The sequence below is a fragment of the Mustela erminea genome, chromosome 3, assembly GCF_009829155.1.
Source record: "Mustela erminea isolate mMusErm1 chromosome 3, mMusErm1.Pri, whole genome shotgun sequence".
Taxonomy (NCBI): domain Eukaryota; kingdom Metazoa; phylum Chordata; class Mammalia; order Carnivora; family Mustelidae; genus Mustela; species Mustela erminea.
Window position 1 is genome coordinate 97,018,805 of NC_045616.1, and position 144,179 is coordinate 97,162,983.

General features: G+C 37.9%; 1 protein-coding gene across 1 annotated transcript; it reads right to left on the reverse strand.

Moving 5' to 3' along the window:
- Positions 1 to 2,097: 2,097 nt before the first annotated feature.
- On the reverse strand, positions 2,098 to 68,005 carry SLC27A6 (solute carrier family 27 member 6). The gene is made up of 10 exons (XM_032336835.1): positions 66,558 to 68,005; positions 55,351 to 55,554; positions 40,157 to 40,315; positions 38,751 to 38,875; positions 20,128 to 20,322; positions 13,035 to 13,125; positions 9,624 to 9,822; positions 8,491 to 8,588; positions 6,813 to 6,943; positions 2,098 to 2,527 (listed from the first exon to the last, which is right to left on the reverse strand). The coding sequence occupies exons 1-10, from the start codon at positions 67,036 to 67,038 to the stop codon at positions 2,351 to 2,353; spliced, it is 1,860 nt and encodes a 619-aa protein (XP_032192726.1). The 5' UTR covers positions 67,039 to 68,005; the 3' UTR covers positions 2,098 to 2,350.
- Positions 68,006 to 144,179: the final 76,174 nt, after the last annotated feature.

Sequence of the window (144,179 nt, forward strand, 5' to 3'; positions counted from 1 at the left end):
GTAAACTTGGACTTGGTAGGGGTTCCATCTTTTTCATATTCTTTCTCCTTTGGAAGAGAATTCATCTTCTCTTCCTTTTGCCTCCCCCCCTTTTTTGTGCAAATGTTCTTAATATATAATAAATGTGGGCAACTACCTTCCCCAGGTTTCTAGACATTTTCTTAGTTTCTAGCTCTTTAAAAACTTTAATCCTTAGTGTCTTTTGTCTTAAAGAAGTTTGGAATCTCATGGGATCTTATTTTCTATTTCTTTTATGTCATGTTATTTTGTGCACTGATGGAAATTTTCTATATCAAGAGAAAGGCAGAGAAACTCATTACCTCAGTTTTCTATAATTAATTACCGTAATTAATTACACAGAGGGCCCATCTTCGTTTTTATATGTGTTTTCAATGTTTATATGTGTTTTCAAGGTTTCTTTTGCCTTTGAAGCATTTTTCAATGGTATAAGTGTGAGGCTTTTTTCCCCCATCCATCTATTGTTCCTTTGAAATCCTGGTCTCATGTGTTTCCTATTTTCCAGTAACTTCTGACAATGTTTTATCCACTGAAGACAGTCTCTCTTGTTCCCTCCATTCCCCCATCTTTTAGTGGATTATTGTTTTCATGATATTTTGCCTTTTACTATAATGAATTTGACAAGAAAGTTACAGGTAAGGGAGTAAGATATGTATGCTAAATTCACCATCATTTTCTCATCTCTAACAATTTAAAAAGTTATGAGTTAGTAGTAAAATGTTCATTCAGATTTATTGCAATAAAGAGCACCCATACATCAAAACTATGTACGTAAAGACAGAACAGACTTTTAATGGGAAAGGTAAAGAATCCAAATCACCAATATAAAAATCAAGTGCCAATGTATTCATTCACTTAATAGTTTTTAATCAAGACGGTTCATCCATTCTCATATATTTAACAGGAGAATGGATACACTTAGACTTACTTAATTCATTCTGACTTAAGAACTTTTTTCTCTTTAAAAATTTCTTATTTCTGCAAAGTTGATTACATCTTGTCATTTTTTCAATCTTAAAGCTTTACATTTTATTTCTATGCTACTATGCTTAACCTATACATTTAAAAAATATTTTAATTTCATAACTCTTGTTTCCCTAGTAAGTACAAAAAGGAACCCCTGTTTCTGCAACTTCTCTTCCAACCAAAATAAGCTTTTTTTTTTTTAAGGTTTTGTTTACTTATTTGAGAGAGAGATGAGCAAGTGAGATAGAGAGAGAGAGAGACAGAGAATGAACGGGGGAGAGGGAGTAGTAGACTCCCCACTGTGGAGGGAACCAGATGCAGAGCTCCATCCCAGGACCCTGGCATCATGACCTGAGCCAAAGGCAGATGCTTAACCACTGAGACACCCAGGCTTTCCCCCAAATAAGCTTTTTAACAGGAGGCAAAGCTAACTTTCCTTCTCCTTGTACAGGGAGCTAGGTTTATTGGCAAAGGAGATTCCTGTTGGGCTCCGCTCCATTTAAGCCTAGCTCCACAACCTTCTCCTGTGGAAGCGAGCTCACTTTACCAAGAGAGTAATTTTTGTGGTTCCAGCTTGAAGCAAACCGTGGAGGTTGTTGCTTCCAGACCGGAAGAAGTCCAATTGTGTGTCTTATATTGTCCTGGCAATGCATTTCTGTTAATAACCACAAACCTGCTCACAAAGTCTCTTCTGCCGCTGATCTTAGTGTCAATACCTACATTCTATTGCAATCCATTCTTTTTCTGTATCACCAGTGGTTTCTATAACTCTGTTGGATTTTACCATTAATTTAATCTTGTTTATGTATCTTCCAAAAATTCCTAAATGTTTTGGGCTTACTGGTTTTCTTGGTTTGCTGTAAAACACTTCTGTATTTCTTCTATCATCAGAATGTGAGTTCAATAAGGGAGACAGGAATGTATGCATGAGGTCAGTCAGCTTTCTCGGACTGGAAGTTTACAGTTAAAACATCAGAAAAGAACCTCAAAACACATATTAATGAAGATGATTTTATTGAGTTATAGGACAGGGTGCATAAGAATAAAACATTTGAGCAAAATTTAACCATTTACTCAAAACTAAAAACTTTCAATAGTAAAAAGTACATTTAGAATCTTTATGACTGAAGCAAATATTTAGTTATGTAGTGAACCCCCAGATAGATAAAACAAATAATCAACTGAAGTTTGTTATGGTCTAAGGCAAATGAAAGTTCCTACTTAGAAGAAAAGTTGTTGCATATTAAGAAAACACAGCATATGTTAGTTACTATCCATTTCCTCCTCCTGTATCATGTTAAAGAATCAGACACTTTCCTCTCACTTCTCCTCAGAAAACATATGAAAACCCCATGTGTAAAAATTCTTAAAGTTTGACCTTCCCTAACACTATTTGATTATAAAGTTCTTTGGTCAGTGGAACATAAGATTTTTTCAAGTTATCCATGAAATAAAGTGGGTCAGAAATTTTCAATGGACTAAATCCTTCTTCCATCAATTGAAACTTCTGTAGTTTGAATGTCCCTGTTGTTTCCATCTTCTCCTACAAAGCAATTGTCAGGATTAGTGGAATCATTTAATATTATCTAAAATCTATAAACAGAATATTCAATTACAAGATAGACTGTAATATTTAATTGTAACACTTTTATATTCTGTGACCATCTCTCTATTTACTACTCATAATTTAACATCAGAAATTTTTAAAAATGCCCTCTAGAACAGTGGAATTTTTAGCTCGATTTACCTCTGAACTTTATTTAATATAGAAGAATTATGAAAATTGTCAAAAATTATAACCAACTATAGAAGCATCTAAAATACACAGGCTTATCTCTTTAATTCACTGTGAACACAACATCATGTACAGGAAATGCTATTAGACACCAAGAAGATAAAACCTCTGAAAGAGAACATTCCATTCCATAAGGCCAAACACTATAAAAACCAGGAGTAAAAGATGATCTAAATCTTGGGTTCTCAAACTGTGCACTGAGGTGCTCTGTGGTACTTCTGTGAAATTCCAGTGTCTCTAAGGTGTATTTTAAATTTTCCAGGTAAACCCAGTGATACCTGTTGGTCACTGCTTGCTAACTACTAGCTCAAGGTAGTTCATACTTCCAATATTAGTTTGTGACACATTCTTTTCAACGATGCCATATCTTTGTGAAACAGGGTTTTCAGTGGCTGCTGTGATAAAAGGCAAGTACAGCTCCAAATCAATGTGCGACAAGGAATTGGGCTCTCCCTGTGCAGTCCAATCTAATTCCAAGGTTTGAGGAGTTGTACAATGCCCAATTTACATCTCTCTGGTAGTTGTGGTTGTCTAAAAATAAGAGTATTTTTTGCCTTTCAATTTATATACACTATTATTTTCAAAGAGGAATTAATTTGTTAGATCTAAAAACTTAATGAATTTCTTTTGACCTAAATACTGAAAAAAAGAAAATTTAGGTATTTGGTGAATCCCAAATGCCACGAAAATACTGAGACTCTAGAGATGCCATGAATCTAGAAAGTTTAAGAAGCTCTCTGTTTTAAGGGATTTAAGAGATAAAGTGTATCTCTCTGTGACAGCTTCAGGCATGGAGGAGTAACCTGCTTTGAGTCAGATGACACAGCGAGGTCCTTATAAGGTTCTATGAGTCACCTGGCCATTTTTATTCATCCTTCTGGACTAATGCAAGACTCGTGTTCTCTCTGCACCCCCTTCCCTGATCTCAGCCTTTCTATCCCACCCTCTTCCCAACACGGTCATCACAGAATTAGACCTGGCTGTATGGAAACACATACTCTTTTTCTCATTTTTAGAAAATTAAAAACTCCCTGTATGTATAAAATTGACATTCTGCCTTACACACACACACACTTACACACACACACACACGGCTCTAGCGGCACCTGGGTAGCTCAGTTGATTGAGCTTCAAACTCTTTGATTTTGGCTCAGGGTCCTGGCATCTGGCCCCATCAGCTCCACAATCAGCAGAGTCTGCTTGGGATGCTTCTCTCCCTCTGCCCTTCTTCCTACTCCACTTTTGTGCTCTCTCCCCACCTCTCTCTATAATATGTAAATAAATAAAATCTAAATAAACAAACAAAAAACCCCAGCTCCATAATATGCTGGGTGTATTTCTACAGGTAAGGTTAATTTTATTTAGGTAATAAAAACCATTAGGTAATGGTTTAATAAGATCTCATCTAATTATACTATTTTTTTTTAAAGATTTTATTTATTTATTTGACAGAGAGAAATCACAAGTACGCAGAGAGGCAGGCAGAGACAGAGGAGGAAGCAGGCTCCCTGCTGAGCAGAGAGCCCGATGCGGGGCTCCATCCCAGGACCCTGAGATCGTGACCTGAGCCGAAGGCAGCGGCTTAACCCACTGAGCCACCCAGGCGCCCCTAATTATACTATTTTAATTAACATTATTCTTATTCTAGCTAATAAAGAATATCAAAATTTTTAACTCCTATAAATAACATTTTGTAGAGCATCTTTATATATAACATTTGTTCAGCTTTGATTACTTTTTAAGGATACATTTCTGGAAATGAAATTACTAAGTCAAAATATATGTAAATTCTAAGAGCCCAATTATATATTTACCAACTTGTTTTCTAGTGAGGTTATAACAGTTTGTGTTTCCACAAGCAGAATGAAAGGATCAATTTAATTTAATTTCATCCCACCCATACTAAGTAATATCACATTAAATTTTTTTTTCTTTTGTAAATTTAGGGTGCCTGGGTGGCTCAGGCAGTTAAGTCTCTTTCTTTTTTTTTAATGTTATATTAGTTGCCATATAGTACATCATTAGTTTTTGATGTAGTGTTCCAAGAGTCTTTGTTTACTTATAACTCCCAGTGATCCAAGTGTCTGACTCTTGATTTTGGCTCAGGTTATGATCTCAGTATCCTTTGAGGGAGCCTCACATAGGGCTCTGGGCCCAGGGGGAGTCTCCCTGAGGATTCTCTCTCTCCATTTGCCCTTTCTCTACCCACCCCCAAAATAAATAAATCTTTAAAAAAAATTTTTTTGTAAATTAAGTAGCAAAAATAATCATTTTTAAAATTTTTGCTAAATGGAATTTGGTAAGATTTTGATTTTGATAAGATAGTTCTTTTATTTACTTTGTCAGAAGTGATTTAAAGTTTTGTTCTGCTTATATAGGATAATTTATTATAATTCATTTGTTAAATAAATATTGTTACTGCCAACTAAGTACAATGCATTGTACTAACTATAGCAAATACTATAATAAATGTAACAGTCACATTTCTATTTCTTTAGGTATTAAATGATGCTAAAGCATTTTCTAAGTTTGTGCAAGACTGACTTAGATTTCTAGAATAGTTCTATGCCAAAATATTTCTTCTTCTTAATGAAAGTGAATTTTAAGTTGCCCTAGGGGAAACGTGTTTAAGATACTATTTAAACTACCAACTGTCTACCCCATTAAAATATATTATTTGTAAGGTAGTATGGGGAAATTCAAGAGAGAACTGAATGTGATTATAAAAGGGAAACATGAGACATCCTTTGGTGTCAGAATTGTTCATATCTTGGCTGAAGTCATTGGTGAAGAAGCAATACAGGTGATAAGAGTGTATAGATCTTAATACACATGCACACACACACACACACACACACACACAGGTAAAGCACAAAATTTAATAAGATGGGTAGATTGTATCAACATCAATGTCCAGGTTATAACAGTTTTGAAAAATAACACCACTGGAGGAAATTGAATAATTGCTACACTAAGGATCTTTCTCTGTGTTATTTCTTCCAATAGCATAACTACAATAATCTCAATAAAAATTTCAGTCAAAAATGTATCAATTCTGCTTCATACTTCTGCTTACCTTTGGCAATTCAGAGGACCGATAATTATGAAAATAATCTGAGACAATGCGTATGAAAGCTCTTAAAATTATGTAAATGAATATTTTAAAAATTATGTAAATGAAATATATATTTATGACAGTTCAGATGATGCATCCCCTTGACCAAGCCATGACAGGGCCATGAAGATGCTAAGCGAATGCTTGGAAGATGAATATGTTGCTATCGATTGTTCGCTAGGGATCTAAGAGTGATACGATGAATGTATCCAGAAAAGTTTTGTGATTGGATGTTAAGAGATAAGTACTAGCTTTGGGGACACAGTATTAAATACACGAATGGCTGAATAAATGAGTGAGAAAATTCATCCAGTGGCTGAGCAAACTCTTCTTTTTACTGTATTTTATTCTAGCAACCTAACAAGAGAGTGCCCACCTCTCAAAACAAATAAACTGAGAACTCCTTAAAAGTATAGAGTCCCAGAGGAAGGCTGGACAGAATGAGGGTAAAAATTAAAAGCAGAATTGCTTAAAGCCAATTGCCTTTCAGTTCTGCACACATCCTCAGACACCTTGATGTCAGCCTGGTGGAACACAGTTCTAGGCACAGAGCACAAAGTGTCTTCACAAGGCTTGTGTACAATGGAGTTTGGGCTTGCACCATTGCTGAGGTCTTGAGTGAAGAGGAAGAAAGCAAGTCTATAATTAGACTTAGACAAAGACAAAGACACCCTAGCATTTCATCAAGTTCCCTTCTATAATTAGGCTTCAAATATGGCATAAATTAGCATCCCAATGCTTTTAATGAAAAGCATTATTCTTGAGGTTTTCTAATATAAATCAAATGCACATATTATCTAAAAGATAAAATATTATCTTGTAAATAAACCATCTCCTGGAATCCTGGTCTTGTAGTTAAGTTGAATCTTTAGTTAAGTAATATTACCTGAATTCTTAAAATTCAAACAGTAGAGTTACCTGAATTCTTAAAAATTGTGGGCAGGCATAAGCTGGTAAGAATGTTACAACTTGTTCATAAACCTTCTCCAAGTCCAGAGACTTATTTGGTCTTAAAGTAATAGAAGCCATTCCTGCTTTTCCTTCATAATCTGAGAAAAAAGTTTGAAATAGCATTAATTTTACAAGCACTAGGTGATTTTTAAAATGATTCTCTTAATCACATACTAATTATTGCAAATAGAGACATTAATTCTATCACAGCAGTAACAATGCAACAATAGTATAAATGAGTGGATCCCTCCCCGAGCATATGATCGATGTCCCAGAAATAAGTCAGGAACAGGAAAGGATACAGTCTATTCTTGACTGTCAACACTACACAAGTGAAATAGATGGAATAGAAAACACCATAAATAACCCCCAGTTTGCATTCTACCACCATTAATATAAAATACCGGGAGGAAACACTTATTTAATGGTGAATTTATTCCAGACAAATATCCATGTTAAGAGTCAATACAAAAATTAAAAGGCAACATTGTTTTTAAATTTAAAAACCAGACTGGTCTTGAATTCCACAGATCACTTAGTGCTTATCATGCCACCTATGTGTTTTTCCAGGGAAATAGTATAGACAACACCCAAGGTCTATTAGAGTAAACATCCCCTTCCTCTGCTCCTCATTTAAACACTCCCATCCCATTGTCCTGGGCACCTCTAAACATTAGTTGGACATTGTTTACACTTTTCAAAACAAAACAAAACAGCAAAGGAGAACAGCTATCCTATCATTTCATTCTGGTAACTTTTCTTTGTCATTTTCACCATCATGAAACAATCTTCATATGCACATTTACAAAGATAAATAAAGCCAAACAAGTTTTTAAATTATTTTTTATTAAGGTTCAACTTAAGGGGCACCTGGGTGGCTCAGTGTGTTAAGCATCTGCCTTTGGCTCAGCTCATGATCCTGGTGTCCTGGGATGGAGCACCGCATCAGGCTCTCTGCTCAGCGGGGAGCCTGCTTTCCCCACCCCCGCCTTCCCCCTCAGCCTGTCTCTCTGCCTACTTGTGATCTCTGTCAAATAAATAAAAATAAAATCTTTAAAAAAAGTAAAAATAAAAAGGTTAACTAGGGCTCCTCAGTGGCTCAGCTGGTTCAGCAGCCGCCTTTACCTCAGGTCATGATCCTGGGCTCCCTGCTCAGCAGCAAGTCTGTTTCTAGCTCTCCCTCTCCTTCTGCCCTCCCCCTACTCACGCATGCTCGCTCTCTCTCTCTCTCTCTCTCAGATAAATAAAAACTTCAAAAAAAAAAAAAAAGATTCAATGTAATCACAAGTCAGTGTTACTAAACATTTAAACTAGCATGTGTTCCTATTTAGTGGCATGCATAAACTCTAGTCATAAAAGGAACAATAACAGACTATTGAAAAGCTGGAATTATTTTCAAGCAGTGAGTCATGGACCAGAATTTTCAAGCTTTACTTAAAAATACACACATCCATTAAAATTAAGTTGGTACTGGATGTGACCATGGCATTTGTTAGCCTGGTCTAGGGCATTACTTGCCAAGACAAGACTAAGATATTTAATATATCAAAAAATGAAATGTCGAATTAGTAATATCGTTACAAAAGTAAAGAAAAGCAACACATTCTATTTTGAGAATTCTTTCAAACCTGAAATATACTCGTACCTGGCACCGTTACCCCATAGACGTTTGCCTCCTGTATAAAATCCAACATTCCAATAACGTCAGCAACCTCTGTGGTGGCAACGTTTTCTCCTTTCCACCTAAATGAAAATCAAGTTGCAGTGAATGTACCTCTGTCTGAAGAAGCAGGTACCCAGTTTTAGCTTCAGTGCCTTGTGTTTGGTTCTGGGCAAGTTCCAAGTAACCAAACACAATGGCAGTTTTTGAAACGAAAGGCATTTCCAAGGAAGCACTTCACTGAGAAGTCAACAAAAGCAGAATCATTGTTTTAATTAAAATTACTTTATCTGTGTTTCATTGGCATAAATCGATTACTATAAGATGTTTTTCTACAGTATATCATAAAAACAAAGGAATGATAATTCCTCTCTATTTTGAATTGTAATTACAATTAAGACAGAACATTGCCTTTCTCTAATGATAGAGTCAGAAAAATGAAAGGAAAGTTCCAGTTGTCTCTCAGGGTAGTGACCTTTAATTTCTAGGGGTTAACCCCTTTGGATCCTTTAATGCAAATGAATTATGGATTGAGTATATTCAATTAGAATGATTTTATACAAAATAAGCCCGTAAGTTGTAGGAGAAGGTAAGGAAGTATGATTCATTTATCCATTCAAACATTTTTTTGAATGTCTCTTGTATGTCCCTCATTATTCCATAGTCATTGAGTAGTAAAGCAAAATCATTGAATAAGCCTAAAATAATCTTAAGGAATTAAGAAGGAAAATGTAAGAAAGAAAAATTTTGCTGTTTCATTGTTTTTATCATTCAGTCAAATATTAGACCAGAATTGACCAAACTGGTTTCCGTTTCAACTCTGCCATTTAAACATCACATCTGTCTACTTATTTTATATTCTTAAAAAAAGGAGCTCACTGATTTGGACCAAAATGATTCATTTAAATAATGATAAAAATTGACATCAACACTTAAATTAGGTTTTAATCTAGAAACAGATGGCCACTGAATTTTTAAATGGGGAGACATTACAGAGCTGAAAGTGCTCTGTCTGCCCCAAAGGTACAGACCATGTGGTCTACAATCTTTCCACGGAGCCTTGCTTGGACATGGTTCACAATTCCAGAAGAAGCAGTATGACCCATGCTATTTCGCACCTGAACGTGTCGCCAGTACGGTCCCAGAAATAAAAGAAATTGTCCTGATCTTGCACCATTAAGTCTCCTGTGTTAAAGTAAACATCTCCCTTCTTAAAAACATCACAAAGCAGTTTCTTCTCTGTGTGTTTCTTACTCCCGGCATAACCAAAGAAGGGATTCTTCTTTTTCACTCTACAAATGAGCAGCCCAGGTTCTCCTGGGAGAGAAAGGCACTTTTTGGTGACTTGATTAAAATTATTATTACACATATCATGCATGTACTTAGATTATATCTGACCAACACAACCAGTGTTGATATTCTTTCCCGGAACTTGATTTTTATTATATTTGATATTTACCCTGGGTGCCTGCATCCTGCATCCAACACACCCTTTCATAGACTGCCACCAACACAAACCACTTTGGAAAAACTAGCAAAAAGGAAAGCAAATGCAGGCAAAGGCACATTAAATTTATTTTACATCCTATCCTGGGTGGATAGACCAATCCATAGATTCAAGTTCCATAGATTTTAACACTGATAATAATGAAACTATATAAATAACCATAATAATAATTTTAGTAAGATTATGATAGTAGGAATATTTATCAGGCTTTTACGATGCAGCAAGCCCCATGAGTCCCTTGCAACTGTCATCCTATTTATTCTTCACAGAAATCCTTTAAAAATGATAATTAAAATCCTTATTTCACAAGGAAGGAGCCATGGCTCAGAAGGGTCAAGTAAGTTACTGAAGTCCAACAATGTTGGAAGGAATGGACCTAGAACTCAAATTCAAGTCCTTGATTTTGCAACAAGGTTTCTGTTCAATACTATCTCAGATCTAGAAGGTAATAGAAGCTTAAGAAAATGTTTTATTCTTATAGGAAGTTATGTGGAAATCCTCAATGGGCAAGAGATGAGGCATGAAAGTTATTAGTATTCTTTATATGTAGACACATTAACTGAAACAAATTTTCAATCAGATTTACTCAAATTAATCAGGATTTTGCCCAGTAAGCTGCAAGATAAAAATCTACTTCTACAAGAAGTGTGGAAGACAAAGGGGAGCAGCAATCACTGTCCCAGGACATCCTAAGGCCATTGTTGACATGATTTGCCCCCCTGTAAACAGAGGCAAAGTCCACATGACTACTCAGATGGGGTTAATTCCAGAACATTGTAAACCAATTATGTCATTTTAACATTATTCAATGTTCATTGCTCCCACTCCTGCTGGACATCCTGGCTTCCACAGGCACATATGCCATTGGTCAAGCCAAGTCTGGTTGGCTACTGCAGAGGCCCCTCATTGTCACTGTCATCATGGACACCTTCATCATCATCGTCATCACCATTGTTACACTTCCTGAGTGCTTTCTGGGAACCAGTCACTATTCTGAGCACCGTATTTATCTGATTCTCATCACAAACCTGTAACACAAGCCCTCAAATCATCTTCATTTTACAGTAAAGAAACCAAGAAAGATATAGTAATTTGCCCAATGTCATACAGTTACCAAATGTGGGAGACGGGCTTTGTTTTTGTTGTTTCAAAGCCTCAGGCTCCATGCTGAGATAAAGACTCAGATGCTTAACTGACTGAGGCACCGGTGTGCCCCTGGTTTTTGCCCTTGGTTTTTATAAACCAAGTTCATCTGACTCCAAAGCCTGTCCTCCAACACATATTCCTTCAGTTACATTCCCTCTATTGCAGAAATTTCCAAGCCTCTCCTGTTCCCCTTAAAATTTATATTCTTTGTTTTTCTTGAGACACAGGTTGACAGTTTCTTCCCTGACAAATTAATTATTGCAAATGCTTAAAAACATCATAGTATTCTTCATCTACCTATTCCAGGCAAATGTATGCAAGATACAGTATCATTAATGGAAAAAATATTGAGTAATTTATAATGAGAATCACAGAACACTAAAGCAAATGTTTCGGGACAATCCACTTTTTTTTTTTTTTTTTTAAGATTTACAGATTTATTTACTTATTTTAGAGAGAGAGAGAAAGAGTGCAAGCACAAGTCAGGGGAGGAGTAGATGATGAGGGTGAGAGCGAATCCTCAAGCAGACTCCCACTAAGTGAAGAGCCCAAACAGGGCTCAATCCCAGGATCCTGAGATCATGACCTAAGCCAAAATCCAGTCGGCCGCTTAACCGACTGAGCCATGCAGGTGCCCAGGGACAATCTGCTTTTTTAAGAAACCCTGAGTTTGTACAAGCAGTTCTGAAACTCAAGTTCCAATGTTGATACTGTCCTAAATCCAATAAATAAAACACACTGGGAGTGCATGGCTGGCTTAGTCAGTAGAGCATGAAACTCTTGATCTTGGGGTTGTGAGTTTGAGCACCATGTCGGGCGCATAGATTCCTTAAAAAAAAAAATAAAATCTTAAATAAACAAAACAAAATAAAATACACTAGAAAGGTGTGAATAAACAAAGTCCTTTACAATCTTTTTATAATTGGCTTTTCTCTTGGACACAGCTTACAGATCTGAATTAGGGGAAGATATTTGATAAATGCTTTTAGGTTTGAAATTTAGAGGACAGGGCGATTTGTTTTTTAATAGACAAGGCTTATATTCTTTCCAAGCTTCCAGCTACCAAAACACATAAACAAGCCAGGTTTGCAACCTTTATCTCCACATTTGAAGTTAAGATTTAAATGAATTCATCTTTGAAATGTAGCCTAAGCATATTCTGAAAAAAGTAAAAAGTAATTTTGGCCTGATTTAGCCAGCCTGAATCTCTAAACAATTCCAAGTGCACATATCTACATTGAAATCACTAGACTGATCATATGCAGCAGCAAGTTAATTGTCTAACCAAAAATTATCAGAAACTATACCTTGGTGGAGGAGGGGAGTGAGATGGAGAAAAGCAGCAGGTAGGTAGCAAACCACATGCCAGGCTCTCTGAGGGACTCTGCATACATCACCTCATTTAATGGTCAACAAGAACCTCACAAAATAAATATTGTCAACTCTACATATGAAGAAAATGAGTCTCAGCTCGAGTGGCCTGCCCAAAGTTGTATATTTTCTAAGGATGAGAGCCCAAATATAAATGTAAGCCTGCCTGACTTTCCACTATACCTAGAGTGATAACTAAGGCATTCTTTTATACATTTAACTTGGTGATAGAGGACATTAGCACTACTGTTATAACTAGAAGAGTGGATCAGGGAAAAGGGATCCTAGTAATAATCCATTTTAGATTTTAGTAACTGACCATCTGAGTGGCCCAATTGGGATCCCTAATACCTAATAATGAAACTATTCTACCTGCACTGAAATTCCAAATAAATCTCATCACATATCCATAATGGCTATTCTTTCTTCTCTAAATTCAGTAGTAATTAAATAGAAATTCAGAAACTTTTGCCTGAAAAGACATGGTCAAATGCAAGAATCTTACCTTTCTTCACACGAATACACCAGCCCTGTTCATTTCTAATGGGTTCATCTTTCTGAAAATCATACTTTAGCAAGTCATAACTGAAAAGAAGCTGCAAAAATAAAATTCAACAAACAACAAAAACAATAAAGAAATATTTATTTGTGCAGTGACATCTACTGGTGGCAGAGTTTATGTTCAGGCAACTGAAATAAAGAATTAGAATGCACATTTACGAAAAAAAAGTAAACTTTCCTGATAAAAATTAAATACATACTTGGAAATCAAAACTGAAGGCATTAGTAAAGAGCACTTATATGATGGCATTTACTTACATTTCATTTTATGTTGCACATTACCTTAGCAAAACAATTTTATTCTTGAATGAGCAGTATCAAATATCCCGGTGCTCAGTCACATACTCTACTAACTCTAGCTAAAAGGAACACTTCCTGCTTTCTTTTTTTTTTTTTCAGTCATTCAAAAATATCCCTTCTGGGGCACCTGGGTGGCTAAACTGGTTAAGCATCTGAATTTTGGTTTCAGCTCAGGTCATGTTATCTCAGGGTCTTGAGATCCAGCCCCACATGCTTGGGATTCTCTCTCTCCTCTCCCTCTGTCCCTCTGTTCATGCTCTCTCTTTCTCAAATAAATAAATAAATAAAATTTTTAAAAATCCCCTGAAAGTTTTAATAAAACCAAAGTTTCAACTACACAAAGACAAGAATTTTGTTATCTGTTTTAAAATTATAATCCCTTAAAAAAGGGATCAGATGCTTATTTGACTTTGAACTTTTCCCCAAGCCTTTCACCTTTATTTCCCTAAACTAACACTCAGTACTTCTGTGCTGTGAGATAGCAAATTTGTTAGAACATGCTCATCAAGTTGGGAAACAAGCTAGTTGGACATCTCTCCTTGTCCCCAAATATTTCCAGCTATCCTGCTCCTGTCATGTCCACCTATACACTAAGAGGTCATTCTGGGAGGAAAAATTGCAGATTGGTTCAACCCCACCCCTTCCTTTTATATATAAGAAAACTGAGGTTTTGCCAGTCAATTAAACAAGCTATCTTATTAAGGTGAACTAGAAAACAGTCATCTAAAAATATAGAAAAAATAATAAGGAAGAACACATAGAAGAGAGAAAGACAAAGAGGAGGAGGAACAAAGTGAATAAATATAGAGCAAATAAGTGGGAAAAGATGAATAAAATTAATGGGGTGCCTGGGTAGCTCAGTCATTGGGTATCTGCCTCCAGCTCAGGTCATGATCCCGGGGTCCTGGGATCAAGCCCTCAGTCGGGCTCCCTGCTCCGTGGGAAGAGGCCTGCTTCTCCCTCTCCCACTCCCCCTGCTTGTGTTCCCTCTCTCGCTGTGTCTCTCTCTGTCAAATAAATAAATGAAATCTTAAAAAAAACTATTAAGACTATATAAGGAATGCATTTGACAAGCATCATTACAAGTATGTTTAAATTGATAGGAAGAAAGGTAGGAAACTGAGTAATAAAATAATCTATAAAAATGATACCACACCATTTTAAGCAATTAATTTAATTCCCTTGAATTTAACCAAAGAAAATGGAACCGAAGTTAAATTATGTGTTTTTTTAGAAAGAGAGAAATCAGTCCCTGTGGCATCAAGAATTTAACCTTAACCCCAGTTTAACCAGGGGTCTGGCTTTTACTCTCAGCTTCTGGGAGATTCTCTCTATGCCTTGCAATGTTATGGTCAACAGGACTCTATGTGTTAGCCTAAGGGCTTTTGGCATCCACATAGTGACAGTATGGTTCAGACTGAGTGTCTCTGAGCCACATGAATAACATGATGTGGGATGGGGACTTTGGGTCTCCCAGCTTGACCTTCTGAGGGATTCAGGAAAGAGGTCAGCCTCACAAGAAACCAAATAGAGTTAAATGATGGAGCTGCAAAGAAGACTGCAGACACCAAGGCTGGTGAGCATCCCTAGCTGGCAATAATACTCTGTGTACATGGTCACACGTCAGTTCCAGGAGAGTAATGCCATCCTGACTGCACATGAAAGGACCCCTAAAAGCCTTGCATTTGGTGCCCTTTTGATTCTGCCCTATTGCTTCTCCCTCCATCTGATTTTAATCCATTTCCTTTAGATGTAATAATAATAATGACAAGTGTAACAGCTTTTGGTAAATTTTGAGTACTCAGCAAATCATCGAACCCCAAGTGGGTTGTCGGGTCTTCAAAACTGGCAAGTGCTGTGAGAAGTGACGATGGTCTCATGGAGATTATTGCACTGCTGGTTAAATTTCCTGGTCCATAAAAATTGCCTACTTTTAAGATAATAAATAAGTTTACAGACATTTGAAGGTATCTTTTTATTGAATCCTTTTATGTATTTACATAAATATGGGAAGATGAGAAAATCAGTACCTGTATTTCCTTCTCTCCTCCCACCCAATTCCCATCATAGTTAGTGCTGTATTTTTATATTTTCAGGATTTATACTGCCATCCCATCTATAAAATAATTTGGAGCTCTTCAATCTTCTGTATTTAAATGGATTCAATCAAACCTTTTAACTGAAGGCGATTTCTTCATTTCTAAAATCTGCTTTCTCTTCAGGTTGACTGGATATTTTCCACTGAGTGAATTTTATAAAGATGTATGATGTTTTTATACATATAGGCGCATTGTATTCTCTGAATTCTTAAAATTTTGAGAACATCTCTTTGTTGCCTTTTTACTCAAAGAACAACTCAGTCAGAAGTAAAATTCTTAGGTGAATACCTTCCTTACTTTTTTATTTTTCCTGGCTTTGAGTGTTTAGTTCTTGTTTTAAGAGATGCCTGAGATGATTCCCATCTTCACCCTACACTTTGTACAACATTTGTCTTCTCCTTATGGTTCTTTATGTTCAGTAATTTTACCAGTATATATTTTTCTGATGGTCATTCTGTACTTTTTCCCCCCTAGAACATAGTGTGCTCTTTTGCTAAAGATTGAAGTCTTTAAGGAAGTTTTCCTCTATTAGGTTTCAAATAAATTTTTTTCTTTTTGATCTTTTTTTTTCTTGCAGAAACACCAGTTAGTGGATGTCAGATGATTGTATATGTTTTCTAAATCAATCTTTCTCATTTATTTTATATTCTTATTTGTTTATTCTTTTTATTGTGTTTGTGTGACTCCTTAATCGCAACCATCTAGCTCCCTAACAATGTTTAGAGCCTGTAATGTGGTGTTCATCTCTGCAATACTTTCATTCTTAGACCCTTTTATTTTTCTCCTTTGAACTGAGTGTGTCTACTTTTCAACTCCTTTTGTTAATTTATATTTCCCTTGTACTGTCATATCTTTTGAGCTCTTATTTCTTTTTAAAATATTTTATTTATTTATTTGTCAGGGAAAGAGAGAGGGAGAGCACAAGCAGAGGGAGCAACAGGCAGAGGGAGAAGCAGGCGCTCCCTGAGCAGGGAGCCTGATGTGGGACTCGATCCCAGGACCCTGAGAGTATGACCTGAGCTGGAGGCAGAGGCTTAAGGGACTGATCCACCCAGGTGTCCCACTGAGCTTTTATTTTATTTATTTTTAAACACTTTATTTACTTAATTGACAGACAGAGAGGAAACACAAGCAGGGGGAGCAGCAGAGGGAGACGGAGAAGCAGGCTCCCACTGAGCAAGGAGCCTAAAGAGGGGCTTTGGGCTCCATTCTAGGACCCTACAATTAAGACCTGAGCCCAAGGCAGACGCTTAATGACTGAGCCACCCAGGCGCTCCTGAGCTTTTATTTTTAAAAAGAATATTATTGTAATTTTTTAATCTATGGGAAATTATTTTACTAAATATTCCCTGGTCATTTTATAGGGCTTATCATTTTGCTGTGTATTTGTATTTTTTTGTCAGCTTTTATTAAGACTTCTTTTTTTTTTTTTTAAGATTTTATTTATTTATCAGAGAGAGAGAGAGGGAGAGAGCAAGCACAGGCAGACAGAATGGCAGGCAGAGGCAGAGGGAGAAGCAGGCTCCCTGCTGAGCAAGGAGCCCAATGTGGGACTTGATCCCAGGACGCTGGGATCATGACCTGAGCCGAAGGCAGCTGCTTAACCAACTGAGCCACCCAGGCGTCCCTTTTCTTTTCTTTTTTCAAGTTTTATTTCTTCTAGGGATTTCATGTTTGTTCTCTCCCAATTATATCATCCCTAGGTGTAGAAAAGGAGAAGCCAGTCTATAACTGTGAGTTGGGTTTGTCTCTCAAATGCAGTCACAAAATTTTTTAGTGTTTGCTCTGGGGGCTTATATGGCACACATTCCCTTCGGCTATATAATTTAAATGGTAAGTATGGCACACAGGAAGGACATGTGGGATGCAGGAACTTTGTGTTGATGCCTCATCTTTTCCCTTTTTTATTAACAGCCTACCTCTGTTTAGATGTTGATTTGTCTGTGAAACAGTAGGGGGAAGCTTCCATTAGGTTTTAAGTTTTTGAGAGATGGACTTATCAGATCTCTCCACATGATTATGAAAGTTATTGGTCCAAATTTTTCTGGTGACTTGGTATGTAACAAAACAATAATATATGTATACTACAATAATAATGAGAAAAGGTATAACTGAATTCATAAGATACCAGCTATAATTCTTTTTCATTTCCAAACTGAAAAAAAAAATTAGGTTGAAAATCAGAAGTTTTCCAAATAAATTGGGGACAATGACTTCTTGCTTTATTGACAGTATTACAGTCAGGGAATTTAAGATGTTATAAAATTATAATGAGGTCAAGTCAGTAATGTAAAATACAAATCTTCTTCACGTACTCTTGTTGGATGACTACTAGGGAATGACTCAGCTTCACTAAGAAGCTTAAATGTGAATATGAAATTCTTAATGGAACCAGTGCAATGAATTGAGAAAATTAACTGTAAGGACTGAAAAACTCAATAAATATCAGCACTTACTTTCCCCAAATTAATTTTCAGAATGCAGCAGCATTTCTGAGAGGTCAATAAGACCCTCAAAATCCCAAAGAGTCTATCATAAAAGTAGTTTGCGCCTTCTCTAGGTTCCAAACACGAGATAAATTTATACCAGCTTTGACCTTATTTCTTTACTTTCTCTCAAAACTCAGTTTTTACTGGACATGAGAGACTCTTTCAGCCAAACCACTGGTGTCCGAGAGTAGGTCTTCTCACCACCTTCGGGACTGTAACCCACCAGGACATTCTGTAGTTGTTCATTGTCTGGTCATGAAAGTGTTTCAGCTCCTGATGAGTGTTGTATATACTTCGGTATTGAAGTTGGAAGAATGTGGTATTACTGTCTTTGTTTCTAGATCACTTTAGAGGAATCCTAAACCTGAACTATGATGAAACATTCTGATTCTGAGCCAAGTAGGAAAATGACTGATTTTTTTTAAATAAACATAAACAATAAGAATGCCAAAAAAAAAAAAAAGTATATGTCTCTCTCTTCTGATACTTCTCACTAAATGTTTATTTTGTGTTTCTTTAATTTTTGTTTTTGATTAGTTCCTTATTTTTATTTTTTTTTTAGTTTATTTCAGTTGCTTTTTAATTAACCCCCAGAAATGGATATTTAGCTCACAAATTTTAAACCACTCTTACGTAGGTCCAATGTTTTGAAATATAACATTTTAATTTTGATTCAGCTCCCATTATTTTTTTTAGATTTATTTTTATTTATTCACTTGAGACAGAGAGATAGCACAGACAAGAGCCTGAGCAGTGGGAGGAACAGAAGGGGAGAGAGAGGGACAAGCACCAGTAGACTTTCTGCTAAGTGTGGAGCCTAAGCATGGGATCCATCCCACAACCTGAGATCATGACTGAAGCCAAAATCAAGAATCAACTGATTGTACCACCCAGGCGCCCCATCTCAAATTATTTTTCAATTTCAATAATGATTTTTTGTCCACTCATAGAAACTTACAGATATTCTATAACCCAATATATAGATGACCTACCTGTCATTTAAAAGATTTATTTCTACCTTAATTAAACTGCTGTCAGAGAACATAAGTCACATTTAATCCTCTGAAGTTTGCTGAAATTCCCTAAGTGACCCAGTAATCTTTGTGAATGTTTCATAAGTGCTTGAAAAGAAAGGATATTCTGCAATTTTTAGATGCAGTATCCTATAAATGTCTGTTAGTTCAAGTAAATTGTTACTGCATATTCTATAACATTGAAGGTTTTTTTTGTTTGTTTGTTCTAACAAATACTGAAAGAGCTATAATACAATATCCTACTATGATTCTGGAGTTGTTTATTTCCACTTGAGTTTATAAACATTGTGCTATATAAATTTAGAAACTATTTTCTTTAATTTCACTTTTATTCTTTAAAAATTATTGTTCAGTGTAAGCTTTATGTTGACAATTACTTTCTCCAAAGCAGGTCAAGACATTGTTCTTTTGGCTTCCATGGTTGCTACTGAAAATTAGCTAGAAGTCTTTTACTCTTACGTAAGTGATTTTTTTGGGGTTGCTTTTAAGATTTTAGTGGTATCTTGGTTTATCAGAAACTTATACATAATTTTTTTAAAAGATTTAATTTATTTATTATTTGACAGAGAGAGAGCAATCACAAGCAGGCAGAGAGGCAGGCAGAGAAGGAGGGAAAGCAGGCTCCCTGCTGAGCAGAGAGCCCGATTCGGGGCTCGATCCCAGGACCCCAGGATCATGACCTGAGCTGAAGGCAGAGGCTTAACCCACTGAGCCACCCAGGAGCCTCAGAAACCTATACATAATTTTTATGTGATATAAAAATGAAGTGTAAGCAGAAACACTGGATTGAAAAAACTCAGGAAAAATGGAAAGAGTCAAATTGACATGTATCAGAAACTTTGCTTGTTTTTTATATATTATCTTATTAACTTTGAAGACAGAACAAAAAACACTTGGGTATCATTATCCCCACATTATACAGGAAAACCTGGGAGACAGTTGAGGTTTTTATAACCTATGGTTCACCTAGAAGCTATGACTTTATAGACGTTCTCAACTTAAAAAAGAAAAGAAAAAGGAAAGGTGATTGTATTTACCGTAATTTATAAACAGGAAGTCTAGAAGAGAGGTAAACTGACCTCATTATATTTATGGAAGGAAAATACTGTACTTACTTTGTGAAAGAAGTTTGTTCTCCCAACGGATCCTATTTTTCCAGTGTAATTCATGAAACTAATGTTTCCTTCAGTAGCTCCATAAAGCTCACACATCTTAATATTTCCAAATCTGTCTAAAAATTCCCTCCATACATCACTCCGTACACCATTTCCAACTGCCAAACGCACTTGATGATCTTTTTCACCTTCTCTCTGTTAGAAGAAAAGATTTTACTTGTAATTTATTATTTCCAGTTCTCCATTCTTTCTTTCATTACTATGATTTTATTGGCAAATATCCAGAAGTAAGTTTGCATATATGCAATAATGAAAGGGAAGTAAAAAAAAAAAAAAATCACGTTTAACTGTTGCTGAACCATGTACAATAGCTAATGAAACTAACACTGGCCTAGAATAATATAGCTTTTATTACTCCATACCTGGTAAAAGATCTTTACCTTCCAGATTACAAAAGCCTTATTTTGGTAGAGATCAGGTAAGGAAGAAAGCATATTTCAGGGAAAAAAGCATTACTTTTTAAAAAATTATAAAAAATATACTTGAGTTTGTACTCTTAGCTCTACTACTTATTGTCTATATAACTTTGAACTAAAAGGTTGAATACCATTGCAATTCTCCATTTATTCACCTGTAAAAATGAGAATACCTCTCTCATCCTGCCGTATATAGTAAACCCAGGGCCTAGCATAGGATGAACGATACACTGATATCATCTAATCCCTATAATATTTGACTTGCAAATATTATGTCAACTGCTTATAAATATTATTATTTTTCATTGTGTTATGTTAGTCACCATAAGTACATTAGTTTTTGATGTAGTGCTCTAAGATTCATTATGTATAATACCCAATGCTCCATGCAATACATGCCTTCCTTACTACCCATCACCAGGCCCTATGACCTGGCAATTATAAATAATATTTTTAAATATGCAATATTCTCACATTTTTTCTTCTGACTGATACTTAAGAATTGAAAGAGAAACAGAACTATATTTTACTCTACATTCAGCAGGCACTATGTTAATGTGAATTATACACTGATCAAAAATGAGAGACTCACACCTGTTAGAATGGCTATTTTAAAAAGAAGACAAGAAATAACAAGTGTTGGCAAGGACAGAGGAAAGGGAACCCTTGTGCTCTGTGGGTGGGAATGTGTATTGGTACAGCCACTGTGGAAAACAGGAGAGAGGTTCCTCCAAAAATTAAAAATAAAACTCCCATGCGATCCAGCAATTTCACTTCTGGGCACTTATGTGAAGGATAAGTGGAAAAGATATTTGCCCCCACCCCCGCCATGTTCACTGCAGCATAAGTTAGTACCCAGGACACAGAAGCAACTCAAATGCCCACTAACATATGAATGGACAAAGAATTTGTAGTACACACACACAAACACACACACACACACACACACACACACACACACACACACAGAGTGGGATATTACTAAGCCAAGAAAAGGGAAATACTGCCATTTGCAACAGCACAGATGGACCTTGAGGGTGTTATGCTTAATGAAATAAATCAGACAAAGACAAAGACCATATGATTTCATGTATATGTGAAATCTAAAAACAAAAGCAAAAACAAAACTCAAAATAATCCCCAATGTAAAGCTCACTGATATAGACAACAGGGTCAAGGAGTGGGGTGAGGGTGAAATGGGTAAAGGAGATCAGAAGGTACAAAATTCCAGATATAAAATAAGTCAGTCATGAGAATATTATATATAGCAAGGTGAGTACAGTTAAAAATACTGGGCTGAATATTTGAAAGTTGCTAAGAGTAAATCTTAAAATTTTCTCCACAAGAAAAAGAAATTTATAGCTATGTGTGATATTAGACATTAATTAGGTTAATTTTGGTGATCATTTTGCAATATACACAAATATCGACTCATTATCTTATACACCTAAGACTTACATAATGTTAAATGTCTATTATATTTACCAAAAAAACTGAGTAAGAATATAGTATGAATTAGAGTAAGAAGATACTATAAGTATAGTTATGATAAATCCATGATTGCCCGAGTGACTCCCATCCTTGCCAAAAATAATTATAAAATTAACAAGAAATAATAATACATCAGCAACAATAAAAATCAATATCCCTGACACTTATAATTAAAAATACACAACTGAGGTGAACAAGGGGAGGTGAACCATGAGAGACTATGGACTCTGAAAAACAATCTGAGGGTTTTGAAGGGGCAGGGGGTGGGAGGTTGGGGGAACCAGGTGGTGGGTATTGGAGAGGGCACGGATTGCATGGAGCACTGGGTGTGGTGCAAAAACAATGAATACTGTTACGCTGAATAGAAATATTAAAAAATGATTAAAAAAAAGAAAACCCACAACTGAGCACATTCTTTATCTCAGTTCCTTCTCAGTCTTAAAAGAAAGGTTTTAATCTATTAACTCAGTGGAAAGGGCTGGCATAAAGGCCTGCAGGTGGAAACACAAAACATGCTCTGAGGTGTTACGGAAACAGCAAAAAGAATGAGGAAGGTAGAAGGCTTGGTTGAAAATGTCTAAGTAGTCCCTGCACCCTTAGATATTCCAACATAGACAATTTATCTGGGTGTCTGCCCTCACTACGTGTGTGTTATACAGATACCAGAGACTAACTTTCTGGAGAAGTCCATCCAGACAGTCACCAGTCTGGGGTTGAGGAATCTACTGAAGACAGTAGTGTTACAGAAAAGTATGAATACTAAATGGTGAGATCATTAAACTCTTCTGCTCTGATCTCAGAGCAAAACTAATCTGTAGTGACAGAAATCAGAATACTGTTCACATTTGGTGGGACAATGGCTGATTCTTGAAGCTATCCAGGGGGATGGTCTTCAAGAAAAAAAATAAACAAGGGTGCCTGGTGGCTCAGTTGGTTAAGCAACTGCCTTTGGCTCAGGTCATGATCCCAGAGTCCGGGGACCAAGTCCCGCTTCAAGCTCCCAGCTCCATGGGGAGTCCGCTTCTCCCTCTGAACTCCCCTCTCATGCTCTCTCTCACTTTCACTCTCTCTCTCTCAAATAAATAAATAAAATCTTTTTTTTTTAAAGAAAAAAAAATAGGGGTGCCTGGGTGGCTCAGTGGGTTAAGCCTCTGCCTTTGGCTCAGGTCATGATCCCGGGGTCCTGGGATCGAGCCCCACATCGGGCTCTCTGCTCAGCAGGGAGCCTGCTTCCCTTCCTCTCTCTCTGCCTGCCACTCTGCCTACTTGTGATCTCTCTCTCTCTCTCTGTCAAATAAATAAATAAATAAATAATCTTTATTTAAAAAGGAAAAAAAAATAAACAGAATTACTTAAAAAATACTCCAAGTGCTATTAAATCATAATGAGAAATTTCAGCTGCAATGGAGAGTTTGAGAGTATTTCAATACTAACTCATTTAGATCCTAATTCATTGGGTGTTTATAAAGCCAAGTTTTCTAAGAAGCAATTATTAGAAATGAAAAGTTGAAAAAATAAAATGGTAATGATCTTTTAATTACATGATATGCCTCAGCTATGAATAAAATGTACATATTATAATTTCTTTATAATAACTTTTAAAAACCTGATTATCAGGGTAATTATATTGGTGCCAAAGAGGAAGAAGAAACAATCTATAAGAATATGTGAGGAGAAAGCCAGGTAGATGACAATTAAAACTAAAAAATCAAAAAATTAGTAACATACATATTTTATTGAGAAATATATGACTAGATAACAACCAGAAATATGTTAAAATAATGAAGGGGGTTTACTTCTAGAGATCAAGTATTGACAGCAAGGGGTTACCTTTATTTTGAGAGTACTACTTGTTTTTTTAAACTATAGAATTCCTTATTTGATAAAATAAAAATTAAATTAAAAGAATAAACTAGGAAGCAAGCAAGAATGTGGATATATTGAAAATAAGAGTCCAAGCTGCTGATTTCCTTCGCCCCGCATCAAGGGTTGAAGGTAAACATTCTGCAGACAGAGAAAAAAAACTCACTCAAGATACAAGCAGCTCCTTTCAAGACAGAGGAGCAGCTGTGTACTGATTCCCACCTCCCATGGGCATGTTGGATATGGCCAACCTGCCATGGATTTTGTTCTTGGATTTTCTGCTATCATTTTTCTGTACAAGACAGTAGTGCTGCTAATCTTAGGGTTTATTCTGCTTGAACAGAGAACAATCTTTTGTGTAGTATAGCTCTTGGATGCTTTCCAGGTCAGAGATGAGTCTCAGCAAATATCATTACTTATAAAATGTGTTGCGCACTCCAGAAAATAGTAAGAAGGTGTTTATAAACCAAATTCCACAGACTTTAACCTGTGTGTGCTACAGCCAGACAAGCTTACTAAATGAGGCTAAATATTCATCCAAAAATGATTGGACTGATAGAGAAAATTGTATTATCAATACTAGGGTAAGGCTTTTGTCTAAAAACATCAAATCCACTTACGTAACTCTTTTTTTTTTCACTTATGTAACTTCAAAGATATCTTTATTTTATGGTCTTCCCTTTTATTTTACTTTTTAAATTTATTTACTTGAGAGAGAGAGAGAGAGAGAGAGAGAGCGCGCATGTGGTCAGGGGAAGGGCAAGAATCCTGAGAGTCCCTCCTGAGCACAATTCCACTGGTGGATCCATCCCAGGATCTGAGATCACAAATTGAGCCTAAATGCAGACTCAGACCCTTAACTGACCAAGCCACCCAGGCACCACTGGTCTTCACTTCTGAAACAAACCCAGAAGATCATGCTTTGAGGGGTATGAGAAAAGATGAACTGATTCATTTTTTACTGTTACAGGAAAAAAAGAGAAGGTATATTTCTTCTGATTTTGAAATGCATGCACATCATAGAAAATTTGGAAAGCATGGGAAAGTTTTAAAAGGAATTAAAAAATCTGTAATCTTACTACACCAACATTATTTTCATATAACCATGTATGTAATGAAAAGTTATAATCATACTGCATTCGAGCTACATATCCTTCTTTATTAATATTATATTCTGAACATTATCCTAAGGTATTGGCTCTTAAGTGTCAAAAACAGGATTTTTCATGTGTACAATTTATGTACTATGACCTATTTTTGGATAACTACCTTGTTTTCCAATATTCACCTATATAAAGAAACCTGAGTGAACATCCAGTCTATAAATCTTTGCAGCTCATTCAGATAGATCCCTCCAAGAACATAATAGTTATCAATTTTTATGATTTTGTTGCCAAAACTATTGTATATTAGCACCACGCTCTAACCAACTGAGCTAACTGGCCACCCTACCAAAACTATTGTATAGAAAGGACATCTTATTTACATTATACTTCTTCAATGTATGAACTAAGAATTCTTTTAATTTAAAATGTTAATTTGGTAAGAACACGTGGAATAATCTTTTTTACAATTAAATATATTATTCTTTTCTTTGGTTAATATTTTTACTTACTTTGTGATTAAAAATCTCCTTTCCCATCCAACATTAAAAAAAAAAAAACTCAACAGACTATCTTCTTCTTTACATTTAACAATTATATTCATCTAGAATTAAATTTGTGAGAAAAGTGTAACTTTTAAAATTTCACATAATGATATGTCTCATTTAAGGCCAATTCAGATAGAGATGCAACGTGAGAGACATTCACAGAGACGTAGAGAAACCCACGCACTAAGTAAGATGAAGAGACAAAAGTGCAAACACAGGGATGGATGCTTGCTCTTTCTTGCTTGATCTTGCTCTCTTTTATTCTCTATCCCCCCACCACACACACTCCCTCTCTCTCTCTGTCTCACTCTTCCCCCACCACACACACACAGAGGGTGTGAGAGAGAGTTTTAAAAAAAAAAAAAAAAGATAAACTAGATAGAGACATTCTTGAAGAAAGAAAGGCGCACACACAGAGACACACAGTTGTACACTGAGACACAGAGATACAAGCAAACAGAGAAGCAAACAAGCAAAAATAAGTGAGATAGAAACACACAGAAAAAGGAGACAAACGCAGAAATCCACAGGGTGCGGGACAGGAACAAAAGACATGTTTGCAGCCCAACAGCAGGAGAAAAAGGAGTAGATATGTTTGAGCCCCCATGTTCAGGTTACTGTACTTTCTCATTTTAATCACCATGACAACCCTAGAAAATAAGACGCATCGTCCCCATTTTGCACATTGGGATATGAAGTTCAGGTCCAAGGTCACAGGCATAAATAAGACACAGAATTCGAACACATTAAAATGAAAGTGCTATGTGGGCAGGGGCTGTAGCCTGTTCTCTCCTCTGTGGTGCTCCATTGCCTAGGACAGTACCTGGTGCATAAAAGATGTTCACAACATACTTGTGGAAGGAAGAAAGAAAGAGAGGGAAGGCAAATCAGAGAAAGAAAGGGAGACAGAGAGGGAAGGAAGGAAAGAAAGGGAGGAGAGGAAAAAACAGCTCAAAACCCTGCAAAGCCCATGTTCTATTTTCCCAAGTATTTCCCTCATGATTTTAGGAATAGAAAGCAATCAAAACATGAGTTTATAATTCAATAGTCAGTGCTTAAATATTTATAGACTTGCATGAGTGTGCACACACACATACACACACAGAGTAAGCCATTTTACAATACACAGAAAGTACTCATTTTTATCTCCAGACATTTAAGCTCCCATTTGAAATTTAAAAGAGAATCTGCTGGATGAGTCACACCTTTTAATAGAGATGCCACAGTCCCGGGTTTCAGTAGAGCAGTGTCCCTTTGCCTTTCAGTATCATCCACCCAAACCAATGTGGACAGACCATGTCCGTACCAGGACAAGACTCACACCCAGTGGACCAAGGCTCCTGTTTTGTCAAAGCGTTCTCAGAGGAGGAGCCGTTTTCCAGCTGCCAGATGCCAGGCAGTGCTTGAACTACAGCTTCCTCCTCCTGAGCCATACATTCACATACTCATTTGCTGAAATGCACAGGCCTCTAACAATGCACTCCTAGAAACAAAGTCCTTTTCTTCCAGAGCACGGGCTTAATCCTACCCAGAAAATCGAAAACACAGCCAAGCTAAATGCTCTTCATATGCCTATGAAAAGTGCAAGTCTGAAGGTTCTGCTTACATACAGGTAATTTTATATCAACCTTGATTTCTCAGAAACAAAGCATGTTTGTTGACAGACAGAGACACCGAAAAGCAATATGAATTAACAGTGAAAACAAAGGGGCAAACCATTTCTGCCTTCAGAAACTATCTGCCTCGGGTAACTAGCTGCTTAATGTGCAAAACAGAAGTATGGTCTAATTACTAAAGGATCACTGGAAATTCATAACCGCATATGATAGGGCTTATGACCCTTCCATCTTGATTCTACTTAAGACCTTTTTTTTTTTTCTAAAACCCACTGATAATCACACATGCACATGTGTCACACCAACACATCCCACAGGGTAAGAATAACTATATTCCAACAGTTTGCTGCCTTCACAGATACTCCAATATCAATATATTGGAAAAAAAAAAAAAAGGCAGCAAGCCAGCTGGGTATTACAGAATGGGTACCAAGTAACACTAAATGCAAACACATTGTCAGAAAAAAAATAAAAGGCATAAAATAGCAAAATTTCTTCTACTGTAGCAGGAAAGGAATGGTGGGGGGGCAGGGTGGAGGCCTCTTTTGAGAAAGAGCCAGAGAATATTTAAAAGGAGAGACATGCCCTGCTAACATAATGTGGGCTCCAGCTGCCCCTAAAAGTCTTTGCCATGCTGCCTTTCCAGCCTGAGCTGGGCAGGTCATGGTTTCAGAGATGCCAGCTCTCAGTTCAACAAACCATTTTAAGGCCCAAATCATAGCTTGAAAAGAGCTATGTGATCTCAAGTATTACAGCAGAAAGCAACCACATTGTGGGCTTATTTCAAACTCCCTGTCTAGATAAAACAGTAAGAGGGATGGCCATTTACAGACTACTTCTGAACAGGTGTCTTCTAACCTGGCAGCACTCTAGGGAGCTCAAGGGTAGAGGGAAAGCCATGTTGCAGACCAGAGACATTTCCAGATTGCCTTGTCTGACAAGAACTGGCTCGAAGACTCTATGCAAGATGTGCCTTAAACCTGAATGACAGAGCTAACAACTAAAAAGACAAGCGAGCTGGGTAGATATAAAGAGAGTTCGATCTGGAAACCCAGAGAAAGGGTCACCTAAGCCACGACTAAGCTGACTTATTAATGAAATGTTCTGAAAAGTGCAGGGGCCCATGACCAAGATAATTTCTGCTATGAGCAGGATGCAGAAGCAGTGTGACTCCCTTCATGCAAGGATGCAAACTTTTGATTTATCCAAACTCCTTCAGGGAGCTCTGTCCTCCCCAGGAATGTGACTTGCTGATTATAACTGGGCTTACCAGGCAGGCTGGGACCAGTGAAAGATTGTGCTGATCAGGAGCACACAGGTATCCTAGCAATGAGGCTCATTATTATTTGTTACTGTATTTTTAAAAAATAACTCAACGAATTTTTATTGAGCACCTGTTATGTGTCAGGTACGATAATGAGTACTGAGGGTATAACATTAGATGAAGAAGATAAACTCCCTGCTTTCCTGGAAGGAGAAGATAAGAGGGGAAGGGGAAGATTAGAGAGAATAAGGAACAAATATATAAAATCTGTAATACGGTAATAAGTTCTGTGAAGAAAAACAAAGCAGTGAAAGAAGACTATGAGATAAGCATTGTGATGGAGTCTGGCTTCATTCTTGATGACTGACTGCTAATAGCTAATAGCTTTCTTTCCCTGCCCCACATCTGGGCAAGCTGATGAGATCACCCAGTGTTCCTTTATTTGGCAGCAATAGGAAGCTCAAAGTATGCAAGCAGTTCCATGTGCACAAGACCATTTGCCCTGGTGTCTTCTTCTTGTTACAGTAAAAGCCAAACCTACCTCTTTCCCAGATTTCTGAAGTCATTTTTGGATATCCTTGGGACCCTAGCCTGCTCTCCCCAGAAAGCCCCATTATGTGAGTAATAAACCTGTTCACATTCTCTTGGTGAATGTTTGGTGCATGTAAGTCTCAACATCTGTACCAAATTTAGGTATGAGACCCTCTGAGTTGCTAAGGTGACTGCACCTATATTAGTAGGACTTGTGGTCAGAGACGCCCTCACCTGGGAGGTGGGATGTGGATGGACTAGGGACTGAGCCATGCAGTATCTGAGGGAACATTCAAGGGGAAAGAACGGAGAGCCCTGATATATTGAAGGAAAAACAGGGAGGACAACAAAGCTGTAGTAGAGTAAACAAGGAGAGACAGCAGGTGTGGCAGGGAGGTGGGGAGGAGGGTCAATGCTATCAGGGGAGCTGACCACATAGAGAGCTGTGTGGTCCATTCTAAAGGAATTTGGATTTTCTTCCAAGTGAACCACCAGAAGGATTTTAATGGTGAAGGAACACAACCTGACTTCCATTTTAACTGAATCATTCCAACTGCTATGCAAGAATGGAATAGAAGGGGACAAAAGTGGGGCAAAGAAGAAGCCAGCCAGAGCAAAACTAACAGAGGGAGCTAGAGCTGGCTCAGACGAGCGCAGCAAGGAGGCAGTAAGCTGAGGTTTGATTCCAGATGCATTTGAAGGTCAAATCTGCAGGGGTTGCTCATGGATTAGATGGGGAGAGAGGGAAAGAGAAGCTCCAAGGGAGATTCCAGGATCTGTGTGGCTGAGCACCTGGATGGGGCAAGAAGGGCATCTTACATTTTGATGGAAGAGGTAGTGAAGAAATTGAGCGTTGACCATTTTTGAGATCAGATGCCATGAGATCTCTAAGTGAGGATGTCAAGTGGGAAGGCAGGTATCTAATACCTGAAATCAAGGGAGAAGACACAGCTGGAGACACACCCTTGAGTGTTAAGCTGTGGGTAGTATTTGCAGCCAGAAACCTACCCAGAGAGTGAGAGTTGAGAAAATAAATGTTTGATTGCAAGTGGTGGGTACTGTGAACATTTACAGGTCAGGAAGATTAGTGAAGACCCAGCAATGGAGACGATTTAAAGCTACCAACTGGCACTCCTGAGCTTGGTCTATATTAGTCTAATCTAAAGACCTATACTGATAAAGGGAGATCTGAACCTGTCAGGCTGGAGACTAGAACTTCAACTTCGGCATATTTGCTGTGATAATAAAAACCATTTTGTGAGGTCTCTTCTGAGAGCCCTTCACCACTGTTTCCATGTGAATTTCTGTGCCTAAGAACTTAACCCTTACATCAATCCCAGATATAACTGTTACTACACTCATTTTATCGATGACCAAACTGAGGTGGGAGCCGCTCAGAAAAGCGAGATAATTTGCTCCAGATCACAAAGCTTTCGAGACACAGAGTTAGGCTTGAATTTCAAGATCCCTGATTCCAACAGGCAAAGAAATGAAATAACTTGCCTGATGTGACACTGTAAATTAATGGAAAGGCTGGAAATAGATCCCTGATATGTTTAGTATAAAGTTATTATTTTTTTCCATTGGGAATAAAATGATCACTTGGAAAATTCTGGCCATTTATTATTTGCTGAAGATTCTTGTGCTTATACACTGAAGACTGGCCATTTCTTACCTTGATTTTATACATTTTATACATCCATAGCAAGGACATCAAGAACATTATTAAAGAAAGAGACAATGTGAAAATTTGCAAATATATCATAATACAAAGAATCTTGGAGGTACATTTTAAAATGTTAAATCAATCTGAACTATAGGAAAACCTCACCCACATACCACATTTACAGTAAAAGCAGTATATAACCCAAGAGGAAACAGGCTTCATACCGTCAGGATTTTTAACTTTATATTTCTGTTTTTAGTATTTTTATTTGTGAAAAGCATCATGTTATAAAATTATTACTATTTTAGTATTTTAAAGTTTTACTTTGAAATTATCATGCTGTATTTATACTGGCTTTTACAAATTTTATCTATTTATTCATTCATTCTTTTTTTTTTGGAGAGAGAGAGAGAGAGTGCCTGCGCATGAGGTGGGGAGTGGTGGTGAGGTGGGACAGAGGGAAAGGAGAGAGAGAATCCTAAGGAGGCTCCAAGCTCAGTGCAGAGCTGAAGGCAGGCTCCATCTCACGGCCCTGAGATCATGACCTGAGCCCAAATCAAGAGTCAGACACTTTACTGACTGAGCCACCCAAGCGCCCCTAAGCTGGCTTTTATAATTAAAGTATGATTTTCATTAGTCAAAGACCAATTATTTTCAACACTTGCACAAATCACTCTAATTTTACAATGACATTTGCAGAAAACATTACTACATTCTGTTTTAAAAATAGTTTCTTTCATTTGTATTGGGCTTCTCAGTTTAGATTTTTTAATGTATATCTCATAACTGGATTATGAGAAGCAGGGGGCAAATGAGGATAAGTGGGTGCTGCCACCTATTTTATATAACAATGGGAACCATGGCTCAAAGAGAAGTGACCAGCAGAAAGTCATACAACAAGAGTCTGAAATTGAACCTGTGTCTTTTGATTCCATAGTCAATGCATTACTTTCTTTCTGCATCAAGTAAATTTGTTGGAAATCTTTTTAAAAGATTCATTTATTTGAGAGAAGGGAGAGAGAACATGCACACACATGCAAGAGTGGAGGGAACGGGAGAGGGAGAGAATCTGAAGCAGACTCCCTGCTGATTCTGGAGCCAAGGTAGGGCTTGATCCCAGGACCCTGAGATCGTGACCTGAGTCAAAATCAAGAGTCTGATGCTTAACTGACTGAGTCACCCAGGTACCCCTATCTGTTGGGTAATTCAGCAACTAAGAGAAATGTGTACTCTTAATGGAAATTATAACATGAATGGTATAAGCAAATAGAAAAAGATATGTATATTTTATAGGCATTACTACCCATGAAATACAGATCATTAAATATTAAAATTAGCACTTATTAAAACCCGTTAATAATACACACAGTCTAAAACATTTCAAAATATTCATTAATTCCCTGCTAATTCTTCTAGCATTTAGGCAGCCCATAGCTATTCCTATCTGAGTCCTTCTAAGGACTATGTTTCTATATTTGTAGTTTTTGTTTTTTTTTAAGATTTTATTTATTTATTTGACAGAGAGAGAGAGACACAGTGAAAGAGGGAACACAAGTAGGGGGAGTGGGAGAGGGAGAAGCAGGCTTCCTGCTAAGCAGGGAGCTTGCTGTTGGGGCTCGATTCCAGGACCTTGAGATCATGACCTGAGCGGAAGGCAACCACTTAATGACTGAATCACCCAGGCGTCCCTCTATATTTGTAGTTTTTAAGCAGAAAAAAAGATTCTGGGAACTTGTCAAATTTTCTAAACACTTGTATATCTACTATGAGAATATTAAACATATCTTTGATTTACTTAAGGAAAACAGTTTTAAAAGAGAGATGATTTACTCAATCATATAATAAAATGCTTCAAGAAATAAAAAAAGTATAAATATCTTAAAATGACTAGGTCTTGGAGATAAAATCAATTGTTTTGAGTGTTTCAGCATCAGAAATGATAGCAAAACTAATGCAGAACATCTTAATAAGAATTAAAGCTCATATTAATTTAAAAATGTCATTCTTTAGAGGCTATTAAGTATGATGAGAAAAGTTTCCAGAGCTCAATGTTTTGATAAACTACATCTTTTACAAGATGTGGAATGAGGAAAATGTGATGATAAACTAGGTAGAAACTAAAAAAATGAAAACATGATAGAAAAACGAATGTTTTTAATATACCCATTAAGATGCATGTATTCTTCTACGTCAACTTAGTGTAATTTAGTCCCTTCTATTAGAATTGTATTCTTCAAGGGGCGCCTGGGTGGCTCAGTGGGTTAAGCCGCTGCCTTCGGCTCAGGTCATGATCTCAGGGTCCTGGGATCGAGTCCCGCATCGGGCTTCCTGCTCGGCGGGGAGCCTGCTTCCCTCTCTCTCTCTGCCTGCCTCTCTGTCTACTGTGATCTCTCTCTGTCAAATAAATGAATGAAATCTTTAAAAAAAAAAAAAAAAAAAAAAGAATTGTATTCTTCGACAAATCTCCATATTCCTCATCCCCACTTCCCTAAATATGACAAGGAAAACTCTTAAAAGTTTGGAAGAAATGATGGGCTTTCTTTGAAAAAAATAGAGTAGATGTTTTTTCAAATTGAAGTCTTAAAAAATCTCGCAGTGCTGATAATTGATTATTGTCATTTGACAACATAACATTAACCATTTAACATTTAGGGTAACAACTTGTTACCCTAAAGAAAGCCCAGCAAACACTTATGGGTGCCCTGCATGACTGTCTAAACATTGCTGGTAAAAAAATTAGTATGGCTTTTAATGACCAACATTTAATAAATATTTATCAGATATCCGGGTCCTGTAAAATATCTCCCTTTTCATAATGGAAGTCAACTGTAATCCATTTTGTCAAAGTTTTTTTTCTTTTTTTTTAAGATTTTATTTATTTATCTGACAGAGAGAGATCACAAGTAGGCAGAGAGGCAGGGAGAGAGAGAGAGGAGGAAGCAGGCTCCCTGCTGAGCAGAGAGCCCGATGCGGGACTCGATCCCAGGACCCTGAGATCATGACCTGAGCTGAAGGCAGCGGCTTAACCCACTGAGCCACCCAGGCACCCCATTTTGTCAAAGTTTTAACACACTCTAATGAAGGTATCCATAATCTTAAGGATACTATCTAGTTCCTAGTGAACTTTCTGGCTTTTAAGAAAATAGAAGAGAGAAAAAGGATGTAACGTACAGAAGATATATTCACTAAAAAACATATACCAATATACATGTACTAGAAAGTATAGGATATGCTTTCAGAATGTCAAAACATAGGTGTTTTACATTGATACAAACTATATTGCTTAAATAATAATATTAACTTGAAAAACTGATATTACATACATAAATCTTTGCCTGGTTAATTATATCCTGCCCTTTGTAGGCTTTGGGCTCCAGATGCCTACATCCAACTACAAATTCCACTTCTTTACCTGAATGCCTAATGAACATACCAAAGTTAAGTCCAAAAGAAATTTAATTTTAATTCTTTAAATCTCAGTTTACCTTACCTGACAATAGCTCACAGTTTACCCATTTCAACCAAAAACCCGAGACTCATCATTGATTCTATTACTTCACCACCTAACCCTGTTAGTTAGTCTTGAAAATCTAACCCTGTTAGTTAAAAGTCTTGTTATCCTTCCTTCAAATAGATTCCAAATCAGTATAGTTTCTTTTTTTCAGTTTGCCTTCATCTTTTCCCAAATGCTCTTTTGGAAATGATATCCACATTTCTCCTCCATGGTACATATTGAGCCCTACAAGATCTGGTCTGTGAGTGGCCTACCCACCCTTTCCTTCTCTAAATATTCAGTCTGTGTTCTCTGTGGGCTTCTTCATTTTCACTTTGTTCTGTTGTGACTGTAATCCCCAGCTTTTTCATGGTTGGATCACACTTGCCATACCAATTCCTTGGCTCATTGGTCACCATTTCAGAGAAGCCCTCCCTGACCTCTCAACCTCATTAGTAATGCCACACCCTCACCACCCACCATCTCCTCCTCCTCATCCTCTTTGTTTCTTCAAAACACTTGCCATTGTCACTTTCCTTCATGTATTGGCTGCTGTATGTTCTCCCTTCCCAAACTAGAGCATGAGTATCATGAGAAAAGATGGCTTGTCTTATATGCCCCTGTATACCAAAACCTGCAATATTACTCGAATGACCGAATGAGTGACAGGTAAGATTCTATCCCTAGATATTGCTAACTCTTGGCAGTTTCAGGCAGAGTGTATTTAAAGAAGATGAAGTGTGCAGGAATCCCACAGAGGATCACTGATGTATAGCATGCCACCATATTCCTCACCAACCAATATGAAATGCAGCACTAATGCTAGGAAAACAAAGAACCTGATCCAATCAGAGAGTGTATGATGCTGCTTCAGTAATGCAGAAGACTTGAAAGACTGGAACATGGGGAGAGCTCTTTTCCTATTCTTCAGGGAAGAGAATAATTACTCCGCTCCTCCGTGACTAAGAAGAATCAGTACCGTGGCTTTTTAAAAAAGGGTAATGCTGCTGCCAGAAGTTTGAGGCACATCTAATGTTTATGCCAAAGGAACTTTTGTAACTGGACTTTTGAAAAAGAGAAAAAAGACAGGGTTGGTTGGGGGGGTGATAAAAGCTTCCAGCCAGGGAAGGCCAACTCTAGGGTGTTTTTATTCAACTATGGACAACCACACACAGCTTTGGGCAAAGCTCTATTTATTTCCATCCTTCCTCCTTAATTTGCCTCAGGTCATTGCTTAAAAATTGTTTCCAAACGCTATCTTTCTTCCAAGAACCTCAGTTAAGACTTAAAATATGATGTCATTAACTAAAAGCAACCAGGAATTCTGTTTTAAGCACTCAGACCATGAATTCTGCCTGCAGGTAAACCTCCTTTGGAATATATTACTTACCCTTGGATGGAGAACAAATCTGGATGTATTTAGAGAATATGTGGTTTGCTTTTTTTTTTTTTAGTTAAGGATTTATATTAAACAAATGTCTATGGTCCCTCAAACCAGGGTGTAGGGACACATCCACTTCTAATTCTCTGAAGGTGTGGATCTGGTTACCCACTCACTCTCGGCTGTGCCTGGAGCCCCTGATGTGCCACCAAGCAGATGTGGCCCCTGCCTGTAGAAGTTCACTGAAAGCAATAAATATTGGACCGAAAAAAAACAAGACCTCCTTAAAGGGGTCAGATGTCTTACCAGAATGGCTTTCTTCTTTCCCTAATCTTTAATGCCAAGAACTGCTTGTTCTTGTTCTGTGTGAAATCAACAAAAGGGATTAAGTAATACAATGAATTGTTGCTCAAAAAAAAATGATCACTTTTTCCTTGAGCAGAGCTATTTTTTACTTCCCCTCTCTCCTCCTCCACTGTCTTCAGGCAAATGCGGAGAGATTATGTCAAAAACACTGTCTTTTCTTCAAAGAACTTTACTTAAGAATGAAACTATTTCATTAACTAAAAGAAAAATCAGATATTCTACTTTCAATTCTCAGTTCTCTCAAATTCTCTGTGGCTATAGCATTTTCCCCAAATTAATTCATTCCCAATTCAGGAGCTCAAAATATTCTTTTTATAAAAAAGTTCTAACAGAAACACTTTGAAAAAAGATCTGTAGTGAACATGACAAATTATTAATAAATATCTTTATTATAGGAAATGGGGGCTCAAACAGATAAAATATTATGTGCCACAGGCATAAATGTGTAAAAGACTCGGAAAAGACATTTTAAAGAGAACTACTGATAATTTTCTAATTATTCAACCTTGCTAGTAATCTGAACAAAGAAGTTAAAAATATATTTGTTTCTATCTATAAAGTCATAAATAAAATTAAATGTTCCCCCATTACAAAAAAAGAAAACAAAAAGAAAGAAAAAAACCCCAAGACATTCCTTGTTCAAACAAAATATTATTAAGAAGCTCTAGGGACGCCTGGGTGGCTCATTTGGTTAAGCATCTGCTTTCCGGTCAGGTCATGATACTGGAGTCCTGGTATCTAGTCCTGCATTGTGTTGTCTGCCCAGCAGGGAGTCTGCTTCTCCCTCTGACCTTCTTCCTTCTCATGCTCTCTCTCTCTCAACTAAATAAAAATCTTAAAAAAAAAAAAAAAGAAGCAGCAGCCCTAGCAAACCGCGTTTCATCCAACATATTTGAAAGACTGTGAAGATTGCCCTATTTTTCCCTATTCACTATCCTTCAGTGACTTTTGAGGAACTCTGAAGTGGGTTCTAGTTCTCCATGAAGCATAACTGGGAAACCACTATTTTTAATATCACACGGTCCTGATAAAGAGACTATATGCACAATAAGTATACTCTCACAACATCATTGAGATTCTAAATCATGTTAACCATTTTGAACTGCAATTTGGAAATGTGCCCTAAAAATTGCCAAAATACCCATGTCCTTTGACTGCCTTCACTTCTGAGCCCTTCTACTGGCTACATTGCATAAAGACACTAATTGAAGCATCATTTAACAGAGTAAAACATTAGAAAAAAAATGCATGTGTTCCACTGTTCAGTACATACTTACTGAGCAAATAACCCTGCAAAAGCTACTGTTGCTATTGAAGGATGAGGAGAAAAAGGAATGGTTAGGGGTGTAGTTAGAAAGTCTGTGAAGAAGTTCATTATGTGGTGCCCAATTTGTCCTTTACTGAAGGAGGCTTCTATCTTCCTGGAGGACATTAATTCCCCAAATTATCCTCATCCAGACATCACATCACCAAACAACACAATGAGAAGAAGAAGATATACCAGGTTGTGGAATTATAATTAATTATTCCACTAGGACTCTAAAGATAAGACCACAACTTTGACATTGGCTAAGTCTCCCTAAAGAAAATGAAGGCCAAAAGTCTAAAACATTTCTCTGGGACTCCCTGTCTTAGAGATGGATCTAGGGAATCTATAGCTATTTGAAGCCCTCCTGACTGAGAAAAGAAGAAGGATGGCTTCTGGGCACAAAGGGAGTGGGTCAGGAGCTAGAGGAGTTCTCTACATGGTAAAAGTCAAGCTTAAAGTGAATAAAAGCATTTTGTAAATAAAACTATCCAGTTTCACATTCTTCTTGTGTTTTCCTTCCCTGTGTAATCCCATCTCTTCAACAAAGTCTAATTTAAATGCTTCCAGCCTACTCTCAGCTGTGCTGAGGGTAAGGGAAGAATTACATGTCCATATTTTAGCCAGAGAAGACATCCCAGTCCACCGTCCATGCCTTAGGCTGGCATGATGATGGCAAAGGTGATGCAAGAGGAATGAGGAAGGGGGTTTATCAAAGGCCAAGGACTGGCCATCAGCTTCTCCTGCCTGCCCCTTACAGGGAGGCATTTCCAATCACCATTATTCGTGCGGTGGTGTGGATTTGATGACAGAAGGTCACTTCTTTGTAGCCTCAAGAATGTTTTAAGAAATCAGGTAAAACATAAGCATCTCAAAACGCAAACAAGACCAGGAAAAGAATTTCTGAAGGCAAAATCGCAAACAAATGAATAAAGACTAACCCCAGGCTCTTGCAACTCTCTCTGCTTGTCTATTTTCAGAAAGGGCCAATTTATCAGTTGTTTGTGGGAATGACAGTTTCAGGTGGGGAGACAAGAACACATGAAAGCAAAATTTCTTTTTAACTTAAAATCAAAACCAAACAGACTAATGTAATCACTTATTCAAAAGAAAAAAAATAACAAACAAGTATATTCAATATCATTAGTTTTGTTTTGTTTTTTAGAGAAGAGCATTTTGAAAGATGATCTAATTCAGCCTTGCAGTAACCACTTTCTGTGTACAGAGTAGGCATTTAATTTCATAATCGGATGTGTACTACATTTGCAGAAATCTTAATCAGTCTCAACATAAAGTGGATTGGATTGCAAGTCTCTCCTATCCTGTCATAATGTAAAGCAGTTCAGTATAATCACACAGAGCTCTCGTTTTATTTCCTCTGACTTGCATCTCTGTAAGTCAGTCAAACTATGTTTTGGAAGGTCTCCACCTTTGTGTACACACACACACAAATTATTTTTCTCTCCATACTTTTTTCTTTCTGAAATTATTTTTCCTTTCTGAAAATGATCCCTCTTACCTTAGGTTGTTTGCAAAGATAGCGACAAAGTTCTCCAATATATAGAAACACAGTCACATTATACTTTCTGCAGTCATTCCAAAATTGACTTGCTGAGAATTTCTTCTTCAACACACAAGTAGCTCCTATGAGAAAAGGCAAAGAACAGGCACTGGGGGAAAATATTCAAGGGCAGAAGTGACATAAAACACAAATGATGTTGCCCCGTCTAGAACACTTACATTCAATTTCAAGGCTTTTGTAATCCATCAGTGGCCATTTATATCAAGCTCATTTGAAACCATTAATCTTACAATCCAATAAACTTGAAAAAATACATGTTATAATTCTGCATTTTGACTGCAAATGTATTTTTTTTTTCTTTTTGAAATACAGGGGATGAAAGACAAGGTCAAAATAAGTAGGGGAGTTGAAAGTATTAGAGCATGACTATAGATAATGGTCAGTCTTCTTCACAGAGACCAAGAATATTCACTTACTTTGTTTCTGAATATGTACACTTATTTTTAAAACCTTAAAGCTGCCTGAATATTTCTTGATGTTGAGAGTTGGTAAGAAAGAATTGGTAAGATAGCACCAGTCAAGTTCATCGATGACTACAGAACCTAAATGTAACAACCTAATTTTCACAACAATGTAAGTCATATGACTATGTTCCAAGGAAAATGCTAATGTCTTGACTCCTGCCTTTGTTTATTTTGGACACTGGTCATGTTTTACATATACTACTTCATAAAATTACTTTTTTTATATTTCAGACATATACAGGTAGTAGTGAATGGTCTCCATTATATATTATTTAGGGGTCAGACACATAATCTCAGCATGTTTATGAACAGAATCTACTGAGTCATAAGCTACCAACAGACTTAATGGGAGCCTGGGGTACCTTGTTTGCAAAGGTAGCCTCAACAATTCCTGCTATGCAATGTGGATTTGCCACCTCTGTATTTCAAGGGGTAGGATCTGTTTCCTCACCCCTCATATCTTGACTCTAGACTGGTTTGTTACTTGCTCTGATCAACAATATGCAGGTGAAATGATCAATGTGATTTCTGAGGTTAAGCCTTAAGAGCTATACAGTTTCTACATTCATCCTCTTGGAAGCCTCCTTCCACCATTTAAGGAGGTGGGGAGTAGATCATCAAAGGATGAGTGACCACACAGAGAAGGAAGACGGGTCAACAGCCAGCTCCAACCACACGGCCAAATGTCCAAGGCATTGCTCTCTTCAGTTCAGGAATAGACTGAGTATATCACAAAATTGGGTTCTTTTAATAAAAATTATGTTGTAACTATATAATAAGCCCACAGTTACTCTGAATTCTCTGACAGAGTTTCAAAATTTAATAAACACAAGTTAATAAGCATTTTGAATACTCATCAAACAGAAAATGAAAACTTACCCAACTCAACACATCCACCAATTCCCACAAGAGATCCTGAACTATGATACAGAGGAAGAGTTATATAAATGATGTCATTGGCAGTACAACCGAAACCCCACAAGCCAGCAGAACCCTTTAAAGACTGCAGCTGACTGATTATAGCTGCTTTTGGTAGACCTGGAAGAAAAGAAAAGAGATATATGTAATAGAAAGCAAGTTTACATATTACAAGTGCTTTGTAGGGACCAAGCAAAAAAGAGATATATGTAATAGAAAGCAAGTTTACATATTACAAGTGCTTTGTAGGGACCAAGCAAATGTGAGCTTCTGCTGTAATTATTTCTAGAATCTTGGATCTACCCAAAAGATTAAAATTAAAATTATATAGTTTGAGATACCATAGGCTTCAAAGAAGAGTCATATCTGTTTTAAGAATGACAAAAATTCCCCAAATCTGAAAATGTACACCCAAAATAAGGCAAATCATGACATTAATCTAAATTATACTTAAAGTAGACATTTTCTAGTGAAAAATTTTAAGATTCTATCTCAAGAACCAGTAATTCTGTCATGTTTCATATCAGATTCCATATTAAATGATGTTGAAATAGTTCTACACATTCATGATCCAAACATAAATTATCTGCTTTTTTCTTTCTAGTCTTCTTTTATGTACCATAGGAGTCTTATAAAAATATATAGTTATAATCAGCGTATAAAACATTTTACATACTGTTTTTAATTTTCGATATTGTTATAGTCTTTTGTAGTATAACGTTAGCACAATAAATCCATCCAGTTAATACGTGATATAATATGAAAGTGCCTTATCTGTGATTGAATATCACCAATTTCATGTTTCAACCTATATCTCCTTTTATACACAACACACAACTTGTTTTCATAATGGTAAGTATCCTCTCTTGAATTCATTTGTTAGATTAAATGGTATTTTAGTTCTATTCTGTCAGTTCAAAGAGTTCTAGTATCTGTGGGATGTCCTCAGGCAGAGGACCCCTTACCAAATCCACCTCACTGATAAAGTTACTTTGCTTCACAATATGCAATGGTGACAGGAGTATCATCCATTGTTCCAGACAGGCAAGCAGAGACCAATGTCAGAGAAGGCACAGGAGTAAGCAAATGGCAGGATCAAAAGTGAGGCCCAGCAGCCCTACGTGTGGCCTTTCTCTCTACCCCCATACTGGAACAGTCCCACTTACCATTTGCCAAGGGTGGGTTACTAATGTCAGTGGCTCTGCACACTTACTGCTGCACCTGACTGGATTCTATTTCCCAATTCTAGAAAATGAGACCCAAATTTCACAATGTATTTCCTAAATTGAAGTACTTCCTTGTTATTTTCAGCTTGTCTTAGAGTCCTACAGCAAAATAAACTCCCACAGTGATGTTGGCTGCAAGGCTGTATGAGTCATTCCTTTTTTTCTCTCCCTTCTGATATACAAGTAATGGGACCTGTATAACTACCTCCTTTCCAAAAGTGCCTCTGTATAACATACAAGGACACCCCAGAGATCCATCCACTCATGGATGTGAATGTGGGTGAACTGGACCCCAGAGGAGGTAGCAGATTAGGGGAGGTGGTGTTAGGGCCATGACCTTTCTGGCAGAAAAGGTCAAGGGTGAAGGCAGTGAGTGGGTGAGTGATGAATTTGCCTGGTCCTGTGGGCTGCTGCCTCTAGGACCAGTTGCTCTCTCTGAGAAGAGACCACAGTGACTAAGGGGAGGGAAGGGGAAGTGAAATAGGCAAAGAGAGGTAAAGGAAAGGACTCAAGAGAACCAACCATAGACCTCTAGGACCTCCCCCTCCGCTTGCACTTGATGATTCCCCCTACCAAGGCAGAGGCATGCCATACTTAACCCCTCCCACCTCAACCATCACTTGGCCTTTTTGTGTGTGTTTTGAGAATCAGTAGAGAAATCAAGTATTGGTGCTATAGCGCCACCTTCTGGAAAACAAAAGGTGGGTTCCTAACTACCAAGGTGTTCAACTATTGGTATCAAAGTAAACAAAACCTTGCCTGGGGGCACCTGGCTGGCTTAGCTGGTGAAGCCCGAGACTCTGAATCTCCAGGTTGTGACTAAGAGCCCCAGGCTGGGTGTAGAGATTACTTAAAAATAAAATCTTTTAAAAAAATAACCCCCCGAAACCGGCATGCCTAGTTGGTTCATTTGGTTAAGCATCTGCCTTGGCCTCTGTCATGATCGCAGATCTAGGATCTAGTCCCTCATCACGCACCATCCTTGGGGAGGAGCCTGCTTCTCCCTCTGCCTGCTGCTCCCCTTGCTTGTATTCTTACTTTCTCTCTCTCTGATAAATAAATAAAATCTTAAAAACAAAAACAAAAAACTTGCCTAAATAAGGTTTATGTCCTGCTTCAAATATGGTGGCAGAGGCACTTTTCATCAAATATCATGAAAAATCACGGTAACAGAGTATAACAGAAAATGACAATTTTTCCATGAACCAAACCAAAGATATGGAATACTGCAATCTAACTGATAACATAATTTAAAATAGTTATTATGAAGATATTCAATGAGCTACAAGAAAAATCAGAAAGACAATATGATGATCTCAGAGCTAAAATTAATGAGGAGTATTTTACCAAAGAGACTGAAATTGTGAAAAGAATCAAATTCTCAAACTGAAGAACTCAAGAAATGGTATGAAAAAATGTATTAGGCAAGCAGTGATAATAGACCAGATTATATGGAAGACAGAATAACTAAGTTGGAACAGAGAAATACAGAAGTGATTCAAGTATATGAGGAGAGAAAATAAGATTTTTAACAAGTGAAGAAAAACCTATGAGAATTATCTGATTCTATGAGAAAAGCCCATATAAGAATAATGGGTAGCCCAGAAAAAGATGAGAGGGAGAAGAGGGCAGAGGGACTATTTATTTATTTATTTATTTATTTTGAAGATTTTATTTATTTATTTGACAGACAGAGATCACAAGCAGACAGAGAGGCAGGCAGAGAGAGAGGGGAGGAAGCAGGCTCCCCGCTGAGCAGAGAGCCCGATGAGGGACTCCATCCCAGGACCCTGGGATCATGACCCGAACCGAAGGCAGAGGCTTTAACCCACTGAACCATCCAGGTGCCCCCAGAGGGACTATTTAAAGAAATAATAGCTGAGAACGTCCTTTCCTGGGGAAGGAATATCCAAGCTCTTGAAGCTAATAGCACACCTTACTATTTCAATGCACAAAGACTTTTTATTTTCCCAAGACACATTATACTAAAACTCTAAAAAATCAATGATAATGAAAGACTTTTAAAAGAAGCCAAGGGAAAAAAGACAGTAGCCTGCAATGGCACCCCCATTACACTATCAGCAAATTTCTCAGCAGAAACTCTATAGGGAAGGAGAGAATGGAATGACATATTCAGAATATTGGAAGATAAAAACTGCCAGTCATGAATAATCCATTTGGCAAAGTTATACTTCAGATATGAAGCAGAAATAAAGGCTGTCCCAAACAAACAAAAGTTGAGGGAGTTCACCACCATGAGACCTGACTTACATAAAATGTTGAAAAGAGCTCTTTGAAAAAAAAAAAAAAAAAAAAAAAAAAAAAAAAAAAAAAAAGAAAAGAGCTCTTTGAGCTGAAACAAAAGGGCAAAAGTACACAGAATTCTGATTAAGTTGATAAGCAGTCAGAATTGGAATACTGTAACTCTTTTATAGAATAGTATAATAAACTCTTAACTATAACATAGAGGATAAAGGAAAATTGTTTTAAAAATAACTATCTACTATAACTTGGTAATAAAATCACAGCATATATAGAGATAATTTGTGACGTGAAAAATATAAGAGAGTATAAAGATGGAACATTTGTAGATGAATGAAGATTAATTGCTTCAGCAGAAAAAAAGAATTATTTTATCTAGGAGATATTTATGTAATGCTTGGTAACCACAAAGCAAAAATCTAGAGCAGGGACGTTATACATAAAAAAGAGCAAGACTGAGCAAATCAACATGCAAAACCACCAACTTACAAAAGTAGACATAAACATAAAAGGAAAGAAAAAGAAACAAAAGAGACACAAAATAACCAAAAGGTAAAAGATAAATGACAGCAGTAAATCCTTGCATTATCAATAATGTAAATGGTTTGTACTCACCAGTCAAAAAGCACAGAGTGGCTGCATGGATTTAAAATTAAAAAGACCCAATTATATGCTCTGAATCATTTCAGCTCTGAAGACACTAATAAGTTCCTAATGAAAGGATACAAGTTGATATTCCAAGCAAATGGAAATGAAAAGAAGGCAGGCATAGCCATTTATCTCACAAAATAGACTTCAAGCCAAATGGGTAGTAAGAGAAAGAAGGTCATTATAAAATGATAAGGGGTCAGTACCTCAAGAAAATACAGTGATCATAAATTGATAATGTTCTTAACACCTGAGCACAGATGTTAAATGTATTGAGCAATTTAACAATGTATTTAACAGGTGTTAAATGTATTAAGCAATTAATAACAGATCTTAAGGAAGAAATACATGACAGTACAATAATTGTAGGGTACTTTGCACTTGACCTTAGTCAAAAAGCTGATAAGCTCTTGTAGGGAACCTCAGTACCCCACCACCAACAATGGGTAGATCATTCAGTAAAGAAAATCAACAAGGAAACAATGGAATTGAACATTTTTTTTTTAAAAAATGGACCTAATACACATGTACAGGACAGTCCATCCAATAGCTGCAGATTACACATTCTTCTCAAATGCACATGGAAAAATCTCCAGGGTAGATCATGCCGTAAGTCACAAAACAGATCTTAGCAAATTTAGGAAGACTGAAATCATACCAACTATCTTCTCTGAACACAATGGTATAATACTGGAAATCAGCAACAAGAGGAAAGTAAGATCTACAAATTGTGGAAGCTAAATAACACACTTCTAAGCAGCCATTTGGTCAAAGAAGAAATCAAAAGGGAAATTAAAAATTATGTCAAAACAAAAGAAACTGAAAACACTACATTCCAAATATTGTGTAATACAGCAACAGCAGTTCTAAGAGGAAAGTTTATGGCTACAAATGCCTACATTAAGAAGTTAGAAAGATCTCAAACAACCTAACTTTGCACCTTCAGTAAATAGAAAAAGAAGAAAAAGTTAAGCTCAAAGTTAGCAGAAGAAGGAAATAATAAGGATCAGAGCAGAAATTATGAAATACAGACCACGTAGACAAGAGAAAGGATCAACAAAACTAAAAGCTGGTTCTCTAAAAAAGATCAACAAAATTGGCAAACTTTCAGCTAAACTAACTGAAGAGAGAAGGCTCGAATAAATAAAATCAGAAATGAAAGAGAAGACATTATAACTGACGCTAAAAAATAAAAACAATCATGAGAACTAAAGTGAAGAATTATATGGCAACAAATTATATAACCTAGAAGAAATGGATATGTTGCTAGAAGCTCATAATGTACCAAGACTCAATCAGGAAGAAATAGAAAATCCAATAATGAGTAAAAAGACTGAATTAAAAAACAAAAACATACAAACACCAACTCCCAAAACTGAAATCTCTGGGACCAGATAAGATACTTCACCAGAGAATTCTACCAAACAACTGAAGAATTGACACCAATCTTCCTCAAGCTCTTCCAAAATATTGAAGAGGAAGAAACACTTTCAAACGCATTCTACAAAATCAGCATTACTTTGATACTAAAACTAGATAAAAATACAAGACCAAATATATAAACCAATATCCCTAATGAAAACAGATGCAAAAATTCTCAATGACATATTAGCAAACCAAATTCTAGAACATATTAAAAGTATAATACACCATGACCAAGGGGGATTTATCCCTGGGATGAAAGGATGGTTCAACATATGTGAATCAATAAATGTAACACATCACACTTCAATAAAGGAAAGAGATAAATCAGATGATCATTTCAACAGACATAGAAAAAAAGCATATGGCTATACAATATTGTCTTATGATAAAAATCTTCAACAAACTGTGTATTGACAGAATATACCTCAACAAAATAAAGATCATGTATGACAGACCCACAGTTAACATTATATTCAATGGAGAGAAACTGAAACATTTCTTCTAAGATGAGGAACAAGGCCAGGACGTCCACTCTCACCACTCCTATTCAACACATTACTGGAAGTCCTAGCTAGTGCAATTAGGCAAGACAAAGAAATAAAATTTATCTCAAATAGGAAAGAAAGAAGTAAAATTGTCTTCATTTGCTGGTGATATGATTTAAAAGAAAATCCCAAATAATTAGTCAAAAGACTATGGGAGTTAACAATTGCAGTGAAGTGTTAAGACACAAAATCAATATAGAGAAATCAATTGTATTCCTTTATACTAATGATGGATCAATTAGAAAAAAAAAGAAAGAAAACCATCCCATTCACAATAGTATCAAAAATAATAAAATCCTTAGGAATAAATTTACTCAAGACAATGAAACATACATGCAATGAAAACTACAAAACTTTGCTAAAAGAAATGAAGAAAACATAAAAAGAAAGACATCCCACGTTCATGTACTGGAAGAATCAGTATTATTAGAATGACCATACCTCCCAAAGCTATCTACAGATTCAAAGCAATCACCATTAAAATACCAAAGGAATTTTTCACAGAAATATAGGAAACAATCCCCAAAATTTGGAGGAACCACAAAACACCCCAAAGAGCCAAAGTAATCCTGAGAAAAAAAGAACAAAGGCAGAGGTATCAGGCTTCTGAATTTCAAACTATACTACAAAGCCATAGTAATAAAAACAGTATGATACTCACAAAAAAATAGACATGTCTACTAATAAAACATAATGGAGAGTCCATAATTAAACCCTGGCATATATGGTCAATTCGTATTTGACAAAGGGGCCAAGAATACCTACTGCAGAAAATATCTCCAACAAATGGTGCTGGGAATGCTAAAGAAATATATATAGAATCATGAAATTGGACCTCTATTTCACACCATAAAAAAATTTTAACTTGACATGGATCAAAGACCTAGACATAATACCTAATACAATTAAACTCATAAAAGAAAACATATGGAAAAAGGTCACTGATACTGGTCTTGGCAATATTTTTTAATACAATACAAAAATCATTAGTGATAAAAGAAAATTTAACAAATAGGATTACATCAAACTCAAAAGCTTCTGCACAGCAAAAGAAACAGCCAAATAAAAAGACAACCTATAGAATTGGAGAAAATTTCTTCAAACTATATATTAGATAAGAGGTTAGCATTCAAAATCTATAAAGAAGTAAGTCAACACAGTAACAGAAAAAAATCCAATTAAAAATTGGATCCAATTAAAAATTAAAAACAGGGCAGGAGAATTAAATAGACATTACTCTGAACTGCACATCAAAATGTCCAACAGACACATGAACTGATGTTCAATATCACTAATCACAAGGGAAATGCAAATTGAAACCACAGTGAGATAACACCTCACACTTATTAAAATGGCTACCATCAAAAAGATAAGAGACAACCGGTGCTGGCAAGAATGCAATAAAAACAGAATATTTATACATTGCTGGTAGGAATATAAATTGATCTAACCACTATAGAAAACAAAATGGAGGTTTTCAAAAAATTAAAAATAAATTAACCATATGATCCAATTCTACTTCTGTATATATATCCAAAGGAAATGAAAATGAGATTTCAACAAGACATCTGCACCCCATGTTTATTATAGCATTATTCACAATAGCAAGATATGGGAACAAGTCCATCAATGGAGAAAAAAAATGTATACATATACACAGTAAAATATTTTCCAGCCATTCAAAAGGAAGATACCCTCCCATTTGTTTTTGTTTTACTTTTTTAGATATCTTCCCATTTGTGACAGCATGGATGAACTGTGAACGATGCTTGAAATGATGCTTGATCTTCCAACTGAGATTTGACTCACACTGGTCTTTCTATGTCCCAACATATATCTCACTCAGACAACGAGCTCTACCTGTTCCATACTAAATTCCAATTTTGCTCTGGTAGGCCTTCTTCGGTTTCATCCTCTATTCAGCAGTTTGTAGTAATCAGAATTACTTACACGTGGCTCAGTCAATGGGGGCACCATCTTACTAGTAGTAGGATATCATTAGCTCTGATTTAACATATTCACTGATAAGAGCCAAAATTTTCATAGGTTTGTTTTTTTTTTTAAGAAGTTCTTTTTTTTTTTTTTTTTAAAGATTTTATTTATCCACTTGACAGACAGAGATCACAAGTAGGCAGAGAGGCAGGCAGAGAAAGGAGGAAGCAGGCTCCCTGATGAGCAGAGAGCCCAATGCGGGACTCAATTCCAGGAACCTGGGACCACAACCTGAGCCGAAGGCAGAGGCTTTAACCCACTGAGCCACCCAGGTGCCCCTCATAGGGTTTTTGGTCACAGCGGCACCTAGAACTATGAACCACATGTTTTAGTGTCTCCTAGACACTAACCCAGGTGAACCTCAAATCCACCTTGTTGTTGTACCTGCCCTGACATTTACTGACCAGCTTTGTGTTGCATTTCTACTAAACTGGAAGACAACTGATCTCATATGCAAAGACTGGCATTATCTTGCCTTTATCCTAGGTAAAATTTATTAATTTTTTTTTTCCAAAAGAAGTCTCTCTGGCTTTTCCTGACAGGTTGGCATCTCACAACATGGAAGTTTCTAGTCATCCGCAAGCACAGGGAATCTGTCCAAATTTTCTCATCACAGCCACGTATAAAGATTTTGGGTGAGCCTATCTCCATCCTTGGTCTTGATAATTTAATGCCTTTCTCTTCTTTATCCAGAGGTTCAAGTTTTTATGTGTTTTCTGCTTCTAAGAAGTTCCCACCCATGGTTCTTCAGTCACTATATTCCCTACTTCCCATGCTGTTTCTGATCTCATGGAAACCCAACTTTAAAATAATTTTTCAATTAGGGTGTGACCAAAAAAAAAAAGGAAACTTTATCTAGTTGTTTTCCATCTGTATGTTTATGTCACTCCTTCAAAGCACTTTAGTAAACTAATTAATGATATTTCCTTTCCTAATTTGGTTAGCTTTAAGTGATAATGAACTCATTAATTTATTATAAACCATCCAAAGTACTCAGTTAGATTTGGGGGCAGGGTGCAGAGGGACAAGGAGAGAGAGAATCTTTTTTTTTTTTTTTGAGAGAGAGAATCTTAAATAAGCTTCACACCAGCATGAAGCCAGACACAGAGCTCAAGCTCAGGACCCTGAGATCATGATCTGCCCGAGCTGAAATCAAGACTCGGTTGCTTAACCGACTGAACCACTCAGGTACCCCATCCCCTAGATTTTTTTGATAAAAGAGACAACAGATATGAGATTGTCCAAGAAATTAAAGTGATCAAAGGTTGATGGAGATTAAAGTTGGAAAGAAGAAAAAGGAGAATAAAGTTTGTTAAAAGTGCATTTTAGCATCCCCCTTTGAAGAGTCAGGAAGCACATTAACATTTTAAAGCCCTTGCAGAGTCCAGCAATACAAAAACTTTGGTATTTTTGTTAATGGTGTCTCTCAAACTTATGTGGTCATAAAGCCGTATATATATACATAATTTTATTTTATACACACACACACACACATATGATTTTACTTTATCTTATTTCATTTTTCTTTTCTTTCTTTTTTTTTTTTTTAGGTATACTCCACACCCAGTGAGGGCTTTAACTCACAACGCTGAGATCAAGATGTGGTATCAAGTCAGATGCTCCACCAACTAAGCAACCCAGGCATCCCACCCCTTTTTAATGTTTATTTCACTTCTTTAAACATGTGAAGGGACCTATCATAGAACACACTTTGAGAAATGCTCTGAAGTCCTTTGCTCTTCTAATCTTCTACAAATCCTTGGCATTGGAAGTCCTCATAGGTCCAGGAGGAGGTCCAGGCATAAAGGCAGGAGGGAGGTATATCCAGTGAGTTGGGGATTAGGAGGGTGAAGGAGGAAGAGATAATGTCAAGAGAAATCTAATCCAGAGGCAGGAATAAATAATTTGGGGAATTCTGGGATAGTTTTGGAAAAATGAAAAATTCTGTAAGGTTAAGGAAAAGGAGAGATGAAGGAAAGAAAGATTGAGATGATAATAGTACCTGGCTTCCAGGAAAAGCTTAGTGGGTAGTGAGCTAGTTTTCCTCCTCCCTCTCCTTCTAGGAACAGCTGAACCCATGGCTGCTCTGTCCAGGCTTAAACAGTTTTCCTAGATATTCTTAAGGGTACCTAATTAAGACCAGTGAATAATAACAGAATTAGAATTTGGCAGAAAGTACACATACTTAGACCCTCAATGCAAAAAGAATGGATTTATAGATTAAATCAATAAAATTTCAGAAGAGCAGATGGACAGCCGTGATGACTGACACAGACCTAAGAAGCTGACACCTGAGAGGCGCCTTGAAGAAAGCTGATCCCCACCCCCCTCCACCACCGGCAGAGCTCTAGAAAGACTTAGAAATTTGATGAACAGGTACCCTATAGAATGGATGGTAAATATGGAACTACAAACAAGGAGCTTTATGGAAGTTCTATTTAAGAAACAATGAGGTCAAGGTTATAGAAAAGGGTATCTATATAATGCTCACCCCTGTTCATCAAGAAAACCTTCTAGGTCAAAGAGACAGGAATGCCATCAAAACTCATGTCAACCTTTTCCTTACTCAGACACACTCTATGTTTGTTTAGATGTAGGAACATAATATTTTGGTGATCTTGAGTAAACAGGGCTTAGCATTAGTAAGAATGGCTAAGAAATGTTCACTCTCAGCCCAAGGGCTTTCTTAGAATCTGCTGAAAGGCCTCACGAAAGAACTCTCTCCCTCCATTGCTCACTTTTTCAAAGCCTCACTTTCTACATCACTTCCTTACATACACCAATACCCTCTTCATTATCAACAGCAGAAGACTTTGCTGTATGAGAATCAAATGACTTTTCTGACATTAAATGGCATACTAATATAAATGATCATATTTACTACTATTACAATCAATTCAGGTCAAGGTTTTAAGTTGCAAAACACCAGTCTGTATTAGAGATTCTTTTCATTAAAAAAGTCAATTAAATCTTTAATGAGGCTGCATTCATGGTTTTGTTACACTCTTCAACAGCATAATTTTAAAAAATCAAGGCATCCACTGTATGACCAATTCTGTACACGGCTTTGTTTTGCTCTCCATAAGAGGACCCCAGGTTGCCTAGGACTTTAAGCTATAAGAAGATGACATTTGTATCACTCTCCTTTTTTTTTTTTTTTTTTGATGGCCTGTACTTCTTTTTTTCCTCTTTATATTATTATGTTCACTTTCCCTGTGTAAGCTCATTCACAAAATAATTTTGGAAGAATTTCAATAAATGCTTTTGGTATTTATTCTAAAATTCAGAAAACAGAACAAATTATAGCCCAGATTACTTCTGCCATACTGGTAGAAGTTATGAGATTTATTCTCTGGAAAAGATGAGCCTCAGGAAACATGAGGAAGAAGAAATATTGAGCAAACAAAAGGAATGAAAGAAAGTCTGCTTTATTCCTCCAGCCCCTACATTTGACTCATTTTACCCTTTGAGCTTCTTGTCTGAGTAATCTGAACCATTCGCAAGTCAAAACCGAAAGACGCTGGCAGTCATGAATCCCCCAAGAAAATGTCTTGGATGACGAAATCAATCAGTCCACAAATCCAACTCATGCACACACAGCTTCTAGCCAGGATCTGTTTTGGGGGTTTCGTGTGTGTTTCAGTGTCTGCACTTTAAATATGAACTGACAGCCAAAGGTCACCAGTTATTTAAGGAAATCCTCTAGGATAAAGGATAGAGACCAAAATAAACCAAAAGATAAGAGGTTGTTGGCAAAAAAAGAGACAAGGTGAAGAGATATTTTCCAAAAAATTATCACTAATATTCTGAGAGATACAACATAACAAATAATCAGTAATACAAAAATAGCCTGCTACACAAAGAGGCATTTTCAGAGAACAGAGGTTTAAAAGATAAATCACTAAGAAAGTAGATGAAAAATAAGGAAGGACAATGGGATAGAAAAGATTAGAAAATTAATAACTCAGCTCAGGAGGGCCAATCTTTAAAAAGTTGAGTTTCAAAGACAAAAGAATGAACAAGAAACAAATACAATAAGAGGGGCTGTATAGAAAGAACAACAATAATGAAGGAAAAAGAAGGGGTTGTAGAAGTTTTTTCAATTTCCAAATATCTAGAATTGCAAGATATGAGTTTCCAGACTGAAAAGGCCTACAAATTTCTCAATAAAATGGATAAATAAGACTAGTCCCAGTACAAGTCATCACCAGATTAGAGACTACTGAAGATTCCCAGAAGGTTAAAAAATTCCCCCCAAAGAAAGAGAAAAATAACACCAGCTAGCATGTAAAGGGTAAGAAATCAGAAAGAAAGCAATGTCTCACTGTGTGGAAGTCAGAAGACAGTGCGATGTCCTTACAGCCAGGGATAAAAATTGTGTTTAACCTAGAATGCTACACAAACAAGGATAAAGGTATTTCCAGATGTGAGGACTTAGAGATTTTACCTCTTTAATACTCTTCTTTTTTAAAAAGATTTATTTATTTTAAAGAAACAGAGAGAGAAAGAGCAAGCACGAGAGACTGCCTGATGTAAGCACGGGGAGGGGCAGAAAGAGAGAGGGAGAATCTCCAGCAGAGCCCTGCTAAGCACGGAACCTGCCATGGGGTTTGATCTCCTGACCCTGAGATCATGACCTGAGCCAAAACCAACAGTCCAATGCTCAACCGACTGAGCCACCCAAGAGCTCCCCTCTTAAATATTCTTTAGGAGGCAGCTACTGAAATCAGTACAGTGATAAAATAAAAAGTAAACTGGGGCACCTGGGTGGCTCAGTGGGTTAAGCCTCTGCCTTCAGCTCAGGTCACCATCTCAGGGTCCTGGGATTGAGCTGTGCATTGGCCTCTCTGCTCAGCAGGGAGCCTGCTTCCCCCTCTCTCTCTGCCTGTGTCTCTGCCTACTTGTGATCTCTGTCAAAAAAATCAATAAAAATCTTTTTTAAAAAAATGAAAAGTAAACTGAGGAAACTAATTTAGAATCTAGAAATTAGGGGATCAAGAAAAAGAAAAGAACTGAAGTGAATTCCCAGGACAACGGTAAAAAAAGGACAGCCAGAGAGTGAGGGCTTGAGACTGAAATCACAGAGAAGCTCCAGGCAAAAGGTGGCCAAGAACAAAGGCATGACAACATACAGACTATCTTTATCAATACCAAAGGTGAAAAAGAGGAAAGTAGGAACCAGCAAGAAGTGTATAGAAAATTAAGGAAGCAAGGAAACAAATAAAAATAATGGCCAATCCCAAGTTGGGGGGGATTTTACATGGAAGGCCTAACAGTGTTTACTAAGTTATGATAACTGATACCAATCCAGTCAAAATTCACAAGAACACAATATCAGTGTGACATTGGGGAAAGAATGTGTCTCCACCAGAGAGAAAGAAATGAATGGAGAGAGAGAGTGGTTGGTGAGAGAAGACAAATCCTCATTTCCATCATGGAAAATCAGTAGATACTCTTCAGTAAGCATCTACTAAGTATCCAGGAAGATACCCCTTTTATGCAAAGAAATGGAAGTGACTCTAAAAATAAAGAGCTAAAAATATTGACTGTAGTTGGTTTGGAGAAGGAGAAATGGGGAAGGAAGTTATAAGTGTACTTCTCTCTAAAATTTCTAAAAGTATTAGAATTTATCTCTGAGCTATATAACTTTAACATAAATATAAAATAAAATAAAAATCAGTAGTGCTTTTGCTTTCAGCCTGTTACACAAACGCATAGAACAATCTAGTTTCAATCTTGGAAAATGAAAGCTGTTACTAGTGGCTCTGGCTTATTGTCTCTCTCTCTCTCTCTCTCTCTTTTTTTTTTTTTCCTAGAGAGAGCGAGTATGTGCAAGCTAGTGGGGGGGGTGGGGGAAAAGGGAGAGAGAATCTTAAGCAGGCTCCATGCTCAGTGCAGAGCCTGATGAGGGGCTCAAACTCATGACCTTGTGATCATGGCCTGAGCCAGAATCAAGAGTTCAATGTCAACTAACTGATTCCCCGGGCAACACTACCCTCTACCCCAGCCTGTTCTCTTTGGGCCTTGGGATGGTGGAAGTGGTATAGAATGTTTGGAAGACCAATCACTTTCTATTTTTCACAAGAAAACAGCCATACAGATAAACTGGTTAAGTACCTTCAGTTGAAAGTTTTCAAAGCATTTCTGAAATTTCACTGTCTCTTTCAAAGTCCAAAGTCAGACTCAATGTATCCTGACAACCTGAGACACATGAGCACTTTCCAGTTCGTTTATCAAAGCTATTCTAGACATCAAAACTATAGTCTACTCTACAGTCTAAAAGAGATCATTGTTAGCATCTAAGGAGTAAATAAAAGAGAGACAGACACAGACACATAGAAAGAGAAAAGAAAAAGAGAAAAGAAAACTTTACTTATGCAATAGTAGTTTGCCTACAATACCACCAGTGCTTAGGAAACAAGTTAACACAATATTTCTCCTTGCTCTAATTCAAACCCCTGGTCATCTTCACACTAATGACAAAAGCTTATTTAGCCTATCATAAATACCATTCACCTTTTCTTTTTTTTTCTTTTTAAGATTTTATTTATTTGACAGAGAGAGATCACAAGTGGGCAGAGAGGCAAGCAGAGAAAGAGAGAGGAGAAAGCAGGCTCCCTGCAGAGCAGAGAGCCCGACTTGGAACTCGATCTCAGGACCCCGAGATCATGACCTGAGCTGAAGGCAGAGGCTTAACCCACTGAGCCACTGAGGAATCTTAAGGAATAGAGAAGCTAATAGGTATCTTGCCAGTAAGCTGGGCAAATTTCACACTCAGAGCAACTGGGCTGGATCAAGGTCTTCATTCATTTCAAGGTCTTCGATGACACTTGAAGAAAATCTTTCTAAATGAAACAATGGCCAAGTGAACATGGTAACTTGCCAAGTCATAGTGAGAGCAAATTCATCTAAGTTTGAGAGTTCTAAGATCTAAGAACCTTGGGACCTCTTGAATGCATGCTTTCTCAGAGTTTTGGTGAGTACCCATGACGGCAATTCCTGTTGCTTTGCAAATATGATGCACTCTTTTTAATTCTCGAGAAGAAATGGATCCTACCTGTAGTTCCAGATGTAAAAATATAAAGATGAGGAGACTTGAGACTTGAAGCCACATGGTAGCTGCGGGGCACGGGCCTGTCAGATGCCGTGCGTAGTTTTTCTTTGAGTGAAGTTACGCCCTGTGGAACAGAATCGCTCATCCCCCAAATGGTGATACCTTCTGGGAGGCTTGGAAGGATTTCTTCTACAGTTTCAAGCAGATCTAAAAACCAGAGGTTAAGGAAGAGAGAAATAAAACATAAATCTCAAATCATTAACTTGTGTTTTCTTTTCTCTGCTGGAACATGGATAAATGTCACTATCATGCTGACTTTATCTTCATTGGGATAATTAATATCATAGCCATTTTAAGATTCTGATTCAACAGGACCAACTGAAAAGGAAATCTGGTTACCACCTGATGTAATAAATGCAAAGAGGCTGATTCAAATAAAATTCTGGAGACACCATTGTTCAGATTATGATTTTTTTTTCTAATTTTTAAATGAAACTCTATTTTTATATTCTGCTTTAAATCTACACTCAGGATACCACAGTAAACATTTTCATTGAAATAGATCTCGGTAGCTCATTATTCTCCAAAGCCATCTATTAGTGTATCACTGATTAATTCTACTATAACGCAATACATTCAGGAAACTCTGCTGACCCCTTTGGAGTCCCAAGATCATTATGGTTTAGACACTGTTTCAGAGCCAAAAGTTAAGTGAGGAAATTTAAAGATGCCCTTTTCTCTAGATCAGGTTATCCAAAGGTGAAAGTCTTTGAAAGCAAAAGGATGAAATGAATGCCTTCTATACCAGGCAACAAGGTCCCCAGGGCCTGGCAAGGTGGGAGCAGATTGAAGAGAGCATAACCACCATCCGTAGCAGTGTGAGATCCAAGAGCCACCTAGAGACAACAGTAAGCAAAAAGGAAAGCAAGAAGTAGAAAAGCCTGAAATGCCGGTGTCTTCAGGCCTGAAGAACTTGAGAATCTCACCTCACAAGACCAAAGGTCTGGGCTGCAATTCAGATTTCAGAAAGGAAAAAAAGGATACATCTCCCAGAAAGTCTCTACTGTACAGAAAACAAAAGAGTACCTGGAGAGGAGAGGCTATGCTGCATTGGTTTGGGAGACTGAACCCAAACTTTTTCATTTGGCCATTAATGTAAAAGAAAACCTTATTTACTCAGGAGGAGCTGGTAGAAGAAGAGAGGCAGAAGGTGGGCATGAGTCCCTGAGGAGGAAATTATTAAGGTATCCATCACTCTGTAGGATATAAAAGAAGCAGAGCCTCATCATTCCCAGAGTCTTTTGTGTAAGCCAATGAGGCCTCATAGTTTTTGCTAGAGTAGAGACACAGTTATTCAGTCTCAAAATACCTTTAAAATATAACACTCCCCTATTTTAATATGGATCTCTATCACAGAAGTTTGACTTTTATATTCCACAAAGGTGCTCCAGTTTCAGTGTGGTATTCTTATAAAATGTCGTATTTGTCTAAGTTATAAGGGATTTCTGAGCATTACCTTACTTATCTTAAAATCCAGCTTAACATCCTTAGAAATACTAAGTGGTAATACCCCCTGGATTTTGGAATTAATGCAAGGAATGCCAGAGATCACCAGCAATTGCCAAAAGTTAGGAAGAGGCAAAGGAAAATTTTTTCCTAAATCCTTTAGAGGGAGTGTGGCCCAAAAGACACTTTTATTTTGGACTTCTAGCCCCCAGAATGGTGAGGTATAAATTACTTTTGTTTTACACAACCCAGTTTGCAGGAGTTTATTATAGCATCCCTGGAAAATTAATACACCAAGTCATAAGTTGGTGGACAGAACTGTTATTATAACCTGTGGCTAATTATCCCTAAAATCTATATATTACCTCATAAAAGAAATCAATTATGAAAAATGTTATTAAATGTAAAATATACCCTGGTTAAAAGCTCAAGTACATATAAATATGAACTTTTCCATCCAAGCAATTATATTTTTTTCTAAATTTTTTTTCATTTATTTATTTTCAGCATAACAGTATCATTATTTTTTTCACCACACCCACTGCTCCATGCAGTCCGTGCCCTCTATAATACCCACCACCTGGTACCCCAACCTCCCACCCCCCGCCACTTCAAACCCCTCAGATTGTTTTTCAGAGTCCATAGTCTCTCATGATTCACCTCCCCTTCCAATTTACCCAACCCCCTTCTCTCTAACTCCCCATGTCCTCCATGCTTTTTGTTTTTTTTCTAAATTTTTATCCAAACTTCAAGAATACTTACATGATATATTCTGCTTTGAAGCTGAACTCAATGTCCTGCATTAAACATTTTCTGGAAATGGAAATAAGTATCTGGCAACCTCAAAAGGCCATTTGTCAGCCATTATTTAGTTCTACTATAATATAATACATTTGAGAAGGACTCATGACTTAGTTCTTCAAAATCTATAATCCAGACTGATCATGAAGAAACAACAAGAGAAACACGTCAAATTAGACCAAGTAGTTCCCAAATAAAACAACTAAGGAAACACAGAAAATGATAAGGACTTATATACAGGGGGTAGGGAGGCAGACTGGGACTTGAACTTCTTTGAATTTTTATTTCTGTCACAAATCCACATAAAATAAACTATAAGAGTCCAGAGTTCCACTGGGTATGTACAGCATGCTGCTAGCTACAGATTGCTTCAGTAAGAAGTGAAAAATCACAGGAAATGATGGGGGAAGAACAAGCCACAAATGAAAAATCAGGACAAACAAATGATCAAGACTTTCTGTTTTCTTTTGTGTTGTCATTGTTTTTGACAGGTTGGCGGGGTGGGGAAGGGGCAGAGGCAGAATGAGAGAGAGAATCTTAAGCAGGCTCCTCCTCACCCAGCTCAGAGCCCAAACCAGGGCCCAACCTCACAACTCTGAGATCAAGGACATGAGCCTAAATCAAGAGTCAGATGCTTAATTCATTGAGCCAACCAGGCACCCCTAATCTTGTTTTAATGACTCTTTCTGGCAATTTGAATGTATAAGTACAAGTCTCTGAACTGACTCATTTCATTATCTTCCTTTCAAATTTCTTGTCTGGAATTGTAAATTAACAGCAAAAACTTAAAATGTTCGTAATGATATGTATGTCTAAGTAGTCAAAAAAAAAAAGTGCAGAGAAAGTTATAATGTAATTAATTGTGGCTCCAAATCTTTTTTTGGAATTGTAGAGTCTATAAAGAAACACTCAATTTTTACAATGAGTGATGAGTTTTAGAAGAAAAAGGAAGTGAGCAGATTCCTAAGAATTAGAGGAAATACAATTTAGTTCCCTTCATAGGTTAAAATTTAATTGACTTGACTCAGCTGACACATTCAGAATTCTACAGAATTTCATTAAATTATTTCTTCAGTAGTCATAGGTAACGTGGTCGAGGATAATAAAAACTGAAATAAAAACTGAAATAAAAGTCTTGTAGAGGATAAAAAAAAATGAAGATTTATTTATCACTGTCAATCTTCCTTAACAAAACGAAAAGGTTCAGTATCATTTTGAAAGTAAATTCTGAATAGTAAGTCCTGACACAAAATAGCACACTTTTCAATACCTAGAGGACACTTGGCTGTGGTTTCAGGAAGATTTACTCTTCAGTGAAGGGCACTACCATCAAAACTTGTCAAACTGTGAGCACCTCAAATAAATGTTGTGTGTTCTATTCCACACCTCTGCTCAGGGCACCTGGCGCCCACAGGCAGTGGGTGAGGGATAGAGATCTGGTTATGGAATTGAGCCCTGCCCATGAGATCCCGTGGAAAGGCGGGTCATGACAGAAAACTGTTGTAAGAAAATGAGACACCTGAATATTCTATGATCCTGAACAAAGTCTACCTCAAAGGACAAGGCTGTAATGTAGAAGGCTTTCACCACAATAGGGTCCTTTTAAGAAACACCTTTTTATTTCTCATATACACAAGGCACTTCATTAGGTAGCACTGCAAGCATCAGCATCAAAACAGGTAAATTAGAGGGCTGCCCAAGTGGCTCAATGAGGTAAGCATCTGATTTCAGCTCAGGTCATCATCTCGGGGGCCTGGGATGGAGTCCCAGATTGGCTCCCCACCGTGCTGGGTGTCTGCTTCTCCCTCTTCCACTCCCTCTGCCCATACCCCACTCTCTCTTTCTCAAATAAATAAATAAATAAATTCTTTAAAAAAAAAAAGGGTAAATTATGATCTCCACTTATGATCCTTCAGCACTTTTTGTACCAATTAATTTGTTTCTACATCATCTTATCTCTTATTCACATTACTGAAAATACAACGAGTAAAATCTAACATATCTCTCTACTATGCCATTTAGTATGAATCATGTTATTCAGCCTACATTAAAAACTTTTAAAGTTATCTTATTTTACAATGCTTTCAAAGGAATTGCTTGTAGCTCTTAATACATTGGCAAACACTGAAACTTTTAGGCGTGAAGACAACTTACATGGAATTCAGGGACAAACGGTTACCTTGAACTTTCCACATTCCAAAGCAACAATCACACAGAATCCAAAAATGAAACTGTAGATCTCATTTCATGCTTATAAATATCATCCTACTACTTAGAGAAGCTCAGCAAGTTTGACAGAGAAAGCATGGGCAAGCTCTGGTTTCTAACAAAACTGATGCTTAAGTAAGCAATGGCCTAAGGCAATTCATAACAGGTTAGAAACATACCTCACCATGAAAAATGTGCCAGCTATTCTGACAAATATTAGTTTATTAATAATCATTATAACCCCAGGAAGTCCACAGAAGCACAAGTCTTTCAAGATTTATTTATCACTGTCAATCTTCCTGAAATGATTTTATTAGCTGCCCTGAATATATGTACATAAGTTTGTAAGTGGGCTTATGTGTTTTCACTCTCAGCTGTTTTGAGGAACAGAGAGCATATTTATTATGGGTAAAATTGTGTAAGAAAGTAAAAAGCAGAACACTTCATTTGATTTTATTTCTAGCACATCTCCCACTGCCAGTGAATAATTATTACCCAAATGGGACCACACCGCCATGATGTATTTGGTTTGTTATTTTTCAATGGCAAAGTAGTAAAAACCAGTAAATGCACAGAAAGGCTTTCCAGACACAGACTAATCAGCAAGTAAACTATAAATTGGGAAAAGGAAATTCCAAGGTAGTATGTCTACAAGATTCATACACCATCAGAGTTCTTTTCCACATTCCTTTTTGGTTATAAATGGAAGAATCCTCCTTTTCTTGGCCAGAGAAGAGCTAACCATCTGGCTTCTAACTTGTCTGACACCATTCCAGCCCTAGCTGCTGAAGGCTGGGAAGAAGATATGGCCGCAATGCTACGGGGGAGGACAGAACAGCTGCTTAAAACGAGTCTGCCTAGGTCACATGTCATGTGCCTGGATCTGCCTCCCAAAGGCCTTCTGCCGACAGCAAAGGTAGACACTCTTACTCTCATATACGTCTCTGCTTCCATGTAATTAAAATAATTATGGCAACCAATTATTAAATATATACTATGGTCCAGGCACTTTGTTCTGTTCTTTATGTTTAATTCACACAAGACCCACTGATACCCATTGATTATCTGCTATGTGTTACCAGCCAGTTAATGGCAGAGTTAGGGTTCAAGCCTATGTTTGTCTGACTCCAAGATGTATATTTTTCCCACTTAACACTGCCACTTCTCTGAGCAGGTGCAATCTCCTTTTAAATAGTTTTTGCTCCTGCCAGCATTCAAACATCTTTCCCTTACAGTGAACACATATTCAGCAGATACTGTAAATAAGAACCCCAGTGAACCCATGATCAGACAAGAAAAAAACTGTAAGTGTACCAGTGCTTAGAACACTGTCTTTTCTAGCGAGGGAACCTTCCTATTGAAATGAGCCTTTTCTTTTGGAATGGAGGTCATCTTTGACTGAGCTGAGTCTAAAATGGAAAATAAAAATGCAAAACAGCCATTCATTCTACTAAATGTAAGTAAAAATATAAAAATGTCCTAAAAATGAATATAGATAGATGTGTGGTTATCACAACACCTAGATTAAATAATAAAAGTTTACAGGAGCCATGCTTCTTATCTATCTGAATACATACACTTTTCTATAAAACTTAAAGAGTCTTTACTTTTCCTCTAACCCTTCCTCTTGGTTTTTAAAAAGCAGATGCCTTTATGGCTGAAAGTCATTTGTAGAATTACAGTGCCTTGATCCTTAACTGGAACATCTGCCCTGCACAGTCTGAACACAACGTTTCAGGAAAACTAACAGGGTAAATCTGCCTGCATTACTGTAAGTTATTAGAGCCTTTTTTTTGTGAGCAGGAACACAAAACCTTTGCAAACATGTTGATACTACTGAATCCAAAGTAAAAGATTTCAGGGCAATATTAATATATATTTTTTAGTTACCCACTTAGAATAATTTGTGTATATTAAGATAGCAGAGAGTACAAAATACATACATGCAACTAAATCTGAAACTTTGGGGATGCTGAGTGTATCTAAAGCACTTCCTACTTTTGGGGAGTCATGATTCTAACAATTAGCAACATTTATATAAAATAACACAACAAAGAAATTCCACTGACACATCTACTATCAAAATCAATTACCAAATGGACAGTGGTGGGACAATGTATTAGCAAAAGTAATAGCAAAAGTAAGTAAGTTACTGAGTGTCCATATGTATTTTTCATGAGGTCATTCATTCATCCTGGGAATATGTATTTGTTGAGCATCTCCTTTGTGCTAAGCTTGGAGAATTTAGCAGTGAACAAGACAAACTTCTTCTACTCAAAGAGCTTACTTACATCCCGGTTCCAAGCCTCCTCCTCAGAGTCCACGCTAGAACTTGACCATATCAGTGGGTCACTGTGAAGAACCATACTACACCTGAGGTGAGAGGGGTTAGTGGAAAAGATACTGGAAGCAAGTAGGTGGACAGATGGAACGCTAGAGACAGGGTAGGAAAGGCGGCGGGGAAGGAAGGGATGAGGAAAGCAAAGGAAACAATGGCGATGGGGGAAAGAGCACAAGCAGGAGGACAAAGACAAAGGTGTTCCCAGCAGGCTTTCACATCAGAAATGCTAGTTCCAATCTGTACATTGCTTCTTCTACATGTGTGAGCTCTAGGAGATGGCTTGCCTGCTTTAAGCCATGCTTCCGCTCCCTTTAAAATGAGGCTATGGCTGTGATGTGGCTCACATAGGACAATATATATATATATATAAACAATCTGTAACTCATAAAGTACTTTAGAAATAGAAGAGATTATTATTATTGTTAACGTTATTATTGCTAAATAGATCAAAGAATATAATTGTATAGACTTTTTAAAGTGCTATACAAGCATGAAAAACATTTTCCTGTTTATTCTAAGTAAAGAGAAAAACATACAGAGGTGATGATGATCTTGGCCACAGCCACTAACAGTAATAATAACAGTTGAAATATTGGGAGGAAAGGATTAGGTTTAACCTAACACTATTTAATTTTGAGTAAGCACTGAAATTTTCCAGGGAAATCTGAAATGCCATTTGATACATCTTCAAAACCATGTTATAGATAAGAAACCTTCTGGCAAGTACTTTTGAACCTTCAGACTGTGACAGAAAGGAATAAGAGCTGTAAAAACATTTAATTTTTTCTAGTTATCTGTATGTGAAAAATCTGGTGTCTGTATATTGCCAACTTTTATTTTACTATTTCTATATAACTGGAATGTATATTTTTTCATAGTTATAGGAAAAGGGGGCTGACAGCCTCAGAAACAATTAGGCTATATTATATAGTACAGCACAGTCTTGTATCAGAGATCAGTTTTTGAATCTTTGCTCTGCAAACTAAGTTGTGTTAAACTAGACATCCTCAGTGAACTTCTTTCCCTCTGCTGCCAATATATAGTTCTGTACCTGCCTCTCAGAAGCAATGAGAGTATCTTTACATAATCAGCCTTGAGTAAAGGGCAACTGTTAATATTTTTGTTAATGACAGTAACAATTTGGTAGATGAGCTGATATATTTTGCTTTGACTTATTCCTTTTTTTTTAAGATTTTATTTATTTATTTGACAGAGAGAAAGAACACAAGTAGGCAGAGTGGCAGGCAGAGAAAGAGGGAGAAGTAGGCTCCCCACTGAGCAGGGAGCCCAATGGGGCTCGATCCCAGGACCCCAGGATCATGACCTGAGCTGAAAACAGCCACTTAACCGACTGAGCCACCCAGGTGCCCCTGCTTTGACTTATTCCTGAAGACAGAATTATAAGACATTATTTGGCTCAGCTTGAAATCCCCTTGATTTCAGTTCAGTTCATGATCTCAGGGTCCTGAGATGGAGCCTGGTTTTGGGCTCCACACTCAGCAGGGAGTCTGCTTGAGATTCTCTCCCTCTACCCCTCCCCTCTGCTCACTCTGTCCCTCACTCTAAGTAAATAAATAAGTAAATACAATATTTAAAAAAAAAAAAAAAGACATTATCTGGCCTGCCTATAAAACCTGTTTGAAGCCAGTTCTATACAACTTCTGGAAAGTAAAATGTTAAAATATACCAAAGTAAGGTGTTTGAGGTCCTATGCCAAGCTATTTACTAGCCTTTTTTTATAACTAACTTATAGCTATCTAATTAGATTGTATCAGCAAAATTCAAGTAAGCTTCCTTATTAAAAGCCTAAGATGACTTTATAATAATAATAACAGCAATTATTTCAATTCACTACAGCTCCAGTTAGTACATACAAGCCACTCAGCCAGTCATTTTACAAAAGCTACATCATTTAATCTCAAAATTACATTGTGAAGTAGATTGGTATTGTCACCATTTTACAACAAAGTAAAATGAGACCCAGGGCACCTGATGACCTTTTCTTCAATGACACAGCTAAGAAGTGGTAGACCATATATGAAATACAAATCTGTCTGGTTTATCTCCATTTAAACCCTCTGACTGATTTCTTTCTCAATGCATTTTCCCTGGGGATATAATGGTTTAATGACACATCTCCATTAGAAACATTCCACGAGGACCTAAGACCTCTAAAATTTAAAGCTCTAAAAACTGTATGTATATATTTTTCAATAATTTGACTCAAGATGCCAAGAATACACTATATTGGGCTAAGAGCTTCAAATACAGAAAAGTCCCCTTGATAAGCCACATCTTACCAAAAAAAGAAAAAACAACAACAACAACAACAACAACAAAAAACCCCACAAAGCCAAAACACACAACAACCTAGGAAGTACATAAAACACAATTGTCCCATCTTTGAAAAACATACGTAATTTATATACTCTAAAGTATGCTAAAAATCTATTAATAAGATTGAAGGTTGATTTCTCTACCTATCTATTACTAAGCAGGTTGACTAAATGGTTTTGGCTTCAAACTCCAGCATCTCAAATAAATTCACCGTTGGTGTGAAAGTTAAAAACAAAGAGACAACACAATTTAGCTATTGGCAAGCAAAACTTTCACACAAGTAGAACTGCAAAATTAATTGGTCCTAATTAGGCAACCACTCAGTCAAGAGCAAAGTTTGTTCTTTGCTGAGAGGTAACCAGCCCTATTTACTCTGAGAGGAATCCCTCAGGAGGCTGGCTATAGGATGTTTTTCAGGTTGGCTTCAATAACATGGCCACCAAAATCTTTTTAGGGATAACCTGACCCTCTTAGTTTGCTCTTGTAAAAGGAATTTGTGGCTTCATCAATTTTTAGCACAACCTGATTTGAATTTGCTCTAGAAATTGCTATCTAAATTAGATTGAGCAATAAAATGTTAGATTATATCCAGAAATGAACAATATCTTTTCCTGCTGCACTCTCATTTATCACTTGCTCCTGTTCCCCATGATGTCAAAAATCCTATTTGACTCGTTTATCCTACTTATTGTTACAGTTCAGAGGAAGTTCATCACGCTAGTTAACCTCTTTCCAAGATGAGGGACTGGATTTCAGTCTTGGAGGATATGACTATTAAATGGGGGGTGGGTGGGAAGGAACAAAAAATAGACAAGAGAGGCTAGTCAGCTTCACCACTCCTTTAGATTAAACCAGATAAAATCAGTGCTTGAGAGCAAATATTTTGCTACTTTCTCAGGTCACTAGTTGAGCTGGAAGGACAAGGGGAATGAGCAGAAATGAAAAATCTTGAAAATCTAACCTTTGTACTATATATCACCTAACCAAATATTGTGTGATATGCAAGAGTTATATAATAAAGGTTATCCATAAAGTTCTACACTTTAGAGACTGCTAATGTATAAATGTAGATAATTTTTCCTTAATGCTCTATAAATATAAAAACTCTCTCTGAGGTGTTAGTGTGTACCTATGAGTCTAAAATACTTAAGAACTTTCACTAAGGCCCTTGCTGTTGAGGCTCCTTATCCTCCACCTGCCTATTCTCATGCAAGAAAAATTTGCACAAATCCAATAGATTATACCAAATAAGTATCACAGGTTATAACTCAAGTCCACTTGGTTGTGGGACCCATCTCCCTAGGTTTTTTCCTAATTAGATATTCAACCAAAACTTTCTCTTTGTAGTTTTGTGTCAATATGCATATCCAAAGCCTAACTCCAAGATAGGAGGGAGAAGACTAGAACCTACTCAAGGTTAAAAAAAAAAAAAAAAAAAAAAAAAGGTGCGGCTAGGGTGAGAGAGTCAGCCAAGAGCCCGCCCACTGGCTGGGAGATGAAAACCTAACCTTGCTAGGCAAATCCTAGCTTGCAAGCTGTGCAAAGTAAGAGCAGACATGAAGATAAGAATTCACTCAATTCAGATTAAACATATTTGTTCTTCAACTGTAGTCAATCTTGAGAGTGTTACTCCTAGAGGCAGGCAGGTATTCCACCATGAAATCAAGATATATATTCTACGCGTCACATAATTTGATCAGATAGGACAAAATTAAAAACTCATCAAGTTCTTACATTCAACTGAAGGCATCAGTAACAGTAACACTGCCTCCCTCTCCCAAAGCAGTAAGAAGCAGAGAATTCAGAAAAGTTTTTGAACTTGTCTTGGTATTATCTACAAGAGAGTGAGTGATGTTAACTGAAGAGGGGAAATTAAACCGCCAGTCACAGAACTGTAAAAACTGTAAAAAGGTTTTGTATCCTTACTACCACATTTCATCACACACGCAAAGCATTATCTGTGAACTGTTCTATCAAAGAAGGGTACGGAACGGGGAGCCCTCACCCCTTATTTTACCTGCGCCTACCACGAGAGCCCGGGGCTCACAGCTGCGGATACAGTGCAGCAAGCAGTTGGAGCGAATGTTGGAATTGAGGAAGGCCACCACGCAGCCCAGCTTGGCCAAGCCGAACCACACGTGGACGAAGTCAGGCTCATTGCTCATCAGAAGAGCCACGGTGTCCCCCCTTTTCAGCGTGGAATGGTTCAGAAAGACGTGAGCCACTCTGCTACTCCTTTTGTCTACATCCTGATAGGTGTGGATGTCCCCCTCATAGATGATGAAAGGTTTCTGGGGCTGCTTCTTGGCAAGACTCATGAATTTATCCAGGACTGTGAACAGCTCCCCTTTCAGGACGTACTTCTCCATCCGAATTCCATAGCGTACCACCTTCAGCAGGAACCAGAAATCGTCCCAGAAGTAAGGGAACAGGAGTTTCTGCAAGAAATGCAGGAAGACTATCCCAGCCGCTAGTCCTGTTAAACATGACAGGAGCATGGAGGCCACCGGGATAGAAGGCAGCTCGGATACCAGCCCTTCTCTCCAAAAGCAGCTCTCTGCAGAGACCACAGGTCGTCGGGGCTACAGCCTGGTACCTGCAGTTCGCGCCAGACTTTCCGGGACGGAGAGGGTAATCTTGAGAAACAGAATCAGAAGTGTGCACAGTAGAGGTCACCCCAACAGATGCCGGGGATAAGGCTTGGGTCACCTGGCGGATGAGGGGACAGCGAGCGAAATCAACGCGGGCACTCGCAGGGTCCACGGAATCTAGGTGCCCAGATCAGCGCCCCTGCCTGACAAAAGCCCCGACGGTGGCCCGCGCCCTGCGAGGTCCTCTGGCCCGCTCCAGCCCTCTCCCCGCAGGCTGGGTCAGTCCCTGGAGCCTCTGTGGCCCTCAACAAGTCCCACCACCCACAGGAGAACTATGTGCAGAGAGCAGATGCTCTTCTTCTGAGGGTAGACTTTCCGGCGGCTGCAACTTAAAGGCTGAACTCGAGCCTGGAGAAGGCGGGGTGGCGACGGCTGAGAAAGGCAGCGGCTTCCTCTCTTAACGCGCCAGAAACCGCGAGGAGTCTGGGCCACGCCTGGGTCTGGGATGCCCCACGTCTAGAGAGATCCGGGTCCGAGCCCCGCCCCCGCTCCGCCCCGCGCCCCACGGCCGGGCTCCGAGGGACTCCGGCCGACGCACGGGTCCCGGGCGAGCTGCCTCCCGGCGATCGCGGTGCGGGCAGGGAGTGGTTGCCTCCAGCCCCGGTCGCAGATCCCCTCTGACAGTTCTTCGGCTGGTGTATCTCTCCCCCGAGTCACCGCGGAGGTGTCCGCTTACCGCCCACCTCCAGGCTTCCAGCCAAGCCCTGCTCCGAGCGCCGCGGCTGGAACGGCTCGGGCCCCTTCGCCGCCTCCTCTCCGGGCGCGAGTCCCGTCACCCCGTCAAGTGTGCAGTGACTGGGGCCTCTGCGGGAGAAAGGACCGTCCCTGGAGGGAAAGTCGGCAGCCCAGAAGTCGTGGCAAGAGTGGAGGACAACCAGGCTGCTGGAATTAGGGCGAGGGAGTTCATTCACTAAGCAATAAAGGGAACTAAACTTAACTAGATTAACTAGAGGTCGGAGAGGAGATTGGAAGAATGAATGAAAATATATATATATATGAATATATATATATATATATATATATATATATCCCGACGGAAAGAGAGAGAGAAAACAACAGAAAAGCTGTCTATGAATTGGTCAGATAAAGGGATATTTGAACTCTTTGATTATAAAACACAAAACTGTGTTGTTGTTCTACAAAAAGTACTTTTAAAAAACTTACAGGTTGAAATTTTATCCTTAAAATGCCTAGAAGCACTTTTTACAAAATCTTACAGAAATATTGATTGATGTAGAAGCTTAAGTCCATACACACACACACACACACACAACTTTTTTTTTTTTTTTTTTTTTTTTTAATGTAAGATACTTTGGGGGCCTGGGTGACTCAGTTAGTTACGGATCCTGCTCTTGATTTTGGCTCAGGCAGGATCTCAGGTTCTTGGGATAAGCCCAGTGTGGGACTGGTGCTGGGTATGGAGTCGGCTTGGTATTCTCTCTGGCCCTTTTCCAGCCCACCCTGTTCCTTTCTCTCAAACTTTAAAAAAAAGGGGGGGGATACTATTTTCTGTCCTTAAAAATAACTTTTTTTTTTTTTTCCATTTGACCGTTTAAACCATTACCAACACTTCAAACTAATGATTCCCAAGGTGGGAGGGGAAATGGAGTGGAAACAAATAATCATAAAGAATAACCGTAAAATTTTATGCAATGATGAAATTTTACTGAAGGTAAGAACCTGAGGAGCATTTAATTACACATTTTTTTTCTTGCAGACATCATCACCGCAGGCCTCTGCTTTTAAGAAGTTTGAGTACATGGTTAATTGCACATAATGAAGTGATTAGCATTGCCTCACATTTCCCTCCTTCTATCTTATGTTCTACAGCTGGGTTCTAGCTAACTTCAGATTTCCTAATAAAGAAAAACCTGGTAACTCCAAGGCAGACTCCGGTTTATTAATCTGAAAATGAGTATTTTGAAATTACAGTGAAGAGCCCAGAAGACAGGCTCTTTAATCCTATTTGTGCAGATGAAGAAAACGTTTTCTAAGTTTACTCAGCTCTGTTTTTTTCAATCCAAAAACATCTCAGTTAAAAAAAAAAAATGTTAGCATCAAGAAGTTTTCAACTTGAAAAGCATCTTTGAAATTCGATCCTTTTCTCTCCTAGTTGTAGTCTCCTTCAGTTACCTCCTGGAAAATAGCATTTTTAGCAGATAATAGATTATGGAACAGTGGGTCTTAGGCTTGTGGATTTCCAGCACAAGTAAACTCTGTCCTCCTCCAGTGGAAAAACATGACTAAAGAAACACAGGTTGCCATCTTTTACTTTGTTTAATTAAAAACAGTAGCACACATTAAAACAATTACCATCAACCGTCACCATTGTTTTATAAAGGGAAGTATTTATTTCAACATTAAAAACAAGGAAAGGAATACTATCATAATAAAACAGTCTTTTAAAACAAAATTAGCTTCGTGGAAAATTCATTGTGTTATACTTATTTTTCATACCATGGGTCTGCTAACATCATCCCAAGGCATGGAGCTAAATTTTTAGCAACTACAGGTATGAGTTAAGAAAATATTTGGCATGATGAATGTGAGATACTTTGATTTATTAGGAGAGCTACAAGACTGTATTTACAAAATCTATATTAGCCAAGACCAATTCCTTGCCTGAAATCTCACCACAAAAGAAGGAATCAAGAAAAATCACGGGACAGCTAGCAGTATTATCTGTACTATTACGTCAGCTCATATGTCTGTTCCTGGTTTTTGTGGTCTATAAATTTGATATTCAATTTTGAAAGAACCAAAGACAGCTAAGTAAAAATGAAATAATTATTTATTTAGTTGTTAATTATTATAAAATGGGCATCAGACAGTAAGAATAATTGCAAGTCAGTAAATTTATCATTTAAAATAGAAAAAAACACATGCAAATAGTCATTAACATTACTTTTGATCAGGGACAATGTAATATTTCTCAGGTTTCCTTTTATGACATATAGAAGTTTAATTATTTTCTTTAATGTTATTTGACAATAAATATTTTGGCTAAATGCAAATGAATGCAAAACAAAACAAAAACCATCCTCTTTTTTTCAAGGTAAATATGCTCTCCTCTTCCCTTTTCCATTTCTGACTTGACTTTCCCTTCTAACCTGCTTCCAATCCCCTCTACACCCCCTAGTTCTATTGAAGATGAATTGTTTAGTGAGTAGATAGAACCAAAACTGAACAAAAAGCATATGACAGACCCTGAGTCATGTTATATCCATAGGATTTTACCATTATAACTTAAGAATTTTGACTTTGTGTATTTGTGTAGACAAATTACTTGTGCCCATGTGTATTCTGAGTATTCTGAGGAAATTCTACAGATGTCATATTTTGGATTATAGGAAGTTTTAGGGGAGAAGGTAGAGGTTTAGAGAGTCCCAAATGATGCTATGTTGGTACCAAAATACCACAACAGGTGTATGCCATGGGCCAAGACTGAGTCCCTAGACTATAGCAGTGCTTGGGATTGGGGTGGGAGTGAACTGGACCATTTGAGAGATATGGATGGTGAGATGAGGCTGGGAAGGGGTGAATATGAGACTTGTCCACTTAACACTTCTGCCCAGGAATGGGGTCTGGCTCAGGCTTTAATCACTGTTTTAGTGTCTGATCATAACTTGGTTTTTGAAGGGAAGCCTAAGTCTTTCTGCAATCGGTTTGTTTGTATTAATGAGCCATTATTGCCTACAAGATTACTCCCCACAAGAACTCATGAAGCAAACTCAACATTAAAGATGAGAAGTGGGTTAGAGGGTTGCACAGTCGTAATATTACTACATGTCTTAGAAACATCAAACACTGCTTGGAATAAAAAAAATTTATAGCACCATGTAAGTGATCCTGTAATAATAGTCTGGGAAACCATTATCAAACAAATTAAATCTTTAAATATTATTTTTGCCACCGACCAGAAAACATGCCTAGAAACTTCTGCCCATCAGGATTCCGCCAAGAAGATACAAATTTTATCCATGAATTTTATTTTTAAATTTTTTTTAAGATTTTATTTATTTACTTGACAGACAGAGATCACAAGTAGGCAGAGAGGCAGGCAGAGAAAGAGGATGAAGCAGGATCCCTGCTGAGGGACCCTGGGATCATGACCTGAGCTGAAGGCAGAGGCCTTAACCCACTTAGCCACCCAGGTACCCCTATCCATGAATTTTAGAAACAGCTTTCTTATATCCAGGTACTTCTGTCTATGATAACTTCTTCTTCCTCAGTGTTGGTGTACTATTTGGAAAGATACTTAAATGAAGTTTTACATGCTGATTCTGAGTCCTCAGGGTAGCTTCATTTCTATTTTATAAGTCACCACATGGAAGCAGGTCATATGATCATTAGTGAGATAAAATCATAGAAACTCTTCAGCAACTTTCATTAGGAATTAACAGTGTTCCAAACATCACAGTGAGCTGTTCAATGGGCCCCTAGTTTTGCAAGTCTCACAGGGTCTAAGATTCAGTCTCAAAGGTATGGGAGGGGAGAGCAGAACTTCTGAGGTTCAAAGTGTAAATATCACTTCTTGACATAGCAAGCAAATTTACAACCTTTAAAAATAATTTTTTTCCCAGTGGTTTAATTATAATAATCATTTCTCCCTGGGTAGGGAGGTGGTCCAGAGCTGACACCACTCTGCAACTTCCACTTGGTGCTTTCCACTTAGGGGGTCAAGGCAGCTACTCCAGCTCTCACCAGTTCCCAGTCTTCAAGAGGGGGAGGGGCAGGGAGACTGAAGGCGTCACCTTAACCCACGGTGCATTGCTTCAGTTTTATTTTTCAGTTTTTTATTAAATAAAATTTACAAACACACATAAAGACAGAAATAATACAATAATGATTCCCCCTACCGTATTGTCATCACCTGGAGTTCATGATTGTTAACCTTCTGCCCAATTTGTTTCAACTCTTTTTTTCTGAAGTACTTTAATTTCAGACAACATATCATTGCCACCCTGAATATCTCTAGTGCTTTTCTGAAAAAAGGAGATTTCACTCCCTGATCACTATATCACAGTCACATGTGATAAGATCAATGCTAATTCTTTAATACCATCTAATTCTTAGTTCATATTTAATTGCTTCCAAAATGTGTTGGGGAATTGGCTGATCTAAAACCAGAATCAGTTCAAGCTCTAATGTCTAAGTTAGCTTTTAATCTAGAAGAGTCCTTCTCACAACCTCTTTATCTTTTCCTCAAACATTTCCTGGTTAAAGAAAACAGGCCTAAGACTACAGAGTGTCCCACCTTCTGCTTTGATCTGATTGCTTCCCCATGCCTTTTTTATTTTTTATTTTTTTAAAGTCTTTATTTATTTGACAGACAGAGATCACAAGTAGGCAGAAAGGCAGGCAGAGAGAGGAGGAGGAAGCAGGCTCCCCGCCAAGCAGAGAGCCCAATGTGGGGCTAGATCCCAGGACCCCGAGACCATGACCTGAGCTGAAGGCAGAGGCTTCAACCCACTGAGCCACCAGGCGCCCCCCCATGCCTTTTTTAAAATGTTCCTCTGTCCACCCACATTTCAGACAAACTTGGTAATTAGACCTAAAGACTTGGTGAGATTCAGGTTAAACATTTTTGGGCAAGAATACATCATAGAAGAATCTATACATTTTATGTTGTATTACATCAGGATAAACATGCTATCTAGTTGTTGTGAATCATCACTGTTGAAGAAGAAATGTACCTTACTGTATACACTGATACCTATCTTGTTTTGTGCCCCTAAGGCACTCTGGTGACCACACTCTATCATTATGCAGTGATCCTTCTCATTTTCTTTCATGGTTGTATATACTCTATCATGTGGTGAATAACATAATTTACTAAACTTGCTCTCCACTGGTGGGCTTGTTTTCAATCTTTTGTCATTACAAATAGTGTTACAATTAATGAGTCTATGCACATGGTATATATTTATTTTCAGTGTAACGTTGGGGTAGTTTTCTAGAAATAGGATTTCTGAGTCATAGAGAAAACATTTGTATAATTTTTCTGATTATTGTCATTTTCCCCTCTATATCAAATGCCCACCATAACTCTATGGGAATATTTGGGAAGAGCAATGAAGTCTCTAATGGCTACTTTGACTAAACTGGCAATACCAGGGACTACATTCAATGTTCCCACAAGTATGTACAAGGTAATTCGTGTTCAGTATTGTAAAGCATTTGGTTCTCTGTTCTGACAGTTATTCAAGTGTTTCATTTGTTTTCTTTGAGATTTTATTTATTTATTTGACAGAGAAACAGAGCATAAGCAGAGGGAACAGCAGAGGGAGAGGGAGAAGTAGGCTCCTTGCTAAGCAGGGAGCCAGACACAGGGCTCAATCCCAGGACCCCAGGTTTGTGAGCTGAGCTGAAAGCAGACACTTAACTGACTGAGCCACCCAGGCAACCCTGAAGTGTTTCACTTGTATTGATATAATTTTTTTCTTTTATTTTACATGGAACTACATAATTCAGAATCCACATCTGTGGTATGATTTGGGAAATACTAAATTTCCAGCCTTTTTAGACAGTAAATTACAAAAACATATTTAAAACAAAAGCTAAACTAAAGTAACAGATCTTTTCAAAGGTGAGAAATAAGACAGCAACGTGGCCTCAACATCCAGACCGCACACTTCAAAGAGATAGGCTTCTGCAAATTATTACAACAATGTGTGTTCTGATTTGTTACAGAAGGCACATATAAGTTCTGTCTCATTTAATTAATGAAATGATATCTATGGGCAGCCTAACATAATATCAGATGAAAACCTAAAGGTTACAGACAAGGAATTTCTGATGCACGCCAGTAAGAAAACTTGCCCACTCTTTAAAATTGGCTTTTGAACGCAGAGACGGTTCCAAAAACCCTCATATGGATTTTTCTCTATGTAGAAATTTCAAGAATAAAACTGAAAGTTTGATAATGCACTCTTTTACCAGGGAAAGATACGTGAAAACAAAGGGAGAGAGTCTCGTACTCTCTCTCAGAGAAGGGTTTTCAACAAAGTCAACATCAGATGCTGTGGCCCTGTTCCAACAACCTGAGAACTAGTACAAACATGGTAACTGATGCCCTTCTTTAAAGATCAGAGTACAAGGGATACAACTTCCAGCAGTAACATGCTGATAGAACCTGCAGATAAATGATTTCCCTGGTGCTCAATGATTTACCCAGGAGGGTAGGAAGCATAGTTAGATCTGACTGCTGTCATGTGGCTACAGAATTTATCAAAACTCAGGGCAGGAGAGACCACATGCAACTCAGGACCATCTTTGAAAAAGCTCTAGAGGAAATGTTAATTAAGCCGGCATCTCACTGGGGAGGCTTATGTCTCTGGCACTCTGCCTGAGCCCCAGCATAATCTTGGTGGATCACCAGCAATGTTAACTATGCAGTATCTGGGCTTCAGGGTCCTGTGGTGATGCTCAGGTGAAATAATGACCTGCATTGGACATACTATATTAATCTGGTAGACCAGATGGCCTGAAGTGTTTTCTGTACCTGCCCTTGACGCCCAAGAACCCTAATTCTGGTCAGTGGACCCGCATATTGGTCTTCACACCCATATTAGCTAAGGTTGTCCAATTCAACCCCCTGGTATGAGTCATCATCAGAGTTCTCTACTCAAGTCTTTATATCCCCTGGCTTCCAAGGTCACATGATATAAGACTAAAGAATTCTAATTTTTATTCCTCTTTTATGGAGTTCTGTGTAGTACCCACTCCCATGCCAATAACAGATGCAGAGATAAATTTAAGCTGAGGGGAGTATTGAGTGCAGTATCACCTAGTGTATCTCTTATCTCTGTGGGGCAAAATGGACATTCTCTAATTCTCTCCAGGCATTTAATCATCACATATTCTTCATTATAGCAGATTCTATCCCTCTCACTGCCATTGTGGCTATTCCAATAGCAGGCCAGAATTTAGAGAAGCTACATGACAAATAAAAGAGATAAAAAAAAAAACCATAGCCAACAAAGCCTATGTTCTCTAGGTCTGTATGTAATAGGGAGCCCAGATAGGTGAGGCCTGTAGTTCTCATCTGTTCATAAACATTAAATAAAGAAGAGGGTACTTGGCTGATACTCAAGCACCAAGCCAACAGCCCAGAAGTTTCTGCCTGATGCTTCTTTTCCCTTCTCCCAAGATTTGAACATCCCCTTCTCCCAAGAGTAGCACTAGCCCATCAGCTTGCCTCCCTTTGGCAGAAAATACCTACTAGAAGACTGGTAAATATTGTTGCCTGAAACCTGAAGGACATGCAGACCACATGCAAGGAAATATCCCTTCTGGGACCCAGCCTTGTGCTTCCCCACTAGATGTGCTGCCTCTAACATTGGCAGGTTGGCCAGGTGGTCTTTCAACTTAGGCAGCTGGCCATTCCTCACTGACTCTTATGAATGGTTGATCCTTAAATAAGCAATGTGCCCAAAATCAATACAATGGGTGGCTAATTCACCGAAATTTAATTCACTAGAAGATAATCTGCTAAACTACTGACCACTTCTTTAATGTTTTAGTATTAGCTTTTTGTGTGTTTGCTTTACCATCAGTGTCTATTGCTACCGAAGCCTTAGTCTAGACCTTGTACCTTGCAGAGGTTGTCAGACCAATGCTGGAATGTGTGTAAAGCAGTTAGTCCAGCCTTGCTGCCACCAGAGGCAGGGAGGGGGCAGACCCAACTACAAGAGCAGGGTGACAATGAAGCTGCAAACAGAAGTTTAAGTGTCAAACTGTTCTTTGAATATGAAAAAGGAGGGTCAGCAGAAGGTCAAATAGATGGTGGAGCAGGAGAAGGTGCAGGGGAGGCAGCCACCTCATTCAGCAAAACTGAAGCTTTGCGAATAGTGTGATGTTTCTCTTTCCAACTACAATGCTTGGTATAGTTCTTCCTACTGGATTAGAAGGGCGGAATAAACCTATAGACTCCTGGAGATTCAATCTGGAGTTAGAATGAGGAAGAGGCTGACACATCTTAATGAGGATTTTTTCTTAAAGCTTCTTAATTAATTCGTTTGAAAATATATTTGAGGGTGCTAAGGTGGGTTCAGCAAGTTTTAAAAGACAGAATAAAAGGATTCGAACGTACAGATTACTTCCTTATATTCTACGGCTTAGGAATTACGATGTACTCAAAGCACCAGGCTAAGGCTAACCCAACCATTTACTCTCCCACTTACTTCAGCAGCTCCTCTTCTGCCTTTAATAAGGTCTGTACATTGTTTTCTCATGTGCTCTGAGGACCTGTTTGGCTTCTGTGCAACTTTTTTTTTGGGAGGGGAAGGCATGCTTGTTCACTGGACTAAAAATAGAGACTCATCAGCACACATACCAAGAAGCATCTACTCTGGAGGCATTCATCACAGCATTATGTGGGTTTTTCTGTTTTAATTTCATGGCAAAGCAAATAACTCAGAATTAGTTTATGCATATCTGTATGTATGCATATATGTATATTCTTTCCTGTGTAGTATCTAATAAGAAGAAATATCATTAATCAAATGTAAGTATTCTTTGGGTAACTAATTGAGTTTCTTGAGAATGTCTTTTTTTTTTTTTAGACAATACCTTACTGCGGTATAATGTGTAGAATAATTTTAAAACGGTACATATTTAAAGTGTATAATTTAGTAAGTCTTGATGTGTATATGTGTGTGTATATATATACATATATATATATATATAGGCATGAAATTACCACCACAATCAAGATAATGAACATATATCCATCAGTATCCAAAGCATCCTCACTTTGAAATCCTTTCTTCCAGTCACTCCCCACCACAACTGCCCTACCCCTATCTCCTAATGAATACTGATGGTGCCTTCTATAGATTAGTTTGCATTTCTAGAACTCCATGCAAAAGAATCATACCAATGGTTCAGAGCATCTGACTAGACATTCTTCCAAACAAGACTTATAGATAACTAACCAGTAGGTACATGAAAAGATGTTCAACATCAGTAGCCATTACAGAAACACAAATCAAAAACACAGTAAGATATCACCTCACCCCTATTAAAACAGCTATTAACGAAAAGATAAGAAGATAACAAATGCTGGGGAGGATGTGGAAAAAAGAGGACACTTGTACACAGTGGGTGGGAATGTGAATTAGTGCAGTTATTATGGAAACCAGTATGGAGGTTCCTCAAATAATTAAAAATAGAAATATCGTATCCAGCAATCCCACTTCTGGGTATTTATTCAAAGAAAATGAAAACAAAAATGTTTATGACAGCATTATTATAATAGCTGAGATATGGAGACAACTGAAGTGTCCATTGGCAGATGAGTAGTCATAATAAACACACACACACACACACACACACACACACACACACACACACATTATTAAGCCCTACCATTTGCAACAACATGGGTAGACCTTGAGGGCACTTCACTAAATGAAATAATTCAGGCAAAGACAAGTACCATATTATTTCACGTATATGTAGAATCTAAAAAAAACAAAAATGAAAACAAGCTCATAGATTTAGAGAAGAGACTGGTGGTTGCCAGAGGCAGAGAGTGGGAGGTGGGGGAAATGGGTGAAAGGTGTCAAAGGGTACAAAATATCGGTTATAAGATAAATCAATCATGGGGATGTAATAATATACAGTATGGTGACCACAGTTAATATATTGTATTGCATATATGAAAGTTGCTAAGAGGCCAGATTTTTTTTTTATTCTTGATTTTTTTTTTACTTAAATTCAATTAGCCAACATATGGTATATCATTATTTTCAGATATTGTGTTCAATAATTTATCAGTTGCGTATAACACCCAGGGCTCATCACATCATGGTGCCCTCCTTAATGCCCATCACCCAGTTGCCCCATCCCCCACCCACCCACCTCCTCTCCAGCAGCCCTCAGTTTGTCTCCAATAGTTAAGAATCTCTCAGTTTTTCTCCCTCTCTGATGACTTCCCATTCAGTTTTCCCTCCCTTCCCCTACCATCTTCGGTGCTGTTTCTTACATTCCACATATAAGAGAAACCCATATAATTGTTTTTCTCTGATTGACTTGTTTCTCTCAGCATCATACCCTCCAGTTCCATCCACATCACTGTAAATGGTAAATATTCATCCTTTCTGATGGCTGAAATATTCCATTGTGTGTGTGTGTGTGTGAGTTTGTGTATGCCACATCTTCTTTATCCATTCATCTGTCCATGGACATCTTGGCTTTTTCCACAGTGTAGCTATTATGGACAGTGCTGCTATGAGCATTGGGGTGCAGGTAACCCTTCTTTTCACTGCATCCATATCTTTGGGGTAAAGACTTACTAGTGCAGTTGCTGGGTTGTAGGATAGCTCTAGTTTTAACTTCTTGAAGAATCTCCATACTGTTTTCCAGAGTGTCTGCACCAGCTTTCATTTCTACCAACAGTGTAAGAGGGTTCCCCTTTCTCCACTCCTTGCCAATATTTGTTGTTTACTGTCTTGTTAATTTTAGCCATTCTCACTGATGTGAGGTAGTTGTGGTTTTGATTTGTATTTCCCTGATGCCAAGTGATGTGGAGCATTTTTTCATCTGTCTGTTGTCCATTTGTCTGTCTCCTTTGGAGACATGTCTGTTCATGTCTTCTTCCTATTTAGGAGACTAGATTTTAAAAGGTCTCATCACAAAAGAAAACAATTCTGTAATTACGTACAGTAACAATGTTAAATAGATTTACTCCACAATGTATACAAATAATGAGTCATTATGTTATATACCTGAAACTAATATAATTTTGTATGTCAATTATACCTTTAAAAAAAATGTAACTAAGGCTTTAAAAAGTAAAAAGAAATATTCTTAATGAACCTAAAAATTCATTAGCTTTTTCGTGTTGTTTAAATGTATTTTTTAAATATGAGAGTCTTAAATCAATGAAAGCCTTTGGTTTGTCATTATGTTGCCCTTTTTCTTTTACTTTCTTATATAGTTTCAAATATATTATTAAGCAACATGAATTACCACACTATTTTTTTTAAAGATTTTATTTATTTATTTGACACAGAGAGAGAGATCTCAAGTTGGCAGAGAGGCAGGCAGAGAGAAAGGGGGAAGCAGGCTCCCCACCAAGCAGAGAGCCCGATGTGGGGCTCGATCTCAGGACCCTGAGATCAAGACCCGAGCCGAAGGCAGAGGCTTAACCCACTGAGCCACCCAGGCGCCCCAATTACCATGCTATTAAATAATTGTTTATTATGTATTTTTTAACTTCTCACCTGAATATTGTTCTTATTATTTATATTTGTGGATATATTGTTACTACAAAATAATTTAGTTTCCTCAAAAAAAAATAATTTAGTTAAACATTATTATTTTACCCACCCTAATGGTAATTCTGGGAGCACCAGCAACTTCAGCTGGAGCAGTAAAACTGTATGCTTCACTCATATGCACTTAACTATTATTGAGGGAATAAGACACACTTCCAAAGACAGAATAAATTCCAAGATAATTAATAAGGCACACTTGACATTCATGTGCCATTTTGTTCAGCAAGTGGAGACATTTGGAAATAAATCTTTTATCTGTGTCAGAAAGACGTCCATAGCTATCAGGATGAGGACAGAGGAGCAATCAGGTTAACCATGTCTTGATAGACCAGGCAGCTCTTAAGAAGAGAGACATATTGCTCCACTACTAAGCAATATGCCAGATTTCATTCCTGTATGGTTTAGGATGGTCAAGGTGGACCAGAGAGCAATACTCCTCACACCAGTGCTTAACCCAATTCCTGCCTGCACTGTCCTCACCAAAGCAGAGCCATGTTATTGGTACTGAGTGATGGTAAGTCGCATTTTATTTATATTGATGTTCAACCTACTGGCTTTTATTTCTACAGAAACATGTGAAGTATTAAACCATTCATCTACGTAATGGATATGTATTCAGTATCTAATAGCAGATATTGATAGATGCTGGGGACAACATGAAATATCATAGTCTCCTCTCTCAGGAAAGAGAGGTGGCAACCAGTAGGATGGTTTGTAAAATGGATGAATGAACAGTGTATTGAGGGGATAAAATGAAAGAATCCTCGGGTAACTTGGGAGAATCAGATACTTCCTTCCAAAAGAAGTTAATATTTGAAATGCACTTTTCTGAAATTTCTCATATCAAAGAATAGAGATGCCCCAGGCCAGACTCAGGAATCAGACTATTTGGGTTTCACTTGGGCTTCCTGTGGTATGTGAAGTTACTTGGTCTCTGTATATTACTTCAACCAACTACCACCAAGGACTACTGCAGACACAAGATGAGATAACGTAGATAAAGAAGAACATTGTGTGGTAAGTTTCTAGTAAATATGATTCATTCCTATTTTCTTTCCATTACCAAATGTGTAGTCTTATCTAGTATTAGGTTGACAGCTTCTGATTGGGGTTTCACAGATAAGGAAAAAACAGATCCAGAGATGCTGGTTGGCCAAAGCCACGCAAGTCATTCATCTTCTGACATAATTTGTAAAATTAACCTATGGCTCTTCTGTCAAGTAGAACTTGCATCATCTTTTTTTTTTTTAACTCAAAATACACTTTGATTCTGAGCTTATCATTTCTAAATAAAGTAGGATTCAGAAATTTATGATAAAATGGATGAGATTTTAAAATCCTCACATTGTCAAAATCTTCAATTTTCTTTTATCAATTGGATCAAAAATTGAAAGTATTTGCTATTTAAAGACTTTAAGTATTTTTCTCCACATTCTTGACTATGAAAATATTTGTGAAGATGGTTTATCTGTCAGATTTTGGAAGCTAACATCAGCATTTAGTTTCTGAGGAAGAATTATTCTTTCCAACACATTAATACTTTATTGAGCAAACTAGATGATGGCCCTCAAGATCCCCTCCCTTCACACATCAGAACTACAGCAAGTACAGGCAACTCAGCCTTACTCACACTAGCCTGAAACCACAGGTGATACTTTTTAAATCTTGTATTCATACTATTCGACATTCCTATTGCACAATAATCCATTTGAGTATCTGTGCCCTAAATCTATATCCCATTGTGACAATGCAGATGAAGAAGAGTTCTAAGAAAAAGATTTCTAAGAACTATTTCTATTTTGTAAAGAAAACTCATTAAGTAAATATCACCTTTCCAAATGTTTTGACTATTAAAATTGATATTTTAATACTAAAACATTTATATTAATTTTACCTACATATTCACTGCCTAAACTAAATTAGTCAAAGTTTAAATGAAATTATTTGTTCCATCTTTTTTGTTTGTTGCTTTCTGTTAATTTCTTGGTATTTCATGTTTGTTTCATTAGCTATTTCACGAGTGCTTATTTGCTAACAGAACACATTTTTGTTCACTTGGCTTAGAAGCAGGCACAAGGAAACATGACATTTATACACTGAGTTAGTCCAGTACAGATTTTGTAGGCTGGTGACATTTGGGTTGTAAATTAAAATTTTCAACACATCTGCACTGACTGGATTTATACACAAAATATTTTGTCTGAAATCTCCTGTGCAATGAAGACAGTTGAAATGTCAAAACATAATGTTCTAAAAAAGAAAGCAGCAATGGAATTTAATGAGTGTTTGTCCCCAACAAACAGGTATCTCTGTACTTGATACCCCTCATTCGAATCCTACTGACGAAACACTGTACAGAGATTGAGGTACATCTTGGTGAATCAAACTAGAGAATTTTTTTTTTAAAGATTTTATTTGTTTATTTGCCAGAGAGAGAGAGAGAGAGAGCCAGCACAGGCAGGCAGAGTGGCAGCAGAGGCAGAGGGAGAAGCAGGCTCCCTGCCAAGCAAGGAGCCCGATGTGGGACTTGATCCCAGGACGCTGGGATCATGACCTGAGCCGAAGGCAGCCGCTTAACCAACTGAGCCACCCAGGCGTCTCTCAAACTAGAGAATTTATACTGGCCATCTAGCTAGTATAGCCAGTGACTTTCGTGACAGGGAAGAATTAAGTTGGATTTCACGGTTTGGTAACAGAGTGACAGGGAGGAAGAAAGAAAGGACTGACGGAAGGAAGGGAAGGAAGGAAAGGGGGAGGGAGGGAGAGGGGTAAAGATAGAGAGAAAGAAAGAAAGAGAGAGAGAAAGAGAAAAAGGAAACAAGCAAGCAAGTTTCAGATATTTAAATTGCAAGGACTGCTCATGGGTGGTAGATGTATCTATTTTAGTTTCCTAGATAGCAGGGAAGAATACTCATGTACACCCAGAAATGGCCTCCGCCATGTGAAAAGTTATCCCAGCAAAGGACCATAATAGTTTGATAGTTTGCTTTTATTCCCCAATGATGGAGCTTCCCTTTCATTTCACTGCCTGTGACCGCCTGTGACCGCCTGTGACCTTTTCTTTACACAGAATCTGGGTTTTCTGGTGGTAGCCCCACTTACCTCCTCCCCCGAGTTTTTTATGGTAAGATGTGAAATAACAAGGCTAGTTGAGAAAGGAAGGTGGAAAATATCCAAGGTGGGTTCTCCCCTTACTTCTTGTCTCACCAGCAAGCCGCACTGTTATTCTCCCAATCAAGCTTTCACCTGTCGGAGCTCCCTCTCCTTCTCTTCTCTGGACTTGTAATGCAGATTTTGCAAGGAACTGCTAAGATAATCATCTTTTGAATAAAGCAGAGCTAAATTTCCTGATGTTTAATTAAATCTTAGAGAAACTGATTGCAACTGATTGAAAACAGGAGAAACTAACTAACACTAAACAAATTTAAACAGAAAAGACATTGCCAGAATTGGACAAAGCCAGGGCAAGAACCAGAGGAGGCTAAACACAGCGGCAGCTGAAATCATACCTCCAGACGCCATGTGGAGGCAGACACTGCTATCTTTCCAATTGCACACGATGTGTAGCATCTGGCACAGTTCCATCTGGCACCAGATAGTATGTACACAGTGGCACCATGGTGACTGCAGCCAAAACTAAGCCATGCTGTCAGATGAATTCTTGCCCTCCACTAAGGGCCTATAAGATGGTACTCATCCCCACTTCTGGGGACTGGAGAAAGATGTTTGGATGGTAGAGATTTTATACTAGGAGATAGGCCCTACCTCCCCAAGGGTCATGAGGGAGAGAATTTCTCAAATAGAAAAGAATACAGAAGAGGATTTTCCAAGCAGACAGAAGAGCTTCAATACCTACACAGCTAAAGTAAACCAAAGGACCCAGCAGAGTGATATTTTTTACACGATTTGAATTTCCCCATATGTTACTTTTAAGCTAATTTTTTTTAGTTTTATTATTGAAATGTTTTTGGGGTGCCTGGATGGCTCAGTGGGTTAAAGCCTCTGCTTTGGTTCAGGTCATGATCCCAGGGACCTGGGGTCGAGCCCCGCGTTGGGCTCTCTGCTTAGTGGGGAGCCTGCTTCCTCCTCTCTCTCTCTGTCTGCCTCTCTGCCTGCTTGTGATCTCTGTCTGTCAAATAAATAAACAATATCTTATTATTGAAATGTTTTTAAGACCTTCAAATAAGCTTCTCCAGTGATATGTGACTTCTAAATGAGTCATTAAATCAATTTAGTGAGCTGATTTTTTTTTCAACACACTAGAAAGGAATACAAATTATTAATGTGCATATCACATAGAATGATGAGTTTTTTCCCTGAGACTCCAGTTTCAGTTATGTGTATGTATGTATGTATGTACACACACACACACACACACACACACACACACACAAGCATTTACTTAATTATGATATAAAATGCCTTTATGACAGTGGGTCATAGTAAACAGAAGTTTGAAAAGCACTCCTGCAAAGGACTGTATACTTGGATTTGGACACTTGGAGACTAGAGAATAATATCAATTTTTCATGATGGTGACCTGGGAGAGGAGATAAACTGTGGGAAGAAGGGGCAAGTCAGGGCAGTAGAACTGGAAGAACATGGGCCACTGTCAGGGCCTGGACATAATGTAATTGGGAGCTGATGCAGAACAAAGGACCTGAGTTCTCCTTGCTCTCTTTCAGTTGTCCTTGACCCAGCCCCAAATGGCTGGAATTTTTCATCCACGTCTCAGTAATCATTCCCAGTGATTGAGAAGATAGTGTTGGAAAGGTGATGGCAGTGGGACATGGTTCCTGTCATCCCAAGTTAGAATGAGTTATGAGTTTCCCCTGGCAGAGCTTAGAATACAACGCTACTGTCTATAGGGCTATTGTTGCTCTTGTGAGGAACATCATGAATTCTGTAGGCTACATGTACATTATTATTTCTATAGCAAATATGTTCTGTTTCTAAAGAACTGACACACTTCGTAGTAATTTGGTAACTTCCTCCAATATTTCCCAGTTGAAGCAGGGGTTGATGAAAAGTCATGTGCATGAAAGAGGAAGTGCCTCTCACTATAAACATATGGACAGTCAGCAAAAGCCATGTAAATATGGCTTTGTAGTTTGGCATTTGTAGGAATTTTAGTAATATTAGATGTCTTTAATATTGTCATACTCTGACATTACTCATATTTAGGTCTCCCCCAAATGGAGTTACCATTAACCAGAACACACTGGCAGATGGTCTATCCCTCCTTTTTGTAAGGAGATGACTTAATCAATTATCATGTTGATCTTCACATGTATCAGGCCAGAATATCTCTAGTTGGTGTTGGAGCATGCAATGAACTTCACAGTTTATCTGCTGAATAAACACTGTTCTGTAACTCAGAATTCTGTGGTATGATAGAGTTCAGAGGATACAGAACTACAAAGAGAAGCATCACTGAGATGCAAACACATTTTCTCTCACAGATGACTAGACTGTAAACTTCCACAGAGTAAGGAATGTGATTTATTAACTTTGTGTTCCCAGGTTGGGTCTAGAGCTTGAAATCCAACTAACACTCAATGTGTCATTCTGGAATGTGATGGCCACATTTCACTCAGACATTTCCTAATACATGCTTTATTAATTAATCTTTACAAAAACACTACAAACTAGGTTTTATCACCTTTCATATTATACAAATGAGAACACTGGCAAAGGTTAAATAATTGCTCCAAGTCACACAGCTCGTGGAAGGCCAAGCTGGGATCTTAACCATGCAGTTTGACTCAAGAATCCACAACCATAATCAATGAGCAAAACTGTCTCTCTTGATGTCTAAGTATTGTTGGGAGGGAAGAGGACCACAAGAAATAAGACCACAGGCTTTAAGAAATTATCAAAATGAAAATAAAGGTAAAATTATTCAAACCCCCAACAGAGTGCATTTTCTTTGCTAAAACAAGTTTCCTCTCTGCTTCCCTTTAGTGAAACTCTTTACAGCCTGAGTACTAGGATATGTATGGACCAGAATATACTTTAATAGTAGGGGTTACATGAAGCTTATTTTATTCTCATGTAAAATAAATCTGGAGGTAAGAAGTCCAACTTATGTTTTCACCAGAAACCTCAACTCCTGTTGTTCTTTCCTACTAGGTTAGCACAGGGTTGCTACCCTCAGGATACCTTGTGACCCAAAAAAGTCTGTGGAACTTCAGCCATCATAACTGAGCTGTGGGCCAGAAGACAAAAGGAAGAATGATAAAAAGAAACTCCTTCCTGAAAAACCCAGATATCCATTGACAGAGGAATGGATAAAGAAGATGTGGTGTACATATACAATGGAATATTACTCAGCCATCAAAAAATGAAATCTTGCCATTTGCAATGGTGTGGATAGAACTAGAGGGTATTACACTATGTGAAATAAATCAGCCAGAGAAAGACAATTACCACATGATCTCACTCATATGTGGAATAAGAAACAAAAAAGAGGATCATAGGAGAAAGGAGGGAGAAATAAAGACAAAATCAGAAAGGAGACAAACCGTAAGAGACTCTTAACTATCGGAAACAAACTGAAGGTTGCTGGAAGGGTGGTGTGTGGGGGAAATGGGATAACTGGGTGATGGACTTTAAGGAGGGCATGAGATATAATGAGCACTGGGTGTTGTATACAACTGATGAATCACTAAACTCTACCTCTGAAGCTATTAATAGACTATATGTTAATTAATTGAATTATGAAAAAAAAAGAAAAAGAAAGAAACAAACACCTCCTGCAAGTTAACTACCTTTAAGCAACATTCACAGAAATCACACATAACATTTCTGCTGACATCTCACTGGCCAGTGTATGGTCACATAACAGCTTTAAGAGAAGCTGGGAAATGTGGTCTTTCTTTTCATGCATCAATAGGCTCAACTAAAGTCAGGATTGTGGACTAAGAAGGAAGGGGGATTGTGGATATCTAGGTAGACAACTAATAGTTTCTGCCACAGTCCCTCACTGACAGGTCACCTATTCCAAGAAATCTTTCCTTTAACTTCTATTCCGATGTGATCATCCTTACTTCAAATTCCATAGTATATCATACATGCTTCTAATCACAGTTTTATAACCTTATCTATACAGTGCTCTTGCTCTATCCTTACAATTTGATAATCAGATTCTTGAAGTCAGACACTGCCTTGGCCCTTCAGGCATTCCACGCAGCACCAACAATATAGTCTTGCATTGAGTGATATTCAGTACAAGTGCAAATGGAGCCTTCCTTGTGTTGCAGGGAAGCAAAAGAATGGTCATGCATGATGCTAATGTCATTATTCCTTCATATTATCATCTCAACAACATTACTTCCAGGGAGATTCTACAGAAATGGAGAGGTTAACCAGCATATCAATGCCATGTGAACAAATCCCCAGTATTGTCCAAAATAGAAAAACAATGCTTTAAAAAGGTTATAAGAGACTTAATCTCAGGAAACAAACTGAGGGCTGCTGGGGGGTGGGGGTAAGGATAGGGTGGCTGCATGATGGACATTAGGGAGGGTATGTGCTATGGTGAGTGCTGGGAATTGTGTAAGACTGATGATTCACAGACCTGTATCCCTGAAGCAAATAATACATTCTATGTTAATTAAAAGAGAGAAAATACCATAAAAATGAAGGGGAAGAAAATACCATAAAATGAAGGAAAAAATACCACTTTCCTCAGATAGTGATTTTTAAAAAGCTGAAAATAGGGGATTTCTCTCTCTTTTTAAAAAAAAATTATTTATTTAGAATGGGAGAGTGCCCACCACAAGTGGTGGGGGGAGCAGAGGAGATGGGAGAGGGACAAGTAAACTCCCTGCTGAGAGAAATGGAGGCCATGCGGGGCTCTATCCCATGACCCTAAGATCAAGATGTAAGCCCAGATCAAGAGTTGTTCACCCAACTGACTGAGCCACCCCGGTGCCCCAAGATTTCTCTTTTTTAAAAAATAATTTTTTAAAAGATTTTATTTATTTCTTTGATAGACAGAGATCACAGGCAGGCAGAGAGAGAGGGGGAAGCAGGCTCCCCGCTGGGCAGAGAGCCTGATGCAGGGCTCAGTCCCAGGACCCTGGGATCATGACCTAAGCCAAAGACTTATCCACCTAGGTGTCACCAAAATAATGTTTTTTGAGATATAATTGTGGTAAAACATTACATTACTTTCAGCTGTACTACATAATTATTCAGTGCATGTATATGTATCAAAGTGATCACCAGAGTAAGTCTAGTTAACATTCACCATCACATCTAGTTATAAAGTTTTTTTCTTGTGAGGAGAACTTTTAAGATTTATCCTCCTAGCAACATTTTATGCACAATACAGTATTATTATCTATAGTCATTACATTATAGTCAGGACATATTTATTTTGTAACTGGAAGTTTACACTTTAACCCAAATTCACCCATTTTACCTACCACCTACACCCCACCTTTGGCAACCATTAGTAGGTTCTCTCCATCTGTGAGTTCAATTTTTGTTTTTATTTTTGATTCCACATTTAAGTTAGATTACAGTATTTCCCTTTCTCTGTCTGACTTATTTCACTTAAGATAAGGCCTATATATGTATGGGTTTATTTCTGGACCGTCTTTTCTCTTTCATTGATTTATGTGTCTGTTTTTTTTTTTTTTTAAGTTTATTTATTTATTTAAGCAATCTCTATACCCAATGTGGCACTCAAACTCACAATCCTGAGATCAAGAGTCACATGTTTTTCCAACTAAACAAGCCAGGTCTCCCTATGGGTCTGTTTTTACACTAATATTTGTTCCAATATTGTATAGGAAGGGAGATGGAATGGATAAAAGATATATATACAGCTTGTCAATTACTTTGCTAAAGAAGAGAGTCTGAGACCCTAAATGGTTTATCTTGGGCCTGCATATCTAGGAATATCCTACACATACATGAAGGACATCAGTACGTCATTTTGTCAGACAGAGCACTCAGATATCCCTCTTCGAAATTGGCAGAGTTTACCTTAATAGAAGAAAACAGAGGTCATCTTTAATAATGAAAACAAACCTCCATAGACTGATTTATGTAAAGACTATATCGTAAAGGAAAAATTAACATAAAATGCCAAAAATGTTGCAAGTCCCAAGCTCAGCAAGAGAATTCGGTTCAGCTCTTAAACAGATGCTAAATCATGGGATTTCTTTTGTATTTTTCTCTCTTGGCTTGAATTCGGAGGCAGTTATTCTTAATCTCTTAGCTCTGTAAACATGCTCACAGTTTTGTGTCTTAAGATATAGAGAGTACATTAACAGTCCCTAAACTCCCTAGCCTAAACTTTTTTCTCTGCACTTAGCAATTTACTTCCAATAACAATGAGAGCCAAACAGTGGTTTATTTATATAACGTACGTTTTAAGAAAATCTGTAAAATTTACTACTTTGTTTTAAGTGCCTTTATATTTCTTAGTCTCAAAGACAGAAAAAAATAAAACTGTAATAGAATTATTGAATAGATCTTATAGAGCTATCTAAAATATTTTTAGGAATCAGGGAAGATTTTTAGTTAGTTAGACTGTGGGCAGTTAACTAAAAACAAAAACTTTGTGGAGGCCTGGCCCAGATATTTCTGCAAAAAAGAGCAAATGAAACCTCATACTCACCTCCTTCACCAAACTTCTCAGAACTGCAGGATCCCACTTTAACTCTGTGTTTAATATTCTGAGGAAATGCCAGACTTTTTCCAAAATATTTTCCAAATTTGCATTCCCATCAGAGTATGAGGGTTCCAATTCCTCCACATTCTCACTAGCAACTGTTACTCATTTCTTAGATTATATCCATCCTTGTAGGAGTGAGGTAGGGTCTCACTGGAGTTTTTGATCTGCATTTCCATGATGAGTAATTATGTTGAGTTTATGTGTCTCTTCTCTGAAGAAATGTCTTTTTGGATCTTTTGCCCTTTGTTTTTGTATATATGAAAATTCTATTTCAGTTTTTAAGATTTATTTTTCCAGTTGTATTAGGGTATAATTGATAAAACTGTATATATCTGAAGTGTACAATGTGATGATTTGAATTAGGTATATATATGAAATGAATACCACAATCAAGTTAATTTTATAACTGCCTTTTTTGAACTAGGCTTTTACAGACTTAATTTTATGTCCTTAGGATTTTGTTTTTCCTTTATGTTTGAGTACTTGCTATGATACTTAATTTAATTGGAGTCGAGTTTGAGCACAAATAATGAATCCAGGTACCGCACTGGCCTAGTTTACAAGTTGTTTACAAAGAGCTGAGAATATTTTGACTGTCCTTGTGATCACCTTGTCAAAAACCCCACCAAATATGTAATATGTAATGCGAAGACAGAGTTTTGCTGGGCAAAGGAGGCTGCAGTAAAGCAAAGGCCTTCTAAACTGCCAGTCTGCTCACAGGAAGGGGCTTGTGGGTTTTCCAGGGAAATAGAGGATATAGCTAGTTTCTACAGGAATTATATTTATGCTGCTAGGCTCCTTCCTCATGTTTTCTGGGTCTACTGAGTTCTTGAAACCAAAAGCCAAAAAGGGAGGAGAAGAGGGGAGGTTTGCGGAAGGGAGTGAAAAGGTGACTTTGGTTAAAACTAAGCCTCACTGAAGCATTAAAGCAGACTTTTTGACTTTTGTTCAACTTAAAGCTTTTAGATGGTTTCCATCACATCACAATTCTATTTCCCTCCCCACATTTAAGTTGCTTTAGCATGTGCATGAAGACAGAACAATTGTAAACATAATCTGCTCCAACACGTGCATTCAACATATACTGAACTACTAATGGGCATGTTTTAAAAACCTGTTTTCATTTTATGGTTCAGAGCAATAGGTTAATAGCTTTTATTGCTTAAATATGTTAGCTATTTGGTCATAGCAATTTTTAAAAGTTTTATTACTTCAAAAATAAAGCTAATAAAACAAAAATAATCACTTGCCTGTGAAAGCAAGTATATTCAGAACAACAGGTGTTTTTAATCTTTTCACATAGTGTATATTAAAGATAAATTAAGGAAACAGGATTATTAATGCAAAAAACAGGATTATCATATTTTTCTACCTCAAGTACATATTTCACTTCATTTTGCTAATCCTCAATTTGTAGAAATTGAGCAGATATCTTGGGACCCTCTGCGTTAAACATGGGTAATTGTTAAGTATGAACTGTTTGGCAGTTTTTTTTTCAAATTCATATGGAATTTTCTGAGCACTGTATAATTAAATACTATATCTTGTAGCATTCTTCTGTTTCAGACACTTCATTCTAATTTAGGAACAACATGTGTGATTAAAAAATTTCTTCTAGTAAGTTCTGGGATGACTACCAAAAATACAGTGACCGTGTCCTGACATATTGGGGGAGTTCTGCCATTAATAGTGTAACAAACCAAGGCTGAGCTTAAAGGACAGGACCCCAGAGCTGGGGACAGAGTACCGGGCACTGGGACTCTGCTCTTCACAGAAAGTGGTTCTCAACCAGGGAGACTTTGCCCTGATGTGGGGACCAGTTGAGGGGTAGATGTGCTACTAGCATCTAATGGGTAAAAGTCAGGCATGTTGCTGAGCACTCTGTAAGGTGCGGGACAATCCCTGACAACAAAGAATCATCTGGCGCAAAATATCAATAGGGCCCAAGTTGAGACACTGGATGCTGACAGAAAAGAGACAGCTCTATTCAAATGTTTGGCTTCTTACCGGTAAAGATTATCAGTTGAATTCCAGGCAGCATGCTAGGGCTTGGACACTGTGTCAATTTCTCTGTGGACCCTATATATATTATCTTAGCATGCTCTTACATTTCCTATGCAAGGTGGTATGATAACCAGATACACTGTGAACATACGATTCCAATTCATTAAGAACTCAGATATGCATGATTGAAACATGGCTCAAATAAAACCAAGCAGCCCTAGTCTCTATTTTTATGCGGTACCACCTAAATACTAAAGATAAATTTTCATCTTAACATGTAAGGCTAAGAAAAAATACACCATTCTTTTCACACTCCATTTGTACATTTTCAACTAAACTGAATTTCAAGTGATTCCTTCTCTTCACCCCATCATAATTAGAGGGAAGACTGTCACTGGGACTTTGAACTGATCTATAGATATTTCGGAAGTCATCTTTCAAATTATTGTCTTCTTCCACAATAACAGGCAAAATTAATGGTATTAACAGAAAAAAATAACTTACCAAAAAAAGCCTAGGGAATTGAATAATGTAGACTAAAACAGCTGTCATGAAAACAATCGGACATCTCTATCTTTAACTATGTTTTCAAACCCTCCCCACTATCACTATGTCAAGGGCACCTTTCAATTTACTCCATCAAACTATTTGCTATGAGGCAAATAGAAATTTAGCCCAAGATTTAGGAGAAACTTCCTATTTATACTTAATTATTGGCTAGGCATTTATAATTTTTAAATTAAAAAATATGAACCTGTTTCTGTGAACAAAGATATTTCAAATTTATCTTATGAATGACATTAAGTACCTTTTGATTTAGGTTAGATATGGATATTTCTCCAAGCTGTCAACTGCCCTTCTTTCTGCTAAGTGTTTATTTCTACATACCTGCAAACATTTCTAATTACATATACTAGCAAATATACAAAAATCACCTATTTTGTATCATCCATTCAATGCCATTTCCCACAAGAAATTTTTATATGTGAAAACTATAAAACTGACATTTTTGTTAAAAAAAAAAAACAACTCATACTTTCCTTTATACTATGAGCCAAAATCTAGTTAATCATGGGGAAACAGACAGTCATCAATGATGTGGGAAACAGAGGCAGAAGAAGAGTTATTAAATTTCCTTACCCACAGGCAAGCCCTTGAAACAGGAAGAGTGACATTCCTCTAGGGACTCAACTGCCTCCACCTTAATACTTTGTTAAGGGCAAAAGGCAATCTTATCCTGACTGCCCCATTCCCCACCCCAACCAGGATCCTGTGGGTCTGCTTTAACATATAAAAATTCCTCAGAAGGCATCTTTCTAATGATTGTCTTCTTCCGCAATAACAGGCAAAATTAATAGTATTAACAGAAAAAATAACTTATCAAAAAAAGCCTAGGGAATTGAGTAATGTAGACTAAAACAGCTGTCATGAAAACAATCGGACATCTCTATCTTTAACTATGTTTTCAAACCCTCCCCACTATCACTATGTCAAGGGCACCTTTCAATTTACTCCATCAAACTATTTGCTATGAGGCAAATAGAAATTTAGCCCAAGATTTAGGAGAAACTTCCTATTTATACTTAATTATTGGCTAGGCATTTATAGTTTTTTAATTAAAAAATATGAACCTGTTTCTGTGAACAAAGATATTTCAAATTTATCTTATGAATGACATTAAGTACCTTTTGATTTAGGTTAGATATGGATATTTCTCCAAGCTGTCAACTGCCCTTCTTTCTGCTAAGTGTTTATTTCTACATAACTGCAAACATTTCTAAATTACATATACTAGCAAATATACAAAAATCACCTATTTTGTATCATCCATTCAATGCCATTTCCCACAAGAAATTTTTATATGTGAAAACTATAAAACTGACATTTTTGTTAAAAAAAAAAAACTCATACTTTCCTTTAGGAAAGGGCATCAATGATGTGGGAAACTGAGGCAGAAGAAGAGTTATTAAATTTCCTTATCCACTGGCAAGCCCTTGAAACAGGCAGAGTGACATTCCTCTAGGGACTTAACTGCCTCCACCTTAATACTTTGTTAAGGGCAAAAGGCAATCTTAGCCTGACCACCCCATCCCCACCCCAACCAGGATCCTGTGGGTCTGCTTTAACATATAAAAATTCCTTTGCAAACTTCCTTTATCTCTAATCTCTAAATCCTCCAAGATACGTATTGGGGATCATCTTCTAACATATGGCCCACTGATATATATCTGAAAGGTCTCATGACTAAGGTTTTATTAGACAGTAATAAACAACCTTTTCCCAACAACAGCTAGCCCCTCAAATTCCTGGAAACCTTGCTTCCAAAATTCCTTAGAGACTTTTGCTATTCCTGACCCCCTCCCATCTTGCAAGTGGCACGTCCTAGTCTTGAGACCATTTCACCTCACCTCTAAGATCATTTTGAAGTCTGAGAGTAACTTTTTTTTTTTTTTTTTTAAGTAGGCTCCAACCTAGTAATGGAGCCCAACACAGGGCTTGTACTTATGACCCTGAGATCAAAACCTGAGCTGAACTCAAGAGTTAGACGCTTAAGCAACAGAGCCACCCAGGCACCCTAAGTGTAACTTTTGAGACAAAGTTACACTGTTCTTGGACAATCCTCAAATTATTCCTCATTGTCACTGAGGGGCAGAGTTCTCCACAGGAAGGTGATGATAAGAAGCAAAATATTCGGCTCACAAAGGTTACTCTGCCATACGAAGGTTAAGTAAAAATTCATCTGGACAAAGAAAGGCTTCCATTTTCTGTAACAGAATCATATATTTTTAGGCCCTGTTAGCCAATAAAGAGCACCATACTGAGTGTCATTTATAATGTAATGGTTGAGACGGAAGCATATTTTACAGTTTTTATAAAGTCCTCAACACAGACTGTGTTTCAGTATTTTGGCTTCCCTAGTGTTGCTTTCCTCTCTCTCTCTCTCTTTCCCCTCTCTTGCAAACATTCTTTCATTTTATCCAATATGAAAATGTTATATATAACATGTTCAGAAGAAAAGAAAGATCAAATACGCTGGCACTGGGAAATGGAATAAGGCCTAAGACTTGGAAGGAATTTCTTGAATGGTTTGGTCCAGTTAAAATGCCTGATGTTTATAGATCCACAAGCTGAAATATATTTATCTTCATGTACACAAATGCCACAGGGGCTATGGGACATCACAGTGTCTTCTCTGAGGTAAATATTAGCTGCCTTTGTGTAGACAGCCTGCCTGAGCCCAGCCCCATTCAGATTTCCTTCTGCCTGTGCCAAAACCATGATTTTACCACACGATACTTTTTACTTCATTTAGTTTGAAATTCCTTTAACTTTGTTGATATTTAAAAGGAAAAAGAATGAACCATGTGGAAAGGAGCAAGGGTGGTTATATCAAGGCCAAATTGGGTTTAAAATGGCTTGTACACCATTGCTGATTTTTAGTATATCATTGCTGATTGCCTGAGATGAAAGAAGTAATACAGTATTATTGGGGCAACGGTGACATAAACATAAGATAAAAATACACAAGAAAAAGATTAATGGCAGAAAAGCAAAAGAAGAGCGAATCTAAAAGTAAAATATCTTCTTCATATTTTGAATAGTGGCTTCAAAAAAAGGTATGTCCATGCCCTAGTCCCTGGAACCTGAGGATATTACCTTATTTGGAAAAAGGTCTTTATAAAATAGTTGAATTAAAGATCTTGAAATGAGAAGATCATCCTGGATAATATGAGTGGACCCTAAATTCAATAATGAGTGTCTTTATTAGAGACATACAGAAGAGAAGTCAGACATACAGAGGACAAGTCAGTGTGATGATGGGTGTCAGAAACTGGAGTGATGTGACCATTACCCAGAAACTGGAAAATGCATGGAACAGATTCTCCCCTAGAACATCTACAGAGTGAGGCCTACCAACACCTTGATTTGGGGCTCTAGCCACCAGAACTATGACTGAATAAGTTGCTATGATTTTAACCCACCAAGTTTATGGTAATGTTACATTAGCCCTAGGCAATTAATACATTTTCCAAACTACACACACACACACACACACACACACACACACACACACAAACACACACACAGATATATGTGTATATATACACATAAGCATGTATACATATATGCACACAGGGTCGGGTATATACATATGCATGTTTTGAAAGGTGTGAGCATGTTTCTCTCAAAGCTTCAGCGCACTGGCTCAGTGAGAGTCACTGAGTCTTTATTTGGCTAACTCTATAGGAGATTGAACATAATGCTGTTGAAGTACAGATGCCCTTAACACTAAGTATCTTGATGGTGTGTATGTGATTTTGTTTGTTTCTCAGTTGACCTGGTTGTTAAGTAATAAATTATGAAATTTCAATTGCATGAAATTTAAAGAATTCCACTCAACTGATAACTTTAAAACAAATTTTAAACCATGTTAATCATTAAGCAACAATTAAAATGACTATCTGTTGATCTTCGCCTCTAAAGAACAGGTAGGAATGGTGAGAGTGGTATCTTATCCATCTCAAGAGCTACATGGGAAAGGAATCTATGAGGATGCTGGGAGTTGCCTCCTGAGTTATGGTAAGGAAAGAGTCGCCACTTTCAAAGAACGGTTTCTATTGAACAGTTTCTGATTCCCTTCCTCTGAATGGAGTTCACCTGGGAAGACAGGACTGTCAAGACTGTCAAGACTTCATGTGAGGAATACATGAAGCAGGGCTGGCATGGCGGCAGCAATGGCTGGAGGCTGAAGTGAAGGGATAATTTGGGAGAAAGCTGTAAATTCCACTCTTACTTTTCACCACATTGCCTAAGAAAAGCTACTGCTTACCCTGTGACTCAAGAAATGCTCAGCAACTGTCAGGCTGTTGGGATTGGTGGGGGGATAGCAGGCCATGGGCCCCCCCAGATTCTCTCAGATGTCTATGAAGAGATATGCACAGAGATGTTCAGTACAGCCTCATGTGAGTTCAGGGAGTGTAGCAGGTGCATCCTGTGGGGTATTATGCAGCAGTTAGTGGTTTTTTTTTGTTTTGTTTTGTTTTAACCAAAGTATAAAAACCTTGTGTGGTGGATGGAACTAGAGGGTATTATGTTGAGTGGAGTAAGCAGTCAGAGAAAGACAATTGTCATATGATCTCTCAGATATGAGGAACTTGAGAGGCAAAGTGGGGGTTTGGGGGCATAGGGAAGGAAAAAATGAAACTAGGTGGGATAGGGAGGGAGACAAACCATAAGAGACTCTTAATCTCACAAAACAAACTGAAGGTTGCCGGGGTAATGGGGTAGGGAAAGGGAGGTTGGGTTATGGACATTGGGGACAGTATGTGCTATGGTAAGTGCTGTGAAGTGTGTGAGCCTGACAATTCACAGACCTGTACCCCTGGGGCTAAGAATACATTATATGTTAATAAAAAAAAAAAAATTAAAGGGCACCTGGGTAGCTCAATGGGTTAAGCCTCTGCCTTCAACTCAGATCATGATCTCAGGGTCCCAGGATCGAGCCCCATATCAGGCTCTCTGCTCAGCAGGGAACCTGCTTCTACCTCCTTCTCTGCCTGCCTCTCTGCTTACTTGTGATCTCTGTCTGCCACATAAATAAAATCTTAAAAAAAAAAAATTAAAAAAAAAAAACTTGTGTAAAGAAAAGTCTACTTTTAGACCATTAAGTGCTTGGAAAAGAAACTGTAGTCACTTTAATTAACCCTGACGTGGCAACATATAATATAAGTGGTATATTTTAGTTACCATTTGGGTCTGACCATGGAAATAGCTTTGTGCACTTTGGAAAAATAGGTTTCAACAGGTTTAATTGTCCAAAGACATGAGGTAAATCAGAGTTGTCAATACAAATGATTAATGATAGTACTTTCAATCTTCTCCTGTTCCCCATATTCTCATATCCATCAATCCACAGAAGCATGGCTGTCAATCCTTCCTCATGTACAACGATGGTCTGTAAAGTTATCTTACTTGTCATGTAACCCAATATGGTTGTCCTTGAGTATGTTTGATTCCACAACCAAACAGGGCAAGCCAGGAGTTTTATAAGGCAAACATGGAAGCCAGGATGATTTAACATCATAATTATCCCTTGTTTTCTAAAGATTGTCTAATAATTTAGTCCCAACTATCTTCTGAGAATGATTCTCCATCACAAGATCCTCCTATTGGCAGGCAGGCTCCAGACCTGTTCAACCCATGTTAGGTAACTTAGCTGCATTCCTTCACTTTCTGGAGATTATAAAAACAAACCAACCAAACAACCAACCAACCATCCAAACAACCAACCAAACAAAGATCTTTGCAAGAGTAGAGAAGCAATATTGAAAGAGCTACTGCATAATTTAAAATTTTCACTACCTGGAATTTTTAGGATCTTGTAAAGATAACACCAATGTTCAAGTATTTGAAAGGAGCTCTAACAATAAAAGGATTTATTGGGTCATTCTATTTGAAAATCTAAATTGCCTTTAACAAAGAAACTACAAGAATACTGTATCTGACTAGGTATGGTTATAACTGCTATCATGATATTTTTCAAACCACATGGGAAACCTCAGGCTCCTTCAGAGTCTGAGGCTCTGAAAAATCACTGTGATTTCAATGGTTATCCAGCAGTTTTTCTGATCACCATTGCTATGTCTCATATCCTTTTTGTTTCTATTTCTTGCCAAAAAGTATCATTATTAATTCAAACATGGATCTCAAGTTATGCAAGTAATTAGGTTTAATGAATATATTTTGTACCAGGAAGTCAATGAATGGGAAGTTTAAGGACCTAAATACCCTTATTAAAAATAAGCATATTAATTTCATTGGATCTATATCACCATGGGCTTTTTTCACAAATTAACAAGCAGAGATGAGTCCTTTTTAAATAGCCAAGGTAAGCAGTAGACAGAATCAGTTAGAGTAAAGATCCAAGAGTCATAGGATGGTCAGAATCCACACATATTTTAAAACTGTTTGTGGAGGTTCAGGAAGTTTCTGTGTGTGACTGACTAATGACTGAAGACTAAGCATTCAGGGTTGTAAGTTGTAGAGGCTCTGTGGGCTGGGTCAAAGTCATTTGATGATTTCAGCAACAGCCTCTTCTTTGCAACTCTTTCAAAATAACTGCTCTCTGCTCCAATCCGTGTCTCATCCTGCACTCAATTAATGTCTTTAAAACATCTAACTCTAGATGATTCTCTTCCTCAAAAATTCTCGGCCATCCTTCATCATCTGGCAACATAGCATTCATGTGTCCCCTCCTGGCCCCACCCTGCTGGCAAATCTGCACATCTCCCTCTCATTCACTCAGCCATATCTCCCAGGAATCCCTACACCACTCTCTGCCCCAAACTGCCCACTTCTAGCTTCAAGCCTTACCTTGTGCTTTTCATGTCACTTGCCCCTTCTCAAACGGTCAGTTACATCACTCAAGCCCATTTTCTTAAAAATCTCAGTATCTTCAGCACTCACATAATCCCATCTCCAAATTCTTGTAGGGTTTATTTTCTCATCTGCTCATTTTGGTGTCTAATTATACAGTTCCACATCCTGTTAATTATTATTTCAAAGTTTAATCAGGTTCCTATAATTAGGTATTTAAATAATAATTACTACTGTGTGTAAGATTTTACTGTTTTCCAGCTAGCAAAGGGTTTTGCTCTTAACAGAGTATTTTCATCCATTGAGAGAGGAAGTTCTTCAAGTACAGTGATCTAGCAAAATTCAAAGTAATGTCAAATCTCTTGGTCACATAAGTTCAAAAATATAAACTATAGGAGCACAACTAATTTCTCATCTGTGACAACATCAGGCAACATATACCAGCAGGAAGTGACTTAGATATGCTATCAATGCACAACTTCGGTCTTCAATGAAGATTTTGACAAGATTGGTTTTTCAAGTCTGGATTGTTTTCAGTTTGTCTTTCCTTGATCCTGCAGAATATCCAACAGTGCCTGCTATCATCTTGCTTTCTCTTTTTGGAAAACAAGATTGTTTCAAGATGATCCTGAAATACTGCTCCTAACTTTTAAAAAAGTAATAATAGATTTTATACTTCTAAATAGATTTTTTTGTTGTTGCTTATCTTCTTTGAATAACTGTGATTACATGGTCATCATCATTGACATATCTTTTTAAAACTTACAATCAGATCCACTTTACTAGTTATGGGAGACCAAATAAATCTTACATTATCACCCTGACTCATTTTGTACTCCAAAAAATACCCACTTTATTCACAAACTTTGGTTTCAAACTGAACCACCCCTACAACAAATCTACCTTCAAAGGATGATTCAACAATATGAATAATATCTTTAGGAAACTGGCTCAGATATTGAAGGCAATTACAAAGGAGGAATTCCGGGGGGCGAGGGCGGGGAGTCAAATGGTGAGAATATTTCCAGCTTCCAAAGGAGACTTCTTTGAAGATTAAAAAAAACCCAAAAAACTATCTTATATGTGTAAATTCTGGCATATTTATCCATATCACTGTTACATTCTAGCCATAGTCCAAATGAATGTGTGTGTTTTCATGTCTCCCTTTCAGTTCAAATGGTTATTGAATAGCTTTCATCTTCTAGGCATGTTTCTGGGGATAGAAACAGAAATGAAGCAAAGTAGAATACCTCAAAACAGCTTCCTCCAGTGAGGAAGACATACAGGTGCATGATTATAATCAAATATTACATGTAAGTGTCCATGGGAATATCTAGAGTTTGACCTGCAATTTTTCTGGACAGGTGAGGGAAACAGAAGAATGTTAACCCTTTTTCTTTTTTCTTAAGAAAGCAGAAGTGACAATTTCTTTTTATGGAGCTTGAAGTGAATATTTCTTTTTACAGAGCTTCTAGTAGAGAAAGGAAGACCATAAGCAAAAATAACACCCAGGGGTCTCTGGGTGGCTCAGTGGGTTAAAGCCTCTGCCTTCAGCTCAGGTCATGGTCTCAGGGTCCTGGGATCGGGCCCCACATCAGGTTCTCTGCTCAGCGGGGAGCCTGCTTCCCCTTCTCTCTCTGCCTGCCTCTCTGCCTACTTGTGATTACTCTCTGTCAAAATAAATAAATAAAATTAAAAAAAAAATAACACCCAAATACCATGTTGTAGTAACACAAATTATAGAAAACAGAAACAGACAATGGAGATAGTGGTGTCAGGGTGATCAAAATTTGAACGGAGGTGATCAGAGAAGGCTCTGTGAAAAGTAAAAATTGAGCACCACTTTGAAGGCAAAGCAGCTATCTGGTGAAAGTGTGCTTCAGGCAGGTGCAGAGAGCTACATAGAGAAGTCTGACTGGTATGCTACAGGAACAGCAAAGATCACTGGATGGGCGAGAAGAGGAGCTGGTGTGGAAAAGATAAGCAAACAGTGGGGGACCACAGGGTGGTGGCAGAGTTAATACAAGATGAGATCAGAGAAGTAAGAGCTGCGTAAGTTACAGGTCATTGAGGCCATTTTAGGGCTTTAACTTTTCTTTTCAAATTAATTAATTAATTAATTAATTAAGTGATTAATTAATTAATTAATTAAGCTCTACACCCAATGTGGGACTCATGACCCTGAGATCCAGAGTTGCATGCTCTTCCAAATGAGCCAGCCAGGCACCCGTGGGGTTTTAACTTTTCTTGAGTAGAGATGGAAGCCAATGACATTTGGGAGCAGAAGAGTGCTAGGATCACACTTACATTTTACCAAGGTCATTGTGGATGTTGGATTTAAACCAGACTAATGGCACAAGGGCAGTACCAGAAGATCAGTCAGGAAGTTATGGCTCTCATCTGCTCCAGGAATGACAGCATCTTTGACGCTCCTAACAGTAGTGAGGACAGACAAAAGTGCTCAGAGACATTAGATCATAGAGCTGGCAGTGGATGCTGATGAAGTATAAGTCAGGGGAGGAGACAGAGACAAGGAAGGAGGCAAAGACAAACCCACAGTGTTTGGGTTGTCAGGAGGACAGAACTGCCAATAGGGAGGAAGTCTTAGCTTGATTTAAAAATTTGAAAGTCATCACATGGTTTGAAGTTTTATACCTATGTTGAGATATGAGTAAAAATGGTGTTACTATCCATATTGACTCTACAGAAACTCAAGACCCACACAGGTGGACTATCGACACAAAGTCCCTCATCAGTGTGACAGAAAAGGAATGAGAACATGGGTCTCTATTCTTGGATTAGGACTCTTTCATTTACAGTACTTGATCTGTTTAAATAATTCTACCATCCTGCTGTAATTAGTTATTGCAGCCCCCATGGGAATACATTGAGCATGTGTTTATTGAACACCCAGCAAGTGCAGGAACTGTTTCTGGGGCTGGGAATACAAAAAAAAAAAAAAAAAAAAAACCTGACAAAATCCTGTCTGTTGAGGAGCCTACATCTTCTTAGGAAGGAACACACATAAACAAGTAGATGTGTGGCAGACTGCTTGATGATAAAATACAGATTTTAACAATAAATCCAGATAAAGGGGGAAGGGAATACCAGGGGTAACAGAGGTGTTATTGTGTCACTATTTTTTACACGGTGTGCACAGAAGGGTTCAGTGAAGGGAATGAGCAGAGCCCCCATGGAAATGAGAGACAGCATGTTGAATCTGGGCAACAACTTTCCATGGGGAGGAGCAATTTGGGATGACTTCCCCCTCCCTCCCTCTTCCCAAGTCAGTAAATCACAAGAGAAGCAAAATAAGATTTGTGAGTGAGGATGTTTTCTCCCAGCGGTCTAAAGGTAAATGGATATTCACCAGGTAGCTTAATTTATAAAACAACAAATTTAGATCTGATATTATAGGGTTAAAAAATGCTCTCAAAAACATTAGCAACAATAAAGTAAGCAAAAATGTAAATTGGTTATATTCTGGAAGGTAGAAGTTGAAACACCCTTTACAGGCCCACAAATCAAAGAATACATTGAACAATAACACCCTACTACTCTAAGTAAGCGTCCTTGCATGTGCTGCCATCTTGTGGCAGAACAGAAAAATGTTACTAAGTTACCACATGTAATGTCTACATTTATGCAACTACTGGTTGTCTTAGTTGACCAAATGTGGCTCTCGGGAGAGAAAAAGCATGCTTTGTAACTGATTCTGGAGATGAAATACCTTTCAGCTAAGTTAACATTCAATAAAAGAGCTGGGAAAAGTGGAATTTATAAAAATGGTGGCTTTATCAGTTTGCCTAAAAAAAAAAAACAATTGCATTGTAAAATTACTTCACCATACACAGTATTTCTTCTCAATACATAAATACATAATTTTAAGGTGAATTTCATTATCCTACACCCTCAAATGAATCACCTTTTTGCTACACCTAAACAGATCATATCTTTCAGCCTTCGACAAATTGCCGACTGCAAATACTAGGTAACATACATAAGGGTAATTTTCATTCGTTCCTGTGTCCATGACTTTTGTGTTTGGTAGCTGTAAGTGATTTGAACAGACCAGTTGCCTGGGTATTTATAAGCACTGTGCTTGGAGGAATAGGATTCCTGGGAGTCAGGGAAGGAGGGAGCTGCCTAGGGCTGTGATTTAATGTGTCTTGAAAACTAATTTTGACTCTTAGAGAGTTAAAAATCACAGGCCATCACCAGTGTATGTTATCATGACCCCCCTTTGCCTTGAGAGCCAAAGTGTTTGAGACATCACTGAACTGTAATAGAGACAGTCACAGGTCTGACCTATAACTCCATCTCTGGTTACTCATCCACGCAGCATCCTATGGCCCTACTCCACCTGATTCCACATCCATCATTTCTGTCTTACAGAGGATTGCTGCTTGGTGGGTCTCCCAGACCTATCTTACCTCCCCCTACTAGACTATCAAAACATATGGCATTTGCATTTGGTTCTGTAGCAGTAACTCTCACATTTTGGTTAACCTTGATTCTATGTTTAAACAGAAAATATTGGGGCACCTGGGTGGCTCAGTGGGATAAGCCTCTGCCTTCAGGTCAGGTCATGGTGTCAGGGTCCTGGGATGGAGCCCCATATTGGGCTCTCTGCTCAGTGGGGAGCCTGCTTCCCTGTCTCTGCCTGCCTCTCTGCCTGCTTGTGATTTCTCTCTCTCTGTCAAAAGAATAAATAAAATCTTTAAAAAAAAAAAAAAGAAAGAAAATATTTATGACAGAGGCGGCCCGTGGTCCCCCTATACCACCCTCCATGTTTTTGTGGTCAGTAAGAGAAACCTCGATTTTGACCCACACACTTGATTGCCCAGGATGAAAAGTGCATTTCCCAGACTTCTGGATATGGCAATCAAATTAAATCTTAGCTCATAAGAAGGAGGTAGAAGTGCTAAGTGAATTCTTTTAGGAACTTTTATAAAAGACAGCTAGTGTCCTACAAATCAATTTTTAAAAAATCAATTTCAAGAAGTGTCATGTATGTTGGAAGGGTTTAAACATGCTCTATAAGGTAGGAAGGAGCAACCCCAAATTGCAGGGATTCATCACATCATTAAGATTTCAGGAGTCCACAGCCAGACATACCCTCCAAAATAAAACACACATTATTACTCCTTGAAGTCTGGTCACTTATGGAACACCTCTGAAGGACCATCCAGGCTCTAAACTCTCCATTGGAGGGACTGAGACCTCTCTCTCTCTCTCTCTCTCTCTCTCTCTCTCTCTCTTTTAAGGTAGGCTCCACACTGAACACAGGGCTTGAACTCACTCTGAGATCAAGATCTGAGCTGAGATCAGGAGTCAGATGCATAACCAACTAAGCCACACAGGTTCCCCTGGACAGAGACCTCTCTTGCAGCTTCTCTGCCTAATTCTGTTTTCTTCAGTTCCTTAGAGATTAAAGGAGAGGAGCGACCTGCCCCCACCTCTCCCTAATTAAACTCCTGCACACATCATTTCATTTCTAATGCTTTTCTAGTGGATGCAATCTGAGACACCTTTCAGTGTCCCCCCACACCATCTCCATGCAGACCCATCAGATTTGCACATTCTTCTGAACCCCACAGCATCTGATGGTAAATGTGTTTAATGCTGACTTCCAACCCCTTCCTATCCATTTATGTACAGTCCACATAGTTATTGGTAGTATGCAATATGATCCTCTACACTCTTACTGATTTTTAAAACATGGGACAGAAATCACAGAATGGATACAGAATTATGTCTAGAGTGTAGATAACTTTTACCATTCTCTTTTTACTGATATCTTTCTTAGAAAACTTATTATTTCTACAATAAAAACTTTTACATAAAGAAGACTTTTCCCATCTAATAATAATGCTAATAATAACTACCAACCAGGAATACCTAATTACCCAAAAAAGGCAGCAGATTGTAATACAAACCCTATTTGTAGTAACTGATAAGCACATAAATTATCTCAAGTCTGTCTCCTTCACTGCAGTCCAAAAAGAGTAGTGAGATAAACTGTGTAGCTCTGGCTAGGAATATTTCAACACTCAAAAAGGAAAAGAAAAAAAAAAAACACCCACAACAACACTGAGCTATTTCTGCATCTCTGTCAAGTGTTGTCCCTGCTGTAATCTGCTTTGAGCCAAGGAAAAGATAAACGCAATAAAAGTGTGGAGTGAGAACCCCACTGCAACACAGTCACTTAGCTTTGTTTAGGTTAATCAGCATGAATGATCTTTGAGAATGTATCAGGAGCAGATTTCTGGGGGTTATTATTATTATTAGAAATTACAGAATGAATTGCAAGTTCACCTTTAGCTAACATTTGAGATCCTGGCTTTCACCCTTAACTCTTATGAGGTATAATTCATTTTCTTAAGTCTCTCTTCTCTTCCCTTTCAGTCCCATCCTATACTATTCTCCAGTATTTGCTGCATTTCTCAGGGAAAAAGAAATCTCATAATCTTTACAGATTTAAAGCTAATGCTTTATTTGGGAAGAGTGCATCCCTCTCCCTGGAGCTAAGAGCTACACAGAATTAGACCAAATGTTTCTCAGTGCAGATGACATTGGCTTTTTCCACCACTGATTTCTGAGGCTTTTTGTTTGTTGCATACAAGGATAATCATGAGTCAAAATGACAGGGGACATGGGACATACCTGCAGTTTGCTTTGTGTTTGTGCATGTTTGTCTTGTGTGTTTGTCTTGTATGAGAAGTCCCTAGGACTTTTTCTGGCACACAAGTGGCTCTGTCTCTTAAGACAATACATTTGAGGGGAAAAAAAAAAAAGACAATAGACTTGTTCTTTCAGATCTGTAAGTTGAGCTGTATTCATGCTACATTTTACAGCTCACACTTTTTCCCCTCTAAAGTTATAGAAGGCTATAATTTTCAATAAAAACACTAACTGGGGGACGCCTGGATGGCTCAGAGGGTTGAAGCCTCTGCCTTCGGCTCAGGTCATGATCTCAGGGTCCTGGGATCGAGTCCCGCATCGGGCTGTCTGCTCCGCAGAGAGCCTGCTTCCTCCTCTCTCTCTCTCTGTCTGCCTCTCTGCCTACTTGTGATCTGTCTGTCAAATAAATAAATAAAAATCTTAAAAAAAAAAAAAACACTAACTGGTCCTAACACAGTATGGTCAATTATTAAATAATATTACAATAGCTGAATAGCTGAATGCCTTGGAACATTAACAAGGAAGGAAATAAAATGTTAAATGGACTTGATGTTTATATATCAATATTAATTAATTTTACTAGACGGCTCTCCTGTGATCTTAAGCACCCCTGCACATATTCTCAAAAAGACACTGGGTGAGAGAACTTCCCAAAGAAAATATACCTCTTTCCTTTTGGTGTTTTTTTCAGGATGACTATCTTCTCAGCAGATTCCTGGCTCTTTAAGTGTTAGAGTCTGGGGTTCATATTTTCACTCCATAGCAGTTAGCATGGTGTCAGTGTCTTGCACATAGATAGTGTTAATAGTTACATGTCAAAATGATTGATAGGCAAGAGATTCACATTGTGATGGAACCAACTGTACAAATTAGTATTGTCAGCTTTGAGGAAGAATGAACATTTGGGATCTGATTAGCAGCAAGTGAATGAACAGCTGGGTACATACATTCTCATGTGATCCTGAACTGATTGTGACTATATGTGGCTTATTATAAATGGCCACACACGTTCTTCGACATTTCTTTCTTTGACGCTGGGCAAGATGTCCCTTCCCTTTGAATCCAGGCTAGCCTTTGACTGCTGTGACTAGTGGAGCATTGTGGAAATATACTACACTTGTTCCAGGTCTAGCCTACAGCTTTCATCTTGGTTTCTAGGAGCCCTGTGCCACAGTATAAGAAGAGTGACTACACTGAAGGACAGAACATATGGGGAAGCCCTGAGATGATGATGCAGGCAGAGGAGAGTGACAACGCATTTCCAGCTATCTCTGCCAATGCAACAGGCATGTAAATGAATCCATCTTTGACCCTCCAAACCAGACCAGCAGCCAGCCAGCTACCACCAACTGACCCTATCTGATGCCACGTGGAACAGAAGAATAACCCAGTTTGACTCTTCCTGAGTTCCTGGCTCAAATAAACAAAACAATACAAAACAAAAAAACACATGGATATAATAAAAGAGTTGACTGAAGCCACTACTTTTTGCAGAAAGTTCATACATAGCAGTCAATAACCAGAACATTCTACATGGTGGTTTGCCTGGGAGAGTCCCAGTCTCTGACAGTTGTTCAAGCATCATCTCATGATTTATATGTGTTCTGGATTTTCAGTTTTCATAAAGTATTATCTATCACTGGATTTAAATAAGCCAAGATAGTCTTGCTGTTTCTGTCATGTTCCCAACCAGAAGAGAGCAAGAATTACGTGAAAGGAATAGTTGCAAGCCGACACTTATTTAAACTGGGACAACCAATGAAAACCTTCCTTTTCTCCTGAAAACCTCAGACAGAAACAGACTGACATTTCCCCTTGGAGGTCAGCAGGCAGGGTGCTTGCTGATAAAGTTAAACTCCTGGAACCCAAACCATCAGCTGCAAAAAACAACCAGCTCCTTCTGATCTTAGGCAGTGGTGGAGGGAGCACCATTCTCTGGGCTGCTTTAGTTGGCCAGACAATGGTGCCTCAGTGCTGCCTTGGTCTGCAAGAGAGACAAATCTGCCAGGCCACAAGCCCTGCATTAAACTGATCAGTAGATGGGGGTGAGGGGCCTTAGGGGGAATCATGGGAAATTATAAGTTAGGTGTATATGACTAACGTGTAGGAAACAGAACTGGAGCTATCCTTCCACAGAGTGAATAGAAAACAGTCTGTGTTCTTCATTTAGTGGTAAGATCCTTACTGCACCATGCAAATCTATAATATTCAAGAAATGTTCAGAACCAATGAGCTAAAAATAGAAGTGCATATTGAAGGACAATTAAATGCTAAATTTTCATTTCTCAAGAAAGTAGATGATAAAAAAGTAACTTACACAAAATGGGCATCATTGCCTGTCTGCCATGTTATCTGTACTGAAATCCAGAAGGCATAAATCTGCTAAAGAATCACTGGCATTTGCCTCAAGAATTAATTTTAAGAAAACTGTGCCTGAAGAAAACAATTTAGTATATGTAAATGCAGAAAACATATTTATACATGAACCTGCGAAGCATGACTTCCAATTATACCTAAAGACTGTTTTCCTAATTTAAATGTGCTCATTTTAAATTCCAAAATTACTTGTGCACATATAAAATGAAGCAGTAGCTGCCAATGTATCCACTATTAGAAAAACAAACAAACAAACAAACAAAAAACAAAAGCAAAACAAAACCCCTTGCGAACAGTGAGTTAATGCAGTTTGTTCATTAATGTCATCAGGTGCTTCAAATAGAAAATCAAAGAAATGCATATCAATAATAGATAAAGAAAATGTGGTACATACATACAATGGAATACTGCACAGCGATCAAGAAAAATGAAAGCCTGCCACCTGCAACAACCTGGTTGGAGCTAGAGGGTATTATGTTAAATGAAGTGTCAGCCAAAGAAAGACAATTATCATATGATTTCACTCATGTGGAATTTAAGAAACAAAACAGATGAACACAGAAGAAGGGAAGGAAAACTAAAATAAGATAAAAACAGAAAGGAAGGCAAACTGTAAGAGATTCTTAACTACAGGAAACAAACTGAGTGTTGCTGGAAAGGCAGGAAGCTATCTGGGAGATGGGCAATAAGGAGGGCACAGGAGGGCACATTACACATTACACATGATGTAATGAGCCCTACGTATTACATGCAACCGATGAATCACGAATTCTACTCCTGAAGCTAATAATACACTATATGTTAACCAAATGGAATTTAAATAAAAATTTTTTAAAAATTCATATCAATAATAATTCAAATATTTTTCACCCAATTGTTGGAACCAAAGAGTGTTTATTTAATTCATTTTGCAAAAGCTGATAGTGTGGCTCCTACTGTAGAATTCATTTAAAAGTTCAATACTGAAGATAAAATCATTTAGTTAGTAGTAAAACTATAAAGACAAATTTAGAATAAACAAGTTTTATGATAAAAACAATTATCTTAGAAGTTGAGGAATAATTCACTTGTAATTGATGGTGATGTACACATAATTCATAATTGAGTTCAAGTAAGCTTCAAGAGTCTACTAATTGAAATAGAGTATGTTTAGTGTCCAAATTTACAATCTACAAATACTACTATAAATATGTAATTGGGGTGACTGGTCTACATTTTTGGTGATGAGGCTGGTATTTAATATTTTAAAAATCACTTGAGCACAACTGCAGATACTTCATTAATTTAATATTAATTGGCAGTTAGCTATATATAAAATCTTTGAAGCACTACCTTGTAAATCAACCTAAGTGTTCTATGATGGTACTTAAAATTTCTGTAAATTCATTCTTTGAAGCTTAGAATAAGTTTCTAAAAAATTATAGGAAAATTTTAATCCAAGTGTTCCAAAATTAAGCATCAGAAATCTCTGAAGCATTTACATTTTGTACCAGTTGAAAGCATTGCTTGCAGAACAGAAGACAGTGAGTATCATCCTTACAAAGCTGAAGAGGAACTGGACAAATTAGCTAATGTGAACTCAGGATGTACATAATGTAAGTTTGATGCTTTATACTTGAAATTTTAAATGTCTCACCTTGCAGAAATAATCTTTAATATTGATTGATTGATTGATTGATTGATTTGAGAGAGAGAAAGAGAGAGAGAGAGTACAAACAAGCCACAGGAAGAGTAAGGAGAGGGAGAGAATCTCAAGCAGGATCCCCGCTAAGCATGGAGGGGCTCTATCTCCTGACCTTGAGATCATGACCTGAGCTGACATCAAGAGTTGGACACTCAACTGACTGAGCCACCCAGATGTCCCATGGAGATCCTATTTTTAATAAATTTAAACTCTATACTGAAATCAAACTGAGATGGCCTACAGTTTTCTAAGATTAAAGCTTTGCAAAACATTGAAAAGAATTATACACAGAGAAAATTTTTATCTTGGAATAATATTTGTCAAAGATGGCTCTCTGAATGGAGGTTAATAAAATACCTAAAATGTTAAGCTAAAATCTTTTCATAGCTTAAGAAAAAAAGTTCAAATTGACTAAGTCTTCCATTTAGGGTACTTGCTTGGAGTTTATTAAACATGTCAGCACCTGCAGGGAGAGCACTTTCTCAAATAAAACTATCCTAATCTACATACAAGTCCATTTCAAATTCAGCAGCATGAAATGTAACTTTCAAGAAGATGGGAGATAATTTTAGGAAAAAATTATTATAGTATCATTATATTGAAAGTATATTCTCTAGAAGATATTAATGACAAGGTATTGAAGGTAAAAATTGCTGTGAAACTGATTCAATTATGTGACCACAGATGAGAAGCAATTATTTTGCTTGTATTATTTTAAATTTCAGTTAATCAATATTTTTGCTTTAGTGTATGTGGATATATTCTATTTTCAGAAATCAATTTTAAAAAGAACTGTTTTATAAGTCCACCAAAAAAATACAATCAATTTATTCACCTATAAACATTTCTAAAAGTTGTAACATTTTAATGATTTCAGTGCTGTTTGCTCTCAGAAATGTCCCATTTTAAATGATAAATGATATGGTTTCTTTCCTTATTTCTACTCTGAATTACTATTTCCAGTCATTTCTTCACTTCACTCACATTACAGCCTCATGCTATCATCATCAGATTATTTTTCTCTCTTCACAATGCAGAAAAAGTCCATTTTTTCCTATTTTTCCCAGCCTGACATTTCTTCATTTTCCTATGAACTCTGATTTCTATTCCCCAAATACACTTTTCCATCCCTCTCAAATGTTGAGGATACTGTTAATGCTCTTTTTTGACATTTTAAAGAAGATTTCTTTATTCTTTTGGCAGGAGAGAGAGAGAGAGCATGAGTAAGAGGGGTAGAGGGAGAGGGAGAGAGAAACCTAAGCAGACTCCATATTGAGTGTAGAGCCCCATGAGGGTCTTGATGCAGGGCTTGATCTCAAGACCCCAGGATCATGACCTGAGTGGAAACCAAGAGTCAGAAGCCTGAGTGCACCACCCAGGTGCCCCTATTTTTTTGACATCTTGAACTCTTCCTTTCCAAAGCAACTTGTGACAATATTCCCCACTTTTCAACACCTGGCTCAAATACTGTCTCCTCCCACATTCTTTAAACCACAATCAATCTCTTCCCCTTTTCTCTTCCTTAAGAGTTTTACTTGTACATCCACTGGAGCCCATTGAGTTTGCTTTACAATGCAGATAACTGCATGCCCACTTTTCTTCCTCTAAATAATGTCTTAAATACCATATTTTCCTATTGATCTCAGCTTTCTTACTTGCATCCCCTCCTTGCTGTGGTAGACTGGATAAGCTGAGTAGAAGGTTGTTAGACTAATTGCTATCTTTCTATAAACATGTTTCAATTATCATCTCTCTTTATACACATGTCATCTTAGTCCATTTTATAGTTTTAATGTGGTATGTTTATACTCTTTTTTCCAATGTACCTTAATTACTCTTAGTCAAGCTTCTGACCATTCATATCCAAATACAGTCTTCTTCATTTTTTCCTCAAAAAATGGATACATCTTTATCTTGCCTGATGCATTTCCTAGTTTTCTGTTTTGTTTTGTTTTTAGATTTTATTTATTTGAGAGAGAGAGAGAGCAAGAGCAGGGGGAAGGGGAGAGGGAGAGAGAAAGGGAGATAAGCAGACTCTCCATTGAGCATGGAGCTGGACCAGAGGCTCAATCCCAGGACCCTGAGATCACATCCTGAGCCACCCAGGCATCCCCATCTCCTAGTTTTGCTGCAAAATCTAGTATTTCTTTTTGTAATACTATTGCCACTTTGACAAAAACATGGCCATTTCTTCTCAGCTTTTAACTCCCCAAATTTTTCCCCAAAAAGAATATGTGATTTCTTCAGACAATAAATAATAAAGGAAAAGAGCCACATACAATCCTTGACAAAACAGATGAGAAAAAATAAGGCCATGGATATTATTAATACAAGGAAGCTGGATAGGTAGCATGGTTCAGAAAACACATATATGGGGGCGCCTGGGTGGCTCAGTGGGTTAAGCCTCTGCCTTCGGCTCAGGTGATCATCTCAGGGTCCTGGGATCGAGTCCCACATGGGGCTCTCTGCTCCGCGGGGAGCCTGCTTCCTCCTCTCTCTGCCTACTTGTGATCTCTGTCTCTCTGTCAAATAAAAGAAATTAAAAAAAGAAAAGAAAACACATATATGACCCTGATTAATAAAATGCTTTTAATTATGACTCACTGAAGTAAGAAAATGTGTTTAGTCAAAAAAGATAGAATTTCTGGTAACACAAATAATAGAAAATTCCTTGGATTTAATTTGTTTATAAAGAGCTTTTTTGTATACTTAAAAATTGACATAACAGAATTCAAAAAGCAAAGAGAGCAAATTATGTGATATAAACTGTTTTAATTTCTATGTAGTACGGGGTATGAAAAAGGAGATCAGATTTTAAATATAAAAGATGAAGACATTACTGGTTTTATTTCTAGCTTTGTGTGCATTATTACTTGACATGCATTATAATTTTTAGTCATTCTTATTGTTTTAGGTTCACTTTTGTTTCTCTACTGCTTTGGAAGTTATCCATATCCTAGTTCTATTTTTAAATTGACTTAAAATTTTCAACATGCGTACTTTACTTAAAACCAAACATTTAATATCTCTCTCTTATGCCTAAACAATCAGGGACTTCTTGGATGTATGAAATTGCAATCACCACTCTTTCAGCCTTACATATATTATTATTTTGGTTCTTTTTGTGATTTCTTTTAACCACAAAAACTCGGCATTACTATTATTGTTTTAAACAATCGCTGTTAAATTTGTCTGTAAGTCTACCAGTTTCCTTGTACAACCTTTCATCCCATGCCTCAGACATTCATTTCTCTTTAGAAATTTCTTCAGTGAAGATCTACTGGTAATATACTGTTAAGTTTTCAGCTTTCAAAAAATGCTTGTATTTCATTTTCATTCTTGAAAAAAATGTACTTTGGAACACAACTGTATATCAATAGTTACTTTTTTTGCATTCATCAAGATATAATTCACTATTTTAGTGCTTCATTATTACTGTTGAAAATTCTGAGTCTTATTCATAAACTTTTCATTTTCTCTGTTTTAAGCTCTTCACTTTGTAAGTTCCTTATGATGTGCTCCTAAATTCTCATTTCCTACCAGGTATGTAAAATGATCCCTTCAAACTATCCCTTAAAATGCTGCCCCTTTCTTACCTTCTTGATTCTCTTCTTTAGGGGCCTCAATTAAAGATGCATTAGATATTTACATTCTATCCTCTGTGTCACTTAACCATTCTCTTATTTTTCATCTCCTTATCCCACCATTTTGCAATCTGAGTAATTTCTTCAAATCTATCTTCCATTTCACCAATGTTTCTTATCCTTGCCCATTCTCTCATATTACTCTAACTTTCCGTCTGATATTATGCTCTTTCTCCCTGAAGAATATACTTCGGTGTTTTAAAAATACCGTTCTTACAGTGATTTCTTTAGGTGAGAATATCTTATTTTATTTCTTGGAATAAAATTTACATGAGGTTATAATCCTGGTTTGTCCATTACTGACTTTGAGCTATGTGAATATACCTTTCCCTTTTCTTCCTGGCTTCTCTTGTCCTTAAGAAATCAACTGTCAGTCAAATAGTTGCTCTTTTGATGGTATCTGCTACTTTTCCCTAGCTGATTTTGGTATTTTTCTTTGGGTCTTTGGCCTTCGGGCAGTTTTCTTCATGTGTAGGTGTGCTTTTGTTACCTTACTTTGAGTTCATTTGGACTTCATGAATCTGTGGCTTCAGTCAGTTTCAGTTATGTAAAATCTTCAGGCATAATCTCTATAAATATTGCTTTTACCCTTTTCTCTCTCTTCTCTACTTCTGGGAATTCAGTTAAACTTGTGATATACTTTTTATTGTATCTTTCATATTCTTATCCTATATTGCCATTTTCCATCATTTTTCTCTATGTTGTTCAGGTTGGATTTTTTTTCGGAACTATTTTCCAGTTAACAAATTCTCTCTTCAGCTGTCTCTAATCTGCTTCCTTCACCATACATTAGTTTTAATTATTGTTCTTTACAATCACAGAATTTTATTTTGTTCTTTTTAAATCTGTTATGTCATTTGTCCTCTTAAACTATGGTAGTTTTTATTTTGAGACATAATATGCATACCATAAAATTCATTATGTTGAAGTATAAGATTTAGTGGTTTTTAGTATATTCAAAAGGTTGTACAACCATCACTGCTACCTAGTTTCAGAACAATTTCATCACCCCAAAAAGCAATCCCATATCATAAGCAGTCACTTCCCATTATTTTTTCACTGAGCTCCTGCCATCCCCTCATCTACATTCTTTTCCCATTAATTTGTCTATTCTCGTTATTTCATATAATGCGACCATATAATAGGCAATCTCTTGTGTCTGGCTTCTTTCAGTTAGCATAATGCTTCCAAGATTCACCCATGTTGTAGCATCTATCAGTACTTCATTACATTTCATGGCTGAATAATACTTCTTTCTATAAATATGCCACCTTTGGGTTATCCAGTCAACAACTGATTGAAATTTGTTTCCATGTTTTGGCTATCTGCGTAATGCTATCTCTTGTAGATAGCATATAGATGGATAATGTTTTTATACACACTTTTCCAATATTTGCCCTTTAACTGAAGAATTTGAATGGATCAAATGGTTGCATTACATGTAATTACCAATAAAGTGGAATTTAGGTCTGCCATTTTGGGATTTATTTTCTGTATGTCTGGAATGCTTTCCCCCCAGCTATCCACACAGTTCACTCCGTCAGTATTTTATGATCTTTTCTCAAACATCAGCTCCTTAGTGAGGTCTTTTTGCTGGCCATCCTGTTCAAATTTAAACACTTCTAACATACACATTTCCTAACTTCATACTCTACTTGATTTTTTCAATATTTATCTTTATCTAACATACTATATATTGAATTTATTCATTTCACTTAAATGTGTATATTGTTTTGTATACAAACAGATTTACCTCATTAAACTGTATGCTTTGTGGGGGTAGGGTTTTTTCTTATTTTGTTTTGTTTTGTTTTATATTGACAGCACCTAGGAGAGACCCATAGTAGAGGTCCACCAAATATTTTGTTGAATGAATGGTCAAAATACTTAGACATTTTTTTCTACGAATCTCATTGTAGGCTGCTTGTTTTCTTTTCAGTCAGAAACACCATAAAGTTTTTTGAAATTTAACTGCAAATATTCCTTTTAGAACAACTTAAAGAGAAGTAACTTTGTAATACTTATTATGTGCTAAGTAATGTGGGGAATTTGCAAAATAGAATTCAATAGATACATTAATTGAAGACTCTACATGATCAGAAGGCAAATTTGATCTGACTCAGGGTAGCTCCTAACTTCAGCATACCATTTTCTTCTTACAGATGGAACAAGAGGTATTAAATAGCTCCAGCCATCCGAAACACAATCATTGAACTCCAAATCCAAAGAGCTTCCTGCCATTTAGCATTCTCTCTTAGCTATTTCAAGGTCTCCCAAACTCATCATACCTGAAACCAAAATACACACCTCTTCACACCAAATCCTCTCCCCAAGAAAGCCATCTTACCCATCTTATTACACAAGCATTACTGACACAAGCAGTACTTTCCTTAAGTCTTAATATGAAATCTATCATCAAGTACTCTTCCATCTTACCACCCAAATACCTACTAAGTTTATCCCTATTTTTCCATCTCTGTTACTACTGTCCTAATTCACATTACTATCATCTCTATTTGGTTTCCTGCAATAGATTCTTAACTTGTTCCCCCTGCCACTTTCCATTCTACTCCAATCCATTCTGTACACTTCAGCCAACATAATTTTTGCTAAAACAGATCTGTTTAAGATATTTCATCAGCACTTTATTCCACTTAAGAAAATACTCTGAACTTGGCTAAAGCTCTGTATGTTTTCATCCCTGCCTACAGCTTCATTTTAAGCCACTCTCCTCTCTCCCTTTATAGAGTTGCTACGTTTATCATTTCTCATTTTCTGGAACACACCTCGTTTCCTCTGCCATTTTGTTCCTACTTCTTGGTCTCTCTCTTTCTCTCACTCTCTCTCCACAAACAGGCCTTTTTGTCTCCCTATTCATCTAGAGAACTATCACTACACATCTACCACACTTCAGCTCAACTCTTTCTTCTCAAAGAAGCTTTCCCTGACCATTTTTCCTATCCACCACACCACATACGTAGGCTAAGTATCAATGTTATATTCTCCTATGAACCATGTTCTTTGTCTCATAGCACTTATTTGGTTTGCAAACAAATACCACTTGTAAGGTTACTTGATTTTTATTTATATTTTAAGCTCTGCAAATTCAAGACCATGCCAGCTTTTGCTCTATATGTTTTTACCCAAATACAATGCCCAGTATAATAAATATTTATTAAATGAATGTATTATATAGCTTTGTATCAAGTAGACCATAATCCAATGTTAGGGTGCTCCTACAGCTTCCTTTATGCATTACCTTCACTGCCATTGCCCCACTCTCTGTCCCCCAGTAACCACTCCATACAGCAGACACAGTTATCTTAAGCTCTTCCAACAAATAATGACAGTACTGCTCATCATGTGTAAGGTTCCATAATAATAATATATCAGGCAAATACATGGACTTTTGCCTACAAAAAAAAATGGCACATCAGTATTGCTCATCTCCGTACATTCTTTACCACTGACATATGTAAAGAGTATCATATTTTTTATAAATAAATAAATATATATATGGGTAGGTATGTATTGGAAGTGCATGAATGTATTAGAAAATCAGTACTGTTCATATACACAGTCATCACTCAACTCCCTTGTCTCTTTTTATTATCTGTGGACTCCAGACCCAGCTCTGTAAAAACCATGAAGTCAGCCAACTTGTTTTTGTTAATGTGTTCTTCCACTCTCCTTTTCAACCACTATCACCTCTACTTGCATTCTTTCCTCATGACATATCATTCTTTCCTCATAACATATATGTCTACTCTCATTATTTCTTCATGACCCTGTGGTTCTTGAGCTACCTAGTGTCATCTCATCCACCTCCCCTGCCTTGAGCCTCCTTCACCTTCTTCCCTGCTGCTACTACTTCACAATTTGTAAATTATCCAAATTATTATTACCCATCCTGAGAAAAAAGTCTCTAGCAGTGGGATTTCATTTATATAAAATAGGCTAGTGGATGATAATGGTAGGATCAAAAAATATTATTCACATCTCTGATTCAAACAGTATAGGTATGCTCTAGCAACCAAAGACAACCCAGATCTTTCCCCAGTGGGCTGTTCTTAGCAAGTATTACAAAAAAGAAGAAGAGGAGGAGGAGGAAAAGGAGGAGAAGGGGAGGAGGGGAAGGAGGAGGAGGAGGTGGCGGGCTGGGGATGTGTGTGGGTGGGGTGTGGGGTGGGGGGGAAGCATCCAGTACAGCTTGTAAGGAAAGGTATCTTTTTAAAGCTGTTGAAATGTTTTAAAAGCAAGAACCACACCCCTAAAACTTAACATTATAGTACTTGCTATATAGACTTCCTCCCTACCTTTGGAAACTACCCAACTATTTTCATGTGGTGCTTTAGTAGTAGTTCTCCACCCCCATGATTGATGTGGTTTGAATGCTAAAGTTATAGTTCCCTTGTCATCTGAAGTGATTTCCCAAGATGATCTGTTTCCTTTCAAACTTCAGACATTTTAACCTACACTCTGAAAACAGCCAAGGCAGTTTCCACAAAGATCAGATTAACTTACCATCAAGGCTATGTGGAAAAAAAAAAAAAAAATTCTGGATCATAGTCAGTGTTCTTAGATGTTCCTGGACGTGAATGAAGACCTAAAACGTGTTCTGACTGTAGTCACTAAGGAAAACAAATTCTATTTATTTCAAGTTAAAGGAGATTGATTTTAAACATCCATTTTTTCCCAGTAAAATTATTTAAGGTTCATTCTGACTACATGCTTCAAACAAAGGGAGGGTTTAAGGAAATTACCATCTGGACAAAAGAAAAATGTCTCCCACTATTTTATCTTTGGCAATCTGGATTGTTCAGGTAAACAGCCCTGTTTCAGCCTGAATAGCCTGGGCAAGGCTCCAATTGTGCATACTCCCTAATCAATTGGGAGGGGTGCCTTTCCAGTAGCAAAGGTGTTTCTGGTGTTCTCTTGTCAATGTTTTCAATTAAAATTTAGAGATAAGGTTTCCATTCCATACAAAAAGACCAGAAAAGAGAAAAGAATTCACAAAATTTATGCTTTGTAAAGGTGAAACTGAAATCTGCAGAACTGTTAGTACTACTGGCCTCTGCCTCCACCCATCATCCACCTGAACCACACCTGCCAAACCTACTCCTCTGTTGGTAGCATCACCTCTGCAAATTGCTTAAATCAGATACCAGAACATAAATGCTTGAGTCCGATCTATTCATCTATCTCCACAAAAGACACTGCATACTGTTTTTACGACAGGTTAGTAATTCTAGAATTCCTCCACTTTTCATCATTTTTATTGGGTCTACTTTACTTGAGGCCACTATTTATCCTTGCCGGATTATTGGGAAGCTTCTGTCTGACTTCTCCAGGCTCGTCTCTTTGTAAAGCTTTCTACATTGTCCTCCTCAAACCCTATCCTCTGACACAGCTGACATATTGGCAGGTCCCAGCATACATCACCCTCACTCTTATCTCTAGGTTCTGTGCATTCTGCTTCTTTTGTTTGGACTCTTCTCCCCAACCTCTCTTTTTTTTTTTTTTTTTAAAGATTTTATTTATTTGACAGACAGAGATCACAAGTAGGCAGAGAGGCAGGCAGAAAGAGAGGGGGGAAGCAGGCTCACCGCTGAGCAGAGAGCCTGATGCGGGGCTCGATCCCAGGACCCTGAGATCATGACCTGAGCCGAAGGCAGAGGCTTAACCCTCTGAGCCACCCAGGGGCCCCTCCCCAACCTCTCTTAACTACTGCTTGTTTTCTGTTTCCTTCAAGGATGAACTGAGTCATTAGTGTCCCTGACTCCTTCCACCACCACAGATCTGCCAAATGTCCCTCCTCTGTGTTCTTTCAGCCAAAAGAACATTTAAAACAAACAAAATCAAACTTATCTTTTAACAAATGGTATAGTTTTAATAATAAAAACAAGTTTCCAATAGACTTCAGGAATTACTGAAAAAATAATGGGCATTTCATTCTTTGACCACACGGTTGTATTCCAGAGGCCAGGATCCCTGAGATTAAGTTAAAGGAGAGAAGCTGCTAATGCCACAGCACTTTACTAAAGGCAAATTGGTGAATGGAATCTTGTGGCCTGCTTCCAACCAGGTCATTCTTGAAGGCACTTGATTTATAGAATTCTTTCTAAAAAATACAGGTCTCCATAATTTGGCATCTTTTCCTTCACAATTTTGTAAATCACAGGAGAATGTGGGTGATTTAGCTCATTAGAATTTCAGCACTTATTTCTCTCTGTAAATACTCATCTCTACCTTGTTTTCCTTTCAACAGAAAGTTCCAGAGTTGATCTATGTATTAGAATTATGATATAGCTTCAATGTATATGCCTCACTACAGAACATTATTTTTCCTTTACCGGTGGTTTCTGTCATTACCTCAAATTGCAACCATCCAAAAAATGTGTGGAAATGTGTGGACTAAAGCAGAGATAAATGAGTTTAGCAAATATGAATTATTTTGCCAAAAAGGAAAAGTAATTTGCTCTTCTAAATTCTCTTAAGTGTCTAAAAGGAGTCAAAGTGAAGTCTTGCAACCCCCAGGCACTACCCAAGCTGTGCCCTCTTCTGATCTTAGTGACTGTGAAGTATCTATCTTAGTGACTGTGAAGTATCTTGTGTCCTTCCTGCCTTAGGAAAGCACAACATTAGCTCATTCAAATTCATGAAAAAGACTGATTAGCTTTAAATAGTATCCTGTTTCCATTTTTGTCTGGAGGACAGGCTTAACTACAAGTAATAAATCTTTGGAGAAGTGAACTTGGAAGACAGCCTCCAAGACTCTTCAAACCTTAACTGTGTAAGCATAAAACACACTCGATCTCAAGAGGGATAGAAGGGTTAGTATAGCAAGTGTACTGGATACTGGGTGCTCCATCATAAGGTACAAATTAATATTCTATATTCATCAAGTATTTAAGTCATTAGAGTTGATTTTATAATAATATGGAATTAAACATATGTATACTTAATCATTAAATAATCACTTTTTAAAAAAAAAATCATCACTCTTTTTAACATCTTGGAGCCTTTAGAGGCTCACAGGACCTTAGGATTCTCATTAATGGGAAATTCTTGCGGATACGAACTAAATGCATTTGTATTATCTAATACAATAATTAAGGGTCGATTACTTAGTAATTCTACTAAAAATATTATTATGTGCCTTTGCAATACTCCCTTCTAACAGCTGGTGGACAGCAGTGGCCTTGTTTTGTACTCATACAACCCCCACCCAGAATAGATGATTAGATTCATTGAGCTTCTCAGATGGGATTAAGGGTTTCAGTATATTTGAGGAGTTTTAGATCAATATTCCTTCTGTCATTTTCTGTCTTCTCCTCTTGGTACTCCCCTTTTTCATATGTTGTTGCACTTAATGGTGCCCCACATTTCTCTGAAATCCTGCCCACTTTTCTTCCTTTGTCTCCCCTTTCTTCAGGTTGTGTAATGTCTAATGATTTCTATTCCAGTTCACTAATTCTCTATTCTGCCACTTCAAATCTGCTGTGGAGTCACTTCCAGTGAAATTTTCATTTCAGTTATTTTACTTTTCAGGAAAAAAACATAATTTCCATTCAGTTCTTTTTATAACTTCAGTCTTTTTATTGATATTCTCTATTTGATGAGATACTGTCAACATATCTTCCTGTATTTCTTTAAGCCTGGCTTCCTTTGGTTCCTTAAACATTTTTTATAATGGCTACCTTAAGGTCTTTATCTATTTAATCTGACATCTGTTTGCTCTCACAGGCAGTATTTGCTGTCTTCTTTCTTACCCCCATGTATAGATTTTCCTTTCTTTGTGCCATGAGCTTTTGTTGGAAACTGGACATTTTAGGTATTATATTATAGAAAGTCTAGGTACTGCTGCTCCACATCAGGATCCTCCACATCAGGATTCACTATTGTTTTTTCAATTTTTTTTTTTGTTTAGTGATGGGCTGGATTAGTTTAGTGAAGTCTTAATTCCCCTCAGTGCAAAACCAGTAATGCTGCTCCTGGAGGGAGCAGTCTTGAGCATGCAAAGTCACTCTGCGATGACAGTGATTTTGGCTGGGCTCTCTTTCCATCTCTTTCCCTAACCACAACCAGCTGTTTAAGCTCAACTAGTTGCCAGCTGACTGCTCAATTACTTTCAACAATGCTCTGGGACATAAACTGCTCCACAGATTGATCCATTGCATTGAGGATCCTTTATTAATTTATGAGGTCAGTGTTTCAGATTTGTCCTGACTCTAGAAGGTCAATGTTTTACTCTGGTAAAGTAGCTGGCTAATGGTTTATCTTCTCTCTCTAATGTATCTGTAAGTCTCCTCTTAATTGCTTTACCCCATACCCTCTATTGTTTTTGAGAGGGCCCTTAGGCCTGAATTTCCCCACACTCTGTGGCAAATGAAGTCAGTTCCTTTAGGAAATGTTTCCATTGCTGTGTTTTATGACCTGCCTTTATCTCTGGCCAAACTTTCTGTTCCTCTCTGAAGCTCAGGGTGGGGAAAGTGACACACTCTTCCTTAAGTAACCCTCCTGCTTTAGGATCTGGTGCATTTGCCATGGAGGTAGGGGTTGAGGGCAATAGGCTCAGGTCTCAGCTGGCCACTCATCATATGGAATGTCTGCTTTATGAGTGAGGCAAGAGTGATAGGGCTCTAGTATTCACTGTATCTGTGCTAGAGCTTCTGTACCATGAGGCGACTGGAGGGAAGAAAAGAGTTCCCAACTCGTGGCTATACCTGATCAGAACTTAATCTTTGCAACATGGTGTTGTGGGCAGGATGCGAAATGCTGATGTTCTCTGCCTCCTTCTGGAAGACACCACAGCCTTGAAATTGGCAGCTGGGGGAGGAGAAAGCCCTGTGTTCTTGGCTGCACCCATCTGAAACACTATTCCCACCATACTGAGCTGGGATTGGGATGACGAAGGGAGCAGACTATGATTCAAATGCTATCTATTTCTGCAATTCTTACCAACTTTCAGCAGGCTTTCAGAATTTTTTTTTTTTCTGTATGCCCTTATGATCATTTCCAGAAGATTTAAAGGTTTGGGATTTTATACAACAGTTTTCACAAGTTTTGCTGGGGAGTAGGACCATGGAGCTTCTCACATTGCCAAGCCAGAAAAGGAACTCCCATATGCATTCATAATTAGTAAATAAATGTAGCTAGCCCAGATGACTGGACTCAGAATCATCATCAAATCAGACTCCTCTCACAAATTTGGAATTGGGAAGCCTAGAACTCCAGCAGTTATTAAGAAAGGCAGATACCAAAATACTACATCAAGAATTTTTATTGAGATAAAGAGGACCTGGTCAATTCAAATAGGTAACAACGAGTCTAAATGAATGGATACCAAGAGGTAATGAAGACAATGGGAAAATTATTAGAAAGAATAGAAAAGACAGAGATGGTGGGGGGGCCAATATGGGGTGACCATGTAAATCCACTGAGACCAGCTCCATTTCATATAAGGTCAGATTTTATTTTGCTTCTCATACTTGGAGCCCTGAGATTCCTGTAATCTTGTTATATTTATACAAAGCAACCAGCCTAGAATAGGGGTCAAGGACAGGCTGCCCCAAGATGAACCATTTTGGCTGATGAAATGAATAACCATTTTGAGCTGAAGGAAAATAATACCCTGAAGGCTCAAGAGAAACTTTTGGTTTTTTCTTGCCTATTCCTTAATTACACAAAAAAACTAAATTGGGGGTCTTTCTCGGAATAATGATTATTACCACAGATAAGTTTTATCTGAGTGACCCATCTGTGGGGCAGGGTGAACATCTAATTACCAAACACATACAGTTTTCCCTATTGCCCTGTGAATTGCATTCCTTCCCTTCAAAGTCCCAGATTGCTATCCCTGCTCCTTAGTTCAGGATGACACATATATCTCATTTTGCCTGACTGTCTTTGGAGCTTTTATGTCTGTGTGGATTCCCCACACATATGCCATGAAATTCAATTTTCTTCTGTCAATCTATCTCATGTCAATTTGATTCTTTGTCCAGCTAGAAAGACCTTGAAGGGGACAGGAAGTCTTGTTCCCTGACACTAGCAGCCAAATAAGATTAAAGAGAATAAGAATTCTCTATTTAAGAATTAAGCCTCAGGTTGATTGGTTTGTCTGCTTTCTTGCTTACTTGTCTCTGCCATACATTATAGTAGAACAAAATCCTAAAGTTCCCAAGGGTAACAGTATTAGAGAATGCTCATTTGGGAAAAGTTGCAGATAGTCTGGAAAACTATCTGACACTAAAAAAAAAGTTCAGATAGCCTGGAAAACTATCTGATATTAAAAACAAACAAACAAACAAAAACAAAAACAAAAACAAAACAACAACAACAAAACCCCTAGGAATTCTGGATAAAAATGTGGCAAATATACTTGGTTTTGTTTCTTTTCTTTCTTTTTTTTTTTAAATTTTGGTAACACACAGAATATAGTATTTAAACCTTTTAGGAATGTACAGTTCAGTGGCAATAACTATATTCACACTGCTGTGAAACCATCCACACCCATCCCTCTCCAGAACTTTTGTATCTTCCAAAACTGAAACTTCATACCAATACAAAGCAACTCCTTGTTCCTCCCTTTGCTCAGCCCCTAAAAGTATTATTCTGCTTTCTGTCCCTATGAATGTGACTACTCTAAGTACCTCATACAAGTGGAATCATTCAATACCAGTCCTTTTGTGACTGACTTATTTCACTTAGTGTAATGCCTTGAAGGTTTATTTATATTAGAACATATATCCAAATTTTTCACCTTTTGTAAGGCTGAAAATATTACATAGCATGTGTACAACACATGCATTGTTTATCCACTCATTTCTCAGTGGATGCTTCATTTGCTTCCACCCTTTGGCTATTGTGGATAATGTTGGTATGAATATTGGTATACAAGTTCCTACTTTCGGATATTTGAGGTATATACCCACAAGTGGAATTGGTGAACCATATGGTGATTCCATCTTTGGTTTTTTGAGGAACTGCCATACTGTTTCCCATCATGTCTGAACCATTTTATAGTCCCACCAGTAATGGGCTGGGGCTCCACTTTTCCCACATGCTCACCAACACTTGTTATTCTCTGTTTTATTTACTTTTTCTCTTTATAATGGCCATCCTAATGGGAAAATCTAACAAATATACTTTAAAACCATACCTGAGCACTGAGGAAGAAATACAAAGAAAGTAAAAGAAAGAAAGAAACAATGCGCGAGCAAGCCAATGTGGTTAACCTATGGAAGAGGCTTATGTCTTAATGGTCACTAGGGCACATGGGACAAATTTATTTTTTAATATTTTATTTATTTATTCATCAGAGAGAGAGTAACCACAAGCAGGGGATGCTATAGGCAGAGGGAGAGGGAGAAACAGGCTCCCCAATGAGCAAGGAGCCCAATCCAGGACTTGATCCCAGGACCCCGGAATCATGACCTGAGCCAAAGGGACTGGGCAACCCAGGCGTCCCAAGACAAATGTTCAGAATGGACAAAGTAAAAGACTGAATGAAGTGCCTAGACAAAACTACGGCCATCAAAGAGCTACATTCTTCGTGGATGAAAGCTCTGGTGTGTGTGTGTGGGTGGTGGTTGTGGGGAGGGTTGCAGCACAGAAAAACTGTGAGCAGAAGAATCTTGTCTATTTTCGCATGGGGTAGAGAGTACAAAGATTGAGTAGAAACATCTCTAAGAATTTGCAACCAGAGGTGTGCCCTCAAGCAGATTTTGAATCAACTGCATACCCCTGTGTGGCCTTAGAATACAGAGGCTAGCATATTAGCATGAAGTAGTCAGGTCATCCTATTAAGGTCCTGAAGAAAGTGGAAATAACTTTTAAGACTCACACTGTCAGCCCAATCCCCAGAAGATCTCCTAAAATAAAACTCCACTACTCCTTTCCAACAAAGCTATAAGATATGAGAGAATATAAACTATCACAACCAAGTCATTAAGCATAAAAAAAACAGCACATTTATACACCAAAGTAGACCATGGAAGCATCAGTAAATAATAACATTAAAATGTCACCCTGTTTAGAGAAATAAATGTGATAAAAATAAAATAAAGGGATATGTTACTTCCAAAAAATTTGAGGCTGATCCGAACAAAAATTAAATAAAATTTCTATAAAGTGAAAAAAAAGTCACTGAAATGAAAAACAACCCACCAATGGAGTTGCTTATATATAAAATCAGACACAACTGAGGTACACAACTGAGGATAGCATTAGTGAACGGAATCACAGTTCTAAAGTGATTGCCTATAATACAGAGTATACAGTAATAAAACACACAAAAAGAAATGACATGTGGTGGAAAGAATGAGAAAGGCCAATATGCCTCTTATCAGAGTTTCAAGGAGAAATACAGATAATAAATGAATGGCAATAATGAAAGATAATGGCTGGGAATTTTCCAGAGTAAAGGAAGATACCGTGTCCTCAGATTCATGACATATACTAAATCACAAACAAAATACATAAGACCAGATTCACACCTAACCACTACGTAATTAAACCAGAGTATTTATAGAGCTATAATAACAACTAGATTGAACTGACAGCTGGCTTAGAAAGGAAAAAAAAAAAAAGTCTGAAAGCATAAGTAAGGAAAATAATAGCCTCGAAGTGCTAAGGTAAATAATCATCAGCCAAGATTTCTTTTTTAAAGATTTATTCTATTATTTTAGAGAGAGAAAGAGAGGGAGAGGGAGAAAGAGAGTGAGAGTGTGTACAAGTTGGGGGAAGGACAGAGGGAGAGAATTTCAAGCTGACTCCAGGTTGAGTGTGGAGCCGGATGTGGGGCTTGATCTCACCACACTCAGATCACGACCCGAGCCAAAATCAAGAGTCAGTCACTCAATGGAATGAGCCAACCAGATGCCCCTGTCAACAATGATTTTTAGAGGTCTTCCCCAAATACTGGAATAAGGAAAAAATCATCATATACTCAAAAGAACAATACTAAGGAAATTTTTCACCAAGTCTTTCACTTAGAAATTCCAATTTCTCCAAGGGATTAAAAACTGAAGCAAAAGAAGTAGTGATGAGCAAAGGAATTGGTAAATTTGTGTTTATATTTACAGAAGTGATAAATGTATTAATTCTAAAAAATAATAGAGCAATTGGTTCAGGAATAAACTTAATGGAGAAAATTTTCACCGTTAAATATTCTAAGTTATCGTTTGGGCACAGTAAGTATAACAATTAACTTTTGCATTTCTTAATTATCTCTAAATAAGTAAAAATTTTAAGAATGACCATAAAAAGAAGGAGAATATTATTGCTTTCAAACCAATATAGGATAGTAAAAGAATAAGGAAATGTCAATCCAAACAAAATTTAAAAAGGAAAAAAATAGTAATTATAGAAACAGCAGGAAAGGTGGAAAATACCAAGTGTGAGAGTAGAAATAAAAATAAATGTAATTAGGGCGCCTGGGTGGCTCAGTGGGTTAAGCCGCTGCCTTCGGCTCAGGTCATGATCTCAGGGTCCTGGGATCGAGTCCCGCATCGGGTTCTCTGCTCCGCGGGGAGCCTGCTTCCTCCTCTCTCTCTCTCTGCCTGCCTCTCTGCCTACTTGTGATCTCTCTGTGTCAAATGAATAAATAAAATCTTTAAAAAATAATAAATAAATAAATAAATAAATAAATGTAATTAAGCTAAATTCAATACATATCCACTCAAGAACTAGACTCAAACCTTAATAGCACTTAAGGTTAAATGTTTAAAAAAAAAAAAAAAAGAAAGAAAAAAGCAGGTGCATCACAAGTAAACAAAAGCCAGTGTAGCTCTTTTTAAGCTGATGCTAAGGCAAGAGGAAACTGTATCTGTTGCACCTTTTGACAGGTGGTGGGTACCTTTCTAACTTTTTGTTATGGCTGAAATACTTCCTGATGATAACAAAAGTGATAAAGGAAATGGCCCAGGGTTCAGGATTAGGCAACAGTCCAAAGGCATTTAGAGGAGCCCTAGTAGCCAATTAATATAGTGAGGATTTGTCCTCCAGGACTGAAAATATCACTGGCACTTGTGGATAATAATGTGCTAAGAAATACTGTCCATTGTGAGCTAGGCATCAGTACCAAAAGCAGCACAAGGATGTCATCGTAACAAAGACCTAAGGGACCAAAGCCCTCGGCTTGCTTTTTTCTCTCTAGCAATTTCCGACTTTGAAGATCAAATTTCCTATCCTGTGGTTAGTTGTTAGGGTTAAGTGAGGAACCTGGGTAGCCTCTGTGGACTTCCTTAGCACCTGAGACAAACCTTGAGTAAAGAAAGCAGAGCCCTACTTTGGCAAGCCCTTCTAATTTTATGTCAACAAAGAAATGACAGAACACATGCAAGCACGTGTAGATACGCGCGCGCGCACACACACACACACACACACACATACATACACACACACTCATGCACACCTGCATGTGAATGCTATTTCCTGTAGATGCTGAGAAATTTCAGGGCAAAGAAGGGGCAGCCATGACAAAGGGGGAAAGTAATAAAGATGAATAGAATTCCATGAAAGGAAAAAAAAAATCCAGATTTCCACTAGAGAGTGAAGGCAGAAGGTGGGAAGAGAGAGAGAAAGAGGGAGAGGGATTGGGGAGAGAGAGGAAGAGAAGGAGGGAGGAAGGGAGAGAGGGAGTGAGGGAGAAAAGGAAAGAGGAAGAGAAGGAAAGAGAGAAGGTAAGAGGAGAGAGGAGGGGAAGAAAGGGGAGGGTGAGGAAGAATGTCAGCCTCTTTCAGAAGTCCATATAGGATTGCTGCTATATATCCACAAGTAAGATGAAACTTCAACCAGCTAGACTTTGCAGAGAACTGGACAATAATATAATCTAAACTCTGTCAAACAAAGACAAAAGCACATAAACAAACAAAACAAGCTTAGTGATGATATTTGATCGGGCATGTCTTCTCTAGGGAACATTCCATACATTGCCCCCACACTGCTTTCTCTTACATTATAATAATATAGTAATATTATTATTAACTAAGATTATATATATATATGTGTGTGTATGTATATATATATATGTATACACACTAATTGAATATGTAATAATTGGATGTACTGACATAAATAAATTATTAAACAAACTGATCAAATTCTCATAGCAACCCTGAGAAGTAGGAATTGTTTTGTCTCCATTTTACAGATGGGGTACCAAAGCTGGAAGAGCTTAAATAACTTGTGTGAGGCCACATAGCTGACAGAAGATAAAGCAGGGTTTGGAACCTAATTAATCTGTTTTTTTTTTTAAGACTATTTCTTAATCTGAGAGATGACTGCCTCTAGACTTGAGGAAGGTGAGCATGAGACCATGCTTGTACAGGCAAGCCGGGCTATATGCTGGGACCCTGAGATCATTCTCCTCTCTCTGGGCAGCGTCCCTGTGGATTTTCGGAGCCATGGGCACTGACTGGGGTGGGGGGTGGTAGGAGATGGGTACACATTCTTCCTGCTCCACGCTTTCTCCACCTCAGAGCATAGGTGCCACTGAGGCAGAGTGATAGAACTAAAACACTCAACTCAAAGACAGACCTGGTTTTATGCTTGGCCAGAATGAATCACTGCATGGCTGCAAGGAAGCAGGAAAAAAGAGGGCAGGACACTGCAATGTGTGAGTGCTCTCCCTGTACAGCTCACCTACCACTTCTCAAAACCTGGGGCCTTGGTGGTCTCTCTCTCTCTCTCCATTAGCGTTGTATGCTAACTCACAGAGCAGCTGAATAAACGTGTGGACTGTTGTTGCTCCTCAGTGGAGCTCCCGTTTGTTCCTTATTATGTGTGATGACAAGTTGTTCTGATTCCATCCCCCACCCCCACCCCCAGAAGCCCCTGTCTCCATCCAGATCTAAAGCCCCCTCCACTCTACCACACCAGGGGGCACACAGAAACTTGGAGGGACCTGTTCTCAGATTCCAGGACATTCTTAACTCAGAGGGAGCCCAGCAACTCTGCCCGGGACCCTTGTGGGCTGAAGATGGAGCCCTTCTTCAAGCCCTGTCAGAGAAGGAGCCATGGGCAGCCTTGCAGATACACCACGGCAGCTGACAAAAATGTAAGTATTTTTATTTGACTTGAGAGACTCTCTGGGCAATTTTGCTGGGGTTCTTCTGTCCTGGTTGTTTTTCTTAGATTAAAAGTTTCACCAGCATTCCAAGGGGATACACTCACTCACGCGCAGGGGCCCAGTAATGAGCGGGAGCGCCACTTCGGAGTCAAACTCTGCCAAGTCTAATACTAAAAGTAGGTGAATGAGATTTGACTGCCTCCTAAATTGAATGTCTGTGGAATTTCTTGGACCTGAAACAGAGCCCAGAACAAGGTCTGTATAGTAACATTCACTAGGTGTCAGTGTTTGACAAACTGTCTTGCCAGCATCATTAGTGAAATGTTCATTTTGGCACAAATTGTCTATGGAAAATGCAATTAGGAAAAAGTTGTGCAAATAGCAATTAGAAACTGAATAACCTGCCTTATTCCTTTTATTCAGATTACCCTTGGCGACTAAACTGAAATTAAGCTCTGCAGGAAACAGCTCGCAGACTGTCACAGTAGTCTCTGAGACACACTGTCTACACAGGGAGGGAGAACAGGCCAGGGGTCTCTTCCATGCTTTTCCACTTCCTCTTTCTGCCACTTTCTCCCCTTTTTCTGGACACTGTCTTGTCACTGCAGTGGCCACTAAGCCCAGGCCTCCTTCCTTGGCCACAGGCTAGTCCCAGTGGAGGAGAGGAAAATCCCTGCCAAAGAGGGGCATTTTAACACATTCTAGGCTAGACCAACACTGAGCTGCTTCGAAAAAGGACAAATTTTATCTGCCCCATTTGTGATTGGTAAAGTCCCAAAGAAACGCATTTGTTCCTTCACTCAGTTCATTCGATCCTCAACAATGTACTGAACACTTACAAAGGGCCAGACACTGTCCTGGGTGTGACAGAAATAACAGCAAACATCCCTGACTTCACAGATGCTGCTTTTTTAGTTTGAGAAGACAAAAGAAACAGAACAGTGAAACATATAGTATGCTAAATGTTGATAGAAGCTATGGAAAAAAAAGAATAAAGAAGGGAAAGGAGAGAGGGAGTTCCTTATGGGGAGAAGGGCTGCAAATGTATGAGGGGCGGGTGTCATCCCTGCCAAGGGGGCGCATGAATGAAAAATGTGAAGCAAGGGCGGGACTAATGCCAATCTCAGGAAATGGTGTTCCGGCTGGCGAGGAGATGGCAAATGCAAATGCCTTGAGGGACGAAATGTACCTAGTAGGTTCCAGAAAGAAGCCAGGTGTGTGAGGCTGGAGCAGAGCAGGAAATGAGACTGGAGAAGTGAAGGAAGAAGTATACGCCATGCAGAGGGACTTGATGCTCTTGTAAGAATGGGCATTTTCTCCAGGACCCATTAGTGTGCTTTGAGTAAAGGAATGATAGAGGTCTGACAGAGGTTTTAAAGAGGTCTCTGCTTTGTTTTGTTTTGTTTTTTAAGATTTTTTTTTTTTATTTGAGAAAGAGAGAATGAGAGAGAGAGACCACAAGAAGGGGAGGGTCAGAGGGAGAAGCAGACTCCCTGCTGAGCAGAGAGCCTGATACGGGACTCGATCCCAGCACTCCAAGATCAAGACCTGAGTTGAAGGCAGTCATTTAACCAACTGAGCCACCCAGGCGCTCTAAAGAGGACTCTATTGAGGACATTCTCTAGGGGTCCTGGTACAAAGATGGAAGCAGAGGGACAAGTTAGGAGGCCTGTCAGAATAATTCAAGTAAGGCCGTGATGTGGAGGAGCGAAGAAATAAAAGGATTCAAGCTACATTTTGAAGGCATAACTTAGAAGCACTGGCTAGTGGATTCTTCTTTCTGGACTGCGGGAAGACAGAATAGTCAAGAATGCTTCAGAAGATTTTGATTTGAGCAGCTGACCGTGCCATTAACTGACAATGATCTGGAAGAGAGGTGGGGACAGTGGAGTGGGGGGAAGACAGCACATTAGTTTTGGACTTGCTCATTTTCATATACCTCTTCGCTATCCAAAAGAAGATAATGAGGAAACAATTTGCTGCACAGGTGTGGAGCTCAGGAAAGTGGTCCAGACTGGGCATACAAATGTGGGAATTGTCAGTATGTGGGTGGAATTTCAAGCCCTGATTGGGGCAAAATAGCCAGGAAGGGAGTATAGACAGAGAAGAGACAGTATGCGAGGACTGATCCTGGGACACTTCACCCCTTAGAGATTGACTGGGGTCATGGGAAGGGACCAGTAGAGGAAACTGAGAACGAATGGCCAGAGAGGGAGGAACAAGACCTGAGGTGTGCAGGGTCCTGGAAAGCAATGGAAAAGACTGCTCAGGGAGGAGGGAGTGATTGACTGTACATTAAAAAGAGGAAGTGATGCGGGCACCTGGGTGGCTCAGTGGGTTAAGCCTCTACCTTCAGCTCTGGTCATGGTCTCAGGCTCCTGGGATCGAGCCCTGCATCAGGCTCTCTGCTCAGCAAGGAGCCTGCTTCCCCCTTTCTCTCTGCCTGCCTCTCGGCCTACTTGTGATCTCTCTGTCAAATAAATAAAATCTTAAAAAAAAAAAAAAACCAGGAAGTGACCAAGGGATGATGGGAGGGTCAGAAAAGAGTGTTTCCAGACGCTGCATTATGAATCGTCTAGGATAGCCCTTCCATTATGTTTGCAGTCCACATAGAGTAGCTCTGTGAGACACTGGTTATATTTGGAAATAAAAATATTTTGCTTAACATTGCTTCCTTCCTGATTATAAAACTTCAGCCACTTCTACTTCTTATCTTAGCCATACTCATGTGCTTATGTGTCCATGTATAAGCCCACAGGCACACACGTACACATACCCTGAGTTAGCTCTGGAAATCACCAGGAGTTGGCTCACTTGTGCCTGTGGAAACGTCCCAAGAGTTAGCACAGGGTGCCCCTCTTCTGTCTTCCCTGGGATGTCTGTTACTGCATAGAGACCCATAGATAAAACTGGAATGTGTTAAGGGCTGTCAAGGTAAAAGAGATCTAATTTAATAAAAGAGGAGGGGGATGTTAAAATTGTGTCTTCAATTTCAATTGATAATTAACTCATGATATTGCTACTTCTTCAAAAATATGCTAAGCTAAAATGTTGTTTGCTTGTTTGATGCCTCCTCTTCTTCCTCCTCCTCCTTTTGCATACGACCAAATTTCAAGTAAATATTCTTACAAGACTATGGTAAAGATATAAGCAATGTAATTGGGTTAAAAAGACAAGTGTAAGCAGCCAACCCAGAAGAGCTCCTGATGGTCAAATACGGAACAATCTGAGCAAGAAAATAGAAAATAAGTAACAATAGTACTGGATTATAACCCACAGAGTAAAATAAACATCCATGAGGCCATACTAATACAAATCAACAATGGAATGAATCAATTAATGCTGTTTTTATGTGTTATGTAAGTAGTACTGTGAAATAAACATTTTTCATGCCTGTTTCATTTCACTTTTTATTTGGATGATCTAACCATGTCTTTATATATATTTTGACCCACTGTTACTAAGTAATGCCTATATTTCACCTATGTACTTAACCCTCACCTTAGAAATAAACACCTAGATTTCCTTCAACTTTCCAACTATGCTGTACAAATATCCCTGAACATGACTGTTTCTGTGGCCCTATACAAGAATATTTCTCTGGGATAAGTATTCAGCACAGGCTCTCCAGGTCATAAAACAAATGCTAACTTAATTTTACTAAGCACTTCCGCATTGCTTTCCAGAAAAAATACATGAGGTTATATTCTGACACAGATCATAGAAGCTTCCCATCCTTTCCCATTTTTGCCAGTACTTGACACTACCCACTTGTCTGATTTTTGCAGTTCTGACGGATATTGTATTAGTCTCCCCTGATGTGGTAATACATCAGCAAAAATGGAATGGTTTAAAACAACTCTAATTTACCTTACAATTCTGAAGATCAGAAATCCAAAATTAGTCTTGCCGGGCTAAAATCAAGGTGTCAGCAGGGCCCCATTCCCTTCTGGAGGCTCAAGGGAAGAATCTGTTTCCTTGCCTTTTCCTGTTTGTGGAGGCTGTTGCCATTCCTCGGATCATGGCCCCTTTCTCCATTTTCAAAATCAGTAACATATGATCTACAAATTTCTCTCTCATTTTGCCTTTCCTACTTTCTGCTTATGAAGACCCTTGTAATTCCAGATAACTCAGGATAGTCTCCCCATCTCAGGAGTCTTTCTGCCATGTAATGCAACATAGTCACACATTCCAGAAATTCATCTGGGGGCCCATTATTCTGTCCACTATAGAAGGAAAATATGTTTTGTTTTGTTTTGTTTTTTACAACCTTCAAGAGAGTGGTAAAAACTTCTCTCTCTCTCTCTTTCTCTTTTCCCCATACAGATACACATACGCACACGTACATGCACTGTTGGTTCTGTTTCTCTTAAGAACCCTAATACCTGTGCTTTTGTTTTTATTCATTTCCAGGCCACAACACAGTATTTTAAGGAGTCACTTAATGCTAAGCTAAAGGATGGTTTCTGGGTTTTTTCTAGATAGAACTGGAGCATCTCCATATCAGCTGGGGAAATTCACATGTAATCAGAATCCAGGCTCTCTGTTTCATCCTGCTGCCTGTTCTCTTACCCAAGACCTTCTTCTAAACACTAACTTCCTGGGTTGTGAAAAGAGAGGTTAAATGAGCTTTCTTACCTCTTGTGAGATTCTTCTGGCAGCCAAGGCACCAGCTTGGGCTTCCAGACTGCAGATCCAATCTGTTCCATATGATTGATACTTGGGCCACATTGCACTGCCTCAAGCCAATCTTTCAATCAATTTATTCTCTAATCCAGTTTGTTTGGCTGTACCTGGCTAATTTACCTTCTAATTTCCGTATCAGCAGCCAATTACGTGGATTGCTCTACTTTAGCCAAAAGAGTTAAGTCAATTTATAGCTTTAATGGTAACTAAAGCCAAAACAAATCACAACTGAGGCTCATGGTTAAATTTCAATTTTTGAAGGGCTGTTAAAAAAAAAAAAAAAGTACAGAGCCCTTTTGACAGATGGAAACACGGCAATGACTAAACACATAGCAGAGAGTGTGTTGATGATTTTTGTTTTTAAAAAGGCCAAATTGTCTTAAGAAATGTTTCTAAATTGAGTACTTTAAATAGAAGACAATCCATCAAATCAATTGAGGGATTGCAAATGTTGCCACAGGTCCTTGTTATGTTTACCAACTGAGAACCAACAGATTAAATTAGGAAGACCACATAAATACTGTAGCTTCATGGGTATTAAAAAGACTTGAGACAAATGACCATAAGGGTGATTTTGAACTCAGATGGAATGAGATACTGGGCAGATGACAGAGATGCTATGAGTTGCAGAGCACTCATTTATTTGGGTTTGCTGGGAAGGAATGGTGGTGGATGAACCACAGGGAACAATGAAATGTAAGGAAGAATTGAGAGAATGGGGGATGAGAGTTTAGAGTTTGATCAACAGGATTCTGGCAAAGTGATCAAAATGACCATGACATTGTACATCTCCACATACAGGAGTCTGATCGACCACACCATGCATTTTCACATTTAATGGAACCTTATATTTCTATTTTCAAATATAAAATTTGTAGTTCTAATACATATCAGGATCATATTCCACATCAAATACCATGTGGGATATTTTTTTTTCTTTCATTCCTACTTTGCAGTGTTGCATGACTCTCATTTCCTAATAAGGGCATTGGAGAGTATGCAAAGAGAGGACTCATATTAGAAAACTGAGTCTTCAGACTAACACAAGTCAGGTACTCTAAGAATCTACTTCTAAATAAATCTGCAAGTTCCTACCACCTGACAGATGAACAGTGAAGCAAAAATGAACACAATTTCATTTAGCTCTGAAGATGTAAATTTAATTAAGAATACTCTTTATTTGCTGAGCATTCAAATTCAATGTCACTAATGCACAAATACTGCACAAATGTTAAGATGGACTTGCTATTTTTATCACTGAAAACAAAGTTGTTTCTGAATTTGTACTTAGAACTTCACATTGTTCCCCCACTTCAAAGGTGCAGGTTAAAAACTGAGAAAGAAAATAATTTGGGACATGTTTAAAAAAAAAAAATCTTTTTCTTTCAGTCAGTAGAAAGCTTTTTCCAACAAATGCTTATATAGATCACCAAAGTGTAATAGGCTGAAAGCCAAACTTTCTGGTTGAAACAGGAGGTGGAAACCCAAGAGCCAAGCTCACTCTTTGCTTCACCCTTTCCAAGAGGGCCAGTGACATCTTTTTGGTCCTAGACCTTAAGTATCACAGCCTGACTAATCCTGGGGTAGTCTAAGGAGTAACTTTCCAAAACAAAGAAAAAAATATGAGAATTTTTGTGCATGCAATGAACCTGATTGGGAAGGAGACCTCCTTGTAATTTGTCACCGCACTCAGTATGGAGTCTCCTGATATTCTCTCTTTCCCTCTTCCTCTGTCCCTCACCCTGATCTCTCTAAGTAAATAATTTTTTAGAAAAGATTAACTATCACAGCACAGCAATCTTTATTCTAATTCCTTTATTTATTCACTCAAATGTGTTTGCTGAGTCCCACCCTATGCTAGATACTCTCTCAGACACTCCGAATACAGAAGAAAATAATACTAACTGGGCCCTTCCTTTCATGTAGATCATAGTCCAGCCAGGAAAAAACACAAGATACCGATTAGGAATTTTGGCTGTAGACTGTGAAACACATGAGCTATTTATCCTGATATTCCAAAAAGAAGTGCTTAGTTTTTTGCTGTTATAAGCACATAATATATAATATATGATATCACTTTCTTCAAAGTTGACTCTAAGAAACTCAAATGTCTTAGAATGGCCTAAAATTTTCAGAATGTTCATACTGTATGGCATTCAAGGAAATATGATTTTCATCCTTATGGTATTCTATCTAGATAAGGTAAATATTCCAACTGGCTATAAATGTCTAAGTACATTATCTGCTTAGCTAAATTTCTGCTGGGAAGTCATAAAATGCTCCCATTGCTTATCCTGTAAATGGATAATGGCCAAAAGACAATCATTCCCTTTGGATTTCATGTGTTTCTCTGTGAAGACATAGTATGGCCTAAGACTATGACTCAAATAATGGTCTCACACGAAAATGCCTGATGGCAATTCTGTGAGTGTTCTCATTCTTTCCACTCTGCCTTCTTTGTGGAATATGGCTTCTTGCTGTAGGCAGGGATTCTGATCAACTTTCCAAAAGGGAGGCAAAAGCTTCTCAAGAATGAAGAAGATAAATTCAAGCTAGTATGCTTCTAGAGCTTAAGGAATTCGGATGGCTAATGTTTAAAATATGACTTATGAACTATGTGACTTTAGATAAGCAGCTTCATTTCTCTGTGATTCAGTTTGCTAATTTGTAAATTAGAGGAAATATAGTTCCTATTTCATTAGATTATTGTGATTAAAGAGAATGAAGTATGTTTAGAAACAAGAAAAATTCCGTCACTCAGTATGTTTAATAGTATACAATATACATCATATACATTGCATCTACATTCTAGTATTTATACAAATATATACAGATATGTATACTATATGTATTCATACATGTATATTCATAATGTACATGAACAATTCAAGTATATCAAAATAAAAATTTATTTTCTTCCACTGTTTTAAAATTAATTTAATGGGATAAAATTTCCCTGCATAATATATCTCTTTCTGAATAGACCCCATTAAAAAAAAGTTGTTGGCCATTCTAAGTCCCAAACAAACTTCACTTTAGTATACAGTTCCAGAGAGAGAGGTACTGAAAGTCTGCATTTGATGTAAGTACAAATCTTCACCTCTGCCCCACCTGGAAGTGGCCCTCTCTCTTCAATGGGGAAGAAATCTTCACCACTGCCCCAGCTGGAAGTGGCCCTCTCTCTTCACTGGGGAAGAAATCTTCACCACTGCCCCAGCTGGAAGTGGCCCTCTCTCTTCACTGGGGATTCCCCTCCCCCGTTACTGTGCTCTCTGTGTTTTTGGACCTTTTCAGGGTCATTCCTTGGATGAAAATGGTTAGGAGAAAGGGAAGTTTCGCATTGTGAGTGTAGTTGGTGCTTACATAATAGGAGCCCACTACCCACTGGTACCAATTGTATAATTGCTGTCACTCTTCCCTGATTAGGTCTTCTTAGCTTGGAGGCCAAGGCTCATCTTCTAGCACAATATGCATTATTTTCCTGCATGGGGATATAGGGAGGCATGCATCTATAATTTTTATTCAGTCCCAGAAAAATAAAACACTGCCTTACACAGACATCATGTCATTCAGGTAAAGCTGGTCTGACCATGTCCCCACTTGCCACTGTGGTAAAAGATCATTCAAGAAAAGAAAAGATCTCTGGGGGAAACAGAGGTCTTCAAAGCAAGACAGGTAAGAAAAGTAAGGAGACATGAACAGATCGGTACCCTGAATTTGTAGAGTGGATTACAGATTTTTACAAGTACCTGCCTCATAGAGTAATAGAGCAATAAAGTAGAAGTGATACAACTAAAGAAAATAGTTGTGCATTGGTCCTCTCCTTTGTAGCTGGGACCCAGGGTTTCACAGGCACATGAAGACCTAGCCAATTGTAGGTACTTCATAAAGAGTAATTCCTGCCTCTCTCCTAGATCTTCCTTCTGATTTTCTCCCTAAGCTTTTTAGAAGACTGTGTAGCAGGAATTCAAAATTCCCTACTTATCCAAGTGTATTTGTAGTCATAAACGACCATTGGAATGGCCAGGGCTGAAGTAATTCATTTACTTCTTGGTATTCAGAAGTAGTTCCTTTCCCTTTCCTTCTCCTCCCTTTCTTTTATAAACAGATTATAAGAACCAAAATATTTCTTCTCTGTTACTATAAAGATTACATAAAAATCACGATCAGTTACTTACAACTGTTCCTCCCTAACAGCACTGCTTGTGTTCTCATCTAGGAGTTGTCTATAAATGCTCATCCCCTTACAATACTGTAATTAGTGTATGTATGCCTCTCATAATCTTTTCCCTGTTGCTCCATAGTCATCATAATTATCTTTATAAAGGCGGCTGACACCTCATGAGATACATAATTTCCCTTCCCTTTCTGTTGGCTACTTTCACTCTTTCATTTTTATTCTGTTACAAAAAATAACATTTTACTCTTTTATTGGATTAATGTCTTATAGGCACAATTCACAGAAATGGTATTACTGGGAATTTCATTCCTCTAGGAATGTTTTTTCTATGTCCTCATCAGAAACTACAAAGTATCCAACATTACCATCTACCTTCAGTAGACCAGATAGATCTTGTGTCTATTAATTTCAATAGTTTAAATTTGTGCTGTCAAGAGTCGCCCTATGATAAGACAGATGACCCAGAGGAAAAAACCAAGAGTCATACTGGCCCTCACTACTGAAGTGGCTAGGGGAAGTGGCCACTTCTTCTTTGGGTGGCTCTTAGATTAATGAAGAGCCTCTCCCGTAAGCTTATAGGCGACCCTATATGAAGGAAGCAAGGAGGACAGGGAACAGATGGAGGTGGACAGCATGGTCTTATCTATCTTTCCTTCCTGGTTCAGCTTCCATGGAAAGTTTTTTGAAGGAATTACAAATGTGTGTATCTTAGGGAAAATATCCATAGCATGTTTATAAAAGATCACTCTGGTAAGCTCTTGGCAAGCCTTAAGGATCAGAGCTGTCATCTTTGCCTATCCTTCATAGTCTGGAGAAGATGAATGATGATAAAGTTACTCATCTACAAGAGTTCAGTTTTCTCCATAAACACAGCTGTGTCGTGAGTTAAGCAAACTCAATATGTGAAAATTCGGAATGACTGAAAAATAAACTAAAGATGATTATTTGCACCATAAGAGAATTCCATGTTTTATAAATGATTCATTACGGAATTATTTTGAATAGTGAGGTCTCTTAATGATCCTGAAATGTATTTCTGTTTATAGGCATGTGATTCACATGCCAAGTTTTTGGAGCCTCATTAATTGCATACAGAAAGGTATAACCACATTGACGGCTCTCTCTTCCCTTTTGTAAAGGATTGTTTATTTTTCCAAAGGTAGATCAGCTTTGTGTTATTTGTGTGTGTGTGTGTGTGTGTGTGTGTGTGTGTGCGTGTGTGTGTGTATGTGTGTGTGTGTAATTTACATGTGAACTTAGACTTTAACTTTCCCATTAAGTTTGCTTTTTAGGAAAATAACTTGTATTATTTCAATGCTAATTAAAATAATTTTGCCTAATTCTAGAAAGTAATACTCCAGACATTACATTAGTAAGGGTAGGTTTGTAGTCACATCACTTCTTTTTCCAACACAGTGCTGAGTCTAGGAATAAATCACACCCGGGCGTGGGATGGAGACCAGGCATGAGGAAAGTGGACTGTACTGTCTGAAAGGCTTGAATGATTTCACCACTTTCGAGTAGACATGCAGATTCCATTTCTCACAAGTCAGCTTTGGAGTATGTGATTACTTGCCAGACCAGTAAGTGAATTTAAACCTGGCAGAAGCTGAAAGATACAATCAGGTAATGAGCAGCTAAAAGGAATATAGAAACATTCACAGTCGAACTTCACAAGATGGAAGGAAGCATAGAGAGATATTGTGAGCTGTTGCTGGAAGCAAAAGAATGACCATTTACAGCTTCAAAGGGAAAAATAAACAAAAAGGCAATAGTTAAAAACCATGCATGTACTTAAAAATTGGAAGAAGAGAGAAATGGGGTGTAGCTTAAGCGAACTAAGGTCTTCTCTTCAAAATGCGCCATTGAAACTTTTAAAAATCAAGAAAAAAAAACCACGATGGCCAAGCATCATATTTAAACTTGGCTGTGAAGCTAGCAGAAGAACTAAAACAGAAGTGGGTAAAAGTGGTTTTGTTTGAAGGAGAAACAGAGGAGAAAGCATGCCGACCACTGTTTCTCAGCATCAGTGCTTTCCTTCTGGACTTTTTCTTTTCTTTTTACACTGTGTACCTCTTTTACTTTGGTTTTAATACATCTTTTGCATGTATAAACAGAGGCATACAAATATACTAGAATCTCTAGAATCTTCCACGACTGGCATCATCCTGACCAAAAAAATGCAAACTTTCCAGCAGGATCACAGGGCCACTGATGACAAAAAACTGCTTACTGGTCTAACTTTAACCAGTTTCTAACACCCAGTGCTGCCAAGCAAGTTACAACTCCTCCAAATGGGTCTTTCTCTCCTGACCCCTCAAAGTCCCCATTCTTCTGCTTGTTGTTTGCCCACTGGCTCTCGCATCCATTTCCCGTCTTTTCTCTTTGTTCTGTCTCACAGGGACCTCACTCCTGCAAAGTATATTCCCAGACTCCCTACCTGGGCAGTAGGAGCCAGTAATGAGAGCCAGGCATGCAGGAGGGAAATAAAAATCAGGGGATTACCCCTCCCTGGCTCCCTCATTTCTGCTACATGCAGTTTCTGGACAGTCTGTGTGTCCTGGATGGTCCCAGTTCCCAGCCAGCAGACTCTGCCTGGTTCTCTGGCCACCTGGCAGCCTCAGCTGCTCTGTTCCTTGCAGGCACATCCGCTTCTCTTTATCTCTCCAGCCCTGGGAGCCAGAACGGTTCCCCAGAGGTGTTAATCTCTGAATTGCTTCACCTTTTGCCATTTGTTCTACCAACTCTTCCAGACCTTTGAAGCTACTTCTGTTTACTAAATTTTGTTAAATTTAATAAAAGGAAAGGGGAAAATTATTAAATTTTCCCCTCAACTACATTGGAATGAGTATTTTCTGACTTAGGGAGCTGGCTGATGCTTCTTTGTCCACTGAGAGGAAGGTCAGGGATCATCACCACCTTCAGGAAGCCCACCCGGTCTGTGTTCACAGCTCTTCTTTTGCCTCTATGACCATCACTCTCACTTCCATTTGGCATTGTGGCTGTTTCTCTGGTCTGTTTTATCAGACTTTGATTTTCTCAAGGGCTGAGACCCTTTCATATATGCATTCTCTTGTATTGAATATGGACTAGACTCAGTGAGCACCCAGTAAACACTTGTTGAGAGATATTAGAAACATGGAAAAGTTTCTTTTCAGATGGACAGTAATGTTGATGTCCCAAACACGCATATCTGAAAGCCCGTGGATGGAGTCCAAAGTATTTCTTAGAGATATCCACTGTAATGTTCTCTAAACTGCATCTTTTGCTCATGGAAGGTATCTTTCCAGTGTTTCCCAGCATGACACCCAGTAAAAAATACACTTTATATAGAGACTCAGTACTGAGTAAAGACTACAGATTTTTAACTCTGCTTTTGTTTTCATGATAGATTCATACATACACAAGATAGGTACTTAAAATTCTATTCTTTTCAACTCACTCTGTTCTATTTCATTAAAAAAATTCTGGTTGCATCCCACTAAATTAATTTCATGAAAATCTAAGAGTCACAAAGTTTCAACTGAAATGCCTACCTTTAGGTGATAGAGATAGCTTGATTTACTTAAAGAGGAGGTCTTCAAGGATGGGTAAGATTATTTCTCCTGTGCTCTTGTAATATCATTCCCTCATATACATTACAGATGCCCAAAATCCCACTGAGGAATCTGAGTAGCATTATGTTAAAGATTCAATATCTCCTTCTCCTCCTTTTAATAATAATAATGATAGAAACAAGAAAAATCATAATTATAATGCTCCTTGGGAGTACAATAGTTTAGTAACACTAAACTATTATCAAACACACTTTAATATATATAAATGAGTTTCACGTGTTCCTATCAGGGTACAGTTTAACGAACAGAGAAGGTAGAAATGCTGAACACCTGAAGGGAAAGGAAAAAGGCTTTCTAATTTGGATATACGTACACACAAAAAAGAGGTTTAGGAGCCCCTGGGTGGCTCAGATGGCTAAGTGTCTGCCTTTGTCACAGGTCATGATCCAAGGGTCCTAGGATTGAGTCCTGCATAGGGCTCCTTGCTCAAGGAAGGGTCTGCTTCTCCCTCTGCCAGCCGCTTCCCCTGCTTGTGCTCTCTCTTTCTCTAACAAATAAATAAAATCTTCACAAATAAAAAAGTCCTTTTTAAAAAAGAAAAGGTTTAGACCACTTAATAATACTACCCTGAGCATCTGATTAAAGAGTTTTTATATGTTAAGCTAACATCCTGATCAACAGGAACTCACTAACTTCTACTGAGTTACATACTTGTGAAGTTGATTTTTGATTCATTGACTTCTATCTTATACAAAGCTTGAAAATGCTCATAACCTTGGCTTGTATACTACATGAATCAGGCTGCAAAAAATCAAAATAATATGGTCTCACTGATGAAATATTTTGGATCAGGCTTACTATTAGAATAGCCTCAGTAGGTTTACAAGGCACTACTCCATCTCTCTTAATATACAGATATCGTTTCTCTTATTCAACGTTCAGGCACAGATGCAAAATAATTTTTTCCAAGGTAAGTATCAAAAGACCATCACTGAGCCATCTGTGAAAAATTTCACATCTGAAATGGATAACCCAGGTCAGGAACAAAAAACACATAATAGATGGCTCAGGGTCAAAGTCTGCATCCTGAACAAAGAGGTAGATGTGATCCAAAGCAAGAGAAACACTGCATTCTCTTCTTCCGCCTCAGCTTCTAAAGACCATCAATTCAGGGTTTGATGGGAGTGGAGTGGGGAGATGAGCATTTTCCCATAGGATCCTTTTTATTAATTTGGCATCATTTTTAGAAGTGGTCCTGTCTTTACCAGGCTACTGTTTGGTATTATTAAAAGACTTTTCCATGTGGTCCACAGCAGAGGAAAAAAAATAAATTTTATTGAGCCCGACCTTCCCCGTCACCAAAAATTGCTGGGAAAGCCAGAGTTTATTCTAGCCTGCAGGTGTACATTCCTCTTATTAGCTGGGGGGGAGTCTATGAAAAGGGAACTGAGTAGAGAGAAAGGAATGGTAACAAGAATGACAGAGAAAGAAAGGGCAATAAGCAGATGAAAGGAGGGTAACACCCAGGAACATATATGTATGTTCCTAAGACACTAAGATGTCTTTCTTTCTGGAGTTTCCAACTTACCAGAAATATATAGCATTGTGTTTCAGACTGGCCCCTATTCCAAACCTGGGTTTCTTGCTGATAATTAGTTCATCCTTAAAGGGACACCGTTACAGGTTGAATTGTGTCCCCTAAAAATACATATGTTGAAGTCCTAATTCCTAGTACCTCAGAATGTGGCCTTATTTGGAAACAGGGTTATTGCCGGTGTAATCAATTAAGATGAAGTCATACTGGAGTAGGGTTGGGCCCCTACTCCAGTATGACTTATGTCTTAGGAGAAGGGGAAATCTGGACAGTGAAACAGGCACATATAGAGGGAAAATACCATGAAGAGACGCAGGGAGAAGATGACTATTTACAAGTTGGGGAGACTTCCTGGAACAGATCCTTCTCTTACAGCTTGATTTTGGACTTGTAGCCTCCAAAACTGAGACAGTACACTTCTGTTGTTTCAGCGACCCAGGTTTTTATACCTTGTTATGGCAGCCCTTGCAAACCAGTACAGATATGAAGGCAGATTTCAGTCCACTTGCTAAATCTGAAATGGTCTGTGAAACATTAAGCATTGCTTTAAGACTGGGACAGAATGATGGTTTGCTTAGTCCCTGCCCTCTAAGAGCTCATGATCACAGTTTGAGCGTTCCAAGCAAGTAGAGCATGTCTTTAACTAACCTAACTGAAGAGAAAGTAGAGGACAGGTAACACTCTCCCACTGGTAAAGACAAGGAATCAAAAGGGAGAGATTAAGTGACTTCTTAAACTGAACATCTCAAGAGTTAATTGAACTTTTCTCACTTAATTTGCCTAGGAACAAATGGTTTCATTTGAAAATCAGGGGTAAGGAGGGTTCAAGTGGAGTCTCTTCTTTAACTAGGGGTCATTTGGGGGCTGGGTATGACTGAGTGTGAAATGTTGAAGCCCAAACATTTGTTTATCTCACTTTGCTGTCTCCCTTCTTCACCCTTATTTATCCAGATTTCCTTTTCTTCCCTGGATTGGTAGTATGTTTTAGGGACACTACGTGGTAGGCTCAATAAAAAATAAGAGTAATACTCCTCAGAATAATGCAGAAAAAGGGTATAAGAACAAAATTGAATCATAAGAACATGAAAACTCAATTCAGATGACTGTGAAATGTATTTGAAGTATAGACAAACTGTTGTATTGTCTCTTTAA

What these genes read in the sequence shown, in the direction of transcription:
- SLC27A6 (XM_032336835.1), bottom strand. Translation starts at nt 67,038, where the DNA reads ATGCTCCTGTCATGTTTAACAGGACTAGCGGCTGGGATAGTCTTCCTG. An exon ending in TTTTACATCTGGAACTACAG is followed by an intron (nt 40,316 to 55,350) that starts GTAGGATCCATT and finishes CTTTTCTTCCAG; the next exon opens with GTCTACCAAAAGCAGCTATA. An exon ending in ATCTTTGCAAACAACCTAAG is followed by an intron (nt 20,323 to 38,750) that starts GTAAGAGGGATC and finishes TTCTTCTAACAG; the next exon opens with AGAGAAGGTGAAAAAGATCA.